Source organism: Microchirus variegatus, assembly GCF_963457635.1.
Source record: "Microchirus variegatus genome assembly, chromosome: 2".
Classification (NCBI taxonomy): domain Eukaryota; kingdom Metazoa; phylum Chordata; class Actinopteri; order Pleuronectiformes; family Soleidae; genus Microchirus; species Microchirus variegatus.
Window position 1 is genome coordinate 4,884,298 of NC_139803.1, and position 139,194 is coordinate 5,023,491.

General features: G+C 43.3%; 19 protein-coding genes across 19 annotated transcripts in view; 9 read left to right on the forward strand and 10 right to left on the reverse strand.

The window, feature by feature from the left end:
• Nucleotides 1-9,947, forward strand: part of LOC310944616 (pecanex-like protein 3) — a gene marked incomplete at both ends in the record, with an annotated part of 16,043 nt that extends 6,096 nt beyond the window's left edge. Inside the window, 22 exons of the mRNA XM_083910419.1 lie at nucleotides 140-311; nucleotides 495-605; nucleotides 699-790; nucleotides 1,870-1,979; nucleotides 2,177-2,282; nucleotides 2,368-2,460; nucleotides 2,568-2,718; nucleotides 3,155-3,299; nucleotides 3,841-4,018; nucleotides 4,117-4,225; nucleotides 4,438-4,567; nucleotides 4,870-4,928; nucleotides 5,006-5,221; nucleotides 5,374-5,627; nucleotides 5,708-5,938; nucleotides 6,065-6,168; nucleotides 6,250-6,397; nucleotides 6,475-6,705; nucleotides 7,233-7,507; nucleotides 7,593-7,762; nucleotides 9,274-9,698; nucleotides 9,792-9,947. Of these exons, the coding sequence (XP_083766545.1) occupies nucleotides 140-311; nucleotides 495-605; nucleotides 699-790; nucleotides 1,870-1,979; nucleotides 2,177-2,282; nucleotides 2,368-2,460; nucleotides 2,568-2,718; nucleotides 3,155-3,299; nucleotides 3,841-4,018; nucleotides 4,117-4,225; nucleotides 4,438-4,567; nucleotides 4,870-4,928; nucleotides 5,006-5,221; nucleotides 5,374-5,627; nucleotides 5,708-5,938; nucleotides 6,065-6,168; nucleotides 6,250-6,397; nucleotides 6,475-6,705; nucleotides 7,233-7,507; nucleotides 7,593-7,762; nucleotides 9,274-9,698; nucleotides 9,792-9,947 (3,666 nt within the window). The remainder of the gene's footprint in view (nucleotides 1-139; nucleotides 312-494; nucleotides 606-698; nucleotides 791-1,869; nucleotides 1,980-2,176; nucleotides 2,283-2,367; nucleotides 2,461-2,567; nucleotides 2,719-3,154; nucleotides 3,300-3,840; nucleotides 4,019-4,116; nucleotides 4,226-4,437; nucleotides 4,568-4,869; nucleotides 4,929-5,005; nucleotides 5,222-5,373; nucleotides 5,628-5,707; nucleotides 5,939-6,064; nucleotides 6,169-6,249; nucleotides 6,398-6,474; nucleotides 6,706-7,232; nucleotides 7,508-7,592; nucleotides 7,763-9,273; nucleotides 9,699-9,791) is intronic.
• A 2,247-nt stretch (nucleotides 9,948-12,194) lies between these two features.
• LOC310944617 (V-set and immunoglobulin domain-containing protein 2) lies at nucleotides 12,195-26,674 on the reverse strand (the record flags this gene model as incomplete). The annotated part of the gene is made up of 8 exons (XM_083910420.1): nucleotides 12,195-12,797; nucleotides 13,709-13,887; nucleotides 14,853-14,975; nucleotides 15,586-15,741; nucleotides 16,104-16,235; nucleotides 24,934-25,000; nucleotides 25,517-25,671; nucleotides 26,602-26,674. The coding sequence occupies 8 exons, from the start codon at nucleotides 26,672-26,674 to the stop codon at nucleotides 12,195-12,197; spliced, it is 1,488 nt and encodes a 495-aa protein (XP_083766546.1).
• A 534-nt stretch (nucleotides 26,675-27,208) lies between these two features.
• Nucleotides 27,209-33,257, reverse strand: dlat (dihydrolipoamide S-acetyltransferase (E2 component of pyruvate dehydrogenase complex)). Its single transcript, XM_083910389.1, has 14 exons — nucleotides 32,827-33,257; nucleotides 31,647-31,748; nucleotides 31,444-31,568; nucleotides 31,190-31,340; nucleotides 30,922-31,048; nucleotides 30,651-30,844; nucleotides 30,414-30,558; nucleotides 30,254-30,321; nucleotides 29,995-30,099; nucleotides 29,787-29,894; nucleotides 29,587-29,705; nucleotides 28,226-28,388; nucleotides 28,000-28,136; nucleotides 27,209-27,913 (listed from the first exon to the last, which is right to left on the reverse strand). Exons 1-14 carry the CDS (start codon nucleotides 33,100-33,102, stop codon nucleotides 27,784-27,786), a joined length of 1,950 nt encoding a protein of 649 aa, XP_083766515.1. The 5' UTR covers nucleotides 33,103-33,257; the 3' UTR covers nucleotides 27,209-27,783.
• Nucleotides 33,258-35,364: 2,107 nt separating this feature from the next.
• LOC310943385 (dixin-A-like) lies at nucleotides 35,365-44,313 on the reverse strand (the record flags this gene model as incomplete). Its single annotated transcript, XM_083908940.1, has 21 exons — nucleotides 35,365-36,117; nucleotides 36,195-36,274; nucleotides 36,361-36,469; nucleotides 36,570-36,669; nucleotides 36,750-36,813; nucleotides 36,901-37,047; nucleotides 37,128-37,193; nucleotides 37,286-37,342; nucleotides 37,430-37,501; nucleotides 37,587-37,640; nucleotides 37,734-37,838; nucleotides 38,461-38,511; nucleotides 38,613-38,666; nucleotides 39,007-39,090; nucleotides 39,359-39,459; nucleotides 39,573-39,688; nucleotides 40,497-40,598; nucleotides 41,799-42,027; nucleotides 42,108-42,233; nucleotides 42,368-42,497; nucleotides 44,251-44,313. 21 exons carry the CDS (start codon nucleotides 44,311-44,313, stop codon nucleotides 36,108-36,110), a joined length of 1,920 nt encoding a protein of 639 aa, XP_083765066.1. The 3' UTR covers nucleotides 35,365-36,107.
• A 922-nt stretch (nucleotides 44,314-45,235) lies between these two features.
• Nucleotides 45,236-61,451, reverse strand: cfap54 (cilia and flagella associated 54; the record flags this gene model as incomplete). The annotated part of the gene is made up of 54 exons (XM_083910422.1): nucleotides 45,236-45,364; nucleotides 45,444-45,590; nucleotides 45,881-46,038; nucleotides 46,147-46,303; nucleotides 46,445-46,577; nucleotides 46,658-46,812; nucleotides 46,898-47,022; nucleotides 47,109-47,253; nucleotides 47,349-47,396; nucleotides 47,566-47,673; nucleotides 47,760-47,846; nucleotides 47,929-48,114; nucleotides 48,224-48,290; nucleotides 48,384-48,554; nucleotides 48,637-48,724; nucleotides 48,928-49,083; nucleotides 49,243-49,398; nucleotides 49,496-49,610; nucleotides 49,710-49,845; nucleotides 49,937-50,139; nucleotides 50,240-50,437; nucleotides 50,528-50,682; nucleotides 50,764-50,924; nucleotides 51,732-51,923; nucleotides 52,024-52,112; nucleotides 52,397-52,463; nucleotides 52,557-52,683; nucleotides 52,763-52,852; nucleotides 52,987-53,110; nucleotides 53,231-53,347; nucleotides 53,511-53,633; nucleotides 53,721-53,876; nucleotides 53,989-54,136; nucleotides 54,244-54,362; nucleotides 54,489-54,677; nucleotides 54,764-54,856; nucleotides 54,940-55,137; nucleotides 55,253-55,386; nucleotides 55,467-55,707; nucleotides 55,812-55,940; nucleotides 56,212-56,307; nucleotides 56,424-56,543; nucleotides 56,646-56,731; nucleotides 56,963-57,077; nucleotides 57,163-57,275; nucleotides 57,529-57,721; nucleotides 57,944-58,033; nucleotides 58,304-58,417; nucleotides 58,695-58,838; nucleotides 58,996-59,054; nucleotides 59,700-59,865; nucleotides 59,971-60,120; nucleotides 60,377-60,482; nucleotides 61,297-61,451. The coding sequence occupies 54 exons, from the start codon at nucleotides 61,449-61,451 to the stop codon at nucleotides 45,236-45,238; spliced, it is 7,227 nt and encodes a 2,408-aa protein (XP_083766548.1).
• A 1,319-nt stretch (nucleotides 61,452-62,770) lies between these two features.
• On the forward strand, nucleotides 62,771-63,749 carry LOC310944620 (alpha-crystallin B chain-like; the record flags this gene model as incomplete). Its single annotated transcript, XM_083910423.1, has 3 exons — nucleotides 62,771-62,950; nucleotides 63,329-63,451; nucleotides 63,558-63,749. The coding sequence occupies 3 exons, from the start codon at nucleotides 62,771-62,773 to the stop codon at nucleotides 63,747-63,749; spliced, it is 495 nt and encodes a 164-aa protein (XP_083766549.1).
• Nucleotides 63,750-64,556: 807 nt separating this feature from the next.
• Nucleotides 64,557-65,246, reverse strand: mia (MIA SH3 domain containing; the record flags this gene model as incomplete). Its single annotated transcript, XM_083908988.1, has 4 exons — nucleotides 64,557-64,580; nucleotides 64,702-64,812; nucleotides 64,886-65,019; nucleotides 65,129-65,246. The coding sequence occupies 4 exons, from the start codon at nucleotides 65,244-65,246 to the stop codon at nucleotides 64,557-64,559; spliced, it is 387 nt and encodes a 128-aa protein (XP_083765114.1).
• A 1,660-nt stretch (nucleotides 65,247-66,906) lies between these two features.
• Nucleotides 66,907-71,354, forward strand: bicdl2 (BICD family like cargo adaptor 2; the record flags this gene model as incomplete). Its single annotated transcript, XM_083910426.1, has 9 exons — nucleotides 66,907-67,152; nucleotides 68,179-68,394; nucleotides 68,619-68,735; nucleotides 68,967-69,113; nucleotides 69,205-69,351; nucleotides 70,665-70,739; nucleotides 70,823-70,896; nucleotides 70,989-71,103; nucleotides 71,181-71,354. 9 exons carry the CDS (start codon nucleotides 66,907-66,909, stop codon nucleotides 71,352-71,354), a joined length of 1,311 nt encoding a protein of 436 aa, XP_083766552.1.
• Nucleotides 71,355-72,580: 1,226 nt separating this feature from the next.
• Nucleotides 72,581-75,866, reverse strand: LOC310943436 (mitochondrial import receptor subunit TOM40B; the record flags this gene model as incomplete). The annotated part of the gene is made up of 9 exons (XM_083909000.1): nucleotides 75,671-75,866; nucleotides 75,398-75,465; nucleotides 74,963-75,055; nucleotides 74,760-74,861; nucleotides 74,568-74,673; nucleotides 74,280-74,402; nucleotides 72,975-73,051; nucleotides 72,803-72,905; nucleotides 72,581-72,720 (listed from the first exon to the last, which is right to left on the reverse strand). Exons 1-9 carry the CDS (start codon nucleotides 75,855-75,857, stop codon nucleotides 72,581-72,583), a joined length of 999 nt encoding a protein of 332 aa, XP_083765126.1. The 5' UTR covers nucleotides 75,858-75,866.
• Nucleotides 75,867-76,827: 961 nt separating this feature from the next.
• Nucleotides 76,828-80,868, forward strand: fdxacb1 (ferredoxin-fold anticodon binding domain containing 1; the record flags this gene model as incomplete). Its single annotated transcript, XM_083908916.1, has 6 exons — nucleotides 76,828-76,863; nucleotides 77,055-77,252; nucleotides 78,364-78,520; nucleotides 78,669-78,872; nucleotides 78,951-79,109; nucleotides 79,686-80,868. Exons 2-6 carry the CDS (start codon nucleotides 77,081-77,083, stop codon nucleotides 80,866-80,868), a joined length of 1,875 nt encoding a protein of 624 aa, XP_083765042.1. The 5' UTR covers nucleotides 76,828-76,863; nucleotides 77,055-77,080.
• Nucleotides 80,869-81,194: 326 nt separating this feature from the next.
• On the forward strand, nucleotides 81,195-86,991 carry alg9 (ALG9 alpha-1,2-mannosyltransferase; the record flags this gene model as incomplete). The annotated part of the gene is made up of 15 exons (XM_083908928.1): nucleotides 81,195-81,340; nucleotides 82,258-82,393; nucleotides 82,493-82,627; nucleotides 82,724-82,794; nucleotides 82,906-82,994; nucleotides 83,083-83,218; nucleotides 83,302-83,389; nucleotides 83,618-83,723; nucleotides 83,913-84,035; nucleotides 84,212-84,366; nucleotides 85,412-85,541; nucleotides 85,636-85,783; nucleotides 85,866-85,995; nucleotides 86,085-86,218; nucleotides 86,522-86,991. The coding sequence occupies 15 exons, from the start codon at nucleotides 81,195-81,197 to the stop codon at nucleotides 86,643-86,645; spliced, it is 1,851 nt and encodes a 616-aa protein (XP_083765054.1). The 3' UTR covers nucleotides 86,646-86,991.
• Nucleotides 86,992-87,570: 579 nt separating this feature from the next.
• Nucleotides 87,571-91,010, reverse strand: layna (layilin a; the record flags this gene model as incomplete). The annotated part of the gene is made up of 7 exons (XM_083910430.1): nucleotides 87,571-88,282; nucleotides 89,223-89,463; nucleotides 89,547-89,591; nucleotides 89,703-89,860; nucleotides 89,950-90,247; nucleotides 90,802-90,822; nucleotides 90,935-91,010. The coding sequence occupies 7 exons, from the start codon at nucleotides 91,008-91,010 to the stop codon at nucleotides 87,571-87,573; spliced, it is 1,551 nt and encodes a 516-aa protein (XP_083766556.1).
• A 2,911-nt stretch (nucleotides 91,011-93,921) lies between these two features.
• Nucleotides 93,922-100,896, reverse strand: LOC310944626 (complement factor B-like; the record flags this gene model as incomplete). The annotated part of the gene is made up of 17 exons (XM_083910431.1): nucleotides 93,922-94,098; nucleotides 94,315-94,364; nucleotides 94,452-94,581; nucleotides 94,666-94,766; nucleotides 95,474-95,550; nucleotides 95,626-95,764; nucleotides 95,844-95,973; nucleotides 96,157-96,263; nucleotides 96,714-96,848; nucleotides 96,956-97,066; nucleotides 97,148-97,272; nucleotides 97,359-97,507; nucleotides 98,091-98,230; nucleotides 98,326-98,412; nucleotides 100,141-100,317; nucleotides 100,389-100,574; nucleotides 100,650-100,896. The coding sequence occupies 17 exons, from the start codon at nucleotides 100,894-100,896 to the stop codon at nucleotides 93,922-93,924; spliced, it is 2,268 nt and encodes a 755-aa protein (XP_083766557.1).
• Nucleotides 100,897-102,826: 1,930 nt separating this feature from the next.
• chek1 (checkpoint kinase 1) lies at nucleotides 102,827-108,848 on the forward strand (the record flags this gene model as incomplete). The annotated part of the gene is made up of 13 exons (XM_083908976.1): nucleotides 102,827-102,891; nucleotides 104,426-104,540; nucleotides 104,631-104,739; nucleotides 105,690-105,754; nucleotides 105,835-105,904; nucleotides 105,985-106,173; nucleotides 106,971-107,075; nucleotides 107,160-107,243; nucleotides 107,314-107,389; nucleotides 107,479-107,647; nucleotides 107,735-107,866; nucleotides 108,033-108,134; nucleotides 108,753-108,848. 13 exons carry the CDS (start codon nucleotides 102,827-102,829, stop codon nucleotides 108,846-108,848), a joined length of 1,377 nt encoding a protein of 458 aa, XP_083765102.1.
• Nucleotides 108,849-109,464: 616 nt separating this feature from the next.
• On the reverse strand, nucleotides 109,465-116,899 carry vsig10l2 (V-set and immunoglobulin domain containing 10 like 2; the record flags this gene model as incomplete). The annotated part of the gene is made up of 11 exons (XM_083908951.1): nucleotides 116,560-116,899; nucleotides 114,794-115,069; nucleotides 114,430-114,705; nucleotides 112,929-113,195; nucleotides 112,591-112,848; nucleotides 112,218-112,508; nucleotides 111,748-112,140; nucleotides 110,411-110,533; nucleotides 110,276-110,300; nucleotides 109,956-110,056; nucleotides 109,465-109,604 (listed from the first exon to the last, which is right to left on the reverse strand). The coding sequence occupies exons 2-11, from the start codon at nucleotides 115,041-115,043 to the stop codon at nucleotides 109,465-109,467; spliced, it is 2,124 nt and encodes a 707-aa protein (XP_083765077.1). The 5' UTR covers nucleotides 115,044-115,069; nucleotides 116,560-116,899.
• A 1,784-nt stretch (nucleotides 116,900-118,683) lies between these two features.
• nectin1a (nectin cell adhesion molecule 1a) lies at nucleotides 118,684-128,411 on the reverse strand (the record flags this gene model as incomplete). The annotated part of the gene is made up of 10 exons (XM_083908964.1): nucleotides 118,684-118,995; nucleotides 120,626-120,689; nucleotides 120,784-120,916; nucleotides 120,999-121,150; nucleotides 121,898-122,015; nucleotides 122,092-122,273; nucleotides 122,369-122,486; nucleotides 123,686-123,944; nucleotides 124,025-124,137; nucleotides 128,360-128,411. 10 exons carry the CDS (start codon nucleotides 128,409-128,411, stop codon nucleotides 118,684-118,686), a joined length of 1,503 nt encoding a protein of 500 aa, XP_083765090.1.
• A 1,476-nt stretch (nucleotides 128,412-129,887) lies between these two features.
• On the forward strand, nucleotides 129,888-132,564 carry LOC310944488 (uncharacterized protein). Its single transcript, XM_083910284.1, has 4 exons — nucleotides 129,888-129,984; nucleotides 130,999-131,064; nucleotides 131,135-131,461; nucleotides 132,130-132,564. Exons 2-4 carry the CDS (start codon nucleotides 131,022-131,024, stop codon nucleotides 132,225-132,227), a joined length of 468 nt encoding a protein of 155 aa, XP_083766410.1. The 5' UTR covers nucleotides 129,888-129,984; nucleotides 130,999-131,021; the 3' UTR covers nucleotides 132,228-132,564.
• Nucleotides 132,565-133,779: 1,215 nt separating this feature from the next.
• On the forward strand, nucleotides 133,780-137,425 carry bud13 (BUD13 homolog). Its single transcript, XM_083910112.1, has 10 exons — nucleotides 133,780-134,136; nucleotides 134,280-134,367; nucleotides 134,697-134,781; nucleotides 135,465-135,710; nucleotides 135,983-136,248; nucleotides 136,339-136,447; nucleotides 136,582-136,720; nucleotides 136,793-136,974; nucleotides 137,062-137,143; nucleotides 137,263-137,425. The coding sequence occupies exons 1-10, from the start codon at nucleotides 133,997-133,999 to the stop codon at nucleotides 137,354-137,356; spliced, it is 1,431 nt and encodes a 476-aa protein (XP_083766238.1). The 5' UTR covers nucleotides 133,780-133,996; the 3' UTR covers nucleotides 137,357-137,425.
• Nucleotides 137,426-138,123: 698 nt separating this feature from the next.
• Nucleotides 138,124-139,052, forward strand: snrnp35 (small nuclear ribonucleoprotein 35 (U11/U12)). Its single transcript, XM_083902750.1, has one exon. The coding sequence runs from the start codon at nucleotides 138,193-138,195 to the stop codon at nucleotides 138,910-138,912; it is 720 nt and encodes a 239-aa protein (XP_083758876.1). The 5' UTR covers nucleotides 138,124-138,192; the 3' UTR covers nucleotides 138,913-139,052.
• Nucleotides 139,053-139,194: the final 142 nt, after the last annotated feature.

A 139,194-nucleotide genomic window follows, 5' to 3' on the forward strand; every position in this document is an offset into this window, starting at 1 on the left:
TTGCTATACAAAAAACTGTGTGTGGCAGTCCAGTTGTTACTGAATCAATGACCTCTGGACAGTGAGGATTAAAGAGTGTCTACACAGACATCTGATGTGTCAAAGCCTAACTTAATAACAACTCTGTTCTTTTGAAAAGGGCCATAACTGGATCATTGTGTACAGTCGACCGGTCTACTTCTGCTTATGCTGCGTGATGATCTGGATCTTTGACCTGTCTGGACGCTCAGGAAGCCTGCAGCCCTTCTCCCTTTACGGCGTCACCTTCTTCTCTGCCAACTTCTTGCTCTGTGTCAGAGACATGCTCATAGGTTCGTTTGTACCAAGATTGTGTTCGTGTGTATGAACAGAACCTCACGACCACATGATAATGAGCTAGTGTTAACAACGTCAGGACCCTGAAAGTGAAGCAGTTCAATGGAATTCAGTCATGAAGTCTTCATCTTTGCACCAGCCACTCATTTATTGAAATGCTTGTTTCTTTTGCCCGACAGTCTTTGCCTTGTGTTTCCCGGTGATTTTCCTGTTTGGGTTGCTACCTCAGGTCAATACTTTTCTGATGTGTCTGCTGGAACAGATTGACATGCACGTTTTTGGTGGAACTGGTAAGAGCATCCCCGCACACATGGGATTGTAGTGATGAAAATACCTTGTGAGGAAACATGATTACATGAGTGTGTGTGTGTCTCTGTTCTCAGCCACCACCAGCCCTCTCTCGTCTCTCTTCAGCCTCATACGCAGTGTGTTGGTGGCTGCTCTGCTCTATGGATTCTGCCTCGGTGCTATCAACGTAAGTGGGACGTGCATGTAGGGTTTCTGTTTCACAGCTTCCAGTCTGTGTAGGGCTTGACAAGAACAGTATTTAATGCTATATATTTGGGCTGTAACGATATGCGTATCGAAAAATTGAAAACGCGATATTCAGAGCCACGAACCTGTGTCGCGATGTGAGAAAACAGAATCCCGACACGCCCTTTCTATCTCCCAGTTATTTTTCCAGTCAGACACATGATATGAGCTGTTAGTGCTACCAAACTTATTTTTATTAGGGGTGTCAAAATATCGCTTTAATTGTGATGAATTAATTACAGTCATCATTAACGCGTTATGTTTTTTAATCGCGTTAATCTCTTCTTTACTGATGTCCTCAGTACCGGGGGCAGCGTCAGACGCAGCGACAAAAGCGTCATACAACCATGTCTTACTTTAACAAACACAGACATGCTGCATACCCACAGAAAGGTCAGAAACTCAGCTAAAAGCTCATATAAACCATTCTTATGTTCACCAAACACAGTTAAAACACCGATGGATCAAACCCACAGGAGGTGAAAAAACCCGTTACAGCGCACACATTGAAAAGCGGCACCAGAGCGGCAGCGTGATTATGTAAACAGCGGAGAATTCACAGATTTTTATCACTCTACGAACAAGATTCACGGATTCAGCCCCAAAATAAGAGCAAAACAACAACTGACTTTCAAGAAATACAAGCGGAAATGTTGTTTTACCTTTGCTGTTTATCAAAACAAGTTATTTCCACTGGAACAAAACTGCTTCTAATGAAGAACTACACTTCCCAGCATGCTTTGGGGACAAATCCCAGTCTGATTGATCATTACTTACTTACTCATTTTGTTACAGAAAAGAGAGAAATCTTTGGTTATTTATTTATGTTCAAATCTGTTCACAGTGTTCCAAAATATTGTTATTAAATGTTCCATTAAGTTGTTTTATAAGTAAATGTTGTTTGAGTAAAATGTTTTTTAAATTTAATCGTGGGTCAAAAATCGTGATACGAATCGAATCGTGAGTTTGTGTATCGTTAAAGCCCTACTATATATATGTATTTTTTTTTTTTTTAACTAGGCACCATGGGGGGACGCTCATGTGCCAGTACTATTTTCTGTGTTCTGTGGCCTACTCCTGGCCTTATCCTACCACCTCAGCCGCCAAAGCAGTGATCCCACCATCTTATGGTAAGCAAGAATCCAATATATCCACGTTTACACAGAAAAACTGCAGCCAAGGTTTCTTAGTACCATCAAACTCCTGAATTCATCCCGTGCAAACACTGAGGATAGAAACTGCCACTGTGCTCCCGACACACTGCTTTCACCACATAGTCAAGGAAGACTTTGATGTACTACTTTATTTCTTCTGCGTCTTACATCAGGTCACTGGTCCGGTCTAAATTATTCCCTGAGCTAGAGAACCGAATAGCAGATGAACCCCCTGTGGAGATCAAGGACCCTCTTCCTGAGAAGCTGCGTAACTCTGTGGTAAGGCCCAACATTCTACCTTTGATTTCATGGTGTCATTAATTCTGAAGTGGTATAATTGTGCCCACTCATTTTCTCTTGGTAGAAGGAGATTCTTCATTCAGACCTCGTCATGTGTCCCCTCATGGCTGTGATTACCTTTGCCATCAGTGCCAGCACAGTTTTCATCGCTTTACAAGTTAGTTGGAGCAAAGTCTATGATCTTATTTCTCACCACATTTCACTGACAAATGACCATTTAGACTTCCCATGGTCATTTTTGCTCTTTTTGCTCTCGATCCACAGCCTGCGCTCAGCTTCGTCCTGTACATCCTTGCCGGGGTTATCGGCTTCGTTACTCACTATCTCCTGCCACAGTTTCGCAAACAGTTGCCGTGGTTCTGCCTGGCTCACCCTGTGCTCCGCTCCAGAGAGTACAGTCAGTTTGAGGTTCGAGGTGAGTGTCTAATTGCCCTTTTATCTTCTCTCACAAACACCGAAAACATGCGTGTGGCATGAACGTGTACATGTACAATGTGAGAATTCCTGCTGGAAAAGCTGCGTGGAGTAAATGAAAAACAGTTGGGTCTCGAGATGAAGTGCTCTTGAGGAAAACACTTCACCTCAATCATCTCTGGTGGAGCTGTACAGAGCAGAATGGATTCAAATATATGCAGTTATTTTTAAGCAATAAGCAGCCTAATATTTTGGATAGAAAAAGAGTCATTAAATTAACGGTATTACTTAATAGCAGAAATCAAATTTTAAGAGCTATAATCATGCTCCGCAGATCCGCTCCTTGTATGAATGTCTTTCAGATTGTGTCAGATTTGTTTCACAGCGGGGTAAACTGTTTGTGGAAGTCCTCGACACGTTTTCTTTGTTTCCCCCAGATGCTGCTCAGTTGATGTGGTTTGAGAAGCTGTACGCGTGGCTTCAGTGTGTGGAGAAGTATTTCATTTACCCAGCAGTGGTGCTTAACTCCCTGACGACAGAAGCTCGCACTGTCGGCCAGAACCACAAAGAGCTGGACATCTAGTAAGCCTTTGGTTATTCTGTCTCTACTACCGTCTCTACACTACTTCACATCCATATTTTATACTGTTCTCCATCTCTGCTCCCTGGGGGTATGTTGTGTCGGCTTTGTGGCTTGGAACTGTAGAACATAAAATTAATAGACATGCTGAAACGCCCCAGGTGAATTGCTTTTTTTACAGGGTGCACTCAGGAGCGCAAGATACAGAAAACATATTATGTCAGTGGTTTGTGTTTTGTTATCCTCTGGTAACCAGGTCTTTACTGCAGCTTATCGACTGGTGACTACATTTTCATGTAAATCTTGTAGTGCTAAACTGTGATATATTTATTTTATGTATTTATAAATCAAAGCAGCTGTAATCCAAACGTTCAATCTGGTTTAATTGACTTGTCATGTTTGGCCCTACAGTGTGAATGTTTTAATATAGATTGATTTGTGTCTCTTGAGGTTAGATTACGATCTAACCTTACTTTTGCATGAAGCTTCACTGAGGTTCTATTGTGGATTGATGACACTGATCGTCTCTCTCGTTGCCTCCAGCAGCCGAGCTTTCTTCATCTCCGTGGCAGGCATGAAGCTGCTGAGGTCGTCCTTCTGTGTGCCGTCACAGCAGTACGTCACTCTGTGCTTCACAACGCTCTTCTTTCACTTTGACTATCCACACTTCTCAGAGACCTTCCTCATCGACTACTACTTCATGTCCATCCTCTTCAGCAAGGTCAGGCCCACTCTCTATATCAGGTTTTGCTGTATTCATTCATTGTTTTAGAATACAGCTTGCGATGACCTTTATTTCCTCTCTGTATTAACTCTCAGATGTGGGACCTGCTGTACAAACTTCGCTTTGTGTTGACCTACATCGCTCCGTGGCAGATCACCTGGGGATCAGCCTTCCACGCATTCGCTCAGCCCTTTGCTGTTCCCCGTATCCTTACATTTGTTTCCCGTTGGCCTTAAAAAAACAAAACACCCAAGTCTCCAATATAAATATAATACATTTGAATGCAACTGCACAATGAACATTATTGTAAGGACATGAGTTAAATGGCTGTATTGTACATGATATTTCTGTTATGTTGTTCTCTTACTGTATGAACTGGACTTAATCGATGATGTCCTTAACTCACTTGAACTCAGACTCTGCTGTGCTGTTTGTCCAGGCCGTCTTTTCTGCCCTATTTTCCACTCCTCTCAATCCGGTCCTGGGCAGCGCTGTGTTTGTCACCTCGTACACAAGACCAGTGAAATTCTGGGAGCGCGACTACAAGTAGGTTTATGATGAAATGATCTGTGCGGTTGGGTCTCCAGAGGCAGTGTTTTGACTAGGACTAGGACCCTGTCTAATAAGGAGCATTCTAACATCACAGGAATAATAAAACAGTCAAATCTATGAAAACACTCAAAGGTTTTGGTTGTGCATAATGTACACACATTTGCATTGATTTGCATCAGTGCAGCACAGTTGCCTTAATATTTGTGTGATGAAGTCGGTTTTTGTTTTTGTGATGTTTTTCATAGAGCATCATCTCTTGCATTCAGAACGCTTTATCATGTGTGTCATGTTTACAGCACCAAGCGGGTCGATCATTCCAATACCAGACTTGCCACTCAGTTAGACCGCAACCCAGGTAATGCCTCAACATTCTCACGCCATGTCGTCATTGTATCGTGGCTCAGTCGCCATGGTGATCGTCTTTCCCTACAGGCGCAGATGACAACAATCTCAATTCGATTTTCTACGAGCACCTGACGCGCTCGCTGCAGCACAGCTTGTGTGGAGACCTGCTGCTCGGCCGCTGGGGCAACTACAGCACAGGTGACTGCTTCATCCTGGCCTCAGACTACCTCAACGCTCTGGTGCATATCATCGAGATCGGCAACGGACTAGTCACCTTTCAGCTGCGGGGTCTGGAGTTCAGAGGTCAGCAGCTGTTTTCATTGTGGTGTTCATTTGTCAAAGAGTTCAGATATCCCGATATTATCTGGTGCTTGATATGTGATATAATATTTTCTAGTTGTTTTATGCTAGAAGTGATTGTTTGTTGTTGTTGTAACTCGGGATTTCCTCCTCAGGGACCTACTGTCAGCAGAGGGAGGTCGAGGCCATCACAGAGGGGGTTGAGGAGGACGAGGGCTGCTGCTGCTGTGAACCTGGTCACCTGCCTCACATGTTGTCCTTCAATGCTGCCTTTGGGCAGCGCTGGCTGGCATGGGAGGTGGCCGCCACCAAGTACGTCCTGGAGGGCTACAGCATCAGTGACAACAACGCAGCTTCCATGTTGCAAGTATTCGACCTTCGGAAGATCCTCATCACGTACTATGTTAAAGTAAGCCACCGATCCGACCTGAGACCACTCCCTGAGCTGATTTGTCTGTGTATTGACTCCATGTTTGTTTCCTCACACAGAGCATCATCTATTATGTGAGTCGATCTTCTAAGCTTGAGGAATGGCTGACTAATGAGACCATTCAGGAGGCTCTGCGGCCTTGTCTTGGGCCTAACTATGTTGACAGTGACCCCACATTCAACCTGAACATCGACGAGGACTATGACCACAGGGCGTCCGGCATTACACTCTCTTCATTCTGCATGGTTTACCTGGACTGGATTCAGTACTGCAACACCAGGCGTCAAACGGTGAGAGCCTCACAATCACATATCATCATGTATTGTATTTAATATATCTAAGAGATATCTAAAAGATTGTAGACAAACAAAACTAAACGAGTAAATCCTCTCAACTTGTGTGTTGTTGTGTTGTAGCAGGTTACCTGTGAAAGAGATTCTCCACTTGTCATCCTCTGTTTTGGGTTGTGCATCCTGGGAAGAAGAGCTCTGGGCACAGCCTCCCACAGCATGTCTGCGAGGTAAAAGCAGCAGGCCGTCAGGCACGTCTTTAGACTGTGGTTAAAATATACTACACCAATAACCCTTGATGTGTTTGACAGCCTGGAGCCCTTCCTCTATGGCCTCCACGCCCTCTTCAAGGGAGACTTTCGCATCACATCTCCCAGGGATGAGTGGGTGTTTGCAGACATGGACCTGCTGAATCGAGTGGTGGCTCCAGGAGTGAGGATGTCCCTTAAACTGCACCAGGTAGATTTCAAAACGCAGTCGTGTTGTGTTTTTGTCACGGAGCAGAGACTAAAACCCTGTCGTCTGTGTTGTTCCAGGATCACTTTACATCTCCAGATGAGTATGAGGATCCCATGGTTTTGTATGACGCCATCACTGCCAACGAGGAGAAGATGTTGATATCGCATGAGGGAGACCCTGTTTGGCGCAGCGCCATTCTAGCTAACATGCCTTCACTGCTGGCCCTGCGCCACATCATGGACGATGGCAGCGACGAGTACAAGATCATCATGCTGAACAAGAGGTTCCTCAGCTTCAGAGTCATCAAGGTGTCCGCTCTCGTTATGTTGTTGATGATGACGTCACATTTTTCCTATTTATGCTCCGTGCTCGACGAGCGACGCGGACATATTGATGTCAAACTGGCACTGTCCATGCCTCTTACAAGTATCTCGGACAAGTTCGAAGATGGGTGACCTTGACCTACTTTTCAAGGTCACAGCTGCACACCACATGTCCAAAGTGGCCTTCATTGCCTATGCAAATTTTGCTTTAAAATTGGCATAAAAATGTGGGCGCATGGACTCAGCGCGGGGCATTAGTAGTCGTCGACTATCACCCCTCGAGTTCCAGGTCCAGTGTGTTAGAATTGGTGAAGATTATAATCCATATCATGAATCAGGGAACTAAGGCAGCCTTGGTTACAGAAAGCAAAGCCCTTCATAAAAAAAGCATAAAAAAGTCTTATTCTAAGGCTGCAAAATCAAAAAGTTAACACACTGGACCTTAATCTACGTACATAATATTTATATTCAGATTGACTGTACTGACATAATATTGCTCCGCCCCCGTACAGGTGAACAGAGAGTGTGTGCGTGGCCTGTGGGCGGGGCAACAGCAGGAGCTGGTTTTCCTGCGTAACCGTAACCCAGAGCGCGGCAGCATTCAGAACGCCAAACAGGCCCTGAGGAACATGATCAACTCGTCGTGTGACCAGCCCATCGGTTACCCCATCTATGTGTCGCCACTCACCACCTCGTACGCCGGGGGGCACAGCCAGCTGCGCTCTGTGTGGGGGGGGCCGGTCAGCCCGCACAACATCTACACCTGGCTCATCAGCAGCTGGGACGGGTATGTGATCTTCATACAAGTGTCCACACACACACACACACACACACACACACACCTCACATGTGCGTCATCTTGTCATCTCCAGGTTACAGAAAGGCTGCGGTGCCGGCTGTAACAGCGGAGGAAACATCGAAGACTCGGACTGTGGAGGTGGCTCCGCCTCCATCTCCACCAACCCGGCCATTCACACCACCCAGAGCACACCTGCCTCCAGCCTTCCCCTGCCACACATCACCACTCTTCAGCCCCCCATAGGTAAGTCCTGAAAGCAGCCACAATTCGGGCTGGACGATATGGCCTCAAATCAATATCATGATATATTGAGCAGCTCACCTCGATAACGATAAATCAGGGGTTCTCAAAGTTGTGATACCTGAGGGCCAATTTATGGAACTCAACATTGGACTGAGGGCCGCCAAAGGGAAAAAACTGAAAGAAATCCCATTTGTAATAACTATGGCGTCCAAAATTTGACAAAAACGACGTACTATACTACGTTGTCCAAAATGTGACAATTTTTTTGAAAAACAAATTTTGGTCCAAAATTTGACAAAAACGTCATACTATACTATGTCGTTAAAAATGTTACAATTTTCGGGGAAAAAAGTTTTTGGTCCAAAATTTGACAAAAACGTTGTACAATAATGTCGTCCCAAATTTGACAATTTTTTTCAAAAAAAAATTGGTCCAAAATTTGTCATACTATACTATGTCGTTCAAAATGTTACAGTTTTTGGGGAAAAAATTTTAATGCCAACATTTGACAAAAAAGTCATACTATACTGTGTCACTATGTCATCCAAAATTTGATGACATAGTAAATACAGTTCTACAGTTTACACTTATTGGTCTGTATCCAGTATTGTCCAATAAACATTTAATAAGCTTAGTAGCTCCTGGATTAAAACTATCAACTGTAATTCATTGCGGGCTGCCAGAAATGTTTCTGCGGGCCGCCATTGGCTCCCGGGCCGCACTTTGAGAACCAATGCGATAAATGAACGAAACATTTACACCGCTCTGACTCACTGCCTGAGCCCTTGATCAACCATTTGTGTTTTTTCTCCCTCGTCGTGTTTGCGTGGTATGTTATAGCACGTCGCATTGTGTGAAAGTGTAAAAACCTGCGACCGTGAACGCATCATTTAAAAACCAGGAAGCGTCGTCATTAGCAACACGTGCGGATCTCAGCGGCTCTGTTATTGTTGTAAATTAGACTGTGGCAGCAGGTACAACAAGCGCCCGCTCTGAGGTGGACGTACGTGTACTTTTACGGCTCACGTATTAAAAAATTGTCGGGTTTAAATCGGGCTCGGGCAGCACCCGCTGCTTGTTGAGAGGGATTCGTGATTTCACGTGAGAGTTTCCAAACGCCACAAAAGTCCGGAGATTTGTCACGAGTCGCTTTTGACAAAAAAAGTCGCATGGAGGAGTCAGAAAGTCACCAGATTTATCGACAAAGTTGGCAAAAGTGCTACTGCACCCGCCGCGGTTGCCGCTTCGTCTTTCCTCACCGTCTCTCTCGCTTCTTACAGAGGGCGTGGGGTCACGTGACTCCACACGCTGTACACAGCTGAGTGTCTTAAAGGGACATGAACATGCCGGTTAAATTATCGAATATATCGACATGGACAAAATAACGTCGATTATCGCCGTAAATTTCGATAACGATAAATGTTCGATATATCGCCCAGCCCTAGCCACAAGACTGTCTGCTGGTGATTTAAAGTGTTTAATAAGGTACAAATATGTGTCTGTTTCTTTAGGGACAGATAACCCTGTTGGTCCAACCCAGAGCTGGTCTCACCACCCCCAACCTCTCCCATTAGCTCTGCTCAGTCAGTCAGAAGGCAGGATGGAGGCGGGCTTGCTGACATCCTTACAGAGAACCTCCTCCATCCAGGGTCTGCTGGGCCAGCAGCTGTCCAGCTCCCAGCTCTCCTTCAGCAGCAACATGGCTCCGCCTCCTCTGCCAGGTCCAGAGCGCTTCTGTCCAGCCAGCCTGCTGGAGAACTCACAGGGTCACAGAGCGGGTCAGCGGGCTGGCCTCGCCTGCACCGCACTGCACTACGAGAGCCACTTTGGCAAGTGGACCTTTTCAGGCAGGAAAGGCTTCAATGGGCCAGCTGCTGTGGAAGGGGAGGGAGCCACAGTACAGACAGTACAGACAGTACAAACCATACGCACACAGGTGAGAGCAACAGTACACACACACACACAGGTGAGAGTGACAGTACAGACAGAGGTCTCTGTGTTATCACTGAACTGCTCTTGTCTTTCACAGCCTGCTCCTCCTGCTCCTCCTCTGCAGGAGGTGAGTTTGTCACATGACCCTCTGGGAGCCACTCAGACCCTGGATCCCGTCCTGCTGGCAGCAGGTGACCCCCCGACCCCCAGAGAGGAATCCACAGAGCTGCCTTTACTCGAGCACCTGCACTGAGTCAGTACTGAGAGACCCACAGACCCAGAGTGCTGCTCTCACACACTCACACACTCGTTATTCCAGCCTCATTCCGTCACGCTCAACTGCAATACTGGATTCTTTTGATTGTCTTCATGTCAAACATCTACAGAGCTGATTCACGTCAGATTATCAAATGATTTCAGCCAAAGTCCACTTTGATCAAGAGTCCAGGGCCTGGTGATGGACAGCTTTTTATCTCCCAGACAAAGGCACGCCGTGTCTCTGTGGACCACCGTTTGGTTGGTAGAGATGGGCCACGATGACCAGTGCAATGAAAAGGGATATTTTTGCTTGAAGATTGTTTTTTTTGTTGTTTTTTTTTAAATATATATATATATATATATACTGGAGAATAAGAGGATCATGACATCTGAACCAGCAGGGTTGTTGTTTTTTTTCTTTGTTTCTGCCTAACTAAACTATTACTGTATGTGCAGGAGATAGATTTGTGGAAACCACGAAAAGCCTTGTTTTGTTTCTGCACCAATGTTCAGCACACCTGCACGTCTGTGTCAAATTCTGGTGATCATGTTGAGGAGCTTCAGGAGTCTGAGGAGCTTCAGGAGCTTCAGGAGTCTGAGGAGCCTCAGGAGCTTCAGGAGTCTGAGGAGCTTGAGGAGCCTCAGGAGCTTCAGGAGTCTGAGGAGCCTCATGAGCTTCAGGAGTCTGAGGAGCCTCAGGAGCTTCAGGAGTCTGAGGAGCCTCATGAGCTTCAGGAGTCTGAGGAGCCTCAGGAGCTTCAGGAGTCTGAGGAGCCTCATGAGCTTCAGGAGTCTGAGGAGCCTCCGGAGCTTCAGGAGTCTGAGGAGCCTCATGAGCTTCAGGAGTCTGAGGAGCCTCCGGAGCTTCAGGAGTCTGAGGAGCCTCAGGAGCTTCAGGAGCCTCCACTGCTTCTCCCGTGTGTCTCACATATTCACAAAGAAGGACCATCTGTTCTCCTCTGGCTGATGTCCTGCAGAGGTGCCTGAAAACTTGGACTCACTCCTGTTTTGGAGCATATTTCATGGAGAAGTAAAGGTGTGCTCCATCCTCAGCCAACGTGTGGTGCTTTGACCACGAGTTTACAGTCTGAAGATGACTTAGAACACACACACACACAAAGCTGGAACCAGAGCTGGGTTCCTCTCAGTGAAAATTGTGTTGATCACAAACTTGTTTTGTCAGAGAACGTAAAGCTTTTTTTTTGTTGTTTTTTCAGAGTGGAATGTCGTTTTTCTATTGGTTTACTTGAAGATTCACGAGTTCCCTGAGTTTGTTTTCTTAAGCGATCAATAACAGCAGCAGGGACCAGGCTGCTGCATCACTATACTACTGCTTCTGCATCTCCTGCTACGACTAATACTATAGCCACAACTACTGCTGTGTCTGCAACAGTCACGTCCACATCCAGCGTTTTAGTTGGAGAATAAACATGTACGCGAAGGTGGAATATTTATTTGTTAAATATTGTCTTACAGATATCTTTAACGGGGTTTGTCTCTATGGTGTGATGATGTATCGGAATTGGAAATCTGCCTTCTGTCAACTGTACCCCCCCCCCCACCACCTCACCCCCTCCCTCAGAGTGTTTGGTGTCCTCACATTTGAATCATCTCACTAAAGACTAACATGTGGAACTCAACTGGAACGTGTTCTCTTTCCCACTCGTGCACTCTTTTTCACTGCTGTGAAAGAATCTCATCAAAACACTCATTGTGGATTCAAGTAAACTGGTCATCCAAATCAGGCCCCAAATGTGTCCCCAGCTTCTTCTGTTTTTGTCCCCAGACCCTGCCGTCTTTTGTCACCAGCTTCTTCTGTTTTTGTCCTCAGTTCCTCCTGTTTTTTGTCCCCAACTCCTGCCGTCTTTTGTCTCCAACTCTTTCTGTTTCAGTCCCCAGCTTCTGCCGTCTTTGGTCCACATCTCCTGCTGTCTTTGTCCCCAGCTTCTTCTGTCTTCTGTCCCCAGCTCCTGCTGTCTTTGTCCCCAGCTCCTGCCGTCTTTGTCCCCACCTCCTGTCGTCTTTTGTCCCCAGCTTCAGGCATCTTTGTCCCCAGCTTCAGCCGTCTTCTGTCCCCAGTTCTTGCCGTCTTTTGTCCCCAGCTCCTGTCGTCTTTTGTCCCCAGTTCTTGCCGTCTTTTGTCCCCAGTTCTTGCCGTCTTTTGTCCCCAGCTCCTGTCGTCTTTTGTCCCCAGTTCTTGCCGTCTTTTGTCCCCAGCTCCTGTCGTCTTTTGTCCCCAGCTTCAGGCATCTTTGTCCCCGCTTCTTCTGTTTTTGTCCCCAGTTCTTGCCGTCTTTTGTCCCCAGCTTCTTGTTTTTGTCCCCAGCTTTTCTGTCTTCTGTCCCCAGCTCCTGCCGTCTTCTGTCCCCAGTTCTTGCCGTCTTTTGTCCCCAGCTGTTTTTTCTGTCCCCAGCTTCAGGCATCTTTGTTCCCAGTTCTTGCTGTCTTTTGTCCCCAGCTTCTTCTGTTTTTGTCCCCACTTCTTGCCGTCTTTGTCCCCAGCTTCTTCTGTCTTCTGTCCCCAGCTTTTCTGTCTTCTGTCCCCAGCTTTTGCCATCTTTGTCCCCAGCTTTTCTGTCTTCTGTCCCCAGCTTTTGCCATCTTTGTCCCCAGCTTTTCTGTCTTCTGTCCCCAGCTCCTGCCGTCTTTTGTCCCCAGCTTCAGCCGTCTTCTGTCTTCTGTCCCCAGCTTTTCTGTCTTCTGTCCCCAGCTTTTGCCATCTTTGTCCCCAGCTTTTCTGTCTTCTGTCCCCAGTTCTTGCCATCTTTTGTCCCCAGTTCTTGCCGTCTTCTGTCCCCAGCTCCTGCAGTCTTGTGTCCCCATGTGCTGCATCCTCTGCAGAAACCTTGTGCCATAGCAGTGATCAGAGAATCTGAAGATGTAAGCTGTCCACTCCTGTAGGAAAGTGTTCTCAGGGTCTAACGGTAAATAAATGTTCTTTTGTTTTTGTCACAGAGTAACTGGGTCAAACACACCTCTCCTCTGGTTCTGTGTTCTGCATGCTGGTAAAACTGCACATGAGTTTGTCTCTGACACAGAACAGAGTGAAGAGGTTGTTACTTCCTGGACTTTCTGATCAGAGCTGGATTCTGTTTTTCTCTTCATCTTTGTTTCCAAAGCAACAGGAAGTGACATGGTTTTTGTTCTTGGAGTGAAGAAAGCACAAGTTATTGGACAGAGCTGGGAGTTATTCAAAAGGGATTTCTCAATCTCTTATGTACACCATGTGTCATATATAAATATATATTTAAAATATAAATCTATTTTGTTATTAATGGATTTTGGGTTCTTTTGAGACACTATGTTGAGGTTGTTGGGGGCAGAGACTCTTCAGGCAGAGCTGAGTGGACATGTGCAGTTTGGGAAGAATCAAAATAATACTTTTGCACAAATGTATAATACACCAACCGACTCTGTTTTATTACTTTAGCTATGTTTTGCGGGGGTGAGGGTCTTTTATTTAAGAAATTTAAGTCGATGTTCAATGTTCTGTACAGTTTTTTATGTGATTTTTTTTTCCCTCCTTCTATTTAAATTAAAGGTCTTTTTGTCTTTGTTTGCAAATCAACTGCTCCAGGTGCTTTATTTAAGAAAGGAAAAATGTTTCTGACAGTAGTCATCAAACATCCTACTTTTATTTACATACTGTAAGTTCAATTGTATTTAAGGCTTTAAATGTAGATGTTATTATTGTAATCAAAATGGTACATTTATTAGAATTGTGTAGCAGCAGTAAACGGTGAGTATAAATCAAACAAAAGAGCGTTTGATCAGAGACGGAGTGTTTCCTAACACGTCCTCGTCTTTCCTCTCGCTCCTCCCGTCTTGACCTGTGCGATGGAGCCACATCGCGAGCACCAGCAGCGCCGCCAGCACCAGGCTCATGGACAAGGTCACCAGCGCCCCCTGCAGGATGCCCGAGGAACTGTCCGGAGCTGCAGAGGAGGACAAACGCGGGGAAAAGACGGATGTAAGCGTCTCATTTTCAGGCTCCGCATCCTGTGAAGTGGTGCAAAATAACGCATCAGCACCAAATCTGATGATCACAAAGTATTTAAGGGACGTCTGAGGTAACGCTGCCCTCTGCTGGACACTGTGAGTACTGAGCTGACCACCTCCGTCGAAGTCGCTACCAAACTATAAATACGTCATATTTTAATACACAAACCTAATTTTTACATTCTAAATTACTAATTTCTCGCCTCAAATGATCTTAAAACTACGTTCCGGGACACAGAAAATGTGTTATTTCAGGAAATGCATTCTGGGATACAAGTCACCACGCGATGCATACTGGGTAAAACTGGGGGAGCGAGAACACTTCCGGGTAAGAGAACCGTACTAGCGTCGTTGTGAACTGCGAGCGAGTCCGCAAAGTACAGAGAAGTCTGCGTATTGACAAATGGCCCCGCGTGGTGACTTCCGCGTACTTGGGGAAAGCCATGTATCCCAGAATGCATTTCGCCGGAACTCACTCAGCGGTCGAGAAACCAAACAGAAACCTGAAACAAAACCTTTTCTGTGTCGCGGAACGCAGTTTAAAGATCGTTTGAGGCGAGAAATCCGTGATTTAGAATTCAAAGTGTGGTTTGTGTGTTAAGATATGACGTATTTATAGTTTGGCAGCGACGTTGTCGGAGATGATCAGCGCCGCCTCTGCTGACGCGCAGTGCTCACAGTGTCCAGCAGGGGGCAGCGTTACCTCATTATTGATTTTAACTTAGAATTTTAGATTTTGCACTGGTGCAATCATAATAATGTATGTAATATGTATATACTTGTATATAATATGTACATACACATATTATATATGTGTATGTACACATATAAAATGTATTGTTATTATTATTATATAATAATATCCAGGATGCAGAGCCTGAAATGAGACACAGAGACTGACTGTTGTAGATGGACAGATGGACGAAGCAGGTCTCCGTCCCCAGGAGGTTAGAGACAGAGCAGCGATAGAGGCCGGACGTCTGCGAGGACACGTTGACCATGTGGACGGATCCGAAGACATCAGCTGAGACAGGAGGACGGAGAGGACAGCTGTCAAAGTCAAGCTCGTTTGAGGTCAGTTTATCAATGAAGTCACATTTTCATCTATTATATCATTTTTAATGATTCATTAGTCACCATTAGACCCTGATTGTTCTCCATATGTTGACATTAAGATTGCTTAAAATTTGACATGAAGGAATCAAAAGTTATTTTCGTGATTTTTTTTTCTTCAAAAAATATAAAATAATTTACAGTAAATACTAGTGCTGTTCAAAAAGGTTAACGCGCGACACGTTTCCATGGCGACTGAGCGGGAAAAGACGCGCATGACGTCATGTTTACGTGCCGCGACACCGGAGTTCGGGCACCGTTTACCAGTTAGCTCCGTTAGCTGCGTTAGCTGCGTTAGCTCCTTTAGCGCCGTTAGCGCACCTACAGTGGAACTGGAGCGGTACAAATAGCGAGCGTACCTGTGTACTGCGTATGTGTGCCTATGTTTTTAAAGGTTAGCGTTACTTTAGAGACTGGAGTCATGTGAACATTTTTCCAGTCAGTCGTCATGGAAACGCGCCGTGCGCTAACGATGACGCGTTAACGTTTGACAGCACTAGTATAGTGTTAACAACACTGACCCTCCATGTTGAAGGGAAGTGAGATTTCCTGTGGATTGACTTTGTCCCAGTGGACCTGTGGAGTGGGGACGCCATCGGTCACGGAGCAGGACAGCGTGACGCTTCCTCCCTCATCCACGTCTCCATCCCAGTGACACACGGGCGGAGAGGGCGGAGCTAAAGACATCAACGAGTCATGGAAACGGAAACAGAAACAGGTAGAAGTTTAAAACGAGCCCAGGGTCATGTGTGTTGTTATAATAATAATGATATAGAGTTTCTCTTCAATGGCAGCTGCTGTTTCCCTCACCACGCAGCTCCAATTAACAGTCCCAGCAGATGTAAACCTTTAACATTTAAGTTTGTCTGGGTTTACACATCTGTGACGTTCTTCTGACTCATAGTTAACTACATATACATACATATATGTTTATATGTCACTGGGTTTAGGGTTAGTTCACTTGGTTGTGATGGTGAAGTTTGGGTTTCGGGGCGACACAGGGACTTCATGATGTCTTTGATGGTCCTCACAAACTCACCCAGAATACTGAGCAGCAGTTCTCCTACCCCCGGGTCGGCCATCTCTGGTGGGTTGTTGACCATGCAGCGGTAAACGCCAGCATCTGACACGCGTGTGTCATTCAGGACGATGTCTGCGCTCCAGGGAATACCTGCAGCATGTCATGATATTATCAGGCGTTAGAAATGATAATAACAGCATCATTTTTATTTTATTACACCACCGTTGACATGGACCATGACAAACAGCTCAGTCTGATCAGGACATTACTTGTATCGCTGTGGTTATGAGTTTGAATCCCACAACCGTGGTAGTCGTGAGTGCAGAGTAAACGGCGGCAGACTTGGACCAACAACTGCAGGGTTGTTTTGATGTTTCCTGTTATTAGTGGTTTTTGCATGTTGTAAATGTTGTGCAGCAGTGCAAGTAGACTGGTTATTTATTTTTATCTATTGTTTTTATTGCTGTCATTATTTTAATGTACTATTATTATTATTTTTACTTTTTTTACTTGTTAATAATTTATTTCTGGCTCTTCTTTTAAGTCATATTTAAAGTTGAGTTGTAGTGGTTCAATAAATACTCAAGTTTTTGTCACTGTTTGGCTCCTCCTCCTCCAGGAAGTGGATAAATACAGGCTTTATGGAGATCTAAAGCCGACTTTATCCTAAAATTAATCATAAAAGTAGATGAAGAAGTAAATAAGGTTGGAAAAGTAGGAACATTCTGACTTCACTGTAGCTGCCATTTAAAAACTGAAATAATATGCTCTACTTTATTATTTGACCACACCTGCCCCCTACTGGCCACACCACATACTCATTTTTGACACTTTTGACAGTTTATATTTGGACAGTTTTTGACGACATACTATACTATGACTTTTTTAGGTGATTTTACACTGTTTTATTCACGTGACGAAGCTGCCCTCCTGTGGACAAACGTGGTATTACATTGAGAGCTGCTCAACTGTTCAAACTGCCCTCTTGTGGACAAATGTGATATTACATTCATGGCTGCTCAGCTGTTGAAAGTGGCCTCCTGTTTTTCATTCATTGTTAACATGTGACTTTAGTGAAAACCACATTCACCTGTTTGCTGCTTTTACAGGCTGAAGCCAGTCCAAGTCAACTGCAGCTGTTTGGAGCTCTTCAGTGTTGGGATGTTCACACAGAAACCTTTCATAAACACTAATTTTTATTAAATGTCATACTATACTATGGTGTTGAAAAAAAGACAATTTTCTTGAAAAAAGTTTTTGGGTCCAAAATGTGACAATTTTTTTATAAAATTTGGTGCAGCCACGTGATGGATCATCTAAAGAGTGTTTGAATATAAATGAGTGTCTATTAAAAGTGTGAACATCCTGGTTCGATTCCCACTTGGAACAAGCACCTTTATGCATGCAGTATTGAAAGGCTTCCAATTTTTGCAATTTAGCTCACAAGAACAAGTAGCTCATGGGACTAAGAGAATGACTGAAGTTCCTGAGGTTCCTGTGAGTATCGGTTCAACTCTTGCATGGACTTCAACCAAAAAGAGTAAATAGGAGTTCAAAAATAAAAGAAAGAGTCTGGAGTTAGCTCAACTGGTTAAGGAGCAGTCATCAGGGCTTGGAGGTTGTGGGTTCAACTCCCTTATACGCCAACATTTAAGGTTCCACATCCAACTCTTGTTGCTTTTCAGTGTTCACGTTGATGTGAGGTGAGCAGGGTTCAATTCCCACTTGGAACAAGTACCTTTATGCATGGCATTTTTCTCCCTGTGTGACTGGCAGGCAGGCAGGAGAGCTTCTGGGAAGCGTAGCAGCTCTGCACCTGGTCAGCAAGCTGCTGAAAGGTAATTTATGCATGTAATATTCATGTTTGTCTATGGATGTATATGCATTGATGTGTGTAAGGTGTATGTAATGTATAAAACAATTTATATATCTATCATATTATTAATTTGCAGACTGTTCCTGGTTCATGGCCAGGCTGCCCACCGACCAGATGTCAACAGGGTGTCAGAGTGTGTTGCCCTGAAACTCTACAAAGAGTACAGGGAAGCCAGGAATCGGCCCAAGGATAACGGAGGCAAAACCTTTGCCATTCCTCAGTCCATTGTTATGACATACAGTCATATTAAACAATCGATTGAGGATTGCACAAGGATACAGCAGAATAGTAACCTTGTACTGGTGACAACACACAGGCCACACATATCATTATCTGTGCAAAACCTGTGGCCAAGGAAAAAGCAAAAACACTGGCCATACACAGGTGTGTGTGTCTGTCCAGCATCTGGGCAGACAATTGAAGAGTGGACAAACACTCTTTAAAAAGAGAAGTATATAGTAAATGTTCTTTTCTTTATGGTTAATAGTTGTGTGGTTTGATTTGTAATGTATGTTTAAATTATTTTCTTTTCTACTTCCTTTTCTAAATAAAACAGTAAAAAAATGTATTTGTAGTGTTTGTGTTCTCTTTTAAAAACAAACATCTATGGTGATATAACACTATAATGAAAAACACTATGATATAACATGATTAATTCATCAAGTTGATTAAACTCTTATATGACTTAGTTGATCTAAATACAACCAGAGGGAAGAAAACATGGATTTTTTTTCCGTTTATTTTTTATTAACACTGGAATAAACTAGATAAATAGTCAAATTAAACTATTTTATTTGATTTAGTTGATGTAAATACAACCATAGGGACGAAAACATGGATTTTTTTCCCTTTATTTTTAATTGACATAGGAATTAACTAGATAAATGTGAATAATAATATAGATTAAACTCTTTTATATGACTTAGTTTATGCAAAAACATCCATAGAGGAGAAAAAGTGGAATTTTTTCAATTTTTTCCTCAATTTTTTCCTCCTTTTTTCCCTTCTCTCTCTTTCCCCCTCCTTCCCCCTTCCTTTCCCCTCTTCGCCCCGCTCAGACAGTCCGTTATGCCCCTCGCCCAGCCAAACAGTTAGTGTAATGGTTTACACACTTGTCTTTGGAGCAGGAGAGCAGGGTTCAATTCCTACTTGAAACAAGTACCTTTATGCATGGCATTTTTCTCCTTGTGTGACTGGCACACACACACTGAAGTCTGGTTGTATGACCATCAACACTAACTTTGGGGGTGTTGTGGTGAGTGGGTGTGGGGGGTAATACACAAACACATGGAGAACATGCAAAAGCCCATGCAGGAATGCCCATGTTCCAACCGGGATTCGAACCCTGGTCCAAAGACAAGACTGTAACATTCTTCACAAGAGTGCTCAACCAGGTGAGCTATTGGTTCTTGTGTGTTTTTTTTCTAAAATGTGAAAGTCTTTCAAGAACCCATGACTTCAACGTGTCGAACTATATAATAACGTCCGTCCGGCACGGAGAGCCAAACAGTTAGTGTAATGGTTTTCACACTTGTCTTTGGAGCAAGAGAGCAGGGTTCAATTCCCACTTGCAACAAGTACCTTTATGCATGGCATTTTTCACCCTGTGTGACTGGCACACACACTGAAGTCTGGTTGTATGACCATCAACACTAACTTTGCTTACACACACACTAACTGTGTGTGTGTGTGTGTGTGTGTGTGTGTGTGTGTGTGTGTGTGTGTTTGTGTGTGTGTGTGTGTGTGTGTGAGTACTACACAAACACATGGAGAACATGCAAAAGACCATGTTCCAACTGGGATTCGAACCTTGATCAAAAGACAAGACTGTAACACTCTACACAAGAGTGCTCAACCAGGTGAGCTATTTGTTCTTGTGAGATCATCACAAAATTTGGAAGCCTTTCAATAACAGAACATGCCTCCACATGTTGGACTATTTAATGACGTCCGTCCGGCACACGCAGCCAAACAGTTGTGGGATGGTTTACACACTTGTCTTTGAAGCAGGAGAGCAGGGTTCGATTCCCGCTTAGAACAAGTACCTTCGTGCATGGAGTTTTGCATGTTCATTTGTGTATTACACCCCCCACTCCCCCACAGTCTTCAATGTGTGTGCGTGTCAGTCACACAGGGAGAAAAACTGCATGCATAAAGGTACTTGTTCCAAGTGGGAATTGAACCCTGCTCTCCTGCTCCAAAGACAAGTGTGTAAACCTTTACACTAAGTGTTTGGCTGCCTGTGCCGGACGGACATAATCAAATAGTCCAACATGTGGAGGCATGTTCTGTTATTGAAAGGCTTCCAAATTTTGTGATGATCTCACAAGAACAAATAGCTCACCTGGTTGAGCACTCTTGTGTAGTGTTGCAATCTTGTCTTTCGACCAGGGTTCGAATCCTGGTTGGAACATGGGCTTTCCTGTATGCGCTTTTGCATGTTCTCCATGTGTTTGTGTATTACTCACCCCCCCCACACACACACACACACACACACACACCACCCCCCCACGTGTGTGTGTAAGCAAAGTTAGTGTTGATGGTCATACAACCTGACTTCAGTGTGTGTGTGTCAGACACACGGAGAAAAACGTCATGCATGAACGTACTTGTTCCAAGTGGGAATTGAACCCAGGTCTCCCGCTTCAAAGACAAGTGTGTAAACCATTACACCAACTGTTTGGCTGCCTGTGCCGGACGGACGTTATTATATAGTTCATCATGTGGAGGCATGTTCTGTTATTTAAAGACTTCCAAATTTTAAGAAAAAACCCTCAAAGACAAGTAGCTCATGGGACAAAGAGAATGACTCAAGTTCCTGAGGTTCCTGTGAGCATGGGTTCAAATCTTGCATGGACTGATTTTTAAATACAATGTTCAACCAAAAGAGTAAGTAGGAGTTCAGAAAATGAAACAAAGAGTGTGGACTTAGCTCAACTGGTTAAGGAGCAGTAGTCAGAGTCCTAAGATTGTGGGTTCAAATCCCTGATTCTTGTGAGTATGGGTTTGAATCTTGCATGGACTGATTTTTAAATACAATATTCAACCACAAACAGTAAATAGGAGTTCGAACAATGAAAGAAAGAGTATGAAGTTAGCTCAACTGGTTAAGGAACAGTCATCAGGATCATGAGATTCTGGGTTCAATTCCCTTATACGCCAACATTTAAGGTTCCACATCCAAAGTGAACAGTGAAAATCACCAAGAGCTCCTAAATCTCTCAGGGATGTGTGGCATAGTGGTTTGGTTCACAACCGTAAGGTTGTATCAGTCCGGTGGTGGCTGGTTCGATTCCACCTCGCAGTCCCAAGAGATTACTCACTGGTGGTGGTGTGGTGGTAGGAGAACGGGGCTGGGCTTGTGTCCCCCCGGAAATTCACAGACATGAGAGGAGGGGGTTATGATGTTTTATTTCACAAATTTTTTCCCAAAAATGCATAAAAAAACTATAAAAAAATGACAGGGGTTCACTCCCTGGAAAGTCCACCAGACAGTTGGGGTCCAGGTGTCCAGTAACTGCTGCTTAAAAATCATCCACACATTAATAAGACTTGTGTGTGATTTTTTTACATGTTAACATGTGACTTTAGTGAAAACCACATTCACCTGTTTGCTGCTTTTTCAGGCTGAAGCCAGTCCAAGTCAACTGCAGCTGTTTGGAGCTCTTCGGTGTTGGGATGTTCACACAGAAACTTGATCAACACTCATTTATATTCAAAGGCTTTAGGTGATCCATGTTTACGTGACTGTACCTTGTAAATATTGTTCACTACTTGACTCATATTTGAGGCACTACACCGACTAAACACAGACAGCTGATTTTGGACGACATAGTATATAGTATGACATTTTCATAAAATTTTGGACCAAAAAAAATCGTTCAAGAAAATTGTCAATTTTTTTTACGACAAAGTATAGTATGACATTTTTGCCCAATTTTGGACCAAATTTTTTATTTTTTAAATTGACAAATTTTGGACGACAGTATAGTATGACGTTTTTGTCAAATTTTGGACTAAAAATCTTTTTTACAATAGAATTGTTAATTTTTGGACGACGTAGTATAGTATGACATTTTTGTCAATTTTTGGACAACATAGTATAGTATGACATTTTTGTCAAAAACATTGGACTAAAAATCTTTTTTACAATAGAATTGTAAATTTTTGGACGACATAGTATAGTATGACATTTTTGCCCAATTTTGGACCAAAATGTCTTTTTTTTTTTAAATTGTCAAATTTTGGACGACAGTATAGTATGACATTTTTGTCAATTTTTGGACAACATAGTATAGTATGACATTTTTGTCAAATTTTCGACCAAATTTTTTTTTTCAAAGAAATTGTTAAATTTTGGACAACATAGTATAGTGTGACTTTATTGTCAAATTTTGGACCAAATTTTTTCCCAAAAAATTGTCTAATTTTGGACTAAAAATCTTTTTTACAATAGAATTGTTAATTTTTGGACGACATAGTATAGTATGACATTTTTGTCAATTTTTGGACAACATAGTATAGTATGACGTTTTTGTCAACTTTTGGACTAAAAATCTTTTTTACAATAGAATTGTTAATTTTTGGACGACATAGTATAGTATGACATTTTTGTCAAATTTTGGACCAAAATTGTTTTTTCAAACAATGTCATACTATACTAAGTATAGTATGACATTTTTGCCCAATTTTGGACCAAAATGTCTTTTTTTTTTTAATTGTCAAATTTTGGACGACAGTATAGTATGACATTTTTGTCAAATTTTTTTCCCCAAAAATTGTCAAATTTTGGACTAAAAATATTTTTTACAATAGAATTTTTAATTTTTGGACGACATAGTATAGTATGACATTTTTGTCAAATTTTGGACGACATAGTATTGTATGACATTTTTGTCAAATTTTGGACGACAAAGTATAGTATGACGTTTTTGTCAAATTTGGGACGACAGTATAGTATGACCATTTTGTCAATTTTTGGACAACATAGTATAGTATGACATTTTTGTCAAATTTTCGACCAAATTTTTTTTTTCAAAGAAATTGTTAAATTTTGGACAACATAGTATAGTGTGACTTTATTGTCAAATTTTGGACCAAATTTTTTCCCAAAAAATTGTCTAATTTTGGACTAAAAATCTTTTTTACAATAGAATTGTTAATTTTTGGACGACATAGTATAGTATGACATTTTTGTCAAATTTTGGACGACAAAGTATAGTATGACGTTTTTGTCAAATTTGGTGCAGTGAGCTAAACATGGATCATCTAAAGTGTTTAAAGATAAAAATGAGTGTTTATCAAAAGTTTGTGTGTGAACATCCCAACATTGAAGAACTCCAAACAGCTGCAGTTGACTTGGACTGGCTTCAGCCTGAAAAAGCAGCAAACAGGTGAATGTGGTTTTCACTAAAGTCACATGTTTACAATGAAAATCAATGCAGACACATTAAACAGAGGCTCTGTTGACAAGTGCTGTTAACGTCCGTCTGAGGTGATGAAATCACAGGTGAATCCTACTTTACTGCTCTATAAACAAATACACATGGACACCATTTGTCTTTGTTCTAGTGCTGCAACTAGTCATTGTTTTCATCACGGATTAAACTGTCCATTATTGTCTGGATTCATGATTTGGTTCATAAAATATGAGAAAATGTTGATCATGTTTTTTTAAACCTTGAAAATGATGATGTTCTAAAATGTCTTGTTTTGTCCACAAACCAAAAATGATTGAGTTTGAATGATTTAATTCTAATGTTGTTGTGGTTGCTATGGTTGCACACAGGATGTGAAGCTGTTTGAGTGGATTATTAGTGTTGGTGGGAAAAACAAATACTATATTATATCACTTTAGAGAAACCAAGTATTCATTTTTTATACTATATTTTTTAACTGATCTTACTAATAAACTAATAGCGTTTTTGTGGATTGACTGAGTCTTGTTTTTTCCAGAGTACCAAATATAAGTATTAAAATGATTAAAAAGTCGATTCTGCATATGGGCCAAACAAAGAAAATAATAACATGAACATTTCCTGGATTCTTTGTCTTTCTGTAACAAACAAAAAACAACATCAATTGTATGTGAAGACAAATGAAATGAAGGTGTTTGTTTACTGTGGAGCAGTGACGTCACATTAGCATTAGCATTAGCATTAGCATTAGCAGCAGGTGTCATGTGAACACCTGTGATCAGATCACTCAGGTCGGATGTTAACAACAGTTGTAAACAGAGCGTCAACAGAACATCTAAGAAATGTGTGGATCATTTTTAAGCAGCAGTTACCACATGTTTGTCCCCGCTGCTCCTCGTCCTCCTCCCGGGTGTCTCCTCCTGCTCCTGCTGGCTCCGCATGGCAAACAGGAAGTGGATGATTCCAAATACATTTATGGAGAGGGGACGGAAGGAGGGAATACCACGTTTGTCCACCAGAGGGCAGTTTCAACAGTTGAGCAGCTCTACATGTAAAATCACGTTTGTCCACCAGAGGGCAGTTTCAGCAGTTGAGCAAATGTAATACAACGTTTGTCCACCGGAGGGCAGCTTCAACAGTTGAGCAGCTCTCAATGTAATATCACGTTTGTCCACCGGAGGGCAGATTTGTCATAGAATAGTATGTCGTCAAAAACTGTAAGAACTCCTAAAACCTACGACCTCAGAACTTCTCTTCTGTTTATGGCTGGAGTTTTTGGAAAACTTGTCTTTTATAAGTCGGGATTTCAACTTAGTTACTTTGACTTTTGACCTTCAAGTACAAAAACAGTTTGTTTTTGGTTAATAAAGATGAAGAACCTTTGAATCTTGATTTAAATTTTCACTTGAAGGTGAGATTTGAAGCCACAACCTCTGACATACTTGTCTCCTTCTTACCACATGAGCTATTCTTACTGAAGTAAACAAAGTTTACTCCTATTATTATTTAAAATGAAGTCAACACAAGAGCATTTTCAATAATAATATTATAATACCTGTAAAAGCCACTCTGCCTGTGAGGGACGGGTCTTCAATCACCTGTCCATGGTCATACACGATCACCTGGAGGTGACAGAGTGGAGAGTCAAACTACTGTGTCTTTAAAGAGTCAAACTACGGTGGCTTTAAAGAGTCAAACTACTGTGTAACTGTGGCTTTATAGAGTCAAACTACTGTGTAACTGTGGCTTTAAAGAGTCAAACTACTGTGTCTTTAAATAGTCAAACTACTGTGTAACTGTGTCTTTAAAGAGTCAAACTACTGTGTAACTGTGGCTTTAAAGAGTCAAACTACTGTGTAACTGTGGCTTTAAAGAGTCAAACTACTGTGTAACTGTGGCTTTAAATAGTCAAACTACTGTGTAACTGTGTCTTTAAAGAGTCAAACTACTGTGTAACTGTGTCTTTAAAGAGTCAAACTACTGTGTAACTGTGGCTTTAAAGAGTCAAACTACTGTGTAACTGTGGCTTTAAAGAGTCAAACTACTGTGTAACTGTGGCTTTAAAGAGTCAAACTACGGTGTCTTTAAAGAGTCAAACTACGGTGTTAGGTAAGGCTCACACAGAGCTGTGGTCACACCTGTACTGGACTTTCTGGGCTGGAGAACGGAGCCAGAGTCCAGATGATGTTGAGTCTGGAGAGAGGACTGGAGGTGAAGAAGGAGCAGGGCAGGACTACAGAGTGACTCTGGACCACCTCCACACTGAGCTGCCTCATCTGCACTCTAAGAGCATCTGTGAGGTGAGGGCTCAACACAATCAACAACACAATCAACACATCAAAACAACACAATCAACACAACAACACAGTCAACACAACAACACAGTCAACTCAACAACACATTCAACATAACACAATCAACATAGCACATTCAACATAATCAACATATCAACTCAACAACACAGTCAACATATCAACACAACAACACATTCAACAACACAATCAACATAACACAATCAATACAACAACACATTCAACACAACAACACATTCAACACAATAACACAATCAACATAACACAGTCAACACAACAACAACACAATCAACATAACACAAACAACACAGTCAACACAACAACACGTTCAACATGACACAACAACAACACAATCAACTCAACAACACAGTCAACATATCAATACAACACATTCAACATAACAACACAATCAACATAACACATTCAACACAATCAACATAACAACACAATCAATACAACAACACATTCAACACTATAACACAATCAACACAATAACACAGTCAACACAACAACAACACAATCAACATAACACATTCAACACAATCAACATAACAAACACAATCAACACACTGTGATGTGTCCTCCCTCTCCTTCATGACTGTAATAATGAACACTCCCTCTCCTCTGTGTGTGGGTTTGTTTGTAAATGAAGGACAAAAACATCTTTTACGATCCATTAAAAACAATAAAATGACCTCATTATGATCTGATGTTAAAAGTGGGCAGAGTTTAAAGTAATGTAATATATTTTATTTCTATATCCCTTTACAACAGAAAACACCAAAGTGCTTTATAAAATAGAAAGTTTCAGTTTACAATCGTTAGCGTGTGCATATTTTCAGCAGAAAAACAAAAGAACGAGCGTTTGAAAAACACAATGTTGAATTATTCTCATTAAAGGACGCACTCACCACTCTGCAGAGCAGTGAAGCAGACACTCACGGTCCAGAACCAGAACCACATCCATCCAGCAGCAGAACCCATAACTGAGAGGAGACACACACACACACACACACACACACACACACACACACACAGAGTAAAACTAGGCATGCGTGATTAATCTGCTGAGCTCAGCCTCCTTTATTCTCACTTCATTATTCACCGTCTGACAAACTACGCTATTGTTCCTTCAGTTTGTTAACGAGTTTAAAACACACACTCACACACACAGACGTTTCAATTATCACACTTATTTATTTAAATACCCGTCTTCTGTGTTTTTATTTTTTAATTAGACCCTACAGTATCTTAGATACAGGCCTCTACCAAACGGTTGAGATGTCTGTTCATAATAAACCTGGTTTGCATAATTCATAAACATTCATATTGATTTAGTGTCAGCGAGTTCAGCTCGATGCTTTATTTTCCAGTGACTTAAAGTGCGCTCGACCAAATGGTTGAGTCGTACCTTAAAGGGTAAAAGACTCACCTGGAGAAATGTTTGAGAATCCACACGAGTCAGGAGGAGCCGATGTTCAGGTCGACAAACAAAAACAGTCTCTTTGTGAGCACAAAGTGGACTGGACCAATTTATTCAGAGAACACATGATATCATCAAATTTGTGCGTCTCAGCCGTGACAGAGAACGCGTTTTTGACCCAGAGAATAGAAAAGAACACGTTCTTCTACCCGTTTATCATCGAGCGCTGTACACATGTGATCTACGTAGTGAGGCTTTAACCACGTTATATTTATATATACAGCAGAGATGTGTGTGTGTGTGTGTATCTGGACTCTTACATTTAGCTTCGCCCTGATGACCAGGAAGCCAGAGATGAGCTGCTCCTCCCTCATCTTCATCATCTTCACACACACACACACACAGAGAGGCTGGATAATGTAACATTTCCTTTAAAAACTTTATCCACGTTTTAGTGACATAATATGGTCGTAATGATGTTTCTTTGTCAGATCGGACGTCAATAAATAGAACACGAGCGAGAAGAAGAGGACAGAGACGGCTAAACGGAGTGACTTCTGTCTTCGCCTCCTCAGGGGAAGTGGGCGTGGCCTATCAGGTGGCAGGACTGGCCAATCACAGGAGGATCCACACAGGTCACATGAGCCAACTTTAATGGACTACAGTCTGATCACAACAGCATGGTGACGGGTTTCTCCAGGAACCTGCGGAACTCGGCGAGCCACTGAGCGCCGACGGCTCCGTCGACCACGCGGTGGTCACAGCTCAGCGTCACCGACATCACGCTGGCCACGTCGAACCTGACAAACGCAAACACACACACACACGTTCACACACTTCTTCACACGTATCGTCGTCATGAACGCACTCCGGTACTGACACTGACCCTTTGTCGTTGTCGGCGGGCATCAGGCGTTTCTCTGAGCCTCCCACGGCGAGGATGCACGCCTGAGGAGGGTTGATGATCGCAGAGAAGTTCTTGATGCCGAACATTCCCAGGTTAGAGATGGTGAACGTTCCTCCCTGGTCGACAAAACCGCAACACAATCGCACAATTAGACACACGACAATCCTAGAATGTCCTTGAACATGAGAAGGTGTCGACCTCTGACCTGGAACTCGTGCGGCTGCAGTTTTCCGTCTCTTGCTTTGGCGGCAAGCGCGGACACGTCGGAGCAGATGGACGCCAGACCTTTGGTGTGAGCGTTAAAGACGATGGGCGTGATCAGACCGTTAGCTGTGCTCACCGCCACGCTAACGTCCACCACATGGTTCCTGTACAAATATGCAAGTTAAACACGTGTTAAGTTAAAGACGATGGGCGTGATCAGAGCGTGACCATTAGAGGGCACTCTAATGGTCGGAGTAAGAAAGATGAATATTATAATAATTTTATATAATATAATTATAATATTACACCTGCCCAACAGCATATAAAAAGTCGAGAAGATGTTAAAGCGGAACTCGACCGGAAGTTCCTATTAACGCTGTTTTTTTGGTGTGTATCTGCGTCATTACATTGTTTATGAAGCCCTGACGGTTCTAAACAAACAGTTCAGCCATTGCTGAGAACGCTGTGTTTTATTGTAATCTCGGGGCTCAACGAGATCACTGAAAATCCCGTAATAGTTACGTATACGTTTCCGTGATCGTTTATTCTACATGATAGTTTTGCGTGTCTTGGCGTGATTGTTTAACGTTATCGTTTTTACGTGATCATTTTAACGTGGTCGTTTTTACGTGGTCGTTTTTACGTGGTCGTTTTTACGTGGTCGTTTTTTCGTGGTCGTTTTTACATGATCATTTTTACATAAACGTTTTACGTGATCGTTTTACGTGATCGTTTAACGTAATCGTTTTTATGTGACCATTTTAAGTGATCTTTTTTCCATGAATGTTTTTTCCGTAATCGTTTTTCCATGATCGATTTAAGTGATCGTTTTCCCGTGATCGTTTTTACGTGATAGTTTTTATGTGATCGTTTTCTGTGATCATTGTAACGTGGTCGTTTTTACATAATCGTTTTCCGTGATCGTTTTTCCATGATCGTTTTTTACGTGATCGTTTTTTAACGTGATCGTCTTTACGTAATCGTTTTTTACGTGATCGTCTTTACGTAATCGTTTTTTACGTGATCGTTTTTTAACGTGATCGTTTTTTACGTGATCGTTATTATGTAATCGTTTTTCCTTGATCGTTTTAACGTGAACGTTTTTTAAGTTATCGTTTTTTACGTGATCGTTTTTACGTGATCGTTTTCCATGATTGTTTTTCCATGATTGTTTTTCCATGATTGTTTTTCCATGATTGTTTTAACATGATCGTTTTAATGTGATCGTTTTATGTTATAATTTTCCGGTTTTGTTTGTTTTCCACGATCATTTCTCTGTGATGTTTTTCTGTGATCGTTTTATTTCCGTGATCGTTTCTCCCTGATAATTTTAACGTGATATTTTAGCGTGTGTTGACTCACTGACGGATGACCGTGTCCATCCAGGACGAGTTACACTCGGGGACTTTGAGACAGGCCAGAGCGCTGGCTTTGATGAGGAAGTCGTTGACGCTCAGTTTGATGTTCTGGGCTTTGACTTCCTGCACAGAAGATTGGAGACTTTAGTCAGAGACTGTAAATAACTAAAGATCAATGAAGAAAATAAGAGTTTAAAGTCTTACAGCGTTGAGCTCTTTCCGAAGCTCGAGGACTTGGTCCATGTTGACGTCTACAGACAGATAATAGTGAGGAATCGTTTGCTTGGACAGAATCAGCCTCTGAGCGATGACCTGCAGGACACACACACACAGTCACATATTTAATGTGTTCATATAGACGGGTTTAACAGAAAGAGCTCAGGACGGCGTTTTCATCAGAGTCTGCTCTCACCTTGCGGATGTTGCTGATGGGGATATCTGTGAAGGTCCCAGTGACGGCAGCAGGAGCTGCAGGAGGAGGAGCAGGAGCAGCAGCAGGAGGCGCAGGAGCTGCAGCCTGCACATGGAAATAAGTTAACCCATAAGCAAATGTCCAATCATAAACCATGAGAGCAGACAATACACGTCTTCATGACTATAATTCAAGAATATTCAGGATTAAATGTGCATGTTCAGCATTTAGTCAGTAAAGCAGCAGGAGCTACACTTACAGGTGCAGCCTTCGGTGGAACAAAGCTTTCAATATCTTTCCTGGTGACGCGTCCATCAGGACCAGAGCCTGAAAACAGCAGAAAACAACTCCACTTTATAAAACTTTCAAATGTGTCAATAATAAAACGCTCCACCAAATAACATCTCTCCATCACTTACCGCTGACCTGAGCCAGGTCAATTCCTTTCTCAGAAGCCAGTTTCTTGGCGAGTGGGCTGGCAAACACGCGTCCCTTCCTGGGTCCTGCAGGAGCAGCAGCTGCAGGAGGAGGAGGAGCGGGAGCTGCAGCCGCTGGAGCTGCAGTCTGCAAAAACACAAATGTATAAATATATACTAGCAGCTCTGTGGTAGACCATGGATAGACGCATATATGATGAAACACTTGACTTTTCTGACCGGTGCTGGTGTTGGAGCAGGAGCTGGAGGAGGCGTGGAAACCTCTGCCACACCCGTTTCTACGTAATCCTTGAAGGCAGTGATGTCACTTTCTCTTTCTACAATGATGCACAGCGGCATTCCCAGCGGAACATCTCGAGTTCCCTCTGGCACCATGATTTTGGCCAAATATCCCTCCTCCTGCACCTCGAAGCCTAAACACACACAGAAATCATCGTTCCTGTAAAAACTCTCTTCAGTAATTCAGGGCACACGTTTTCTTCAGATTTACCGATGGTGGCCTTGTCCGTCTCGATCTCAGCCAACAGATCGCCTTCACTCAGCTTCTCGCCCACCTTCTTCTCCCAGCGCTGCACTGTTCCCATCGTCATCGTGGGAGAGAGGGCGGGGAGAGTGATCTGAAAAACAACAACAACAACAACACGCACAGGATTTAAGATCTATTCAATCTGAGTAAGTGTTTATAATCAAACAATCGTGTATGTTCTGCAACTGTAAAAAGACTATTTCACTGCACACTTGACTGTGCCTCACTCTACCTTTAAGTGTGAGGGGTAAGAGCTGCCGGGGGCTGCAGGAGGAGCAGCAGCAGATGGAGGAGGAGCAGAGGCTGCAGCAGAAGAAGCAGCGCCACCTGCTGCTTTAAGGGAATCCAACGTGACGTCCTTAAAGGCTGCGATGAGTTCAGGGCTGCAGACAAAAATCAGACAAACACGCGTCACACATTCAGGAAGACAATTCCAGGCAAAAATGTGACAACATACAAATATCACACATACAGACACACACTCACTCATCCACTGTGATGCAGATCACGGCCCCGATGTTGACATCTCTGGTTCCTTCAGCGACCAGGATCTTCGCCAGGTAACACTCCTCCAGCATCTCAAAGCCCACAGTGGCCTTGTCCGTCTCCACCTACAGACACACAAACATGTTAGAGAGTGAGGTGTGTGTGTGTGTGAGAAACAGACACACACAAACACAGCTCCGTACCTCAGCTATGAGGTCACCCTCGCTGATTTTATCTCCCTCCTTCTTCTCCCAGCGAGCGATGGTTCCCATCTGCATGGTGGGCGACAGCGCGGGGAGCTCCACCTGATCCACCGCGACACAAAGGCAGAATAATGAGCCACATACAGCAGTGTTTCACCCGCATCGACATGCAGCGTATAATAAAAAATAAATACCAACAGTGGACAAACACTGTCTGAAACACACATTGTGTTTCAGAGATAAAACAGCAGTCGTCCCATTGTCAATTCACCTCCATGACGAACGGTTTTATAATTAACTGTAAACTATAAACTCTCCATAAGTTACTGTGGTTTGTTTGCGTATAATAATTATGACTTTAATGAAAGTATTTATTATACTTTACTATGACAGCTGGTTTCTTCGTTGACATTTGGGATGAACGTTATTAACGGCACAACATCACTATCACCGGATATCGTCTTTAAAATGTATTATCGGTTATCGGCAAACACTTTAGTGTTGGCGACCTCGACTACAACCATTACTTTTTGATGTTAATTTTGCTCAATTAAGTAGATGAATATTGAAAATATTATTATTATTGTATTATTTCACCACAGAAATTACTAAATGACCTCTGCAGATGGGTGCTGGGAAAAACATATATAGCATATATATATATATATATATATATGCTATCAGTCAAAGCACTTATATCGATATCAGGATATTTGATGTCAGCAAAGAGTAAAAAATGATCCATCCCTCGCCTGACCATGACAAATGTTAATGTCCTGTTTTATTCTGTGAATAACTTGATATAAATTAGGATTAAATAACGTTAAATGGAGTCCAACAGACAAATGTATGGTCGTTAATGGAGAAACGTTATTTATTATGACATAAAAGCCTTAAATATGACGTATATGCTTCATTTAGCTGCTCTAATGTTGTTTGACTGATAAACACAACGATATCAGTTCATCAGCCCGATATCAGCCGATATTCGAGGTTCTGATCAGTGATAAACCGATATTACGGTTCAAAGAGTGAAGAAAAACACATTTAAACGTCCACACGGAGGTAAACTGCGCTGTGCTAGCCCGAGGCTAATGCTAGTTGTAGCCGTGGATGACAGTGGGTGCTCCGGTCCTGTCAGTCCCGGTCTGTGCTCGGCTAACGTTACCGTTAACGTTACCTTCTGATGCGGCGGAAGACTGTAGAAGCGCTGCGTCTGACAGCCGCCGACCAGCTGCGGACGCCACAGCACCGTGGCTCTGTGACGAAGGCTGGAGCTCAGACATGCCGAGGACCGGGACGCCGCTCCGCGGTGAAGTCGCCTCACGCAGCCGGTAACGGACAGAGACCGGGAGCCGAGAGCAGCAGCAGCAGGCCCGGTGGGGAGGGCACGGGGACACGGCAGCCCGGAGGACGGCCCGGAGGACGGCCTGAGCCGCAGAATGAGTCGAAGCATTTGAGCAGCGCTTCAACAAACTACACACGGGTGTTAAATAATGAATGTTAAACTACACCAGCATGAATTAAGCCGGCGCTGAGAGTCTGTGTGCCCCCGAAAACCTGTCCGATCTTCCGCCTCACTTTCTAATGACCTCCCCCTGTCCAAAACACTGCGACTTACGGCACTCCGCCCTGTCCTGCCGTACCGCACACAGCACTGTCGTAAAGTGTGGCCACGACTTCTTCTTCTTCTTTGAATTTTTTTATGGCGGTTGGCAAACAACGATTTGGTGCATTACCGCCGCCATGTGGTGTGGAGTGTGGATCGAAATGTACTACTACTGCAAAATAAAAGATAAATAAATAATACATTAAAATAATAATATATTTATAAATACTTACATTACATTACACTTAAATAAAGAGCAACATTAAACAAAAACTTAAAGAGAGATGGAAAAAAATACCGTGAGGAGGAGAGAAAAGGAAGATTAAAAATAAATAAATACATAAATAAGTAAATAAAGAGAAAGAGACATTATAATAGTTTGATTTAAAAACATATATATACAAAAGAACCTGAGTGACTGAGTATGTATACATATATTATTATTACATATTTCATAATAATATATTATTTATTTTGCAGTATTTTATTTTTATTAAAGTGTCTCAAAATACAAACATGTACAGCTTATTTTGTCATGCAAATATAAAAACAAAGTTAAATCAGCTTATGAATATATTATTATTACATTTATTACATTACATTACATTATTTATTTTATTATTATATTATATTTTATTATTTATTTATACATTATTACATTATTTATTTACAATTATATAAATATATACACACACAAACATATAACGTATATAACTTGTGTCCCAACCTATATCCTCTCAATCAACTTTGTGATTTTTAAGAAATTGACATAATATTGTGTAACAGTCAGTCGTTGTAATATTATATATAATAATAATTGTTATTTTGTAATAATATTTGCCTTTTAAATCAAACTCTATTTCAATGTCTCTCACTCGCTTTACCTTTGATTGTTTTTAATCTTCCTTTTCTCTCCTCCTCCTCCCAGTGTTTTTTTCCGTCAAGTTTTTGTTTAATGTTTCTCTTCATTTACGTTTTGCTTCGTTTTATCGCTAAATCTACGTGAGTGTTGTAAAGTGTGGGCATTCAAATGTTTATATCATAAAACACTACCGCTAACAATCAAAACTCCATCTTTTATAATTCAAAGTTCAGTCCGGAAATGTAATATTTTACTGCAGTTACAGAAGAGTCCACACCGTGGCAGTAGAGCACATGACACCAAACAGAGCTGTACTTCCTCTGACAGAGAAGAAGATAGAAGTGTGCTTCCGTACCGAAAAGTACGCGAGTGCTATCGAAAAGTCTGCATATTGAGAAACGGTCCGCGTGTAGACTTGAGCCTTCTTCGGAAAGCCTTGTAACCCAGAATGCATTTCGTCGGAACATGGCGGCAGAGAAAACAAATATAAACCTGAAATAACTCTTTTTCTGTGTCCCGGGGCGCAGTTTTGAGATCATTTGAGGCGAGAAATTAGTCATTTAAAATTAAACAATGTGGTTTGTGGATTACGATATGACGTATTTATAGTTTGGTAGCGACGTTGTCGGAGGTTATCGTGAAGGGTGAGCGGCGCCACCTCTTCTTCGAGGTGTTTTTGGCGGTTGATAAACAACGATTTGGCGCATTACCGCCGCCATGTGGTGTGGTGTGGAGTGTGGATCACAAATGTGGATCTTAGGTATGTGCTCGCAGTGTCCACCAGAGGGCAGCGTTCGTACAGAAAAGTACAGAGAAGTTGATAAACGGCCCATGAATGTAACTGTATGTAGCTCCACCATTTTGTCATAGTGGCCACTCTGGGTACTGCACCAACAAAAAATCATTGGGCCCAAAACGCAATTTTCACGTGTGTAAAAGTGTCCACAGACATGGACACAGGCTTTTATACATCTTTATATTCTATATTTTTAGTTCATGGACATTCATATGGGTAAAACCTTCCTAAAGGCCATAAAAAAGTCCAGCTTATTTATTTTTTAACAAAACACATTTTATTACAAAATACGTCCAACAAAGATGTTTTTAAACAAACACTATGCATATTTTTGCATATACAAATAAATGCTAAATAACCATGTCATGGTCAAAGTGTACATGTTGCAGTACAGGCAGTTATGGCATTCAAACAGTAGACTGATGCATATTTCAGCTGGCAAACGTCACGGGAAGAAGTAAACAGACTGAAAGAACACGTTTGTTTTCAAGCACGCACACACACACGCACGCACGCACGCACGCACACACAGTCCATAAATAGTGGGATGGTCCAGTGTTTGTGGACAAAAGTCCTCTTTAAATGTCTTTATCACATCCACATCACCTCAGTGTGAAAATACTGAGCTCAAACGTATGTAAAGTAACCATTTCATCATCAACAACAACAACAACAACACAGTGAACATTTCTATTTACTGTTCTGTGCTACAGTCTGAAATACATTCAAGTATTTTTAACAAGAACAAACTCCTACTCTTACTGTTGTGTGTTACAGTACACCGTATACTGTACAGAGTACACAGTATACTGTATAAGTACATAATACATGAGTTAATACTTGCAGTGATGGCTGGTGTGTGATCAGTGGGTTCTGCAGCACGACGTAATGACGGAGACTAAAAGAATTGACTTTACATTAATTGTACAACAGTAAAAAGAAGAGAGGGAAACACGTATGTGGTGGTGTTGGTGTATAAGGGATTAAAAAAACAACTCAGAAAACCACACAACTGTAGTTATTTCTGAATATAAGTTGTAGTTTGAGTCTATGTTTGATGCTGCAGTCTTTCTTTTCTAAGGCACCGAGTTCTCCCATGTTGCAGATCTTGGTTTAGTACCAGACGTCTTACAGTGTTTAAATAATAAGGTCCATTATTTGCTCCTCTGCGAGCATCAAACCCTCAGTTTGAATCTATGACGGCCTGAAACACAGAGAAGAAGGAGCTGTTGTTCATCACTGACGGTCACACAACAAAGACAGAGACAATGATGATGTTACCTTTCATCACCACGGTCCTCCTCCACCCACGCCACGATTTTTCCTTCCCAGCCTGGAACTGTTGCTCCGTCCAGATAGACCTGCACAAACACAGGAGCAGATGATGACCTCTGAACCATGAAAGCAGAAGCTCCTCTCAACATCCTGTAGCCTCCGAGTCTCGTACCTCTTCTTTGACAGTGCCAAACTCGGGGTCCAGAGCCTTGAAGTGATATCTGTAGTTTCCTTCTTGATCCACAGCTGCTTTCACGTCCTTCAGAGTCACCTCGCCCAGCCTGTGTGTGTGTGTGTGGGGGGAGTAAAACACCCGTTAGCAGCATGTGTGAGTCTGTGTCTGTCATTAGTGTGTGTACATGTGCACACATGTACACAAACCTCTTGGGGATCGTGATCATTGAAGGTGTTGGTGATTTTCCAGTGAAATAAAGGATTTTGGTGGAGCCTGCAGATCCAGAACCGAGGGACTGAGAAACCTCTGCACAGAGCGACACAAACAGGGTTCACCGAAGCCTTGATTTATTCTGTGTTTGCTGGGAAGAGTTTAGGAGAACTCACTTGTGCACATGTACGAGTCAGAGTCCGCGTGTTGACCTTTGCGTCTTGGAGATTTGCCTCTTCCCTGCACAAGTGGAACAAACGTTGCAGAAGACCCTTTCATTCAATCACCAAATGTGATTTTAAAGAAGCGAGAACTTTGTACGTGTACCCTGTGTGTGTGGAGAACATGAACTCTGTCCATGAGCGACGCGATGCCCTGCTCCAGCGTGTCCAGGGTGTGATGCTGTGGGTCATGGTCTCTGAAGTTGTTCCTCAAACTCCTGAGAGAGTCTCTGAGAAGCTGAACCTCCTCTGCCTGTCAACATATACACAGTAAATATATATATATATATATATATGTCATTAAAGAGCTTTACCCACAGAAACATGACTTACATCTGACAGAGATGGAGCTGCATTTCCAGAGTAAGAACACCCGTTGTTTTCTGTGCTGGTAGAAATCTTTAAAAAGCACAAACAATAACAAAACTGTGTGAGAACAGTGACATAACTTCACACCTGAAACTCTCCATGAAGAGTAAAGACACACTCACATGCTGCAGATCTCTGTCCATGTTGTTCTTATGCTGCAGCTCTCTCTGCAGCTCACTCTGCAGATGTTCCAAATAAAAGAAGTCAAAGTATGGTTACAAACTTTTAGTCTTCATGTTCCACTCAGAGTGAACTCACTCACGTACCTGCTGCTGAAGACTTTCTTCCAGCTTGTGTTTGAGTTGTTGTACAAGTCTGTCCTTGTTTCCCGTCTCTTTCTGCAACAACAAACAAAGACATGAGTGTGTGTACGATAACAGGAAGTGACATTGTTCATCTTAAAGTTAGAAAAAGAGCAGTCACCTTGCATTCACTCAGCAGTCTGTTACATTCCTCCAGCTTCCACTGAAGCTCTGCCTGCAACAGTTTCATCATCAAACACAATCATTGACGCTCCAGAAAACTCTCCACGTTAATAAATATAAATATAAATATAAATATAGTTCCTACGTTCTGGTTGTTGAGTTCATCTCTCGTCATGCTCGCTCTGAGAAGCTCCTGCTTCATCTGCAGGATGGAGGCCTCCTGAGTGCAGAGCCTCTGCTGCTGAGCCACCTGCACACGTATGAACAGAGGGAAGTCAGAGACTTTAACCTGCACACGTATGAACAGAGAGAAGTCAGAGACTTTAACCTGCACACGTATGAACAGAGAGAAGTCAGAGACTTTAATCTGCACACGTATTAACAGAGGGAAGTCAAAGACTTTAACCTGCACACGTATGAACAGAGGGAAGTCAGAGACTTTAACCTGCACACGTATGAATAGAGGGAAGTCAAAGACTTTAACCTGCACACGTATGAACAGAGGGAAGTCAAAGACTTTAACCTGCACACGTATGAACAGAGGGAAGTCAGAGACTTTAACCTGCACACGTATGATAGAAGAGAGAAGACTCTAACCTGCACATGCATGATAGAAGACAAGTTAGAAACCTGCACACGTATGATAGAAGAGAGGAGTCAGAAACATGCACATGTATGATAGACGACAGGTTAAAGACTTTAACCTGCACATGTATGATAGACGACAAGTTAAAGACTTTAACCTGCACACGTATGATAGACGACAAGTCAGAAACCTGCACACGTATGAACCAAGAGAAGTCAAAGACTTGAACACGTATGAACAGAGAGAAGACAGAGAGTGTAACAGAAACCTTTTTTCTTTGTCTTACCTTGACTCCCTGAAGGTTCCTCAGCTCTTGCTTACAGCGCAGCAGTTCTCTCTAAAGTAAAGAACAATGAGTTGATTCTCTCAGTCCTGACACACACACACACACACACACAAACACACACACAAATGAAGAGTTTAAAAAGAGTCGTTTACCTTTAACTCCTGAGCCTCGTCCATGCTCTGGTCCAAACGACTGCGAACGATGATCTGGACAGAGAGAGGACAGAGAGTGAGCGTCACCACCACCACAGTACAGGTGTGAGAGAGACGGGAAACTGATACACACACACACACACACACACACACAGAAATGTGATCTGCACTGAACACAATGAGCTTGTGTAACAGAGCAGTGAAGGAGAGAGAAACTGGGGGAAAAAATAGACACAGAGACACAGAGATATGATAAATAACTAAATGTACGGTTACAAACTCCTTCATCAAAGAGAGTTTTAGTTTTAATTTACCGATAAAAAAACACTAAAAAGAGAGAGAAACTGGGGGGAAAAGGAGAGAAAGTGAAATAAAAAGGACAGAGTTTTGGTACCAGCTGCTGTTCACTGTCACATTGATCCAAAGTGAAGACGACGTCCTTCTCGTCCTCAGACAGTGAACCATGGAGCAGCAGATTCTGCACGAGACAAACATGTGACACACCAGAGTTTGACTTTTTACCGAAGCCAAAGACAACTTTACAAGTTTATATTCTGTTAGTAAAGTAGTGAGCAGCTCACATAGGAAGGTTTGTCTGACACGTGTTTTTAAATGATTACATCTGAAAATAACACGAGGCTGAAGAGTTACCGTCAGAACTGAAACACTGCTCTGACGTCTCCAGTCCTCTGTGATCCTGCTTCTCTACAGATGAAAGAGAGAAAACTCTAAATAATCAAGTGTACCTGTAAAGCAGAGACCATTCTGCGAGTCTCCTGCACCTCCTTCTCCAAAGCCTCGCTGACAGAATCCTCCCATGACGTCACGACAACATTAGATGACTCAGCTGCACACACACACACACACACACACACACACACACACACACACACACAGTTACACATGTCCAGGCAGTGACGTGACCTCTGCTCTGCTGCTGAGCGACAGGACACAACTGACCTCTGCTCTGCTGCTGTGGACACTGTGGACACTGTTCCTCTGGACACTGGTCCTCTGGTGATGCCTGTGAGCGGCTGCTGGGTGGAGCTCTTGGATGAGGCAGTGGACTGACGGAGCTAAGACTCGAGGACAAAAAAACGCTGATCAATACATTTATTACAGAGAAGCACGAGAGTTTAGAAGAAGACACAAACACACACAGCATCAGATCTTACCATTTCATCTGCTTCCCCCCCATAGTCGGCTTAAATAATGAATAATAATAATAATAACAATAATAATAATAATACTACCTCTGAGTTCATATCAGTGTCTCACTCTGCACCAGAGTCTCTGGAAACATCACTTTTTCTAAAAATAATGACAATCCCCATCCCCTGCCTCCGGCTACACTAATGTTCTCATGGCAACCGATTCAGAAAACACAGAATCTGTCACATCACTGAGCCACAACTGTGACGCGAGGTCAGCATTAGAACATCACACACACACACACACACACACACACACACACACGCACACACGAACGTGAGGTGAAAACGTCAACAAAGTGAAAATCATCAAATCAGCACACAGACTACTGAGGAATGTTTGAAGCTCCGAGACCTGGGTCATATGCTCTGTCACACATACACACTCACACACACTCACACACACACTCACACACACACTCACACACACACACACACACACACACACACACACACACACACACACACACACACACACACACACACACACACACTCTTATCGACTTACTTTAACCGTAATAACTACTTACCTGATCCTAACCCTGACCTCTGACCTCCACCTTCAAATGTTTACATCTTGTCTATTGTCTGTATTGTTGTGATGCACAGCCGTGTTGTTTTGTACATATAAATGTATACATGTATCACATGTCTCACATGTGTCCTGTATCACCTGTCAATCTGAGGACCGTCGTGCTCGTCAGGTGACCCTCGTTCATATTGTTTGACCAGCGCACGGACGCACACGTTCTTCTCCGCGTCCAGACCGAAGCCGCTGAAACAGAGCGGACAAAGCAGCATTATTGATTCATTCACGTGTGAGGATGTGTTTGTCCACCAGTGGTCAGAAGAGACACATTAATCCTGGAGGACACGAGAGAGACAGACAGAGACAGAGACACAGACACAGACACAGACACAGACACAGACACAGACACAGACAGACACAGACAGACACAGACAGACACAGAGACCCATGAATCCTGGAGGACACGAGAGACACAGACAGACACAGAGACACAGACAGACAGAGACACACAGAGAGACAGACACACAGACAGACAGAGACAGACTGACAGAGACACAGACACACACAGAGACAGACAGAGACACACAGACAGAGAGACAGACAGACACAGAGACAGACAGAGACACAGACACACAGAGACACACAGAGAGACAGAGACACAGATACAGACAGACAGACAGACAGACAGAGAGACAGAGAGACAGAGAGACACAGAGACAGACAGAGACACAGACACAGACACAGAGACACAGACAGATGGAGACACAGACAGAGAGACACAGAGACACAGACAGACGGAGACACAGAGACAGACACACAGACAGAGAGACACAGACAGACAGACAGAGACACACAGAGAGACAGACACAGACAGACAAACAGAGACACAGACAGAGAGACACAGAGACAGAGAGACAGAGAGACACAGAGACAGAGAGACACAGACAAAGAGACACAGACAGATGGAGACACACAGAGAGACAGACAGAGACAGAGAGACACAGACAGAGAGACACACAGACAGAGAGACAGAGAGACAGACAGACAGACAGAGACAGACAGAGAGACAGAGACACACAGAGAGACAGAGACAGACAGAGAGACAGACAGACAGACAGACAGAGACACAGACAGACGGAGACACACAGAGAGACAGACACACAGACAGAGAGACACAGACAGAGAGACAGAGACAGACAGACAGACGGAGACACACAGAGAGACAGAGACACACAGACAGAGAGACACAGACAGACAGACAGACACAGACAGACAGAGACATACACAGAGACAGACAGACAGACACAGACACAGACACAGAGACACGGACAGAAACAGACAGACACAGACACAGACAGACAGACACAGAGACACACAGACAGACACAGAGACAGAGACAGACAGAGACAGAGACAGACACAGACACAGACACAGACACAGACAGACCTGTGGAGGCGTGTGATGCGTGCAGGCTGTGCAGCATCGAACCGTGCTGACGCCAGCGCCGCCGCCGCCCCTTGTGCTAAAGCAACAGTGGAGAGAGGGTTGTGGGCGTGGCCTCTCGTCATGCCCCGCCCGCTTCCCGTTGCAGACCTGTGATTGGCTGAGGGTTTAAAGTGTGCAGCCAGAGCCAGGATGATCCTCATGACAGACTTCAGGTTACCATCGACGATATCTGCAGAGAGGGAAAGAAGTTAGAAGAAGAACGAAAATAAAGAGCGACAAAGAATAAACGTGTGTGTGTGTGTGTGTTACCTGTAGCAGAGATGTGTGGCATGCGTATGTGCCTGGAGGAAATAAAGTGTAAGACCTGCTCCACATTCTTCCTGCTCTCCTCTTTGTTCTGGGGACTCTCATAGATGCCCTGCAGCACTTCACCGGCTGTCCATATATGATCCAAACATAACCACAGATTATTATATTATTATAGTTATGGTTGTGAACATGTCAGGCTCATTGTGTAAGTGTGTGATGCAACGTGTGTGTGTGTGTGTGTGTGTGTGTCCTGTATTTACCAACGATCTGGATGAGTTGTGTCAGCACCACGCCGTCCTGCAGGTCACGTCTGAGGTCTGTGATCAGCTTCAGCTCCGGCTTCCTCTTCAGCTGTGAGTTCACCCAGGAAACATAGGCTGACAGCTGCTGCTGCAGTTCATCACACACACACACACAGTTCAGAGTGTGGCCAAATTAGTTCCTTTCTTTGTTGTACTGGGACGGGGGGGGGGGGGGGGACAGGTTCGGCCTATTGTCCCATTGCCTATTAAATGTTACTGTTGTAAACAGCTCCACAGTCACAGATGATGTGTGCGCTGCAGTTTACTGTCACCAGAGGTGGATCAGATCATCCATATGGTGATATACTGTCGTCCTTCCTCGCTCTAAAGTAAACAGTCCCTGTCCAGCGAGGTCAACACTTCATGACCTTTGTTCTCCGTGTTGTGAATAAACAGAGAAATCCTGCACAGATGTCTTCTTTTCGTCTGTGAAGACAGATATCATGACACTATATTTTTGCCTCCTCTTTCAGCTATCCTGTTGTTATAAGAATATAAAAAGTCATGATTTGAGGGGGACATGATCAGAGCCGGACAGTAACAGAGTACATTTACTTGAGTACTTGAGAGGGATCTGTACTTTAGTCGAGTATCATTTTTGGGGAGTACTCATGACTTTACTCAAGTACATTTGAGAGGCAAATGTTGTACTCTTTACTCCAATGCATTTCTATCCATAACCGTGAGTACACGTTTCTTAACTGGCTGTAGTACTTTTACTTTTACTTGAGTAAAATTTAGCAAGGGGTATGTGTACTTTTACTCAAGCAATGAAGCTGTGTACTCTGTCCGCCTCTGCACATGAGAACATGGGGACATGGGGACATGGGGACATGGGGACATAGGGACATGAGGACATGAGAACATGGGGACATGAGGACATGGGAACATGAGAACATGGGGACATGAGGACAAAAGTAATGAAGCTGTGTACTCTGTCCACCTCTGCACACGAGAACATGGGGACATGAGAACATGAGGACAAAAGTAATGAAGCGATGTACTCTGTCCACCTCTGGACATGGGGACATGAGGACATGGGGACATGAGGACATGGGGACATGAGAACATGGGGACATGAGGACAAAAGTAATGCATCTGTGTACTCTGTCCACCTCTGGACATGGGGACATGAGGACATGGGGACATGAGAACATGGGGACATGAGAACATGGGGACATGAGGACAAAAATAATGAAGCTGTGTACTCTGTCCACCTCTGGACATGGGGACATGAGAACATAAGGACAAAAGTAATTAAGCTGTGTACTCTGGCCACCTCTGGACATAGGGACATGAGAACATGAGGACATGGGGACATGAGTACTAAAGTAATGAAGTTGTGTACTATGTCCACCTCTGGACATGGGGACATGAGAACATGGGAACATGGGGACATGGGGTCATGGGGTCATGAGGACATGGGGACATGGGGACATGAGGACATGAAGACATGAGAACATGGGGACACTGGGGCACCATACACCCCCCCCCCCCTTCACCTTTACATCACGTGACAGCTCGTTGTCTGGGTTACCTTACAAAGAATTCGCCACACAACACAAAACTTCACCCAAATATTGTTCTAATTATTATTATTATTATTATTATCCAGAGTTCAGCTCATGTACCTTTAATGTACTTGTTTCCTCGTCATTATTATAAATTAAATAGTTATAATTGTGAAAATGTGAGCGGAAACACAAGCACAACACTGACGTGTGTGGACGTATAGTGACCTATAGTCATGGTAATTGATTGTTTGTCACACCAGGAGTTAGTTAGCAGTTATTATCGGTGAGTTATCGTTAACCAAAGACAGGACACAACACGAACGTTACCTCGTTAAAGCTGCCGTGAAGAACCTCGTCCAGCAAACTTCCTCTCGACAGCGACGCGATCATCTTTAATTCCCATTTAAAACACAGCTAGGCTAACGTTAGCCGGCTAGCCTGCATTGTCAGTCGCGCGGCTCTAAAACAACAGACCCCGCCCCGTCCGTTACCGTTAGTAACGGCCGCTGCACGCGAGACAAACCGGGACAAACCGAGACAATCGGATGAGCGGAGACGAGCTACCGTTACTCAAGCCGACGACACTCACTGGCACACGCGACTTCCGGTTGCGGTTTTCACAATACAACAACCACAGACGAGTGTTTCCGGTGTTGTCAATTTTGCTCTTATACACCTCACTTCCTCTTTCACCATGGCCTTCAAAATAAGAGCCCCTGGCTTCCGGTCCAAACTCATTGACAACAGCTTACACCATCGAAATTATTAACCCATTAACTTATGTTAGATTGATCTTTAATTTAGGTAAAAGGTTATTTAGGTAAGCTCTGCTGCCTTTGGAACATGTACAGTATTCAAAATGATCCCAAAGAATAGTCAGTAACATTATATTATGCACAAACTTTCTCTTGACACAATAGACAGTATATAGCTAATTGTGTTGCAATGGATTGTCATCTTTAAAAAGTAGGTCCATGTAGAAAGAGTGTGACAGTGTCACAGGCTGCACAGTAAAGTAAAACAGGATGATGTTGGACAAATAACAATATTCATTGTGGGAATAATTACAAATAACTGCAGTTAAAATAAGTAGAAATCTGGTCACAGTAAAAGAAGTCAACTAAACAGAACTCTACTCAAAACATGACACAAACTCAACTAATAAATGATACAAAGGGGGGACGTGTGATATTTATGTCACTGATATATTGTGCTTCTGTGTGATGGCACCAAGTGGCAACATACACTGTATTCTCAATTACCTTCATCTTGTCCCTTCAGAAAAGGCAAGAATTGATAGAAAATGCATTTTTTATTTCCTGATTCGCAGAGTGGTTTGCTCCAGGATTCTGAAGTATGGAAGATGGATGTTTCTTGGTCCGGGGGGAAGAAAGGACACTTCTCCCTCAATGAAAACCACACGCTCACCAAAAAAACACAGCTGAAAAAAATAAATACAAAATTAAACCTTTGCATACATTTGAAATACGGCCAGGTCACACATGTCTGTGTTCGTGTACCTGCTTTCTCAGAAGTTTCTGTGTCAGCTGCAGAAGTGGTTTGCTTTGTTCTCTTCTCAGGTCGCTAAGAAGCAAAGTGGCCTTCAAAAGAGTCACATTGGACCGGGATGGTACACAAGTCTGTTCTGACAGAACACTCACTGCTTCCTACACACACACACACACACACACACACACACACACACACACACACACACACACACACACACACAACACAAGTCAAATCAATGAGTCGAACTCAGCCACAGCTGTTTGTGAGCCTGTTGTTTTCAGAGGAGGATATGTGGAACAAAGGAGGAGCAGATAAAGAGTCAGCCGTGATCGTAAAGTGGTTTAAATGCTATTCTTTGGCAGAATTGATGTTATTGCTGTGTTTGAATAAACCTAAAGAATACAGGACACATATATGTATGGGATAAATAAGTATATAAATGTACCTGTAGCATTGCCATGCTTTTGTCAGTGTTGCCTCTCTGCGCTTCCAGTTCTGCAGCTTCAACCATGAATATGGCTCCAATATTAAAGTCTTGCCATAGTTCACATTCCTTAAGTCCTTCCTGCAACACCCGAGCTGCCTCATCATTAATGTTCTTACCTGAAAAAGAAAACACACACACGCACCTTATGCAACACGGTGGAAAAAGAAAGTAAATGTATTCCATATTTAATCACATGTCAGGGAAAAATCCTCATATAATCGTACCTGAAAAAGGTGGCGTTGTGCCACGGTGTGCAGTCAAACTGTGGACCAGAGCCAGACGACAGCGCAGCCACAGAAAAACTCCAAGTCTCTCACTCGCCTCCAATGCTCTCACACAGTCTTCATGTGGAGCCAGTGACGCAGTGTAGTCGTTCATGGCCTAAAGACAGGAGTGAAATGTGGCACACGTGCTCAATACAAACATGTAGAAATTGTGATGTTATTACATTGGTTTTGTCGTAAACTGTTAAATTGCTAGTGCTTGTGTTGGTAGTAAAATGGTATATAATATAAAACATACTCGCTGCTCTTCTGTCTTGGTCTTGTCATGCAGGAGCTCAGGAGTCACAGATCTCTGAGCGTCGGCTGTGGATCCTCTCATGATCACAGCAGACGTCTGCAGCAGCTTCATGGATGAAACTGCCGTCTCACAACTGAAGGACGACATTAAAATGGACATATATAGATAATTAAACATACACACACACAGTTCAGGTGTATAATTCAAGCGTACCTTAGAGTAACATGTCCTTGCTGCAGGTAGAGGTTGGTCTTTTGAAGACCAGACAATATTGTCAGTTCCAGGTTCTCCATTTTGCTGCAGCGCAGAGATGTGAGCTGCTCTGTTATGGAGTGCATCAAGGCGGAAACCGCTTCTAACAACAGAAACTACACCAGAGGAGATTATAAATATATACGTTACGTGCCAAGACTCAAACAATTTCATCCATATCCATATCAAGAGTGATTTCACCTTCATGCGTTGTGGAGTGAGCTGTGTCTTTGTCCCAAGACTCATCACTTTTGTCTCCTCAGTGTCCGGTCTGTCCACATCATGGTGCTCTGAGTTCAGGCTGAGAACATCTCCTTCAAGAGAATCTGCAAGATTAATGATCACAGTTTAGAATAAATTACTGTGAGTGAATGTGAACGTTTGATGGTGTTCAAAGATGGTGCTTACAGACCTGTTACAGCAGGGCCACGCTGCACGCTGTTACTCAGTGCAAGGACGAGTTGAATTCGAGCCAGGTTATATCTGAGGCATAAGGTGGGTCCACACAACATCTGCACCGCTGGAGCAAATTCACAGTTCACAAGTTCTTCCACTGCCTAACATCAACAACAAGCATCACATTCAGACTCAGAGTCCACTCAGAAAACACCGTGGTCATCAAGTTCACAATAGAACAAAATAGAAGCTGCACCTCAGCATTGTCCAACAGAGACTTGTGACTGTGGAACATCTTCACAGGCTGCACAACAACAACAATGACATGGATGAACAAGAACATGTTTTTAAATATGACAGAAAGTATGAGATGTATATACCAATGTCTTCTTTTAGCATTAGATAGCTTTATAAAAACATAGAGCTATTTACAAACCTGAGAACACACAGCTGTGTGCTCATACTTGTCTTACTTGATTGTCTTGGTGTCCGTTGGACAGAGGGACAACGATTCCTTTAGTGAGTTGTCCCGCCTCCATCACAGCTTCAGAGAACAGACACAGCTCAGTGAGGGCCCGTATCTGAAGAAAACAGCAGCCAAGTTTAAAAACTCTGCCAGGAAGAGAATAATACTCTTGTGCTTAGAGAAGATGATGGAAATGCTCACCTTGAGTATTTTGCCTTCAGTATATCGTTGCACATCTCTACAAATTGCCCCCACAACATGCAAATAAAGAGCTAGTATGGGCAACAGCTGAAATCAGAATGACATGACAGTGAAGTATTTGGAGGCTGACAGGTGAACATGACAGATGAACACAGATGAGCGTATTCACCTTGACAAAATAACCTGTGGTGAAAAGCCAGTGGCAGATGAAGTTCAGGCTGCTCACAGTGGTACCAAGATGAACCCGCTGAGGTTCAGAGAAAAGGTCGACTCCAGGGAGCAGCTCATCTCCAACGCTACGGGACGCATAGAGAAGGTCATCTTCAGGCTGAGCCAACGAGCAGCAGAGCACACACTGCAGTATGAGAGAATGTGTTATAGAAGAAGTGCAGGAACTCGACATACATAGGGGATTTAACTGAGCATTGGCTTGCTGGTGCAGACGAAGGGAAAGAACGTATCACCTTAAAGAGGAAGGCAGACAGGAGACAGTACTTGGTTCGTTGGCTGATGTTGGAAGTAAAGACATGTCTGTAAATCAGAAGCCAGCGAGTGTTAAAGGAACACGTTAATAAAAACAAGCACACAAAATAATATTGAGTCAGTCATAAACCTTAGACCTACTGTGCAATCTTAGCAGTGAGCCCAGCAGCCTGGAGACATCCCCAGATACCAGCCTGTTTCAGAGTTTGTTTCAGGGAGCCACTTCCACACGACGCCCCGTCCCATTTGTCTACAGCTCCTGAGGTGTGTAACGCACAGTCTACAGCTTTACTCCAGCACGAGTGAGCTGCTCTGGAGACAAAAAAAACACAATTCAAATGTGTTAACAGGAAGGAAAAACTCAACATACTCATTGATTCAGTGCATTTCTAACCGTATGTTTCCATTGTAGAAATGAAGGTTTCCCAATTCATGCAGTGCCTGAACTCTGAGGGATCCATGACTGTTGGCCTGGAGATTCTCTGGAAGGAAGGAAAGACAAACAGCCTGAGCCACATGTCATGTTATTATATCATCTGCTCATTTAGAATGCTGCTACTCATGATTATCACAATCATGTACTAGGATTGTTTCTCCACACATTTTTTGAATGAGCACCTGTATTCAGAGCTCACTTCTGTGCTCCATATATTAAATAAACATCGACATCTAGTGTATTCCTTACTAATGGAGGCAGAGAAGGCAGCAGTGATGGTTGGTATGTGGTCAATACTGATAGGAAGGCTGAAGAGAGCATCTGGAGAACAGAAGTCCTTCTCTGTCAGGTCATAGATGTTTGGAGTGGGAATGACACTGGAGTCCTCCATGTTTGCTGCAAAGCCTGAACAGAAAAGAAACACAGTGTGAGTGTTGTATGAGTGTGTGTGTGTGTGTGTGTGTGTGTGTGTGTGTGTGTGTGTGTGTGTGTGTGTGTGTGTGTGTGTGTGTGTGTGTGTGTGTGTGTGTGTGTGTGTTTCTACTCAATCACAAGTGAACTTACAGGGCTGTGTGTGAGCCAGAAGCAGCGACAGCAGTGAGCGACTACGCTGGAAAACCTGAATGCAGTGTGGTCTTCTCTCCAGAGCTTGATGGTAACACCTCAGTGTGTCTTCTACGTCCAGAGGAACACACACGAGCGACATGGAGAGCTGTATTTCTGCAACTTAGACACAGAACATGGAATATCTGGTGTATTACATGCAAAATGATGAACTACAGAGTCAAACATGGCGACTGAAGCTACTCAGTCAAACCTTTAAGGTCAACTGCGTCTTGAGGAGTGGAGTCTGTCAGTTTGTGAATGTGTGGTTGCTGAGTGTTGTGAGAAGCACACAGCAGCTGATGGCCTGCATACGTCCTGTCAGTCACCTGGAACATAATATCATAAAGAAAAGCACATGACAACAACACTGAAACATATAAAACTGATGATTAAAATAGCTGATAATGTGTGAGAGGATGTACGACCTCTTTGCCAGTGACTTTCTGTGTCTTTACATGGTGTGGCTGTGGAACTGCAGGTCCTCCAAAACAACTGATCCTTTCCAGGAGTCTCTTCTGAGCATGGATTAGAAGAGGAGTTATGATCAAGGCATAACGTTCCCTGAAAGTAAACACACACAGAACTTGTTACCTTTCTTTGTCTAGTTTCTAAGCTTCAATTTCACATCTGTGTGTGTGTCTGTCTCACTCACCGTGTGTAGGAATTGAAAAGTAAGGCAAAGTGGGCCAGGCGTTCCCATTTGCCACCATGATGATGGAGCTGCTCCAGAGTGTGCAACACCAAGATACGAACCCAGCGCAGGTCCACCTGAGTGCTGTCATCCAATGGCGCAGAGAAGTGGAGACTGGACTCCAGCTCCTCCTCGGTTAATTCACTGTCATACAAAGTCCACAGCTACAAGAGTCCAAGAGAAACATATCAAAGTCTCACACAGCCCCCAAAACCCTGGCTGCTTATCTGCAGGTTTTAATATGTAGATGTTTTGTTCGTGTACCCCGAGTTTGTTGAGCATGTCCATGATTAGGTCCGCAGCCACAGACAGTAGGCGAGTAAAGGTTGTCTGTAGACTTTCTGCTGTCAGGGGGAAGTCAGGATCGAAGTGAAGGGCTGTGTGAATTCTGCAGCTTTGTTCCCACACTGTGTGACACACACTCTGCAGAGTGGTCCAGTGGCCGCCACGATGAGCCAGCACCTGGAAAACAGTCACATCACACAAAGTCAACAAGGCCTGGGTTCATTCTGTGTGCTCACATTTACACAGTGTACCGAGAAGAAGAGTTACCATGGCCCTGTGGAAATGTGAAGCAGCTTTGTTGAGTGAGTCCAGCATCAGAGAAACAGTGTGACTCTTCTCATCAACCTGCTGTTCCCTGCTTTTAGAGGGCTCCTCTCCCTCCTCACAACTCTCCTCTGTGAAGGACTTATCAACTCTAACTGCTGGAGGAAAAAGGAGGGAAAAGTGAACTCAGAGCTTTACATGTTTCCCCTTTCTAATATCTCAGTGTGCCATCTCCTCACCATCTTCGTGTGCAGCCACATGGTTCCTCAGAGCAGACTGAGAGGAGTCTCTCTCCAAGACCACCTCATGTTTAGAAGACTGCTGCTGCTGATCCACATTCTGCCGTAGCAGGACACCAGAGTAGGCCAGAGAGAAACAAAAGGGATCGATCTGGCTGTACCTGAGCAAAGCACATACAAGACACACTATAACAGACATAGACACATGATATATACAGCATTATGGAGGAACTTCATGTCATCCCTCCTTCCAATGTCATCTCATTCTTACTGTAAGACCTCTGAGGCTAAGACACCAATGTCACTAACTAAACTCACTAGATCAAGGATTAAATACATATTATAACTAGATTATTTAAAGCAGTGGTCTCAAACTTGCTGCCATCAAAATATATGCATGTGGCCCCTGCCGCCAATTAATATCAACTTATAATCAGTTTAGAGCTGAAACGATTAATCGTTTACTAAATTAATTGTCAACTATTTTGATAATCGATAATCGGTTTGAAGCTTTTTTCATGATTAATGATGGTTTTAGCTTCTTAAATGTGAGTATTTTCTTTGTTTCTTTGCTCCATAAAACAAAGAAATCATTCAAACTGAATCATTTTGGTTTATGGACAAAAACAAAGACATTTGGGAACATCGACATTTCCGAGCGATTCCTCAATTAATCGAGAAAATAATCATTAGTTGCAGCTCTAAATGAGTTATTTCTGTATGTTTTTTAATTACTATGTTAATTTTTAAATCATAAATACGTTTATATTGTCAACTTTTGTTCATTCCATATCAAAACAATCGCTTTTAATGTGAAATTATGAAATATATCATCATAAAAGTTGGCCTTTTTTTGACTTCACCGGCCCCTTACTGACCGAAGTAGACTCTCAGTGGCCCCCATGTCATTGGAGTTTGATTTAAAGTATTTCACTGACAACTCCATGCAGCTGTTATCTTGTCAGAACCTGTGATGCTGCCGTGCGTCTCCTCCGTGCAGCTGATAAATCATAGCTACATGTGCCTGAGCCATGCTGAAGTTCAGATGTGACTTCCACACTCTCTCCTCGCAGCACACGTCCCTCAGCTGACGCTGCTTCTTATAGCGTTGACCCACAGACGACATCATGGCATACAGCTTCTTCTCCGTCCGCGTCTCCCTGAGCAAACGGAGAGTTAGAGCCAGTTAACATGTGGTCACATGAGCCCACAAATACAGATGAAATCACATAGAAACACACACACACAAACACACATTACCTGTTCATTATCACACTCAGGAGCTTGCTGTATGGGATTTTACGCTTGATCTTTTTTCTTGTGTCATCAACAGATGCTGTGTTCTTCTTCTGTTTTAAAAAAAGCATGTGAATGTTATATTAAAACTAAAATAATCACTGAAAAATGACTACAGACAAGTAGTACAACTTTTGTTTAGGTAGTACACATGAAGCTCAGTCCACAGGGAATGTGTACATGTGTAAATTTGGTCTGATTCATAAAACATTACTCATAATAAATAATACAGCAATGCCAGAGGAGAATGGGAGAGCTGCGACCACAGCTGAATGAAACATGAACCTATGTTTTGAGGAAACTGCACTGTATGTGCTTGTGTACATCAGTATTTTACCTGAGGTGGTTCATTTTCACTGTGACCCTCAGTACATCTTAACGACTGCACCATCAAGCCATCGCGCCTGTGAAATGCACAATTCACATCCTGCTGAGTCTACATGTGTGCAGTTAAAGTGGGAGACAGCAGTGCCCACAGGATTATGGTGAAATTATACCTGGAAAGAAATTCTAAAATGCTTTGCCCCCACTTCAGGACAAGGTCTGGGAGGCCTTCTTCCATGGTTCTCTTCAGAAGCAGCGCTGCATACTCCGTGAAATATGCCTTTCTCTGGAGTTTCATGACTATAAATATAAAGACAGATGTTAATTAACGTCAACAGTGAATCACTAAAAGAAGTAAGTGTTATTATGTGATATGTACCATTGTCATAGACATCCTGTAGTGTGCTACTGGAGATCAGATCATAGAGCACGGTCGGATCCTCACAGCCGCTCAGTGGACGAGGAATCCCTACAAAAATAAAGACACTCGTGTTCAACATGGATCAGTGTTTAACTGCAGCATCGCCTATGCCTGAGATAATTCATCACTGTTCACAAAACAAGCTGGGGAGATTAAATATACCACGCAGTTAGCAAGTTAACAATGAGCCTTTCCTGTGCTGGGAGCTGCTGCTTCAGCTGTGATTCTTTTCTTGTTCTTGGCCTGCAGCGCCTTCAACTGAAGACTAATCTTCATTCCACACTTGGCAGCAGCATGATCTGCCGTCTTAATAACACACAAACACACAAATACTAAAGTTATACAGCAAAATATTCTGCACTTGGTTTTTAAATACAGGACTGCTTTGTCAAAATCCACATTGATATTTTTCCTCCTGTTTCTTACAGCTTCATGAGCAGTTCTGGTGATGTGTAGCTGGGCCTCATAGACGTCCTGGAGCAGCCTACGGCCACAATCCATCATTGCCAGAGCCAGCTGATACTGACCGAGCACTCGTGACGTCTGTTCACCAAGGAAGAAGAAAGCATTATGCTCTAACTCATGACAAAAAACAATGTCTTTAACATAGTCCTTTTCATCGAATTAACCCTTTAAAATGCTTATTTGGAAATGTACATGTTATAGACCTCTGTAATCTATATTTTGAGCACACACAAAAACAGACCTTTGTAATATAGTACGTGATGCAGGCGATCATGTGCATGAATGATTCTGAGATGTTTCCGGACCATTTTTGTTTGAGCAGACCTGAATTCTCCTCCAAAACCATCAAGCATTTTTTCAGCACCTGACGATCACAACAAAGGCATCGTTCACAGTTTGTAACGTGGACAGGAACAGAATATGAAGACGTGTAATAGCAGTTTGTGCTTACTTGTATCACAGGCTTGCAGGGAATTTGGTGGAAGATGAGAGGAACTAGAAGGCCATAACAGCTCACTACAGCCTGCACAGCAGCAGCGCCATCATTTAGAAACATCGACAAGTCCAACGCGACCAGCAGTCGCTCACACTCTGCCAGTCTGGCTTCCTGCACACATGCACAAAACATTACTCATTGACACTGTTTAAACCTCATATGAAATCCAAACTCAATATTGAACTCCAAACCGTGACCACATTGCAGCTATCAGAACACAGACCTGTTCCCATATGAACGGTCCATTTTCACTGAATGAGTCACAGTAGAGAGATCTCTGCTGAACGTTGATCTCTGTCTCAATGAAGATGGAAGTCAGGAGCAACTGACGCAAGCGAGGAGAGGAGTGTTGTAGGGTCTGCTCATTCAGCCTTTTACATGGTGAACGGGGACAGATAAGAAGGAGACAATACAGACGGCACAGAAACACAGGCTGGTTGATTTGAACTGTGAGGATGTATTTCCTTCATTACAATACCTGGTGGTGGCAAGTGTGTCCTGTGTACTGTGTGAGCCCGACTCAGGGCATGTACAGTGGCTCCACAGTTCCTTGCAGGCTCTCTTTGCTACGGAATACTGCTCTGTTTGAAAAGCAACCTGAGCAAGAGAAATTAAGCACTCATTATCCATTATAAGTGCGCGCACAGTTGGCAAGTAATATGAAATAGGCGGTAAATAGGTGCTGCAGACACAGTCGTAAAGGTTGTGATATTCACTGTGTACCTGAGCCAAGTGAGCCCACGTGGAAAGCAGAGGCACAGGCATGGATGCCAGCAGCGGGAGTGTTGTCCGGCCGATGGCGTTGCCCAGCAGCTTGCCCTGGTTGTTGTAAGCTGCAACAGCAAATACGTATTTGTGGTTGGGCACAAGCCCCTGCACTCTCAGCACACACTTCCCAGATACTGCTGGTACCTGGAAACACACACAGAGTCAGGGCTCATATCATAGACACACAAGATGACAATAATGGGCCCATCTGTGAAATTAATGAATTCTACCATATGTTCAGTTCCTGGCAGGCTGCAGTCTCCAAGTCGAACTTTCTGATTCAGGCCCTCGGCTGCACGGCCACACATTTGGTACCAGCACACCTGATAAGATCAACAACATATATGTAATGTCATTTGTGTTGAATGATTAACAAATGAACAACATTATTAAAACCCAATCTCACTTGTTTGTCCAGATTATAAGGCCCTGGGGCAAAGGTTAAGGAGTGGTCGGTGCGTGAGAGTAGGATGGGGGGAGGTGGAGGGTTTTCTACTTCCTCCTTCATTTCTTTCTCTTTATTCACAGCTGCGGTCCTTGAGATGGTGGAGTGATACAGTCTTTTCTCCTCTACTTCTGCTTTTTCTATCAGAGAAGAAGCCTCCTGGAGAGAGTGCACAGACACAGACAAACCTTTTCAATTTCAATCATTTAATAACGTCATCAACACTGACCTCAGTCACCAGTGAGTAATTAAACCATGCAGATGTTAAGCTGACCTCCAGCAGGCTCTTGGTTTTTCTGCTTTTGTTTGTTTCCATGCTGTTGAACACCAGCAGTGCTTTCTGGACAAGGAAGAGAGCTCTGGACACCTTGTTCTTCTTTATCAGATCCAACAGGTCAGACTCTGCAACTGCACACAACAATGGATGAATCAGGACAGTATTTATTTGTACCATTTTATAATGTTCTCAATGCAGCAGTGTGTCTGACCTGCATTTAGCTGCAGTAACTTGAGAGACGCCCTGTGGTGGATGATGTTTATCTCTAGATGAAGATCTAAAACCCACAGAAATGCACATGTGGACTGTTTGTCTCTGGAGTCTTTACCGGGTTCTGCTGTAGGTTCCATTTCCTCTTTCTCCTTTTTACTGATTCCGTCATCCTCACTTCCCTCTTCCGATGATGTCGTAGAAGACAGGGAAGGAGTCGATGGAGGATGGGGACAGCACTTCTGTCAGGAGGAGAAAGGTCATACTCTCAGTCACTATCAATTCCATCCACACTGCAGCAGCAGCAGCAGCAGCAGCAGCACATGAAGTAGAATCGATTGCCGACCTGCATGAAGGCAGAGTCTGTGATTGCTGAGGAATCTGTGGGCAGCAGAGTTGCAGCACCCTTTTCAAGAGCATGGAGACCTCTCCTCGTGACCTCATACACCTTCTGAAGCAATTCTGTGCTGGAACTCTGCAAGTACACACACACATACAGACTCTCTTTACATGTTCATACTTTAATTCATAGGTTTTTAAAACCTTTGATGCTGTACATACCTCAAGAAGAGAGAACGATCTGACAGTCTGTCCATCACAAACTGCCTCAGGAGCTGCTGCACATAACATTTGACAATAATCAATCTTTCACGAGCATCGTTTGATGTTTGTCTGACAGACTGTATTCCCTCACCTGGATGTTGTGTTTGATTACTGTGTTCAGCGACACATTCTAGCCAAATGACCAACGTGTGGATCATCTCTGTGACCACTGTGCAGTCCGTCGTAGCCAGGTCGTCGGCCAAGGCCACCTCACACAGTCTATACAAACACCACAGCCACTGCAAATACAAGTGAACAGGAAAAGTGAGCCAAGTGCATTAATGAAGTAAACATTTGTATTTCAGTCTAAATAATGCTTACCTATCTAAATACATACCTTGTCATATGTATCTACCTTCTCCAGATAGTGTGTAAACTCTGGATTTTTCATGTTATTCCTCTGTAACACCACCTTCACTTTACCCCAAAGAAATAACACGACATCCAAAACCAGGTCCTTGTCCGGCTGCACCTCCTACACAAACACACACATATATTTACAGTGTATACATACTGACAGTAAAAGTTATTTAGATTTAAACCTTGAGTCTTAACAGATTGAAACATGAAGACTCACAGGAGCAGAGCCACACACTGACTTGTGCAGGAAAGCTGCCAGACTGATGCATTCATCACTGAGTGACGATGCAGATTTGAGTCTGTCTGTGGGAAACATACATCAAACAGCACAGTAAGTGACAGAAGTGACATTTTGTGAACAGGTTACTAAGACCTGTGAGCTAATACTCAGCTGGCAGTGCATTCGGTTAAAAATCAAAGTTTTACAATACAGGTGATCAGTAACTCTAACAATTTAAAGACAGAATAACAGGAAAACTCAGCTTCTATTAGCCAATCATGTTATCTAAATAACACACATTTGACTTTTCCTACCGGCACTGGTGTTGTTGTCTTTAGGAAGACTCCTCTGTGAAGACGGCACACTGTTGAATCTGTCAAGTAAAGCGAGTTCAATCTCTGCCTTCCTGAATGTCAGACCTTCCACGCCCTGACACAGAAAAACAGCAAACAATAATCACAACCTGGAAACACAAGAATACAGAAGAGAGACCTGATGTTGCTCTGTTACTCACAGACAAAACCTGCAGCATCTCTTTGGTAAGTTCAGCGAAGGCGTCCGGCTGATTGTACTGAAACAGCAGCTTCGTAAACCTCACCGCAGACATGATTGACACTTGGTTTTCTCCTAATTCAACAGATAGTAACAGATTTTTAGGCTAATATACAAAACAAAACTGTCATGTTAGAAAAAACCCACTCACCTTGAATGGCTAAATCTATAAGAGTGGATGTTGGTGTCAGAGTGCTAAGACAAAGGTTTGGGACGTCATCAGGTCTTTGCTCACTTTTCGTTGTTACACCTTAACACAAACATTACATCACTGTGAGCATTTCACTCCTTAAATCCCTCCTTGTGATTCATTTTTCTTTTTACTCACCAGATAAGATAGTTATGCCAGCAGAGAGGAGTTCCAGGATGACTTCCTGAAGCTCTGGTTCATCTGGCATCCTGGTCTGCAGCGGTTGTCTCGCGCTGTCCCAAAGTGCTTCTAAGACGCCTAAGAACTGAGCTGCCCTGCAGTCAAACAGGGCCACCAGGGTGCGCTCTGTTGCAGTACGAGGCCATGGCACCTGGGTCAACACAAGTGTTCAGACATCACATTTCATTGGACAGATTGTAATACTTTTTCATTTGGAATATATGTTTTTAATAATTTAATAAGTGGAAGGGTTATTACAATTATTACTTATTATTATAAGAGCCACACTTAGGAAAACACTGGTGTACAGTAAAGTAAGTCTTATTAAAAGCATGTATTCATCAGGACTATACATCCTTACATTAGGTATGTCTTTGAGGGTGGTTTTAGTTTTGACTTTGACCAGAGCTTTGTGTCGTCTTCTGGCCTCACACACTGTCCGCTTGAAGATCATGGCACCAAGCTACGGAAAACAGGTTTGAATTATCTTTAGAATCAGACAAAGAGCCACAATACAAAGACAAGACAATCAATGAATCAATAATGAAGTGTTAAGTGGGGTTAGAGCGTCACAAGAAATCTGTCCGTGTTTGTATTCATACAGTAACACTGGTGGAGTTAGAAATGTGGCTCCATCACACTAATTTGAACTTCTTTCAGTCATAGATTGTCATGGTTTTGTATATGCATGTATGATGAGTGTGAGTGTGTGTTGATCAGAGGAGTCTCCTGCCTTGATGGAGGCTTCTTTATAAGCTCTCTGGGTCTCTCTGGTGGAAGGAATTTCACTCTGCTCCTCCAGCTTTGCGAGCTCATTGATTTTCCCGAGGGCTCTCCTGGCAAATTCCTGAAAGCATTTTTAAGAAAAATAACTACTTGGAAAATGGTTCAGATAGTTTTCTGTGTATCTTTTCCGGGTTTTTCAGATTCCCTATATGGTAGTAGTATTTTAACACATTAAAAGTAAAATATTAAACCTTTGTTTTGGAAGTAATACTAAGCAATATATGTATTTTAAACGACTCAAAACAGAGACCTGGTATCATTTGTTATATTAGCCTGTGAACAGTCACTTGACATTGTGAAGATTGTGTGTTTGGATGCAGATGACGTGTGTCTTTCACCTCTGCCTGCACTAAGGCCTGGTTGTCATAGTAACAGTGGCACACAGCACAGTAGAGTGTGACAATCCATGGCAAGTTGTTGGCAGTCATCAGAGGAATGGACAGTTCTAAACTGATGCTTGCCCACAGAAGGTACTCCAGGGCCTGAGGAGCATAAAGGACAGTTTCTGTCTTAGTCACAACACTTACAACCAACCAATGTGTAGAAGAGAGTGAATCATTGATCACACAATACTAATTGCCTTCCATTTATATCAGACATGACAAAACAACAACTATGATGCACTGCAGCTCTAATTACCTGTGCACTACAATTCTTAGTCATCAAATAACGACAGATGGTGTAGATGTGTAATGAACCTGAAAAGTTATCAGAAAGAAAAGATGAACACAATGAGGTCAATTCCACTATATGATATTAAACACAGCACAATTTATCATTTCTCACTTCACTTTAAGTAACAAATAAATGACCATTAGTTAAAGGCCCCATATGTAAGAATGTGGCCAAAAATGGTGACTACATTCAAATTCAAAATACCGAGGTCTTTTAGGTTTCGTTTTCTGACGTAACTGGCAACCCGTGGTTGCTCGGCAGCTGAGGCTCTACTGACTGCAATGATTGGTAGACGGCGGTAGGTGGCGCCACATGACGCCAAAACATGATTTCAAAACATAGACATGATTTGCAGTCTGCAAATATTTTGTCTGTACTGTTGTTTGTTGTTATATGAACATTATTCCTGAGTCTCTGTGACATATTAGGAGGATTTTATGGCCAGTTGCTATAGATTTATTACATAATGCACCTTTAATTCCCTTTTAAATATGGACTTAAAAGAGAAGTGCGAACATATCTCTGGGCATAGTAAGGTGCCATTAGATCTTTATTACTAATATTACTAACTTGATCAAACAACCTTCTCTTGAACACTTTCTGCCATTTCTCCTCATCTCAACTCTCTGTCAGACTAAAACAAAATACTGGACAAACTACAAATATACCATTATATATTTGCCAGCAGAGGTGTTCGTGTTGCTGCAAAGCCTGCATGGTGATCCTGAGGAAGTTCAGCACACACAGCAGTCGAGAGAAGCCGTCCTGACTGAGGATGCCGTGCCTCTCCTCCATCTTAAAGATACACAGTGCTGAGCCGTGCATGGCGCGAATCTACACACATGCAGAGGTCACGATCAGTGACCTTTCCACACAATTACATTGGTAACTTTGGTCGAACATAGCACACACACAGTTCACACACACAATAAGGTGTACCTTCATGGCAAACACATCTTGTTCTGTGTGAAAACCTTCAGGAAAGAAGCAGGACATGAAGTGGTCCACACTGGTGATGTCAGTGATGGCCACTGAGCTGTACTGCAGCAGGTGGAGGCTGTAGCCCTGCCAAAGAGCCACTTCATACACCTACACACAAACGCAGGAGTGACTATGAAGGAGAAAAAAAGACATTCGCTGCCACATCATATCATGAAATGTGAAAATAATCAAGGACAAGACATTGAAAATGTAGATAAGAAACCTGGGAAACAAAGTGTACAAGTCAAACAGGCAATAGAAGCCATGACATAAGAACCATGAACAGATTTTAATGTTAGGGCTAATGTAATGCGTTCAACTTCCTGTTTGGAAACTAAATGATGGCAGAGCGACTATAATTTACCTTTATTCCAAAGAGAAAGTCTGCAACCTGCAGCATTCGCTCCTGGTAGAACTTTGGAGGCAGTCGATGTTTGTACTTTCCCCATATGTCCACCAACATTTTAATCCTGCAAAAGGAAAATCAATCACATAACAAATGATTTCAAATGAAACCAGACTGGAAAGAGGACAATTAATGCAAAATAACAACAAAGAATTTCCAAGCACATAAAAAGCAGAGAGACAGTGAGCACTCTGATAATAATATAATAATATATCATGTAAATAATACAATAGAACTTAGAGTATAAAATCTCTATAACATGGTTAATCACCAGAGAAACTTCTCAAAATATATGAAAATCATTTAATTAATTGTTTAACCACATTTGGTAATGGTTAAAATTACTTTATTATGTCTGCTAACCTGCTAACTAGCACTAGCGCTACCTGCACATGTGGGACATTTCCTTTATTTATTTCTGTATATCCATACATGTATTGTCAGTGGTTGTGGATAAGCTCAAATAACACAAATATTATCTTAATTTAAGCATGTGTGGGCTTTAAATGTGTAATTTAACGACGATTAAACTGTAAAAAATGACCAATATCCTGTGTGTGTGAAGTCATTAGCACAAACTAGGCAGACTTTTGTTTTAACAGCAGGTTTAGCGGCATGGTTTAGGGTTATATAATATAATATATTGACTTAAGTTTACTCAAGTCAAATTACCGTAAAAATGACAAACGTTCGGTCAGAGTTCGGTCAGAGTTCGTCCTGAGGTCAACATGAGGTCAACATCGGAGAATCGGCCCTCAGTGACCCGGAAGTGGGAAACCCCGTACATAACATTAACTGTTTCCGCTTGTTTACGCTAATTTTGTCTTCGTACAAACTCCCGTCTAAACAAACGACGGATCATAATAACATTAGCTTACCCTTTAGCTAACGAGCCGCTGCCGTCGTGTGTGTTCGAAGAAACTCGTCTCATCAGCGTCATAAACGAGTTCACGTCTCGTTCGAACGCTGAAATCACCGGGTTCCTTTTATCAAGTTTCCCGTGGTTAGGGTTAGCATGCAGCACCGAGTCCATGTCTGTAGCCACGAAGCTCGCGTGTTTGTGCCACAACTACGATCTCCAACAACAACAACAACACAGGTGAGTTACAGGGCCACGACTGGTTACCATGGTAACTAAGGACGCACAGACAGGAAGAGCAGCAGCAGCTGTTACACAGTGACAGAGAGGAAGAACTGTAAAAATATAATATATGTATAATAAAAATGTAAAAAGTTGTTGTTTTTGATAATAATGTCTCATTATTGTCTGTGTGTCTGTTAACCAGATTAACTGTCCACCAGTGTCCTACATGGAGACATGAATGGAGACAGATGCTGTCCTCTACCCCCTTTGATCTGTTACTGATTACTATGGCAACCATTGAAGGTAATTACACACACTTAAAGGTTCTATATGTGGTTTAGCTTAGTAACCATTGGTAAACTGTAGATGATGCTCTATTATACACCTTAGTAACTTTAATGACTTGGTAACTTGTAACTACAGTAACTAATGTTACTACCATAGTAACATTCTATGGATGTTTGTGTGGCTGTAGTGAAACAATCTGCTCACCTTTTTATTTTATTTCCAGTAATGTTTGGAGCATAACATACTATTAATAAATACGGTGTCATCATCTCAAATACTTTCAGTGCCTGTCAATTGGCTGACGCCACGTTACAACACGTGTGCAAACATATAAACATATATGATCGTGATAAACACATTCCAGTATATTAATATCAAAGGTCAAATATCAAAATCCCCCATTTCAGCTGTTTATGTTACATTAAAGGAGAATATTTGAGTAGAATTAGGAGTATTATGACACACTGAAGCTGAGCTCATGGCAGAAGGATACATGTTGAGAGTGTCCCTCTAATGCTGTCCATACAAACTCATCACATCCCATTCAACCAAGAGTCCAGTCCACCCACAGACCTAAAGCTTCTGGCGCTCAGAGCACAGCAGGGTAATGCTCTGGCAGCTGTCCCTCACACACACACACACACACACACACACACAGCAGACGTGGGTATTTCTGGGGGCATCAGCAGGACTCTGAGCCAGTGCCCCTATGACCAAGAGAAGAGAGAGAGTGAGACAACTGGTCACAGTCAGACAGATGAAACAATGAGTGCAAAAGAGCGATAAACAGTTGACATCATTGTTCCAGAAGAATCAGCCTGCTGGCAGAATCAATGTGCTTGTGTGAGGTGATGCAGAGGATGTGGACAGAGACAGAGACACAGCCCAGCTTTGGAGAGGCCTATAAAAGCAGCGAGCAGCACTCACTCTAACTCAAACCAAGTCTCAAAGTCACCAAAAGTCTCTGCTGGAGTCTGACCATGGACATCCCCATCCAGTATCCCTGGTACCGTCGGTTTCTCCCACAGCGTCACCCTGATCGCTCCTCTGCAGATCCTCTCACGGAGTGGCCTCACGTCTGGCCTTTGTCCTGGTCCTTTCCGCTCGTCCCACCATCGCTGGTGCGTTGGTTCAACTGGCCTGACAATGGACACAGTGAGGTAAGGGAAAATGAAATAACCCCCTTTTTTATTATCAGGGTTTGGAAATACTGATATTTAAAAAGGTTTAGAGATGGGATGAGATAATGCTTCAATAGTCACACAAACATTTACAGCAGCAAAAACAGACTCCGTGCACGTATATAAGAAGTATGAGAATGCACATTTTAAAGTATAATATGCATAGACAGGGTTTTTGGAATGTTGACATGCTGTCCCAGCTGTGTCCCTGCAAAGAGCTTTTACAAGACAAAGACTAGAGATATAGAGACATAGCTGTAACATATGCATTTATTCTGAAGTTTTAATCTGTGACATTTGCTTTTATAATTCTTACATCACTGTTTGACATGAATAGAAACTGTGCCGTCTGTGCAGATGCGTATGGAGAAGGATCGCTTCGTCATTCATCTGGACGTGAAGCATTTCTCCCCCGATGAGTTGTCCGTCAGTGTCAGCGATGACTTCGTCACCGTGCACGCCAAACACGAGGACCGACAGGTGGAGGAGGGAACTGATCTGTGCACAGAGCTGCAGGAATAATCACAGTGAATTGATTTCACGACTCTTGACACACACACACTGACCGACAACTTTGTGTTTCCAGGACGACCACGGCTTTGTGTCTCGAGAGTTTCTGAGGAAGTACCGGTTCCCTGCCGGCGTGTCGGCCGCCGACGTCACCTCCAATCTGTCGTCTGACGGCGTGCTGACCGTCGCTGCGCCTCGCTCGTCTCCCGGCGTCGAGCGCAGGATTCCTATTTCCTGCGAAGACCAAATACTGGAAAAGAAAATGTAGAGAAGAGCCTGACGTTGCTGACAGTGTCTCACCACTAACTCCAAGTGCTGCTGGTTTCATGTCTGACCTGTTAGAGTTGAGTTCAGTGAGTTCAGTGTCAGTGGAACATACATGGAAAGATGTGGACAGGTGCCAGTACCTTCTCATAAAGCTGCATCTAAATGCTGATGATTAATCTGTACCAAACATATTTACGCTAGTGTGATCATGTCAACATGTTTAAGGCATCATTATAAGCTTTAATTTAAAGGAGTGGAAAGGTAAACTGAAGATAATTACTGATGATTATGAGAATAATAATGAGTAAGATACCAATGCGTTTATTTGAGACCAGGCGTAAACTGTGTTCCAGTGTTGAGAGGAAGATAAAGGAGAAAGAACAGGAAGAAAAGTATTCATGGGCTCCTTTTTCTAAAGAATATAGGTCATGGACTCTGGCACGATGCTCAGAAAAGTGTGGGTGTGTGTGTTTGTGTGTGTAGATGAAGGAATGATGAAGTGTGTCATCCATGTGTATTTGTAAGAACCCTCTGACATATACATGAAAACAACAGAATAAATGTTTAAACACAGAAAACAAGGCCTGCTGTGATTCAGGAAAAGAAGCTTACATGGTGTGACTGAAAGACTTTTATTTTGCATCATGTTATACAACAAACAGCACTGGAAATATTATCATCTAATGTTAAAATCATCTAACGTTGGTGAATTAGGACAGGAACACTTGGAGTGTGGTTTATGTTCATGTTGTTATTACAGAATAGATTTGTGTGATGAATGACGGCTGATTTCAGGGTGAAGACGTCGTCAGTAACAGTAGAAATCCCATTTCTGTGAACAAGAGAGGAGAAATCATCACTCTGTGTGTGTGTGTGTGTGTGTGTGTGTGTGTGTGTGTGTGTGTGTGTGTGTGTGTGTGCGTGTGTGCGTGTGTGTGTGTGTGTCCACCCACAGTCGTGCGGACTTCAGTGCTGGCTTCCATGAGAGCATGAGTCTCCGTCACAACGCTGCTGGGAAAGTGTCCGATACGAGCCTCCTGCTGTCCGTAGTAAGAGTCTTGCACCTATGAACAGACGATTAAAATACTGCACCAGCTGCATCACTTCTGATAAACAATAAACGCGTCATATACTCACGCTGCCGGCCCAGAAGAGGTTCCCTCTGTCTTTGAGCATCCCGTAAACGTAGACGATCTGTCCCTGTCTGATGGGGATGAACCTGCAGTCTCCAGGATAGTAGTCCTGCACTGCACGAGCGATCAAGATGGGGTCTGAGCACAAGGCAAAGAAGCAGTGATGTGTGATAAAAGTCCAGAGGGTAACCTTTAGGAACACGGTGACAACTTCCAGAGCATTAAAAGAGGAGCTGGTGCTACTTACAGCTGCATTCAGAGTCAGCGCAGAGCTTCTTCTCAGAGAGTTTGGGCATCTGTCGTCCAGCTTCAGACAAAGCCACGAGAAGCCACAGAGACAGAGAGACGCAGAGTTTACAAGTCATGACTGTACGAGTGGAGGTGAGCAGGAGGGAAACCACTGATCCACTGGTGTTTTTATCAGCTTTTGTCTGTGTGCAGGCTTCTCTCCCTGCCCCCTACACACACACACACACACACACACAGGGTCCTTTCAAAACCTTCAAGCAGGTAAACAGGATGGGGGATACAGAGGAGGAGGAGGAGGAAAGTCAGATTAGACAGACTCCGTCTTGTTTCACATGCTCCCCCTCACCCCAGCTCACCCTGTGTGAATATGCCAGGATTCTCCAGTGGAAAACAAACGTATAACGGTGAAGTCAAGCACTGATGATCAGCTGCTAATCACAGTCAGAATTAGAGTTCAGAGTCTGATATTACAAGGAATTTGACTTTGGTGCGAGGTTAGGGTTAAAAGGAAAATAAAGACCTAAGAAATAAAAAATACATAAACACAAAATCTTTACTTAAGGTGCAGTGGGTTAAAAGGAATTATTGTGGTCATCTTTCTATGGTTTTATATATATATATATATATATATATATATATATATATATATATATGTATATGGAATCATGATTTTATGATTTCAAATGTCTGTTGTTTTTATTTATTATTGGAAATGTATGGTTTTATATTTGCTTAACGTGTAATATTTGTGTGTATTTTTCAAATAGACCCAAGGAAGACGACCTACACACACACACTCTCACACACACACACACACACACACACACACACACACACACACACACACACACACACACACACACACACACCTGTGCTGTGGAGGCGGAGCCAGCGGCTGTATTTACATGCTGTATGTTTCCACTGCCAAGGAAACGAGCTGAGCCTCTCCTGTGCAAACACACCCAAACTCTCTCACTCACTGACACACACACACACTCACACACACACACACTCACCAAACAGGAAGCGCTGTTCCGTGCTGGCTGAGATCTCTCAGGTGAGACTTAAAGCTTAAATTTTGCTTCATTCTGAGTGAAATGGTTTGTGTTATAGAGCAGATTCAGATGATACAGATTTAGATGATGACAGTGTTCTGAACTGAGGTTGGGATTATAATTTGAACATAGATTTTAGGTAAGATGACAGACTGGTTTGATGAGGTGGTGTAACAGGTGTGAGAACAGGTGTGAGTACAGAGTTACATCATCAGCTTCAGACTGAAACGGCTCATTTAGACAGAGAAAATAACTAGATCTTATATGAACCTGCCATATTCTTTCCTTTCTTTAAAGATTTAGCAGTGAACAGGTTTGGCGGTTATTTCTCAATGACCGAGTTTCAGTTCAGAACTGATCAGAACTGAAGATTTTGTTGTATTTATAGAGAATAATGGAGGACAATAGCTGTGGTATTCAGGGAGAGGAGAACAGAACAAAGATAAGAGCGGAGCTGGTATTTCGGTCACAGTAACAAAAGCGTGATTCAGACAAAAGAGCTCCTTAAAGGCAGTCACAGATAAGATTACTGCAAAACAACTTGTCCTGGATTTCACAGCTGCAGTTTTCACAGATGTTGACAATGTTTCCTCTGCCCACAGATGTATGTCTGACTGACAGCAGAAGCAGAAGCTGAGGATTACAGGACGAATCTGCCACCTGTATGAGTGTGGATTACGCCATCTGGGATGATGCTGTCTCTGCAGTGACACCGTCAACAATGTTCACCCCGAGGAAAGACAGTCTCCCCTCCCCGAGCCTGGAGGACTCCTTCTTCCCTCTGTCCTCATCGTCCTCGGTGTCTCTGTCCTTCGGCCTCCCCTCGTCCACGTCCACCCCCGGCTGCATCGACAGCGCGGGAGAGATCGAGACGGATTTAATCCTCGCCGCAGAGCTAGGACGAGCGTTACTGGAGAAGAGTGAGGAGCTGACGGTCACTCTGAGGCAGAGGGAGAGGGAGCTGGAGGTAATCACCACTCTGAGATTACATATATATATATATATATATATATATATATATATATATATATATGCTGTGTGATGAGGCTTCACTTGGGTCTGTTGTCTTACTCAAATTACAGATAAATGAACACAAACAAACACAAACTCATGTGCTGGTTCATAATATAAAAAAGTACATACAATAGATACAAAATGTAAAGGTATTAAATTGTCACACCAGGAAAGATAGTCAATATTAAGATGATTAAAATAGAGTTATAATGTAAAGAGTATGTAACCTGGTGGACAGCGTAGGTGTGAGAGTGAATGCTGGAATGCTGTCACTATGATGGACTGACCTGTCCAAGGTCAAAGGTTAAAGTAGTAGAAGAAGAAGAAATGATTATACATGACATTGTCCTCTTACTTCTTCTCTTACACCAACTGTCCTCATGTCCTCCTTAACAACATCCTTCTCTGTGGACTTCCTCTTCTCCTCCTGCCTGACAACTCCATCTTCAACATCCTTTGACCTTTGACCTTGTCTCTCTGACTGTTGTTATAATAATAATAATATTAATAATAATACATTTTATTTGTAGAGCACTTTTCATAAAATAATCTCAAAGTGCTACAGAAACCAAAAGGAAACAAAAACACTAAAGGCAACATTAAAAATCAGCAACAAAAAGAAGTAAAAGTGATCAAGTGCACAGGTAAAAACGGCTAAAAAGAGTTTAAGAATGGAGTGAAATTAGGGAAATCTAAGGACAGTATAAGAATGCTTGTCTTCAGTGTCTTCAGCTGTCTCCACAGCAGACATCATATCGTGTCTCACTATAAATCCATGTATGAAACTGTCATCTTAAATGTGTCCTGCAGCTATTCTGGTGACAAGTGACACAACTGTGTCAGTTATAATCAGAAAAATATCCTCCATGTACACGTAGGGCTTGTGTGTTCTCACTCATTGTCCCACTGACACACTTTAACGTGATGTTGCTGTGAATCCGGTCACATGATATATCACGTTGTCTTGCATGCGTTAAAGGCTCTGCAGCAGGAGAAGCATGTTCTTCAGAGGAGGCTGGACATGAATGAACTGACCTCGGGTCAGAAAGAGGCAGAGCTCACCACAGATTTAGTGGCCATGAGGGCTGAGCTGCAGCGACACCAGAGTCAGGGAAGAGACCGCAGGCGAGACGAGAGCGAGCAGCTGACTCAGTTAGCCAATCACAACCAGCGTCTGGTGGAGCAGCTGGCAGAGGTGAGTTCAAAGATGGTGTCACGCTGTGAGAATGAACACAATCTCAGTATGGACTCTGTTTGTGTGTCTGTGTGTTTTTCTCAAGCCATTTGTGTGGCGTCACGTCTCAGCCTCTCAGACAGGAACAATGCAGACCAGCAGGTTTTGGGAGTCCTGTCTTTGTCGCTCATTTATTAAATAATAACCTCTCACAACAATTTCCCATGTCAATCCTTCCCGTCCAGGCGGTCACACTGGAACACACCTTGAGGACTGAGCTTCGATCCCTCAGAGAAGAGATGGACGAGTCGTCCTTTAGCCGAAACATCAGCTTCACACAGATCGAGAATATTCAAGCAGAGGTATTCTTCTTACTTCACTTACAGTAAACGACACCTCACACACCAACACTATTACTGTATTACAAACATGGCCCAAGAGAGGCATGAACGGTTGAGAAGAAATATGAAGAACCTCTAAATGAGCTCCATAGAATTCAACACACTTTCTCAGTATACTGTATGCACTGCACTGTTGACTGTATGTGCCAGTGTTTGAGTACGTGGAGTGGTCTCTCCCTCCGTCCTGCACAGAACAGAGTGTTGCTGGAGCGACTGTCGTACATGGAAACACAACTCAAAGCCTCACAGGACGATAACGAGCGACTGCGACTGGAGAGAGAGACTCAGAGAGACCGACTGTCTGAGCTGCACATCAAACTGAGAGACAAGGAAGCAGAGGTAAAGGACGGGAGAGAAGCTTACGACTGTCACTCATCACTAACACAAGTTGTCTGAAGCTCTGTGTGTGTATTTGTGTGTCTGTGTGTAGATAGAGCAGGAGCAGGGAGTGGTATTTGAGTTGCGGACCGTAAATCGCTCTCTGCAGCAAAAAGCTCTGAACCTGGGAGAAGAGAGCGTCCTGGACAGCACTCACACACAACCTTTGTCTCTGCTCAGTGAGATACAGCAATCACAGGTACACACACACAGCTACACACACAAGTACACACACACAGCTACACACACACGTACACCCACACAGATATACACAGGTACACACACAACCTTTGTCTCTGCTCAGTGAGATACAACAATCACAGGTACACACACACAACCTTTGTCTCTGCTCATTGAGATACAACAAACACAGGTACACACACACAGCTACACACACATGTACACACATAGAGATACACACAGGTACACACAACCTTTGTCTCTGCTCAGTGAGATACAGCAATCACAGGTATACACACATCTACACACACAGCTACACACACAGGTACACACACACATACACATACGCATTATTATTGTGTTACACTCATGTTACTGACCACAGACTCACATTATTATGTGTTACACTCATGCTACTGACCACAGACTCACATTATTGTGTTTTACACTCATGTTGCTGACCACAGACTCACATTATTGTGTGTTACACTCATGTTACTGACCACAGACTCACATTATTATGTGTTACACTCATGTTACTGACCACAGACTCACATTATTGTGTTACACTCATGTTTCTGACCACAGACTCACATTATTGTGTGTTACACTCATGTTGCTGACCAGAGACTTACATTATTGTGTGTTACACTCATGTTACTGACCTCAGACTCACATTATTGTGTGTTACACTCATGTTACTGACCACAGACTCACATTATTGTGTGTTACCCTCATGTTACTGACCACAGACTCACATTATTGTGTTTTACACACGTTACTGACCACAGACTCACATTATCATGTGTTACACTCATGTTACTGACCACAGACTCACATTATCGTGTTTTACACTCATGTTACTGACCACAAACTCACATTATCGTGTGTTACACTCATGTTACTGACCACAGACTCACATTATCGTGTGTTACACTCATATTACTGACCACAGACTCACAATTTTGTGTGTTACACACATGTTACTGACCACAGACTCACATTATTGTGTGATACACTCATGTTACTGACCACAGACTCACATTATCGTGTGTTACACACATGTTACTGACCACACTCACATTATCATGTGTTACACTCATGTTACTGACCACAGACTCGTATTATCATGTTTTACACTCATGTAACTGACCACAGACTCGCATTATTATGTGTTACACTCATGTTACTGACCACAGACTCACATTATCATGTGTTACACTCATGTTACTGACCACAGACTCACATTATTATGTGTTACTCTCATGTTACTGACCACAGACTCACATTATAATCTGTTGCCGTTTTAACACAAACTCTTTGTCTCATCAGGCTAAAGATGCTCTCCTCTCTCATTCTACTGTCCTGCGAGCACGAGACCAGGAGATACAGTCACTGAAAGAAGAGGTCTGTCAAACACAGGCTTACAGGTTTACTTGGATGGCTTCGTTCATTTTCTATTCAAACATTATTGGATGTATTTTCCACAGCTGCAGACTCAGCGAGAAGAGCTGGAGACGTTAAGAGAAGAGATCACGCCGTTCAGAGGAAAACCCAGCTACAGGTGAGCGATCACAGTGCAGCACATTTGTTTACAGTGATGTGTGTTTTCATCATCATCATCATCATCATCATCATCATCGTGTCAATGCTCAGTTCCTTAGAGAGTGACTTGGCCACAGTGCGTCAGGAGAAAGAATCCCTGACTCAGCAGCTTCTCAACACCATCAAACACAAGGTGGCGCTGTCTCAGGAGCTGGAGGCCTGGCAGGTGAGTGTGCAGCACGGACACACAAAGATCCAAGTTTGGTGTGATAATACAGGTGTTTGACTGTGATGTTGTTGCAGGAGGACATGAGGCTGGTGATCAACCAGCAGGTGCAGCAGAGGGAGGAGGAGAGGGAGAAGGAAAGGAAGCAGGAGGCAGAAAAGACGTTAGGACTCCAAAGAAGCAAGTCGCTAAAAGTCAAGGGAGAAGCAGGGAAACGATTCTTCTCTTTCTTCAAGGACAAAGCCCTTTAAACAGCCACACTGTGGGATTCTGTTACAAACCTCACACATTTGTATAGACACTCTATGGATGTACAGACATTTTTACATGTTAGTATTTTGTATGAAAAAGTTTTATGAATCTCCGGCCTCAAAGCTGCTTTTTTTAATGACAGAGATGAAGACGCACACAGAGTTCATGGGAATGATTCATCTGAACATAAAACTCAGGCACACTTTGACTCCAAGATGTTACAATGTAATATTCAGTTACATTTAAACAGTTAGCTCGATGCTAAACTAAATACATGACAATAAAAACAGAGTTCGACAAGATTTCTGTTTCATTGCCATGTATTTATTTCATCATCAAATATATCGATAATACAGTTCAGTAAATATAAATAAAAACTGACAGAAGTGTTAGATAAGAGAAATAACATCTTTATTAAATGATTCTCTTATGTTAAATAATATATATAAATAATACACATGAGCCATTCTTTTGTTTATCGGGAGCGGAAAGCAGCAAAGTGCAGGTCGCATACACACACACACACACACACACACACACACACACACACCTGTCAGACCTGACGTGGCTGTGAGACTTAAACAAAGCTGACATTTTAATCACTGAAAATCCTCACAGATTAAGTTTTCTTGTGTTGAAATTCAAATATCAGTGAGACAAATGTAAACCCGGGAATGATCACGTTCTATATTAAACCACGAGGCGCAGTAGGAAACGTTCAGCTTAACAGGTTAGTAAAACATAAATAATAGTTTTTTATTTATTAAAACTTTTAATGTCATCTAAAAACATGTTTCTTTAGGACTAACTAGAGTATAAAAGATTCTATAATCTATGATCAGTATATTGTATATGTGTGTGCAGTCTGGTTTCAGGGAGACTTGTCTAAAGTCACATTCTGTCAGTGTGTGTGTGTCCTCACATCACAAACATCATGTCAGTGTGTGTGTCCTCACATCACAGACATCATGTCAGTGTGTGTGTCCTCACATCACAGACATCATGTCAGTGTGTGTGTCCTCACATCACAGACATCATGTCAGTGTGTGTGTGTCCTCACATCACAAACACCATGTCCATCCTGAGAGGTAGATCGCCTGGTAAGATGCATTGATCTGAGGAAACTCTGTGGGCCTCAAATCAAATCCACACTGAACACTGAAGTGGTTCCAAGAGGCTGAAGAACCTCTGGGGAATAGTCTAGATCATGGTCTTTAAAGGACCGTCATCCCACAGTGACACCGAGGCCCACCTGCAGTTTGTCACCTCTGTGGTTTACAAAGGCGCCCATCATCAGGGTGGCAGGCAGCGGAGTCAGACGCTTCTCCAACACGCCGCCGATGATACAGCGACTGTTTATCATACCTGCACACACACATACACACACACACACAGGGTTATAATGAAACAACGATAAATAATGTCTTGACATCTGAAAGAAGTTCACCTCGAAACACCATGTTGGCCTCGGGCAGCTCCATCTGATACCCAAAGGAGGTGGTGGTCTCCTGTGTCCTGGTGCTCGCTTCAAACTCCACTCCAACTTGAATCTGGTGAAACACACACACACTCAGTTTTAAGATGAGCACTAACGTGTGTGTGCTGGTGTTTGCTGTTACCTGTTTGTTGGCTCTGTGGTAGTAGCTCGCATGTGCACCTCCTTTCCCAGCGTTCAGCGTGGCCACCCAGTTTGGTCCTGAATGACGACAAAACTCCATCAACGAAAACCACAAGAGAAAATCTTCTAAGTTCGTCTAAAGCAGGGGTTCTCAAAGTTTTGACACCTGAGGGCCAATTTAGGAACCCAACATTGGACTGAGGGCCGCCAAAAGGAAAAAAAGAAAGAAATCCCATTTTCAATAATTTTAATGACCAGATTGCAGTTTGACAGTTTAGCGTTAACTAATATGAGCGTTAATATAATGTTATGTAAAGGTGCCATATGTAAGAATGTGGCCAAACACGGTTACTACATTCAAATTCACAATACCGAGGTCTTTTAGGTTTCGTTTTCTGACGTAACTGGCAACCCGTGATTGCTCGGCAGCTGAGACTCTACTGACTGCAATGATTGGTAGGCGGCGGTAGGTGGCGCCACATGCCAAAACATGATTTCAAAATTGCAGTCTGCAAAATATTTTTTTTAATGCAAATATTTTGTCTGTACTGTTGTTGTTGGTGAGTTCAGTTTCTTATATGAACATTATTCCTGAGTCGCCAGCTGCTTTAGATTTATTACATAATGCACCTTTAAAGGGACAATATGTAGTATTTATGGGTTTATATTACCCAAAATCCACTTTTGTATACATATTATGTGCTCCTGCATTGTCTAGTCGCTGTATAATATTCTTTGTTTCATTTTCGTAGTGTTTCAAAAAGTCATTTAAAATAACATAGTCGCGGGCCGCGGTCGCATAGCCACTGTTAGCAGCGAGACGCCATGTTTCTGCCGGAGCCTGTAAGGACAAACGCGAGAAAACAAATCAAGCGTCTCTTTACTTGTAGCGGAAGTCCCGCCTCCACTCTCCACCCTCATTAATACAATAACGCTTCATAATTTACTGGGTAATTACCCAGTATTTTGGCCATTGTTCTTACCTTCTAATTACAGGTTAATACCAAGTAACACATTTCTGTCTACCATATATTTACTGGCTACCTACTTATTACCAGTTTATAACCCAATAATACACTAAAATTTACCATATAGAAACCAGGTAAATACCCAGTATTTTTGTTTACACTTATTGGTCTGTATCCAGTAATGTCCAATTAACATTTAACAAGCTTAGTAGCTCCTGGATTAAAACTATCAACTGTAATTCATTGCGGGGCCTCCAGAAATGTTTTTGCGGGCTGCCATTGGCCCCCGGGCCGCACTTTAAGAACGAATGCTCTAAAGAAACTCAAAGACAGCTCACGTGAGTACTGTCCGGCCAGCGTGAGAATCCCTCCTTCCTCTGACCTTCCCCGATGGTAAACCAGCTCGCCTCCTAACACCAGTCCAGAGGACACACTCTGCAGGAAGTGTGCCACGAGGATAACTGTCCCCGATGAAAGGATAACACAAAGGCAGCGGTGGATTAACAACTCCTGTGTGACATCAACTGTAATCTGTGATATTTCCAGTGGATTTAGGTTTTAGTTTCCAGCCAGAAAACAAACCAGTAAACGTTTCAGCTCATTTTCCCCTCGTTAATGATGATCACCTGACTCTCGGAGGACGTCTGGGTTGGCGACAGTCACCGCAGCAGTGAAGTCGTTCCCTCTAAACTCAGTCTCAAACTGCCAGGTGACAAACTGAGACTGCTGAGTCTAAAACACAATCGAGAGGTGAATGTGGGATAGGACAGATGGATGATATACTGTAAGGGGAAAGGCTTTTTGTCCTCGTCCTTTACCTGGAACACAGTCCTGGCCCGGAAACGCTCGGTGACGTGCAGCAGAGCGTGAGCGTTCAGGCTCCCTGAAGAGTCCATCTCTCCGATCAACGCCGGGGCGTCCTACAAACACAAGGTATATAATGATAATAATAATGAGTATGTAAGTCACCTGATGGAACTCTATGTTTGTGTCATAATCCACCGACTCAACGTGTTCAAACCTTGTCCTTGCTGTCGTCGTCAGACTGCAGATGCTCCACGTGGAAACGATAGTAAGAAGGACTGACGGCGCTGAGATGCAGCATGTGACTCACCTGGAAACAAGTGAAACATGTGCTTGTAAAGACTTTTTACTCTTTAGTCTTTGTCATTGTGTACGTCTGTCCGTCCAGGGAGTGGATCCCTCACCTGTGCTTCTCCCTAAGGTTTCTACCTCTTTAATTTTCCCTGTTATAAGGGTTTTTTCCCTGGTAGTTTTTCCTTACCCTGGTCGAGGGTCTAAGCCTGTGAAGCCCCGTGAGACAAACTGTGCTTTGTAAATTGTGGGCTATACAAAGAAAATTTGATTGATTGATTGATTGATTGATTGATGCGTGACATTCACAGAACTGACGAGTCGTCTCCGTGTACATGATGGGAGGAGGGTGGAGCGTTACCTTAAAGAAGCTGCTGAGAGTTTTGTTGAGGATCATCTTAACTCCCTCAATCTGCTGAGGAAAAACATCTGAGGGGGGAGAAAGAACAGAAAGATTACAATTACTATTGGTGCCTTTACAACCACTGTAGCGTCTAAAGGTGTTGGATTTCAGAACAACTCAATGACTTTAATTCCTGGGTTAAAAATGGTCTCAGGTTATTATTTTGGAAAAGCATGATGCATGTAAATCCACTGCATGCACCACTTGTTTCTTCCCCCCAGTCATACTCGCCTTTGCAGCTCCTGTGCAGAGAATGAAAGCTGCCAGGGTTGGGCAGCCGTCCATCTCTCCTCTCCCAGCGTGGAGGACTGTCCCAGTGAGCGGGGTGGGAGTTCCAGCGAGAAGGAGGAGGATCTGTGGAGAAAGGCCAGTTCTGATGATGGCCTGGACCAGAAGACAAGGCCAGAACGCTGCCCATGTGGGCGCAACACTTCCTGCGTGAGAGCGAGAGGTCAGAGAATCAGAATCAGAATACTTTATTTATCCCCGGGGTGAACTGTTTCTGTTCCAGATGCTCCGTGCAAAGTAGGAAAGAATTACAGCATGAGGAAACAAGAGCTAGATATACAGATACAAATCAAATCAAACAAATCAGTAAAATAGGCAATACGCTAAATGAAATAAAATAATACAATAATAAAGTAGGTAGTCGATCTGGAAATATATAGGGACGGACAGAGACGAACAAGAAGTTGAAGTTTATTCTACATTTATCAAAACTGTTTGTGTTATTTTATCTATTTAAACTGTGATGAGTCCTGAACAAAGTACGACAAACATGAGTTATTCTCCAGACAATAGAAAAGGAGAGAAAATGAATAACTGAATATGTAGAAAAAAAAAAAGTCTTCTTGGACACTTGAGTATTTACTAAAATAATAAAATAAACATGAATTACTTGTTAATAACATTATGTGAAAACACGAGCTATCATTCGAAATGTAGATATTTGAAAGTTGAACCATCATCCTCACCATCATCATCATCATCATCATCTCAGGATGCTGCTGATGCTTGTGTGTGTGTGTGAGCAGGTGTTAGCATCATGACCTTAGCATCAGCACAAACACCGTGTGTGTGTGAGTGTGTGTGTAAGTTTGTGTGTTCTGTTTTATTTACGTACGTGCGATGATGATGGTGAGGAGAAAAGTCAACACTGAAACCTGCGTCAACCTTTATTCTTCAATGACACAAACGAACAACACTGATGATGATGCTGAAGATGCTCCAAACAAGCTCCTCCCACGGCGCCCCACTAATCCTGTCCGTGTGGAAACACGAGCTGTGAGAGCCACACTGATTTCATGTTTATTCTCTTATTCGCGGGGGAAAACACGGCAATGTTCCACAGGTTGTGTTTCACGCCGAACTCCTGTACGTGCGACACCGTCAGTGTCAGTGCAGTAAAACCGCTGCAGCTACAGGTGAGTACACACATTCATTCATTACTTTATTTATTTATTTAATCATTCATTCATTCATGTTTTAATTCATTAAACCAAACTGTAAGAGCGACGTTTGTTTTGTCTGTTAAATCTTTAATAACTACGATGTTAGCAGAGCGTGAGGAAGTGAAGGCGGTGACATTTACACACTTGTTGTTGTTTTATTCCAGGAGGACATCTTGTGTGAGGAGTGGACATGTCTCCTTCTCTGTCCATATTGATGGTGGGAGAAGGAAACTTCTCGTTCTCCGCGTTCATGAGCCACGTTCACGCGAACTCGCGCGTGACAGCCACCTGCCTGCAGCGCGAGGACGAGGCTCAGCGACATGAAGGTGCCGCCGCGAACGTCCTCATCATCAAAGACTCAGGTACTGCGCGTGCTCAAGGACACAACATGTCCTCAAAGACACAACATGTCCTCAACGATGACAAAACATGTCAAGGACACAACATGTCCTCAGACACAACATGTCCTCAGACACAACATGTCCTCAGACACATGTCCTCGATGATGACAAAACATGTCCTCGTTGATGACAAAACATGTCCTCAATGATGACGCATGTCCTCAATGATGACAAAACATGTCAAGGACACAACATGTCCTCAATGACAAAACATGTCCTCAAAGACACATGTCCTCAATGATGACAAAACATGTCCTCAATGATGACACAACATGTCCTCAATGATGACAAAACGTGTCAAGGACACAACATGTCCTCAATGATGACAAAACATGTCAAGGACACAACATGTCCTCAATGATGACAAAACGTGTCAAGGACACAACATGTCCTCAATGATGACAAAACGTGTCAAGGACACAACATGTCCTCAATGATGACAAAACATGTCAAGGACACAACATGTCCTCAATGACACAACATGTCCTCAATGATGACAAAACATGTCAAGGACACAACATGTCCTCAATGATGACAAAACATGTCAAGGACACAACATGTCCTCAATGATGACAAAACGTGTCAAGGACACAACATGTCCTCAATGATGACAAAACATGTCCTCAATGATGAAACATGTCCTCAATGATGACAAAACATGTCCATGTCCTCTAAGACACAACATGTCCTCAATTATAACAAAACATGTCCTCAGACACATGTCCTCAATGATGACAAAACATGTCCTCAAAGATAACAAAACATGTCCTCAATGATGACAAAACATGTCCTCAATGATGACAAAACATGTCCTCAATGATGACAAAACATGTCCTCAATGATGACACAACATGTACTCAATGACACAACATGTCCTCAATGATGACAAAACATGTCCTCAGACACAACATGTCCTCAATGATGACACATGTCCTCGTTAGTTGTGATCTTGTTTGCGTATTTCTCATCAGTTAATTTTCAGAATCATGTGTTGTTTTTAAAGTGAGCTGGTGCGTCTGCATGTACACACAGTAAATAGATGTATATCATAATTGTTGTTGTTGTTGTGCAGGTGGAAGTGTGATTTTCGGTGTGGACTGCACAAAGCTGGACGAGTGTGTGTCTCTGCAGGGACGTCTCTTTGAACGCGTGGTCTTCAACTTTCCTCACTGTGGCAGAAAGAGTGGCGTGAAGAAGAATCGAGAGCTCCTGAAAAACTTCTTCATCAGGTAAATGTACTGTCACTGACGTCAGCTGGGTTTGACAGCAGCGCCCTCATGTGGAGGATAAAGCGCTCCACGATGGATGGATTAGAGCAGACGTTTGCCATAAATGAAGTGAGAAATGTTCCACTTTTGTGATCCTTTGTCTGCTCAGTTGTGTTCAGGTGTTGGCTGAAGATGGAGAGGTTCACGTGGCCCTGTGTAACGGACAGGGCGGCACACCGGCAGACCAGCCCAGGCGAGAGCGCCACAACAGCTGGCAGGTGGTTGCCATGGCGGCAGAGGCACAGCTCGTCCTCAGCGACGTCCGTCCTTTTGAAAGTGGGAGATACCAGAGCTACAAGTGCACTGGATACAGGTGAGTAGTGACGGTGAGTGTGAAAGAGCTGTGAGTGAGTGCGAGTTGACTGATGTTGTTGTTGTTGTTGTTGTGCAGGAGCCAGGACAAAGGCTTTCACGTGGACAGAGCTCTGCTTCATGTATTTACTCGCAGCCTCCCTTACGTCCCTGCTCGGGTTTTAAAGGTGGAGGAGGTTGTTGAAGGGGACAAAGTCCAGTACAATGTTCCACCTGAGCTCAGCGATTATATGTTCAGGTAAACCTAACCCCGGATTTCCACTGGACGCGTTACAGCAGCGGCGCGGTGCCTTGGGAGCCAGCGGTATTCACAGAAGATCGCGCGATAATCTCGAACGGATGCGAGTTCGCGAGATCCCGCGATAGACTGTGTGTATAAAGGAAACAACAACAACACAGCTTCTTTCATTCTCCAACATGGAAGAACTGTTGATCTGGTGTCATAAATTATTTTATGTTTCTCCACTTCAACAATCAGTCTCTCGTCGTACATTAAGGGTGAATTCCAATTCCTGATTAACCCTCAATCTCATCTCATCGCGATCTGCTCTGTTGAAATTTACGCCGTTCAGCAGCGGCAAAAATAGAACTGCTTCCTATCGAAAGTGATTGGCGCGGCAAGCCGCTTCTGGGACGCTGCTGAGATGTTCCGCAGCGCCCCCTGGTGGAAATGCTCTCATTGATTAGAATAGAAGCGATTTGCAACAGTGACCGCGGCTGTAACGCGTCCAGTGGAAATCCAGAGTAACACAGAAGCCCTTATGCTGTGTCAGTCAAAAGGCATCAGTGTAACCATGTCTGTGTCTTTCATCAGGGACTTCCTCTGTCCAGGTTCTGTCCACCCTGTCTCACTGGTGCAGGACTTTCTTCTTGAGGGACTGGCAGAGAAGTGGACGGTCTCCATGACGACGGAGACCATTCCCTTTCTCATAACGACCCATCGGCAGCAGACGTGCTGCTGCGAGGTAGACGCGACACAATTCTACGGGGTCCACCCGCTTCAGAAAGACCCGGGCTCTGAGGTTCATTCTCCTGCAGACGGAGACAAAGACCAGCATCTGTTTTCTGGAGTCGGTGCAGAGAAAGTGGAGCAGGTACGAAGTAAAGAAGCTGAGAGCTCCAGGTCTGTGGATCCTGAAAGAGAGAATGGACTTTATCTGCTGCGTCCTTCACTGTTCCCTCAGATGCAAGAGCTTCTCGCTAAAAAAGAGGAGGTAATTCACGGGGACACAGAGTCAGACTGTGAAGGTGTTGGAGGAGGTGAGGAGGAAGCGACGCGTGAAGTGTGTAATGGTGTCGCTGCAGTGTTCCATGGCCTGAGTGGCCTGGTGTTCAGGAGCGTGTCCGTTCATGTCTGGTCTCAGCCAGCATTTCACCAGCTTCTCCTCACAGGTGTTTTCTCTCCGGACTGTGAGCCAATCAGATTCCTGGGAGAAAGGCTGGACACGCTGCTGGCATCGTACGGGGTCTCCGTGGTCACAGTGCAGGGAGGTCTGCGTCTGACGGCCGAGCCTGTGGGTTTGGTCGGTCAAGTGTTTCCAAACAACACGAGCGAGGATAGCAGCCGCATCAGCCTGACCGTGTCTCTGAATCTGGACCTTCTGGCCGTGCTCCTGTTCTCCCTCCCTGATTGGCGGCTGCTCTGGTCACGTGACCAACGCTTCTTAAAACACTTTGCACCACGGCCATCACCCGGGACTCCCTTCCTCCCGTTTTCCTTGTTCCCCGAGCACTTCAGCTTTGACATCAGCTTCTGGACTGGACCGAGCTGGGAGGAGACAAAGTTCCACGCTCTGGTCCGAGAGGTCGCGCGCGGCGCCGTGGAGCAAGTGAAACTCATGGACACGTTCTCTCATCCGGACCTGAGTCAAACCAGCTACTGCTACAGACTGGTGTACCACACACACACACACGCTCTGTCACACACACACGCTCTGCACTTTCACAAACAGCTGGAGTCTTTACTCTCGTCTCGACTGCAGCTCACACTCCGGTAACTTCACATACATCACACATTATCGTCATCATAATGTATTTATTTGAAATGTGACGTCTGTGTTTCTGTGTGTGATTCATGAATAAATTCATTATTTAACAGTCATTTGTAGTTTGTGAAAAATCATTGTAAAATATCAATAAATTCATATATTATTATCTCATAATTATTACTTATGAAAACCAAATAACACTGTTAAGTTAGTTATTATGAGTAGTTATGAGTTATGAGCGCTGTCACAGTGACGGACAGCGACGAAAATGCCCGAAGTGGGACTCGGGAGCAGCAGCACCAGCTCCACCTCCACCGCCGTCGTCGTCGGGAATCATGGCGGCCAAGGCGCTTCGACAGCGCACCAGGCGAGGCAGCCGACAACAAGACAGCAACGCCGTCAATGTCTCCACCGAGGCCCGGACACCGAAGGAGGACAGAGGCGGTGAGGACGCTAAAGCCACAGAGACACAGAGACAAGAGTGAGTACGAGTCCCGGGGCAGAGGCGTTTCACTCGCCGGTGCTACGAGCTCCATCCCCGGTGTGATTGACAGCCGGAACTCGGGAAGCTAGCTACAGCTATGCTAGCTGTGGCTAAAGCTAGCTGCTGTCAAGTTATGTCTCTATGAACGCGACCACAGGGGTTTATAATATTTATCATACAACGTCCTCCTAACAGCTAACACAGACGCCATTTTACACTGTTTTCACCCTAAAATGCTGCTCCTGTGGTTATTTGCGTCACTTATTTTGAACAGACATCGTAGCTAAATTGTCAGCTTCATTCATCCTCTCACCTGTGTCCTTATGTCCTTATGTCCTCAGACACAGGACCACCTCCTCAGCATTAAAGTAAAACTAAAGCTTTATTATCATTATTGTTGTTATATTAAAGTGTTTGTTCTTTACGTGGAAGTGTTGACAGTGTGTAAGGTGACGTGTCGTAAAGAGCTGAGTCCACTATAATCTGAATAATATGACTAATCTGATGATGGTGTGAACAACACACACACACACAGGCAGGATTGCATTTTAGCATCACTGTCACTGTAACTATGATTTAGCCGCTCATTAAAGTTGTCTACAGCTGTAAACACAGCGGCCACTTTATAAGGTACACGTGTTATCGAAGCAGCCAATCACACTGGAGCCAAACAGGCTGCTCTAATAAGTGTTTCACAAAATGCTGATCTGGTGGAAATGAGTGAGTGAGTGAGTGAGTGAAACTTGTGCAGCAGTGACCTGGATGAAGAAGAGTGAGTTTACAGCAGGATGAAGAAAGCTACGTTAAGAGATGTCACCGAATGGTTGTATGGTGTGATCCCCACCCAGACTATCTACCGCTTCATCTCCCACAGAATAATAACTGTTGTGATTGTGTGTGTGTTGTCGTCACAGGTCAGTGAGTCGAGGTGGGCAGGTGTGGGCTCCAGAAGGCTCCACTGCCTTCAAATGTCTCCTCTCGGCACGTTTCTGTGCAGCTTTGCTCAGTAATATCTCAGACTGTGACGAGACCTTCAACTACTGGGAGCCCGTGAGTGCTCTTCACCAATATAATCTGTGTTAAGATTAAGATATCATGTGTGAGCCACTTCCTGTCCCTCTGTCTTCAGCTGTTCACATGTGTTCTCAGATGCACTTCCTGCTGTACGGCACAGGGATGCAAACGTGGGAATATTCTCCGCTGTACGCCATCAGATCTTATGCTTACCTGTGGCTGCATGCTCTCCCTGCTTATCTGCACGCCCATGTCCTACAAACAAACAAGGTAAACGTGCACGTCTGTAAGTCACATGCAGCGTTTCTACAGATGAAACTAGAACATGTGCAGTGGTTTCCAGCTTGTGTTATGATTGTGTTGCAGGTGCTTGTGTTCTACTTTGTGCGATGTGTCTTAGCATTCTCCTGCTGTGTGTGTGAGCTCTATTTCTACAAGTGAGTCCACCCTCCTGTCCCATGCACGTGGGAATCACATTATACCGCACAGTGTGTGTGTGATACGAGAGTGAACCTTTTCATCTGTGTGTGTGTGTGTGTGTGAAACAGGGCTGTGTGTAAGAAGTTTGGTCTGCACGTCGGCCGTCTGATGTTGGCCTTCCTCGTCCTGAGCACAGGGATGTTCTGCTCATCTGCAGGTTGGTGTGAATCGTCCACACACTTTCTTTATTCTGTCTGTGTGTGTGTGTGTGTGTCCCGTTTTAAACATTTGTTCTTTCACCTCAGCGTTCCTACCCTCCTCTTTTTGTATGTATACGACACTGGTTGCCATGACGGGATGGTTCCAGGACTCCACACCATTAGCTGTTTTTGGCGTTGCTGCTGGTGTCATCGTTGGGTGGCCGTTCTCTGCTCTGATCGGGTACGGTGGTTTTAAACTCTTACACACAAACATGCTGCTGCATCTAAATCCATGTCTTATTTACATTTACATATCGTTGTTAGGGCTCCGGTGGCCTTTGACCTGCTGGTGTTGAAGAAGCAGTGGAAAGGTTTTATTCTCTGGTCGGCTGTTGCTCTGCTTCTGCTGCTGGTGAGACTTCTCAAATCATGGGATGCTTCATGACTTATGTGTGATTATGCTGATGAAGCCTTATGTGAAATGTGTGTGTGTGTGTGTGTGTGTGTGTGTGTGTGTGTGTGTGTGTGTGTGTGTGTGTGTGTGTGTGTGTGTGTGTGTGTGTGTGTGTGTGTGTCTGTGTCTGTGTGTGTCTGTCTGTGTCTGTGTCTGTGTCTGTGTGTGTGTGTGTGTGTGTCTCAGGTTCCCCTCGTGGCAGTGGACTCGTTCTTTTATGGCAAACTGGTCATTGCTCCGCTCAATATTCTGTTGTATAATGTCTTCACACCACATGGACCTGATCTCTATGGTAATATACACGAGCACACACCCACACACACCATTATATACACACGTATATACAGAATGATATATAAGCTTTAAGTTCTGAGTTATTCCATCATTGTCCAATGCTTAAATCTTAATAAAATCAATAACTATCCTATAAATGATTCTGCCTGTAATATTTGACACGCATGTTGTGTTTTTTGATTCTCAGGTACAGAGCCATGGCATTTCTACTTTGTGAATGGTGCGCTAAACTTTAACCTGGTGTTTGCTCTGGCTCTGTTTTCACTTCCTCTCACCGCCCTGATGGAGACGCTGTTGCACAGGTTCAATGGTGAGTGAAAGGACTGGCTGTGTTTCATACAGCAGCACGAACGCTTACGTCGTGTTTTCAGGTTGATTCAGGTTAGCTGTTGGTGCAGCAGTTTCAGTGCCGTCTCTCCTTGATATAAATACTCTGAATGTAGCTCTAACAGTCAGTTTACATGATTACATGTGTGTTCTGTGCAGTGCAGAACTTGGGCCGTCCATACTGGCTGACTCTGTCTCCCATGTATCTGTGGATGTTGGTGTTCTTCACCAGACCTCACAAAGAAGAACGCTTCCTCTTCCCCATCTACCCTCTCATCTGCCTCAGCGGTGCAGTCGCCCTGTCCTCTCTCCAGGTTTATCCTTTTCTACTTACCATAGTTTCTACTAGGGCTGTAACGATACACAAACTCACGATTCGATTTGTATCACGATTTTTAAAAATTAAAAAAAACATTTTACTTATATAACAACTTAATGTAACATTTAATAACAAATATTTTGGAACACTGTGAACAGATTTGAACATAAATAAATAAATAACCAAAGATTTCTGTAACAAAATAATACTGTGGAAAAGTACAAAGTAAATGATCAATCAGACTGGGATTTGTCCCCAAAGCATCCTGGGAAGTGTAGTTCTTCATGAGAAGCAGTTTTGTTCCAGTGGAAATAACTTGTTTTGATAAACAGCAAAGGTAAGACAACATTTCTGCTTGTATCTATTGAAAGTCAGTTGTTGTTTTGCTCTTATTTTGGGGCTGGATCCGTGAATCTTGTTCGTAGAGTGATAAAAATCTGTGAAATCTCCGCTGTTTACATAATCACGCTGACGCTCCGGTGCCGCTTTTGAATGTGTGCGCTGGAACAGGTTTTTTCCGCTCCTGTGGGTTTGATCCATCTGTGTTTTAACTGTGCTTGGTGAACATGAGAATGGTTTATATGAGCTTTTAGCTGAGATTCTGACCTTTCTGTGGGTATGCAGCATGTCTGTGTTTGTTAACGTTAGACATGGTTTTATGACGCTTTTGTCGCTGCGTCTGACGCTGACCCCGGTACTGAGGACATCAGTGAAGAAGAGATTAACACGATTAAAAAACATAACACGTTAATTAAAGCGCTGTAATTAATTAATCACAATTAACGCGATAATTTGACACCCCTAATGAAAAAGTTTTGTAGCACTAACAGCTCATATCATGTGGCTGACTGGAAAAATAACTGGGAGTTAGAAAGAGCGTTTCGCGATTCTGTTTTCTCAGATCGCGAGACAGGTTCATGGCTCTGAGTATCACGATTTCGATACGCATATCGTTACAGCCCTAGTTTCTACAGCTCCTTCTTTGCCGTTGCTCACACGTGTCATGGTGAGTTCTTCTAAATGAATTCTCTTCCCTGTAGAAATGCTACCACTTCCTGTTCCAGCGGTACCGACTGGAGCATTACACCGTCTCCTCCAACTGGCTGGCTCTCAGTGCCGTTGTGGTCTTTGCAGTGTTGTCCCTGTCTCGCTCTGTTGCCCTCTTCAGAGGTGCGTGGACACACAAACTGTTTAACCCACTTTATCAAAAACAGGAGTTGGAAATGGACTCAATGCTTTTTTTTCCCTCCCCTTCTGTCTTCAGGGTATCATGCACCTCTGGACCTGTACCCAGAGTTCCACCGTATCGCCAAAGATCCCACGTTTCACTCCGTCCCTGAAGGCAGAGCAGTCAATGTGTGTGTGGGCAAAGAGTGGCACCGCTTCCCCAGCAGCTTCCTGCTGCCACACAAGTCTGTATATATCTACACACAGTCCTCGCGTTGTGTTATTGGGCCACGTTGACACATTTAAGTCCGTATTTCTACTCTACAGCTGGCAGCTGCAGTTCATCCAGTCTGAGTTTAAAGGTCAGCTTCCTCAGCCGTACGCCTCGGCTCCTCTGGCCACACAGATGATCCCCGAGAATATGAACGACCAGAACCTGGAGGAGCCCAGCAGATATGTGAGACACTCAGCTATGCACAGGTTTATTCACACACGGATGCTGCGTTTAAGCGTGAAATAATACATATAATATCTGTGTGTTTGCAGGTGGATTTGAAGCAGTGCCACTATTTAGTGGACCTGGACAAAGATGAAGAGACGCCACTGGAGCCGCGTTATTCATCCAGCAAAGACCAAGAGTGGAACGTCATCGCCTACAAACCCTTTCTTCAAGCGTCCAGGTATTCTTCACTTTTCTACACGTTTAAAAAAACACACAGACGGTATTCATGATATGCATCTCTGCATAAACTCACAGGAGTCGAGTTTGTACATCAGACAAAATGTTTCCAAAACCTTTTTAAATCAAGAGGAAAACATCTTTTTTTATTTTCGTCCTCTTGACCAGTTCTGCTTTACTTTGTGGATCAAACCCTCTCAGAGTTAGAAAGGAAGTGATGAACAGGGGAAACGTGTAGTGTCCAGTAGATTAGTGTAAGATGATGTGGTGAGAAAATTAACATCCACCTGTTTCTCTCTCTCAGGTCCTCTCCTCTCCTCAGAGCGTTCTACATTCCGTTCCTGTCAGACCGTCACACCACCTACAAGCGCTACGTCATCTTGAAACCACGGCGACAGAAGCAGCCGCGTAAGCGCAACCATGGATGAACTTTGACCTCCAGCCTGGGCCAGAAAAACCCCACAAATCAGTGACTTCCTTCAACAAGGCTGGTATTTGTGTGTGTGTGTGTGTGTGAATGTTGGACAATGTGTGTGTGTGTTTTTGTCCCATGAATCATTTGAAGACTTCAGACCCTTTAAGAAAATATGTGTGTGTGTGTGTGCGCGCGTGTCTGGACACTACAGGACCTGATGTGTATTTTTTTTCATACTTGACTTGAAAATGTTTCTGAACAATGAAGTCTATGAAGTCTTGTAGAGTTTGCTGGTCTGCACTTGAACAGTGTCTTCTTCTTATTGTGTATTCTCTGGGTGTGTGTGTGTGTGTGTGTGTGTGTGTGTGTGTCGGAGGTGAATGCAGTGGACGACGTGTTATTAATTTAACTTGGCATATGAATAAAAACACGACTGGATAGCATCCTTGTTTTTCATTGGACAGACGGTGAAGTCGTTGAAATCGCTTTATTCTGGTGTAACAAACATACAAATCTCAAGGCATTCTACATTCTGAATCAATAATAATAATAATAATAATATTAACAGTGCAGTAATTTATCATTCTCTTCAGAGCATGCGGTGGCTGTGGTCAGGCTGCAGGCACTTGAGCTGAATTTCTTCTCACGAGCATCGTTCATAACTGAATTTGACTGATGTAAAAAACCTTATTAACCTCGAAGTCTCTACGTCGTCTTTATGTCACAATATGTCACAGCTTCTGTGACATATTTATCATTTAAGGCCATGTCAACAACTGTAAAATAATACACCTGTGTGTTCTGCTGGGTTCCCTCCAGCACTTTTGTGTGACATTAGGTTTGAGGTAACCGTGGTAACATGAGGCCATGCACAGAGCAGCTTCACATACATACATATATTTAGTGTTTAAATCCCGTGTGCATGCACAGTTTCTCTGTCAGTAGTTTTCCCTGTTGATCCACTCTTGCTCGTTGAAGTATCTCCTCCCACTGTCCAGGCTGGGCCCGTTTCTGTACGAGTCCAAATTGAACTGGAAGGATTTGCGGTTAGCGTACGTTCCCAGGCTGCTTTGGAAAGTGTCGTCCTTGCCGTTAGTGATGTATGACTGATAGAGGTCAGCTTTGACTGTGTGACTACCAGGCCTCAGCTTGGAATCATAGAGGTCGCTCCCTGCTCTGACGCTGCTGTCGTACAGCCCGCTGTCACCGTACACGCCGCTGCCGTAGTGCTCGCTCTTTGTGGTCCGACGGCCCAGACTCCTGTCGTAGAACTCTCTGTGGCCGCTCCGGCCCAGGCTGCTGTCGTTCAGCTCTCTCTTTGCTGTGCGGCCCAGGCTGCTGTCGTAGAAGTCGCAGGCGCCGCGGCGGCCGAGGCTGAGGTCGTTGAGGTCTAAGTTGAGGAAGCAGCTCTCTGTGCTGGCCAGTGTCACAAATCCACTCTCTGTGTCTCGGCCGCCCAGGTTGTCGTAGTCACCTGTGGGCGTGTCGGGGGAGGAGCATAAGAAGGAGGTGTTCTTGGTGTTGGCTCGAGCGGAGACCAGGTCATCGTCCTTCTGGGATCGAATGACCTTGTAGACGTCAGCTGGGATTGGGCTCGGGCAGAGGGCGGCGTCTGTCTGACAGACTTCTGACTTCTGCTCTTTTCTCCTTCTGTGTCGCACAGAGAGAAATAACATACTTTTATCAAGATAGATAGATAGATACTTTATTGATCCTGAAGGGAATTCAAGCATTAACAGTACACACTTAGAAATATAGTAGAACCATGTAAGGTTCTTCGGCTTGTCTTCATAGGAGAACCCTTTTTGGCTCCAGGTATGAAGGTTCTACCTGGAACCCTTTTAAAACCCTTTATTCAGGAAAGGGCTTTTAAAGGGTTCTCTGGATCAAAATGGTTCTTTTTGGAACCCTTATTTCTAAGAGTGTAGCACTAACATACATTGAGCATATAGTTAACTTATAACACAGTAACCATACAGTACTCTGAGACTGACCTGAGATAAATGTACATTTAAATGTGTACAGAGAAGTCAAAGAAATTCAATTAAACTTATGTAACACAATTATACATTTGCGTAGAATTTAAATATGTGCATAGAAATTAAAAATGTGCAGGAGTTTAAACTCTGAAACTCACAGAAAAACTCTAAAATCTCTTGGTGTAACTCTCGGTGGGTGTAACTCTCGGTGTAACTCTCGGTGTAACTCTCGGTGTAACTCTGTGTAACTCTCGGTGTAACTCTCTGTGTAACTCTCTGTGTAACTCTCGGTGTAACTCTCGGTGTAACTCTCGGTGTAACTCTGTGTAACTCTTGGTGTAACTCTCGGTGGGTGTAACTCGGTGTAACTCTCGGTGGGTGTAACTCTCGGCGTAACTCTCGGCGTAACTCTCGGTGGGTGTAACTCTTGGTGGGTGTAACTCTCGGTGGGTGTAACTCTCGGTGGGTGTAACTCTCGTTGGGTGTAACTCGGTGGGTGTAACTCTCGGTGTAACTCTCGGTGTAACTCTCGGTGTAACTCTCGGTGTAACTCTCGGCGTAACTCTCGGCATAACTCTCGGCATAACTCTCGGCGTAACTTTGGTGCTGACCGTGTGAGCAGCAGTTTGAAGCAGCAGACTCCGGTGACGGTCAGCAGCAGCAGGATCAGTGGGATTGTGGGAATGATGATGTAAACCAGATTAAGAGCTGAAAGACAAAGAGATGAAGTGAAGTTTTTCAGCCTCAGTCGATGCACTCGTGTTCTCATGGAGAACAAAGTCAAACCTGTGCTCGTGCCGTGGCTGCGGCCGTCGTCCGGGTTCCACGGCAACACGGACGCAGGAAAGACATCTGTGAGAGGAGGTCTAAAGGTCAAAGGTCAACCTAGTGTTGCTGTGTACTGAGCAAGTCATGTGACACTGAGCTTATTCTACCTGTTTGTGTGGAGTTGGGCGATGGCGACGTGTCCGCTGGTTTCTCTGAGAGGAAAATAAATAAATCACCATCAACAACAACAGCGACGACGACCGACACTCAGGCTTTTCAGAATAAAAGCACGTTGACCTGCGCTTCTGCAGCTGCTGCTGTACCTGCCGTGTATTTACAGATGAAGTTGTTCTTGGTCTCACAGTTGTCGTCGTTCCACTGGAACATGTAGAGTCCGCCCAGACCCGGGGGGGCAGAGGGCTGGTGGTACATGACCACACACACCTCGTAACCACAGGACGGCTCGTCCCAGTGCCAGTTCCTACACACACACACACTCACAGGAAGCTTTAAATACCTAAGATTTATGTGATGATGGCATTATTGAGTTTTACACACACGTTCTTTTACCTGAATGTGGACTTGCTGCCGTCCAGCCAGTAATACTGCGAGGAGCAGTCGGAGCTGCTGTCCTCGTGCTCATTCTTGCGGCGGAGGCCGATCCAGAAGTCTCCGTCCGTGGGTCTGAGCTCTGTGACCAGCTGCTCGATGATCTTCTGCTCGGACGCCGTCTCCACGCTCAGCAGCCGCCCTCCGTCTCGTCTGCACGCCTCTTCTGCCTCGGCAAAGTTCAGCCTCCGCCGCAGCTCGGAGAAATAGGCCAGTTTGTAACAGGGCTTCCCTTTTCCTGCCTTACACACACGCTGACCTGAGATGATCATAATAGTTATTATATTATAATATTATAAGATATTATTGTTTATGAGAATGACTCAAACATTCAAATGTTTCTGATTACAATGTTGACATCCCTACTAACGTTCTCCTGTGGTTCTCCTCAGGTTAGTGACAACCAAACCAAAAACTAACGTTTACAGGATTAGGAAACGTTCTCCTGTGGTTGCACTGTGATTTCCACGCAACGTTCCCGTTCAGTTGTATTTTGGTGATGGTTTTACATCTAAAATAGAACGTTGTGAGAACGTTGACCATAGGTTTGTTTATTTGCAGTTCTATTCTTCTTCAGGTTAAATTTTAAAGTTAAATCTTAACTTTTTTTTTTTACAGAGGAATTGATTTATTTCACACTTTCTCCATCTGTTTTTTTGGGCTTGTGATCTTAGGGAAACTTTCCGTATCAACCACAGGAGAACCTTCAGGGGAAAGTTCCCACAAACAAAAAGAAACATCCTCCTTATTACCAACAGAAATTGTGTTTCCATATTTTCGTATTTTAAAGAGCGAGAAGAGAGCGTCGCTTACCTCGGGCTTCAAATAAATCCGCTTCAGGAGCCAAACGTGCCGAGAGCAGAGGATCAGGAAGACAGATCCACAAGTGAATCCAGAGTTCAGTGTGTGTGTGTGTGCGTGTGTGTGTGTGTGTGTGCACACTCACCTGTGATCAGGCTGGTGGCTGCAGACGGCTGAAAAAAGAAAAGCCAAAAGTGACAGATGACTGTGAGTAGATCCATTGGTGGGACAGAAGTCAGCAGTTCATCACCAGCTGCTGGTGTTTGTCGCCGACTCTCATCACTCTGAATTAACCTGAGAGGAGGTGAACGAGCCTCAGAGTTTAGGCTGAAATTCAAAGCAAAATCCGGAGAAGTGAAGTCTCCTGTTGTGTCTGCAGAGAGAGAGAGAGATAGAGGAGAAAGAAGGAGTGTGTGAGACTGAAGGAGGAGGAGCAGGAGAGCGAGGGGGTGTAATCTGTTAAGAGCAGTCTTAATGATTGGAAGAAGACGCTGCATCGATTGTGAGGCATCTAATCATCCGAGTGCTTCTCACCGTAAACGCTGACAAGAGGCAGATTTCACTCCTCCTTTCATTACCGCGCTATAGGTTTGATCAGAACAAAAGTGTTACATGGAAATGATCCGCTCTAACTCCATCAGGGATCCTCTCAAATATCTATAAACACACATATATATATATATATATAAATATATATATATATATTTGATCTTATTGAGTCTCGCTTCAAAGGCTAACAAGGATCAACACTTTAGGATCAAATAGCTCCTGGAAACATGAAGTCAAATCTTAAATATGACTCATAAATAAAGAAAAGAAGCTGCTCTTAAACGGCCGTGAAAAGAAAATAACTTTCATATATGACTCCTTTATTTATACTGTATATAATGTCTATAATCTATCTTCTATTTCACATATGTGGAAATGCATGTTTATGATTGATTACCTTTATCTTTCCAGTCTTTGCTGCTGTGAATAATAGAGCACTCTAATAAAGGACAATAATAATAATAATAGTTAACTGTAATAGTCCATATAAAATGAAGCATGTCTAAATGAAGCATGTCAGAATATAACAGAATATGCTCACAGGTATATATGATAACGTCACGTCCATCAGTGGAAACTGAAATCACACAGAAAATCTTTTATTTTGCAGTGTTTTGTATAAAAAGTGCAGATAATCTTTGTGCAATGTGAACAAAAGTTGGATTTATTGACTCAAATTGAGCTCTGGCACGTTTCTGCTGTCATTTATTAATATCTTTATTATTATTATTATTATTATTATTATCATCATCATCATCACAGTAAAGTACGAGGCCGACCTCAGCCTCAGCCTCGGACTATAATTTAATATTGTAAGCGTCAGGATCAGCAGAAATGCTGCTGCATGTGAGGCTGCTTTTCTGAGCACAAACCAGGGAAAAGTCTATGTGTGCACTTCCTAATGGGAGTAATTTCTAAAATGGGCCATAAGCCTGATTTAGAGCTGAGCGAGAGAGATCAGCTCCAGTTTAAACAGCAGATGCTTCATCAGGGATATGCTGTGTGTGTGTGTGTGTGTGTGTGTGTGTGTGTGTCTGTGTACATTTGCATGATCAGGTGACGCCGTGAAACCATAAAAGCTTCCTGAGTCCTGCACTGGGATTCAATCAGACCTGGTCCTGGTTTTACAGCGTCTGGGACCACGAGAGGGTTTTCATTCAATTACACGTCCGTCCTCCTCCTCCTCCCATTTGTCCATTTGTCCGTCCTCTCACACAGTCTGTCTTCCTCTGTCTCTGCCTCCCTTTTCCTCGTCTCATTGACCCGCTCTGTCCCTCCCAATTAGTTAAAGGGAAACCAGATGAATGTTCCCATGGGAGCCACTACATTACACACACACACACACACACACACACACACACACACACACACACACACACACACACACACACACACACACACACACACACACACACACACACACACACACACACACACAGTAAAACACTGATGTTTAAATGTCCACCACCCATATGCATGAGTAAGAACTGCTGAGTATAAACGAACACGGAGGCAAATTTAATAATCGGCAGATCATCGTAAAAAAAAAGAAATAGCCCACAGACGTCGTCTTTGACGAGAACAAATCACTGGTGCTGTAAAAACAAGCTCAATGAACGACAAGCTCACTTTATTTCCATCTCAGACAGAAAAAGCTCAATCACGCTCCAAAAAAAACAACTTAACTTTCCACTAAATCCAATTTGAATACTCTGACGCTGGCAGCGAGCCAGACTCAGGGTCCGCAATGCGTATGAGAGCTGAGAGCTAGAGATGGGCCCTGACTCAGTGACCTGAGGGGGAGCCGGACGCCTCCCGTCAGCCTCCATTAAAGAGCTGCAGTCGTTGTTTTACCTCATCTTTCCTGCTGCAGGTGCAGGAAACGATCTGTGTCACTTCTGATTATGACCACATTTATAATGCCCTCGTTATTTCTGTAGTGTGCGACTGAGAGACGCCGTACGTCTGAATATCTCTGTATGTGATGACGTGATTCCAGGGAGCATCAGAAACTCTCCATGATGTCAGAGGTCAAAGGTCAGAGGGAGAACATGTGCTCAGAGTCAACGTTAACCCTCTTTATTATTCACAGCCTGTTTCAGCGCGTGTTTGACCTCTGACATCAGCGTCTTTTCAAAGAAACGGAGTCAGGACACAAGTTCATTTTCATTTGATCATTCATGCCGGTGTTTCCACTGTATTTGGATTACATCTGACGGAGGGGAAGTGATGTCATGTGATGTCATTGAGTTGTGTAGAGATTGAGTTGTGTAGAGTTTGAGTTGTGTAGAGTTAAAGGTCAAAGATGTCCCCGTGCTCGTGCCCGTCCTCTCTCCATCATGTGATTTGTTTGGCGGACACTTGAGCCGACGCGTGGAAAGTGCTCTAAAGTGAAGCCTCTGACCCACAATGCACTTTGGCAACACTTGACTGTGCTCCACAAGTCAGAAACGTTTCAGAAATCATGACGTGTGTGTATTTAAAAGAAAAAGAAAGAAAGAAAGAAAGAAAGAAAGAAAGAAAGAAAGAAAGAAAGAAAGAAAGAAAGAGAAAGCCACAAAATGACAAGATGAATGAATGACTTTAGTTTGCCAGAAACTGCAGCGGAGCGTAATCGTCCTGGTCGTCTTTTCCCAGGATGGATTTGAGGAAAGGGACGACTCTGAAGAGGTTGAGGTGGAAATCTCTGGAGTTTTCCTGCGATTCAACCAGACCTCCACCTTCACACAGATTGGTGGTTCCCCAGCTGACCACAGCCACCTGTGTGTGTGTGTGTGTGTGTGTGTGTGTGTGTGTGTGTGTGTGTGTGTGTGTGTGTGTGTGTGTGTGTGTGTGTGTGTGTGTGTGTGTGTGTGTGTGTGTGTGTGTGTGTGTGTGTGTGTGTGTGTGTGTGAGAGAGAGAGAGGGGACACCACGTTTACACACTGATGATACAACAGAGCACACGCACACACACACACACACACACGTGTTCACCTGTATCGTGCGATGCTCAAAGTTCTTAAACACAGCTCCTCCAGAATCACCTGAAACACAGCAGCGATAAGAAAGATGACTGACGTGTGTGTGTGGGGGTGTGTGTGTGTGTGTGTGTGTCTGCATACATGCAGTACCTTTGCATGCGATGTGATCTCTGTGTGTTTCAGTACCACCAGTGCACAGGAAGTTGTCAGTCACAGCAGTCTTTGGTTTGTCTGTGGTGATTCCCTCCGCCTCAAGCGCATGTAGGATGCAGCGGTCTCTCTGTCATGGAGAGTTTGTGTTGTTGATACATGTATATGTATATGTATATAGATACATATCTATCAGGGGTAACGTAAAACTCACGCTTTCCCCGAGCTTGGCGTGGACGTCTTTCTCTTTCATCCCGTCTTTGTCCTTGGTCAGGAAACTTAGGCTTTCAATATGAGTCTTGAACAAAAGCTGTTCTGTTTGAAGAGAACACAAACATACCATGACTTACACTTAGGCAAAAAGCTTGATGTTACGATCTGATCTGATCTAACGGAGTCATTTATTTCAGTCTAAATATGATTTTATAATTGATTTGTTTGATTTTCTACAGCAGGGGTGTCAAACCATTTTCTCGGCATAATGGTTACCCTCAAAGGGCCAAGATGTAACTGTCATACAGAATAAATGTAACTAAATGTAACCAAATATAATGTCAAATAAAGGTAACTACTCCGTAACATATTGCTAAATAACTTTCTGTATTTATTACTTATTCAAGTTACAAATATGATGCATTATAGATGTAACCTGGTCCGCAATGGTGATGCCACTTTGCGGGTAACACAATCGCTGTGCATTGTGGGAAATGTAGTTCATGGTCAACACAAGCCTTAACCTATTTTAGCACAGATTTTTAAGACCAATTAATATGATCAAATGAGGTGGCCACATCTGGCCCCCGGGCCTTGAGTTTGACATGTGTTCTACACCCTGGTTAATACAGTAGAACAGTATTTATAATTTCTCCTCAAAGTCCCATCAGAGGACGCTCACGTACCACTGGTGGTACACCTGCCACGGTTTGAGAACCATGGGTCTAATGGAATATGCATCGTCCCTTTTAATGTGAACGCACCTAAGTTAGTGAGTTAGTTGGTTAGTGAGTTAGTTAGAGAGTTACCTTGTTGTTTGCAGGTGGATTCACCCACCAGCTGAAGAGCAGCACTGGTACTCTGGGTGCAGGGTATGCAAATGGGCCTGATAGAGATAAACAAAAGGGAATAAAGTGACGTGTGATTTGACATGTTTAGAGAGTAGAAAGTCTGTTGTTACCTGACAGAGGTGGAGATCCGAACGTCTTCCTCCAGCTGAATGAGAGCCACGTCATAGTCGTAGAACTCCCTCACTCCTTCAGCTATCTTTGCGTTCACGTCGTATTGTGGATGGACATAAAAGGTTTTGACTTTTTTCACTGCAAAGCAAACACAGTCAAACGTGAGCCGATCAGAGGAGACGTGAGTCATACCTCAGAGATGATATTTGATGGCGACCTCGGCCGAACCCATCGTCGATCTCCACCGTCACGTGTTCAGGTAAATCTCCAAACGTGAAGCAGTGAGCTGCCGTCAGGATGAACTTGGAGGTCACCAGAGAACCCAGGCATTTCTTTGTCTTTTCATTCTTCACGTTTCAAAGAGAAATGAAGAAAACACACACTCGTACATCTCAATCCTCCAGATAATATCATCATCATTCAGATTCACTTTGTTAACGTGCAGCGTTGGAACACATGGAGCTGCGCGCTGCAGGAACAGCAGCAGCTCCTGGACAATCACATTTGTGAGGCATGAAATCATGGCTCACCTGGACCACGATGTACGCCCACCAGGGATGTATTTTCCTCCTGTCTTTCTTCAGATGTGTGTCGTAGTCTCGATGAAGACCACAGAGACCTTTGACCTCCTCTTCATCTGCAATAAGAAAACATGTCATCACCAGGCAGACGCGAGTTAGCGTCTTTAATTTAGTGAATTTCATCTCTTACAGGTCGCCCCAGGCTCTTAGCGTCTAAACTTTGTTTGCGTAACTCTTCTTGCTGTAAACATTGTGTGTGTTTTTAATGCTCCATTTTGTTGATGGAGATGAATGTGATGCTGCTGTAGTAGTATAATAAGCGTGTTATTCATCATCTCTGGTGCCGCGCAGCCATGAATCACTGAGAAACAACATTAGATCCGTCTGCTCTCAAGCACTTAAGGAAACAAGAGAGGCTCGTTTTGTCGTCCACTTATGATCCTTCATGTCAAACTGCAGCGCAGAGATCGATGCGTGCTGGGGTAAATATTGGCCTGAAAACAGGTTACACAAATGTGTTCGCTGGTTCATTTCCACCTCTGACCTCACCCTCGCAGATGCCTTACCGATGATTTCATCAAACGTCTCGCTCAGGTTCGTAATGTTCATCAGTCGGAAATAATGTTGTCCATCGGTGCCGGCGGTGAGAAGCTGCAGATCAGAGTCAAAGATTTCTTTTCCGATGGCAAAGACATAAATGTCTGCAACCGAAGAGAAGAGGCTTTATGGAGGCATGAGGACAGGACCATAAGAGGAGTTCATCCTTAAATTAAACGTCAAAAATCTGTCCATTTCAACTCAAACTCACCAAGATGATCTTCTTGTGGGTTATTCTGTTGGTCGTTGCTGTGATTCATGTAAACCATGTTCTTGATCTTCTGCACAGTTGGTTCTGGTGAGCCGCCCATGTTATAAGCACCTGTGACCACAGAAGAAGCATTTATCTCATCACGTTCATCACAGTCACTTTGGTCACGTGTTTGTTTCCTTCTATTTTTACCGTCTGTAAAAATGATGAGGACGTGACGATGCTCCTTAAATCCCTCTCCAGAGCGCTGCTTGATGATCGCGATTCTCTCCAAGAAGGTCTCAAAGACTCGACTCAGGTCTGTCCCTGCAGTGTCTCTGGCTTCAAACACACAACATCATCATCATCATCATCATTATTATTATTATTATTATTAAACCACACTCTGAAACGTCTGTTTCACTCACTGCCAACTTTGAATTTGGCCAGTTCATCTTTGACTGTGTGCAGAGAAACTCTGCCGTCCATGAAATCCAGAATGGTCACCACTGGATAAATGTCAGCGGAGAAGAAGAGGATGTCGTAGTTTGGAGTCACGCTGAATGATGAAATCTGTGGACACATATTATATCACATATATATATATATATATATAATACAAGAGACAGTATTTTGTTAATGCAACGCCTTCTCCTGGAGCAAACTGCTTATGCTTGTTATTTTAGCAGAGTCATTGATTCATCGATCAGCACAAATGTAGAACGTGACGGTGAGCGTTGACCGCGAGCCAAGCGTCTCCTGCCAACGAGCATCAATCCACGCTATGATGGGTAATTCATAATGAAATGTAATTCTAATGGCTGTTACACTGGCAGCCAAAAGAGAGGAGATGATGTTTGTACGTCGTCAAACAACACGGTTGAAATACTCCATATGTCAGCTCACGCACACAAATTACACCAGCTCAGAGTTCTCTTCACGGCAGTCGAGTTTCAAACAAAGTGTCTGGAATACGTCGTACGTATATAAACAGAGTGTGTTTCTGACCATTTAACATTAAAACATCAATACCGACAGAAATAACCTGATGCTTGTTCATGACAGCAGCTTTTCTTACAGGGAAAGACACATTTCAAAATAAAAGCTGACCATTGTTTCTGACGATTGATTGTTGGACGTTATATTTCATAGTAACCTTTGTGATGAGTTTAGCGATGGCGTCTTTGGCTGCGTTGATGTGTTTTGCTTCTATACTCTCAGAGATGTCCAAGGCGATGTAGATGTTTAAGATCCCGTTTTTGGAGATCCTGATTTTCCTCTCCCCCTGTGTGTCGTCTGAGCAACAGGAACAACATGACGAATAAAAGCATTTCTAATGATAATAATAATGATAATAACGATGATCTCAACACTCTGACTGAGTTCCTTACCGAGCGACTCTAAAGTGGTGAGCGTTTCTTTCATTGCGCTTCCAAACGCTGCAGAGACTTCCAGAGGAGTGTCGTAGGTGTGTTTGTCTGGAAGAACAACATTAAACAACACAACAGTCTTTGTGTGTAAAAATTATTATTCTTCACCAACACTCCTATAGCTCATGATCTGTGATCACTTCCTAACACGAGGCTCAAACCCAAAAGCAGATCTTATATAAATCATACTTGCCTTCATAGACGTCATTATCTTTGGTTTAAGTGCTTTTATAAACTTTTTACATTTAGTTTTATATTTTTATCTTCTTCTTCTTCTTATGATTATTATTGTTGTTCTTTGACTGTACTTCACAATAACACTGTCTCTACTTCCTGTTCTTCACAATAACACTGTCTCTACTTCCTGTTCTTCACAATAACACTGTCTCTACTTCCTGTACTTCACAATAACAGTCTCTACTTTCTGTACCTCACAATAACACTGTCTCTACTTCCTGTACCTCACAATAACACTGTCTCTACTTCCTGTACTTCACAATAACACTGTCTCTACTTTCTGTACCTCACAATAACACTGTCTCTACTTCCTGTTCTTCACAATAACACTGTCTCTACTTCCTGTACTTCACAATAACACTGTCTCTACTTCCTGTTCTTCACAATAACACTGTCTCTACTTCCTGTATCTCACAATAACACTGTCTCTACTTCCTGTACCTCACAATAACACTGTTTCTACTTCCTGTTCTTCACAATAACACTGTCTCTACTTCCTGTACCTCACAATTACACTGTCTCTACTTCCTGTACCTCACAAGAACACCGTCTCTACTTCCTGTACCTCACAATAACACTGTCTCTACTTCCTGTACTTCACAATAACACCGTCTCTACTTCCTGTACTTCACAATAACACTGTTATTACTTCCTGTACCTCACAATAACACCGTCTCTACTTCCTGTACTTCACAATAACACCGTCTCTACTTCCTGTTCTTCACAATAACACTGTCTCTACTTCCTGTACTTCACAATAACACTGTCTCTACTTCCTGTTCTTCACAATAACACTGTCTCTACTTCCTGTATCTCACAATAACACTGTCTCTACTTCCTGTACCTCACAATAACACTGTTTCTACTTCCTGTTCTTCACAATAACACTGTCTCTACTTCCTGTACCTCACAATTACACTGTCTCTACTTCCTGTACCTCACAAGAACACCGTCTCTACTTCCTGTACCTCACAATAACACTGTCTCTACTTCCTGTACTTCACAATAACACCGTCTCTACTTCCTGTACTTCACAATAACACTGTTATTACTTCCTGTACCTCACAATAACACCGTCTCTACTTCCTGTACTTCACAATAACACCGTCTCTACTTCCTGTTCTTCACAATAACACATTTCTCTACTTCCTGTACCTCACAATAACACTGTCTCTACCTCCTGTACTTCACAATAACACTGTCTCTACCTCCTGTACTTCACAATAACACTGTCTCTACTTCGTGTACCTCACAATAACACTGTCTCTGAGCCTGGTTCAGGACTGGTCCTGAACTCCGATCATCAGATCAATCCTCAAACATACAAACAGACTAAAAACACCTGATAATCTCTGTAATCTCACTCTGAGATGACCTCATGTCTATGCTGCTCAACAATAATCTGTGCTTGTCCACTTGTGTTTATTTCTTAATTGAGTTTTTCTGCTGTTCTTTTATTTTATTTAAATGAGCATTCTTTGTTTTAATGCATCCCTTTAAGAGCTTTTAAATGTAATGAGACTAAAGTGAATGTCTTACAGTAACACGCTGGCTCTTTGCCCGTCCACTGGCCGTTCTCCTGACACACTCTCTCCTTGGGGCCAACCAGAAACAGGTTGCCGATGCACGAGTATTCGACTTTGTCGTCAATCCCAAATATGTTCCCCGTCCTCGAGGCTCCGGCTGGAATCCCGGGATCGGCGCAGTTATGTCCAGCTGTGGGCACAAGAGATGAGTGCAGCAGCAGAACAGGCGAGGACAGATGAGGACAGAGTTCAGGGACTTACAGTCACGACTGCAGATGGGAGTGGAGCCGCTCCATTTGCCGTTCTGGAGACACACTCGTCTGCTGGAGCCTCGCATGATGAATCCAGAGTAACACTCGTATCTGGTCTCATTGTCCAGGAAGTATCTCTCCTGAGGAGGGAACACGTTCCCGTTCTCCAGGACGTTTGGGTCTGGACATTCAGTGACTGCAAAACAAAGCCAGCCTCCACTCAGTTATCATGTGGAGGATGAAGACAATCATCACCATCACCATCACTCACTCTTGCATCTCTGTTGATAACGAGAAGACTTTCTGGGTTTGGGTTCCCAGGAGCCGTTGGCCTGACACACTCGGGTTAGATGAGGAAAAGCATAATGTCCTGTAGGACAGTGGTAAATCAACATGCTGCCTCTGAGCAGCTGCTTGGTCGTGGTGTAATGACCTCCTGATATTTGGATGTCTTCCTCTGTGCAGTCACACCAAACCTCACAACCTGGAGAACAGAAGCACCACAGGAAGAAAGACATTGTTGTTATAACAAGTGAAGAAGTGACAAAACTCCGCTACCTCAGATTAAAGATTAAATAAACTCACACCAATTATTATTATCAATATATAAAATACAGTGAATATAAATACATGGACATTATTTTCCTTAAAATCCAAAATAACAGATAAAAACCATGCGTTTATAATGTGATGTTATGATGTATTCGTGTTATATTCCAAGTCAAAGCTGAGCTCTCACCCAAACAGAGGAGACACAAGAGGACAGAAAACCACGTCCAGTGGACAGAAAATCCCATGACAACGACGATGAGGAGGATGATGAGACAAAAGTTTTAAAAGTGGCTGCGTTTGACTTCAGCTCAACATTTATTTCAGAATTAACAGCAACGACCAGAGAGAGAGAGAGGGAGGGACAGAGGACAAACAGAGAATCATTAACTTCATGACAAATACAGGACAATCAATATGTCACAGAAAAGACACACAATTCTTCTCAGAATCACTAAATGAATGTCGACGTGTGATTTCAGATGTGACAACATTCCAATAATAAAGAAGGTTTTCTTGAATCTTAAAAAGAATCAGGGCAAACGTGAGTGTGTTTCCTGCTCTCAGACTTGAACTGAACTCATGAACATTAAGTGGACAGACACAGTTTGATGTGTGTTCATCCAACATTTCCCGTCATGTGTACACATACGTCACGTGACCGTGAAACAACAAAGTGGTTGTGAAACCACGACAAAGTGCAAACATTTGTCTCATCATTTCCCAAAAGTCCAGAGACAACATCGACCATCACTTATTGACACGTTTATTCATCTATTGATTGTATATTCTAGTAACTTTGGACTTTTCATTCTTCCCGGATTATTTGGTCAGTTATTTATGTGAAAATAAATGCTTACTCAGAATAGGATTATTATGAATATAATTATATAAAGTGAAGATCAGGCCAGCACAGTTAAGTTTTAATTTTTTAAGTTTTTTTTTTTTTTTTACAAAAAACGACTCTGTGTGTTGTGTGTCATGAATCATTCATTATGTTTGTTGTATTCATCATAATAAAAAAGCATCTGTTCCATTGTAAACATTGTGTATTGTGTGTGAGCACATTGTGACACAGATTCACGAGCTACCATCTCCTGGCCTCTAGCGCCATCTTGTGGAACAACCACATCATCACTGATGAGAAGTCAGCGTCTGTAAAAATAAATAGATAAAATAATCATAATAATCATAATAATAATTCAAAAAAACATTTTTGGGCTGTTTGTTTCTTCTTTTTGGGGACAACAAATATGTGTTACACAGCCGGAGGATCGTGTCTTTGAAATTACCCAGTACAAACTTATGGATATTCTTATTCTTTTGGATTTTTCACCCTCCTAAATTGTACACACTTGACAACTCCTAGTTTATAAACAGTTTATATCAAAAGTGACAGAGTTTAAAAGCCCCTCAGCTACAAATCTTTGAAAAGTTTGCGAAGCTTTTCCTGGACTCGACGCTGCGGTACAGACCTGTGTCCAACAGGGGGCGATAATGCCGCTGCCGCGACCCTCGGCGACGTGGGAGAACAGGAAGTGACGACACTGTCGGGAAGTTGTCAACAGGCAAACAAAACGACGCGCCAAATGTGAGGCGGAGTAAAAATGCGAGTCACAGTTACAGCATAAGAAGAAGAAGAAGAAGAAGAGTAAAGTTTAGTTTTATGATAAAGTTTATCCGAGCTTTGAGAACAGCTTTATAAAAAACGGCCGCGCTCACCGGAAACGCTGCAGGTAAACTACGAGTGTGTGTGACAGTAAATGACGTCAGTGAATAACTGGCAGATGACATGGTGAATGTTGACAGGACGATGAGCGTTAGGTGAAGTAAAAGAGACGATGTATAATAGTAATGTATAATAGTAAAAGTGGATATGAACGTGTGTTTGTTTGTAGCATGGCGGTGCCGTTTGTTCAGGACTGGGACCTGGTTCAGACTCTGGGAGAAGGAGCCTACGGAGAGTAAGAAGCCGTTATTTACACTATATTTACACTGTATTTACTGCCTCTGTATTTGACCAATGATGAAACATCGTTGGCAAATGAGCAGCATTGACTTTTGTCACTCACTCTCCCACACCAAAGTCCACAGAGAACATTATGTGTTTTAAGCTCACCGCTGGTCCTCTGCTGCCTCGTGTGGTCAGGTTGTGTCACTGAGGTCTAGAGTTGCAACTAACGATTATTTTCATAATCGATTAATCTGTCCAATCCAATCAATCCAATCCACTTTACATAACAAACAAACAAACTGTTTCCAAAGTGCTGCACAATAGGTAAAACAGAGATAAAAATAAAAACAGAAATAAAATAGAAAATGTGAGACAACAAAACAAATACAGTCACATAAAAACACATTAAAACACATAAAATCAACGCTCTACGTAGTGTTAAAAGCCAAAGAAAAGAGGTGGGTTTTAAGAAGAATTTTAAAATGGGACAAAGAAGTGGCCTTTCTAATATGTCATGTCGTTTGTTTTCCCAATGAATCGTTGGTCCATAAAATGTAAAAAAAAAAGTTGATCAGTGTTTGTCAAACCTGTAAATGACGATGTTCTTGAACCAGAATGATTCAGTTTGAATGATTCCTTTGTCACGTGGAGCAAGGAAACTAAAGAAAATACAGCTTCTTATACATTTAAGAAGCTGAAACATTCAGAAATCTTGTTTTAATCATAAAAAAAGCTTCAAACCGATTATCGATTATCAAAATAGTTGGCAATTAATTCAGTAATCGATTAATAATCGATTCAGCTCTACTGAGGTCAATCGAAATAAAGGATTTCCAGCACCAAAATCACAACATAACACTTTTAACACAAGTTACAAGTGTCATGTAACTTGTAACTTAAAGGTGAAGTAAGTAGTTTATAGTGCCATCTAGAGGAGAGGCTGAAATTTACAACAAAGAACTGTTCCTCTGCTCACCCCCTCCCTTCCCTGAGCGCTACGGTATCCTCAGCTGGTCAAATGTCGTCCTCGTCGTCTTTCTCCGTGTCAGCAGATGAGGTTCGTGAGGCGAGGGAGAGGGCGAGCTACCGCGGCCGTAGCAGACGAAGCGGAGAGAGTGGAGGCGGGACTTCCGCTACAAGTAAAGCGACGCTTGATTTTTTCTCTCGCGTTTGTCCTTACAGGCTCCGGTAGAAACATGGCGTCTCGCTGCTAACAGTGGCAATGCAACCGCGGCCCGCGACCATGTTATTTTACATGACTTTTTGAAACACTACGAAAATGAAACAAAAACTATTATACAGCGACTAGACAATGCAGGAGCACATAATATGTTTAAAAAAGTGGATTTTGGGTCATATAAACCCATAAATACTACACAGTGTCCCTTTAACACAAAATCACTGATGTTCTCACTCTGGACTCTGGTGTGGACAGAGCACAGTTTACAAACCTGGCTAATGAAGAAGAAAAGTGGCATAAAGATATCCTCAATGTAAACAGGTTTAGATGATTGTTGATGATGTGTGTTTCTTGTTCTCCTCAGAGTACGCCTGCTGGTGAACAAGCAGACGGAGGAGGCCGTCGCAGTCAAGGTCATCGACACGTCTCAGTCCAAAGAGTGTGCTGAAAATGTTAAAAAGGAAGTGTGCGTCCATAAGGTGCGTCTTCAACATGACTCTCATCGTGACTCACTCTACACAAGCTTCTTTTAAAGTTTCTTTCTTATACCATTCACTGCCGTTTTCCAGGTGCTCAACCACGCCAACATTGTGCGTTTCTTTGGCCATCGGAAGGAAGGGCCGACGGTGTACCTGTTCCTGGAGTACTGCACCGGAGGAGAGCTCTTTGACAGAATAGGTGAGAGACTGATGCAGGTTCCTGCACGGTCATACGATAAGAGAGTCCTTTATTCGTCCGGCAGTGGGGAAATTTACAGCGTTACAGCAGCAAGACCGTAAAGATAAGGATTATTAATAATAACCATGGATTAGAAAGAGAATAACGTTAAGACTATACACAATTTACAACTTCCAGAATATATACAGTATGGACTAGATATTGACATTCTAGACAGAGATTGAACATGGGATATTATATGTTTATATTGCGCTATATTTGTTAAAAGGCAGTTTTTGAGCAGAAGGCTGATGCATGGACTCAATCCATCCAGGCCTTTTGGTCAGATTTAAACATGAAATGTGTCCATTTTTGGCCTAAGTTGTTCATTTTCAGGTACTAAATACACAATAATAGACATTTAAAAAATAAATACCTACATATTATCCTTTAAACTTTATAAAAACACTGACTTGTTTCTCCAGTGTTAGATTTCAGAACATAAAAAAAAAAGCATATTTACTGACATTTACAGGGATTATGTCTAATTATATCCGCGAAAAATGCGGATATTATGGAATCGGTCTCCATAATATTCGAGTGTGTATATGAGTTCAGGTATTCTGTGTTCAATATGGAGTTTATATGGATACTTTGAACATGTATAAAGTGTAGTCAGCATTATATCATAATATTTAACAGTTATTTTGTTGAATTTATTAATAATTAATTAAAACAGTTAGTGGCAGGTGCGAGTGTGTATACTTTGGGTATATTGGAAAGTTGAGGATTGGACAAGTTTGCGGATATACCCCTCGCTGTCGGCCCCCGACAGCGCAGGCTAGTTATTGTTTGTTATTGGTAAACCATTTAAAAACCACTGGGGAAACTGTATCTTACAGAAAAGTCATATATCCAGTTGTTTTTGTTCATTCCAATGATTGAATCAATGACGTTTCCTTTGTCTCCAGAACCTGACGTGGGGATGGCAGAGAAAGATGCTCACAGGTTCTTCCAGCAGCTCATAGCAGCAGTGGTGAGTGAATGATGAGAGAGTGATCTGCAGCTGCTACTTTCTGCTCTGAATAATCTCTGGATTAAACTCTGGATTTGCAGGAGTACCTTCACAGTGTTGGCATCACCCACAGAGACATTAAGCCCGAGAACATCCTGCTGGATGACAAAGGTGAAGAAATACAGCTTGTTGAGAGAAAACTGTTGATTTGTGTTTCGTGTGTATATTTAGCTGCTGTTCTTCACCTGCAGATAACCTGAAGCTGTCAGATTTTGGCCTGGCCACCATGTTTCGTTTCAAAGGACGAGAGCGTCTTATGAATCGACTCTGTGGGACGCTTCCCTACGTTGCTCCGGAGCTTCTGGGCCAACTGGAGTACAAAGCTCAGCCTGCAGATATCTGGGCTTGTGGGATCGTCCTCACGGCCATGCTGGCTGGAGGTAAAGCAGATAAATACAGTATCATTCACCTTGATGAAATATCTTCATCTTTGGCAATCTGGGAGTCATATGCTGAATTTCCATAATCCTGTTCTTAAGCTCTTCTTCCCTGTTTCCAGTTTTCAAAACAAATTATTTTTAGACCGATCGTGACATGTAAATCAAATTAAATGGGTTTTAATAATTTGGTACCTAAGAACTCTCAAATGGCACAGATGGTGCCAAACTGTGCCAAACCAGAGAACGCCTGAACATCTGTTCACTAAAACCTCTGTAATTTCAATCTGCTTCACTTCAGCAGCATCAGCCATTGCACAGCTCATGTCCACATGTTGTTACATGACCTCCATGTGTTTTTAAGCTCCTACTGCATATTTTAAAAGTGATATTTGCTTTAAAATTCAATATTTTTTTAGGCGAGAGAAAAAAAATCCTTCATTTTTGTTGTGTTCCATGTGCATTTACTCTGACACAGTGGCATCTGAGTGAATCTCTGTTATCTTTATTTTGATACCAAGATAATCCACAGTTATTCACATAACTGCAGAGATTTACTCTATTTAGTTTGGGCATGTCATTTTCAAGCAGGGACTCCAAACAGAGGGTCAGGGTGGAAGAGGTTAAGTATTGCTGCTCTTTAGTTTTATGTTGTTGCATCTTGTGAAGCTTCTGTGCTCACTCACTCATTATTATCTCTGTCGGCTAACGGCTCATCCTGGTATCAGCGCATGTGTGTATATAGAATGGTGATTTTACTGCTAACACATGACTGTATGTCTTTCTTTTATGACTGTCAGAGTTACCGTGGGATCAGCCCACAGAGAGCTGTCAGGAATATTCAGACTGGGTCCAAAAGAAAACTTATCTACCTCCATGGAAGAAAATACAACCCATGCCTCTGAGTAAGTTCTAAATCATATCAGTTTTTTCTCTCTCATTGATGCTTTATATTGTCATTGTCGCATCAAACCTGTGTTGTTTTTCAGGTTTGTTGTCAAAGTTACTTCTGTCCAGTCCAGACACACGCGTCTCCATCTCAGACATACAGAAAGACCGCTGGTTTACTCAAGGCAAGTTTCACTCTGTGCAAACTCGTCCACTTTAAGTTTAAACAAACTGACTGACGGTGATTCTGTGCAGGTGGAAAACAACCATCGTCGTCAGGAAGGAACAAACTTCTGCGAGCAGATGTGGGACTTAAATCCAGAGCCAACAGGTCGGACCTTTATGTCTTTATTTTCTTGGAATGATTATTGTTATTTTAAATCAAAGTTGTATTTATTTGTCTTACTGCTGACTCCACAGCGATGACCAGATGCAGTTTTCCAGCTCTCAGCCTGACCTCGCAGCCGGTGCCTGGGAAGCCATGCTGTTGATCAGTCAGACCGACGGTCAGGTCAGCTTCTCCCAGCCGACCAAGCCTGAGCACATGCTGCTGGGGAGTCAGCTGCTGGGCACGCCCGGAGCCAGTCAGGTGATGATCTCACCTTCACTGCTTCACATTCTGAAGTCCAGATGTTTCACGTGCTCACCGCCTCTCTCACTCTCACTCCTTGCGCAGTCACCGTGGCAGAGATTAGTGCGCAGGATGACGCGTTTCTTCACTGCCGTGAACGCTGACGCATCGTTATCTGCTCTGAAAGACGTCTGCGACGGCCTCGCGCTCGGCTTCAAACTCAGCTGCACCAAACAGGTACCGCTCTCACTATACTATACATATATATATATATATATATATATATATATATATATATATATATATATATGTATATGTATATGTATATGTTACCTGCGCTCTCCGTAACATATCCGAGCCTGAACCAGAGTTAAAGTTGACTGCAGCGCCCTCTGCTGTGCAGGTGACGCTGAGCACGCTGGACAAGCGCAACAACAAACTCATCTTTAAAGTCCATATGCTGGAGATGAATGACAGAGTGCTGCTGGACTTCAGGCTGTCAAAGGTGAGCTTCAACGTTCACACACCAACACTCCCATCATCTCATCTCACTTTGTGTTTTTGAAGAAGTTAATCACCTTATTTGCATATTATTGAAACTATGTGAAAAGAGCAGTCAGCTGCAGAGGTGAGTGCTTCCACCTCGTCAGGAAACTTCACAATCGGAGGAAATGAAATAACTATTGGATTTGTCGTGGTTGATGTGAAATAGAAAAACATCCCATAATTGGTTAAAGGTGCATTATGTAATAAATCTAAATCAACTGGCCATAAAATCCTCCTAATATGTCACAGAGACTCAGGAATAATGTTCATATAACAAACGGAACTCACCAACAACAACAGTACAGACAAAATATTTGCATTAAAAGAATTATTTTGCAGACTGCAAATCGTGTTTATGTTTTGAAATCATGTTTTGTCATGTGGCGCCACCTACCGATCATTGCAGTCAGTAGAGTCTCAGCTGCCGAGCGACCACGGGGTTGCCAGTTACGTCAGAAAACGAAACCTAAAAGACCTCTGTATTTTTGAATTTGAATGTAGTAACTGTTTTCGGCCACATTCTTACATATGGCACCTTTAAGATCGCAGTCTAAAGACTTCACGTCTGCGTTTCCAGGGCGACGGGCTGGAGTTCAAACGTCTCTTTGTGAAGATCAAACAGAAGCTCGGTGACATCATCAGCACCCAGAAGATTTTACACCCCATCGTATGAGCAGCAGCCGAGGAGAGAGAGAAACTGTAAATATGTCGCTGTTGTTTTAAGTGTGTGTGTGTGTGTGTGTGTGTGTCGTGTGTCAGTAAACACTTTTTCATGTCTGTTGATCGTCGAGTCAGATGAAACCGTTACATCCGACTCCCTTTGTCTAAGCTGTGCCTTCAAAACACTTGAACATGAACTGAACTGTGACGACAGCTGAGCGGACACTGAAGACACTTTTAAAACATCATTAACTGTAGATAAGCAAGTCAGTTCGTGACGGATCGTCTACACGACAGCAGATGTAAGACTTTTTTGATCTGGACAACTTTATTCGTGGTCTGTCGGGAGGAAAAAACACATTTAAATACTTAAAACATCACAGGACGTACGAAATGTTGTGGGTGAAGTCGGCGGCTTTTGGTGGATAGTTTGTGTTGTGATGATGTTTTTATTAACGTGAGACAGTGGTGAATAAACGATTAAAAGACGAGCAGTGTTCACTTCATCTTCTACGATTGATGGGAAATGCACGCCATGAGGGCGATGTATGAAACTGACGGATCGTATAAAAGCGTGTTGATTTCTACAAAGCTTTAAATACAAATGCAAGAATGTCGGCAATGAAGTACTAAGTGGCCTTGACGGTGATGGTGACGTTGACCGCTTCGTCTCCGGCTGGAGGAGGAGCCTGGCTGGAGGGGGATGGGGTGGCACTCATGGGGGAGATGGTGAGGGGTGAGGCAGCGCGAGGTAAAGCCAGGGATGGACCTGGAAAAAGTAGACAAGTGAAGTAAAACCAGTGAAAGTAAGATGATTTGTTTCCTCCTGTATCTACTGTACGACCACGTGACCTGCTCACATGTAAACATGGACTTCTTTATATACGTGTGTGTATATAAGTGGCTTCACCACATGTGTTGGTTTTATGTTTAAAGTCTGTGATCATTTTGGTTTGGAGTGGAACGACGTGACTGTAACATTAGTGAGTGTTCGCGTGTACTTTAGGTCACGCTAAATACTTGACACTTTAACCTGTAGCAGCAGTAGATGATTTACTTTAAAAAATAATCTCAACTTAAGACACTAAAATGTTGATTTTCTATAAAATGTTTATCTTACCTGAGCTCGATGATCCACCGATCTCCTCCATCCCTCCCTCTGAACCTCGCACCACTTCGTCTTCTGGGAAGTTGATGTTCTCTCTCGACTGGCTGTGCTGCCTGCACACACACACACACACACACACACACACACACACACACACACACACACACACACACACACACACACACACACACACACACACACACACACACACACACACACACACACACACACACACACACACACACAGACACAGACACAGACACAGACACACACGCCTTTAATGTCATGTCATCACAGATGATTATCTGTCACTCACATGTCCAGATACTCACGAGCCAAACAGCATGTCATGTAGTCCTGTAGGAGGTGAAAAAACACAACATTAACGCTGTCGTATAAACACACAGTTGTCGTGCAGGTGCTGGTGTTTGTGTGTGTGTGTTTGTGTGTTTGTGCGCAGGACTCACGAGGATTGTTGTTGCGGTTGCGGATGATGAATACGAGCAGCAGCGCCGTGAGCAGAGCTGCGAAGAGCATCCCGCCGATGGCCGCTCCGATGACGGCAGGATACATGTTGGAACGCGGTTCGGCTGCAACACATCACAGTTCCAACACGGGCTTAACACACACACACACACACACAAACTCACACACTCTGTGTGTGTGTGTCTATTTAAAATACTGTGCTATTAAATCCATCTAAATATGATCAGTGAATCTGTTTCAACATAAATGTAATACATTAAAGCAAGACTATGTAAGTTAATGAATGACAAACAAATTCTCACATATAAATGTTGAGATCTGTGTCATTTATTTGAAAGTCCAGATCTAAATGTATGATATGAACTCTTATAGTTTTTACTTTATTTGCAAAAAGCTGCAGGTAATCTGCTAATTTAATGATGGATTAAATCAGGTTTGGGGTTAAACTCAAAACCCAACAGTTCAGTCGGAGCAGGCAGAATGAATTTCAAAATAAACGTATCTGTGTTGGCATGGGACAAAACAGTAAATAAATAAATAAATGGATTTGTGAGTCTGTAAAACAACCCATTAATTTTAACTTGATATTAAGCGGAGTTTGAGGACTCTGGATTAAATCTTTTGATTCATTTGAGCCGTTTTTTGCTCCTCAAGACTTTAAAATGTAAACTGTCAAAGATGGAAGTCATTTAGAAGTCACTTAATTCATTTCGTCATTGATTAACTCATTGATCTGTTGTTGCAGCCTAAATTTAAAATGTGAACGTTGTGTATTTAGATGAAAGTGTGCGAGTTAACTGAGATAACTCAGACTTTAATCTACTTACTCCAGTTAAACTTTTATATTATTACTTTGGATTCAGTGACTGTTGACATGTGAAAGTTACATAGGCTTGCTTTAAAGTAAAGTAAGTTTCCTGATCCACTGACACAGTAAAACAACAATAATTAACACAGAGTCTGGAGCAGAAGAAAGAGCCAGGGTGAGGACAGAGGACAGAAGCTGATGAAGAGGAAGTGAGTGACAGATGTGGAGAGTGTGTGTGTGTCTGTGTGTGTGAGAGTGTGTTCTTGTGTGTGTGAGTCTTTCACCTACATGTGGACAACACAAAAAGAAAAACAAAGAAATGTTAGACTTGTCTTCATTGACTTTGTGTGACATTGTCATCCGTGCCTGTGCGTTGCTCAAAGGCACACAGACTTAAAGTGCAGTGATCGTGGTGCTGACTCAGACTTGTGTGGATGTCCTTTCCTAGAGTCCGTCCATGAAAGGACATCCACTCCACCAGACTCCCTCCCTCCCTCCCCGACTGTGTACCTGGAGTCTTTGCTGCAGACGGGTGTCCGATGGTGCGGTGGTTGACGGGAGTGACTCTGAACTGGTAGGTCATGGTGGGGGTCAGCCTGACCACTGTGTGACCTCTGACCTCTGGGTCCTGGACGAAGTGACGGTACCAGACGGGCGGAGCGATCCTCTCTGTGATCTGTGAGTCGTTGCTGCTGATGCTGCTGCGTCTCCTTCCCGGTCGCTCAGACACCCATTTGTGCTCCAGGATGAAGCCTGTCCAGCCTCCGTGTTCCTCGCCGCGTTCCTCGCCACGTTCCTCGTCGCGTTCCTCGCCGTGGACCTGCCACTCCAGCTCCACCTCGTCACGCCGCCGGCTGTTGTACATCACGGTGATGAGGGTGACGTTGGGTGGCATGGGATGTTCTGACGGAGCAGACAAATGGCTATTTAATAGGTTGATCCTAAATCAGTGCCTCAAACACAACACGTGTATTTCTTACTCTTGACCAGCAGGGTGACGTTGATTTCAGTGGGTCCCACGGCGTTGAAGGTGGTGCACCTGTACTCGCCGCTGTCCTGAGCCTCGTCCGTGTTCCTCACCGTCAGATTGGCCCACGCAGACGTCCGCAGCAGCCTGTATTTGGACGTCTCTCGGATTCCCACGCCCTGGTTGTTGAACCACGTGATCTCAGTGACCGGTAGGTAGTTGTCTCTCAGGTTACAGGTGAGCTGGACGTCGCTGCCTTCGTACACCGACACAACTCTGCGCTGTGTGAGCAGCACGGGGGCCTCTGCAGGAGACCAGTCATCGTGTTAGATCATATATGACCAAGCCGTGTTTGTAGTGACGTGTTTTTGCCACAGTGCACTGACCCAGTGTGAGCTTGCAGGTCTTGGTTTGCTCCAGGAGAGGATGTTTAGCGTGGCAGGTGTACGGTTTCTCACTGCGAGCAGAGCCGTAGCGTAGGACCAGGATGTTGGAGGTTTCCTCTCCAACTTTGCCTTGGCCTCCTGGGCCCTCCCACCACACCAAGGCTTTTGGGGCCCCTCCATCCCAGGAGCAGGACAGCATCAAATACTGACGATTGTTGGTCACGTAGGCTAAACACACCGGCTCTGCAGGGGGAACATCTGGAAGAGGAGGAGGACGAGTAAAAAGAAGAAGAGTAAAAGTAAAATGGAGTCTCTTGCTGTGTGTGTGTGAGTCTCACATGTGCGTGTGCTGCATTGTGTCTCTTGTTTCAGAGCTGGATGTGAGCCTCTGCACGAAAACACGCTGCTGTTGGACGTCAAGCCTTCAGGTGGCAGCCAGGTGGCAGTGTTGGACTCGCCGGCCTCTTCTGGCTCCACGTGTTTCAGGTCTCCGGTCCAGTGGAGGGAGGCTGAGGGGAGACCACCGGGCCACGAGCAGAGCAGCTTCACTGAGGTGTGATTCAGAGCCGGCTGCACAGAACACGACGGGGATCCATCAGGAGGGTCTGTGGACATAAAGACAGCGTAACAACACAGTGATGTGCAGCGTGGGGGGGGGGGGGTCACAGGAGGTCACAAGGGCTGAAGGAAGAGGTCTGATGTCACTCTAGAACAGGGTCACTCGAAGTGAACTTCTAGTCTGGTCAGGAGGGGATTCGCAAAAAATTAAGGGTTTAGAAAGTTTAAGTTTGGTGATTAGAAATGAAAATGATATCTTGATAATCGACCATGATGTTGCAATTAGGATGTCATCACACACCATTTCAACGTAAAAGTGTTTGTTTTGATATATAGTTCAAGACAAAAAAAACTCACATTTATGACGCTGAATTACTACATTATTCGTCAACTATTTTGATAATCGATAATCGGTTTATTAAAGCAAGATTTCTGATTGTTTTAGCTTTTTAAATGTGAATATTTTCTTGGTTTCTTTGCTCCACATAACAAAGAAATCATTAAAACTCAATCATTTTGGTTTGTGACCAAAACAAAGACGTTCGAGAACATCATAATTTCCAGATTTGACAAACACTGATCAACGTTTTTTAACATTAACTGACATTTTATTGACCAAACGATTCATCGATTAATCGATTACGAATATAATCGTTTGTTGCAGCTCTACTGTAAATAACAAAAACAGACAGAAATAAAACAGAATTAAAACATTAAATCAAAATATACATGTCGACAATTGTAATAAAATCACTAGACTATGGACACTAGAGGCTTATATATCATTAAATGTTGAGTTTAATCATTTAAAGTAAGTGTAGGGCCGCAGGACATCGACTGGCGGGCCGCATGTGGCCCCGGGGCCTTGACTTTGAGACCCCTGCTCTAGAATGATGAGAGATGCATGTATATAGACAATGCTCTGACGAGCAAAACCAAACTCAAGAGTTCAATGACAAACACTGGCTGGTTGTCAGGAAGAGCCTGTGTTTGTCATGGCTGTGACATCACAGTGAGTCTGTGACATCACAGCGAGTACCTGACACAGAGTCCCAGCTCCCAGACGTCCAAACAGGTGTGCAGTGCTTCCACACTCTGACTCTGCTGTGTGTGTGCTGTGTATGTGCTGTGAGTTTACAGAGCAGTGAAATATAAGAGTTTACAGAGTCTGAAATAGAAGAGAGGAAGAATGACAGGACAGATGTTTCCTTTGTCTTTGTCAAATGAACCAAAGACAGAAGAACACATGTAAGGACTGAGGAGGTCAGAGGTCAGACTCACAGTAGACAGTCAGGCTGATGGTTTTTCTGGAGCGGGTGTTGAGGTACGTGTTCTGGGCCAAGCAGGCGTATTCTCCGGTGTGCATGCGGAGGATCTTGGTGATGGTGAACTGAGGGCCGGTGTAGACCTGTGAGTTGTTGTAGAACCACACGTACTGACTGACCGGGTTGGACTGAGCCTGACACAGCAAAGACACCGTCTCTCTCTCCAGAGCGGAATAGCCTCGCTCTGTCAGGCTGTACGGGGTCACGTCTATCTGAGGGAGGTCTGGGCCGTCTGAGGACGAACAGTTCACGTCATTTTCACCTCTGTGACTTTTTGTTTTTGTCTTCATCTACTGCAGCAAACATCCCAGAATACTCACAGATGGTGTCCAGCCATAAGCGGTTGGAGGTCTCGGTGTTGACGGGGTTGCTGACAGCACAGCGGTACCAGCCCGTGTGGTTGCGGTTGACGTTGGTCACGTTGATCACGCTGCTGTTTCCCTGGGAGAAGGTGGACACGTTGCCTCGGTGGGTTTCGTGCTGCCACACATACTGGATGGGCCCGGTGCCGTTGTCCAGGTTACAGCGCATCCACATGGTGGACCCTTCCACTGGAGACGCGTCGCTCATCAGGAGGTAAGGTTTACTGACGGGGACTGGGTTCACGGCAAAGACAAATACATTTCCTCTCTTTTAGGTGATGTACGAATGTCCTTGGGTAGTATTGTTATCATTATCATTATTGTTATTGTTATCATTTGTTATTGTTAGCGTGCATAAGTAAGCAGGGGGTTTGATATTCGTTTTCAAAAAACATTTTCTCATTCTGATTGCTGTAGTAGTTGCCAATGGTAGACAGCTACTAACTACTACAGGTACAGTTTTGTTGATATCTGCCATTATGTTGAAACAGCATGAAATTAAATATTTAAAATATTAACCAAAAATCAACAAAAATATATTTTCTCATTCGCCGGCCGATTATATTTCAATTTAAAAGTGGGTTTCTTTGGCTCCGCTACAGCTGCTCAGCTCTGTCTGCAGAGTCACTACTGTGTCTCCAGCATTGTCCCACCCACAGCACCATCTGATTGGTTACACGAAGAGCCACGGTAACAGCCAATCAGCAGCAGTGAAAGCTCTTCATGCATTTTACCTGTAGTAAGTAGCTGCCTACCCTTGGCAATTACTACAGCGAGCAGAATGGGAAAATGTCTATTTGTTGATTGACAAAATGTCTTTCGAAAATGAATATCCAGCAAATATCAAACCTCCTGCTAACTTATGCACGCTGTTATTGTTGGAGCTTCTTGGCCCAACTTGTAAAACCCACCATTACAAACCTGGGAGTGATAATGGACTCTGATCTGAAGCTGGACAGCCAGATCAGGTCCTTTGTCAAATCAAGTGTCTTTCATTTGAGGCAGCTGGCCAAAATAAAGCCAAAATAAAGCCTATTCTCTCGAGGCAACACTTTGAAATGGTGATTCATGCCTTTGTGACCACACGGCTGGATTACTGCAATTCTCTTTATGTGGGGGTTAGCGCGTCCTCCATCACCTGCCTTCAGATGCTACAAAACGCTGCCGTATGTCTTTTAACGTGCACATGCAAGTTTGAGTGCATTTCTCCCATTTTAGCCTCACTCCACTGGCTGCCCATACAATCCAGGATCCATTTTTGAATGATTTTATTTGTTTTTAAATCCCTGAATGGCCTTGTCAGCTGATCAAAACCAAGCAGAAGCTCAGAGGGGATCGTACCTTTGCAGTCGCGGCTCCAAATCTTTGGAATGATCTGCCTTTGAACATTAGACAGGTTTTTAAATCCCTTCTTAAAACCCACCTCTTCTCTTTGGCCTTCAACACTTTGCAAGATGTTTATTGTAAGGCTGTCATTTTTCTTTTCTTGTGTTCTATGGTAATCTATTTTATGTTATTTTATTGTATTTCATTTTTTAGGTTTTAACTCATTATGTGTTTTTTGTACTATGTACAGCACTTTGGTCCACTGGGGTTTGTTTAAAGTGCAAAGTACAATTGGGATTGGATAATTATTATTCCAGACAAAATTCTGTTGTGATTGAGTGAACGAGTGTTTGTCTGTGTGTCCCTGTGATGGACAGGTGCTCTGAACGTGGTCTTACCTCTGACAGTGAGGTGCACGTAGTAGTAGTAGACGACGGGCTCGCTGTCGATGTCATAGAAGGCCTGACAGGTGAAGAGGCCGTGTGCGGACAGAGGCAGCTTCTCGATGCTCACGGCCGCACTCTTTGAGATGATTGACAGGCGACCCAGAGTCTGGGCCAGCTTCTGGATCCTGGGACCTTTGCCCAGGTCGTAAACCACGGCTTTGATGGCCTCTGTGCCGGGTTTGGTGAAGCTCCATATGTACAGGTCTGGTAACGTGGTGCCACACTCCAGGATCACGGCTTTACCCACCACCCCATACACACTGCTGTCTTTATACACCACCTCTCCTTTGTGATTGATCTTCACCACTGAAGACAGAGGACAATCATGTGTGTGTGTGTGTGTGTGTGTAGTAGACGAGCGTGTCATGTGATCTGCTCGTCCTCACTTACAGGATTGATTTCATGATTACGCTCTGACTTTCAGACAAACTGGATTCATCCAATCATTCATTTTATTTTCCTTTCGTCTCATCGTCATCTTATAAAATCTTAGAAACTGTTTTCCAACTTTATGCACAACGTGTCACATGATAAAATACTATTTTCTTTTTACTTTTAACAAAAAAATCAAAGGTGAATATTGATCACAAATGTAAAGTATGACTTCACGTACAAATACATGCTGTTCTCTGTTTTAAAGACGGTGGAGAACGGAGCGCCTTACCCTCGCTGTCCGTGGCGACGAGGCTGCTGCGCAGGAATAGAAAGGTCAGCCCTAACAGTTGGGCCACCATGGTATCATGATGATCCTGAGTCCAAGCGCCGCTTTAGTCCAAAAACATGGCGAGCGAAGCCTTTTCCAGCGTCTTCACTGTGTGAGAGAATCCAGCTGCAGCCTCTGACTTCATCAGACTGAGAGTAGGAAGAGAAACAGGCTCCTCACTAAACTGATTTAGACCTCCATTATTCATGGAGTTTTCCTTTCTCTCCATGACTCCGTCCTCAGGGTTAGAATAACACGGTGATACTGAGCTCATCTATTTTTCATGATGCCACACATACTCAGGAGTGGACAGGTCACACACACACACACACACACACACATGGATATTCTGCACATTAAAAACACTTCAGTGTTTCTTTTCTTTGGTGAAAGTGAAAAGTGTTTCCAGCAGATATAAAACCACAGTCACGCTGGATTAAAGAAGGATTTCTGTCTTTTTAGATTATTATTTGCTCTTTGCTTGTTTCTCGACTGAAGGATAAAGAAAAGTCTGTGTTAAACACACACGAGGATGAGGATGAGGATGAGGATGAATTCACTGCTGCCGAAACTGGAAAAGATTTTCATTTCAGAGTTCATGCGAGGACGTCAGAGTAAACTCTACTGATGAGATTGGGATTAGGATTAAATAAAGATAAAGATAAAGATTTATAAGTCTTTGGGTTTGAATCATCATCATCATGGTGTCAGGAAAGACTTTATGTTTGAGAGTTTGTTAAGAGAGAAGGTCGAAGCGCTGTTTGACTGTGTAACGTGAGACCTTTGTCATGAATGAATGTAGAAGACGGATCATCTTTCTTCCCTGAGCTGCAGCCACAGACGCTCTGTGTCGCTGGTTCATGTCAAACTAAAAGGATCATCTAACTTTATATTTCATATATAAATATGAAGATGTGTCTGTAATCTGCTGACGACTGAACTCAGTCAGAATGAATGAATGATGTTTGTTTACATTGTTTTATTTAAAGTTCATCAGTTCATCCAACAACCAGTGTCAATGAATACAAAAAGAAACCACAGCTACCACAAATATAAACATCACATTTAGAAATGGACATCAATGTCAAATAAAAACAGATATAAAAGAGTCAAAGTACAGCTGCTGAGTACAAACAGTAGGAAAGTGTCATGTTTGTATTCTTTATATTTCTTAGAAAAGGTAAAGTAAGGGCTGGACCTTCATCCATTCATTCATTCATCCATGCAACACAAAGTCAAATCATTTCAGGCTAAAATGATTTTCCCTTTTTCAAAACGTAACAAAGACAAAAACCAGAGAAAAATGTCCAACAACAAACAAACAAACGCTGTCTTTTGTCTTCCACAGATGTCCACGTCACTCCTCACGTTCATCAGACGTATTGTTCTTTAGGAAACGTGTACGTTGCTGCTCCTGGAGGAGGAGCCAGACCTGGGACTGACGGGTATTTAAAGATGGCCGCTGTGTGTGAAGTCGGGGAGAAGGTGTTTTTGGGCGTGTTGGTGCAGCTGCTGTTGGTGGTGCTGGTGGTTTGTGAGGACGGGTAAGGGTGCTGAGGCAGGAAAGAGAGCGGGGGGTTGATGGGAGGGGAGTACGCTTCAGGGTAGTCCTCTTTGTTACAGGCCAGTCTGTAGCTCACGTAGTCTGCTGTGTTTGGAAGCTCCTCGTAAAAACGGCCCGAGTGCTGCTGACAAACAACCACACAACACACACAAGTTTACTTCTTCAGTCTTTATGATGGCCCTGCAGCTACTTCACACAACAGATGGAATCACTGGACACCTCAACTTTGTCATCAAATCCGGTCAAAATGAAAGCAAGATCTTCAGTGTCCTGTCCACTGTTCTGTCATCCTGAGACACAACAGATGAACACAGTCAGCAGAGACACGTGATGTCTGCTTTATGAAGCTGCAGCAGCTTTTAGTAGAAACTCCATGTCTCCATGTCTGAAACCATGTCTTCTGTAGTGAGCTGCAGGAGACTGGACTTCAGTTTGAAGACGTTTAACTCTGGTCTGGAAACTCTGGAGACTCTGGAGACTGAATACTATGGAGACTGAATACTATGGAGACTCTGGAGACTGAATACTATGGAGACTCTGGAGACTGAATACTATGGAGACTCTGAAGACTCTGGAGACTGAATAGCCTACTATGGAGACTATGAATACTCTGGAGACTCTGGAGACTGAATACTATGGAGACTATGAAGCCTCTGGAGACCCTGAAGCTTCTGGAGACTGAAGACTGGAGACTCTGAAGCCTCTGTAGACTGAATACTATGGAGACTATGAAGACTCTGGAGACTGAATACTATGGAGACTCTGAATACTCTGGAGACTGAATACTATGGAGGCTCTGAAGACTGAATACTATGGAGACTGGAGACTATGGAGACTCTGAAGACTGAATATTCTGGAGACTCTGAAGCCTCTGGAGACTGAATACTATGGAGACTATGAAGCCTCTGGAGACTCTGAAGACTGAATATTCTGGAGACTCTGAATACTCTGGAGACCCTGAAGCCTCTTGAGACTGAAGACTGGAGACTCTGAAGCCTCTGAAGACTGAATACTATGGTGACTCTGAAGCCTCTGGAGACTGAATGCTATGGAGACTCTGAAGAGTCTGGAGACTCTGAAGACTCTGAAGACTGAATACTATGGAGACTCTGTCTGGAGACTCTGAAGACTGAATACTAAGGAGACTGAAGAGTCTGGAGACTCTGAAGACTCTGAAGACTGAATACTATGGAGACTCTGTCTGGAGACTCTGAAGACTGAATACTATGGAGACTCTGAAGACTCTGTCTGGAGACTCTGAAGACTGAATACTATGGAGACTGAAGACTGAATACTATGGAGACTCTGAAGACTCTGTCTGGAGACTCTGAAGACTGAATACTATGGAGACTCTGAAGAGTCTGGAGACTCTGAAGACTGAATACTATGGAGACTCTGAAGACTGAATATTATGGAGACTCTGAAGACTGAATACTATGGAGACTCTGAAGACTCTGAATACTCTGTAGACTCCAGAGACTCTGAAGACTCTGTCTGAATACTCTGAAGCCTCTGAAGACTAAGGACTCTGAAGCCTTTGGAGACTGAAATCCTGTCTTTTCCCTGTTGAACAAAGCAGCTCCTTCATCCTCTGACCCAGTTCCACGTTGTTGGTTTCACTTGAGTCCAGGTGTGAGAGCGGGTCGTTCAGGTCACCTGAGAGTCTGCTGTTGTGTGAGAGTTGTTGACCCTGTTCAGCTCAGGATCTGTCAGAACCAGTTTATTTAACATGATAATGATATGGACTTTACCTGAATATCTTCCCCCGGTCTTTTCCTGATGGGCTGAGCCAGCTTTCTGGACGGGGACGAGTTTCTGGAGAAGAAGTAAAGGAGAATAAAAGACGACGATCAAAGAGGACACGGTAAACCACATTAGAGCGAAAACCTGAGTCACGTCGATGACGTACGAGGAGTGCTCTTTTCTGCTTCTTATTTTCAGGATCAGCACCGTGATGGTGATGCCCATGAGCACTCCGGCAGCCAGTAACAGGGCGATCACACTGATGACGTCACTGGTCGCAATCTGTGGAAGTGGTTTTTCTAAGATCCAACAAACACCAGAATTACTATTATTATGAACTATATGAGTGAGTCACAGTGATTATCCTGAATGATCGTTCACCTATGATGCTGACGTCCACAGAGCCCGACTGTGTCCCGATGCTGTTGGTGGCGTCACAAACATACGTTCCCTGCAGCTCGTACGTCACCGGACCTTTGAAGCTCAGCACGTTGTCGCGGATCTCGGCGCTGCTCGGTATGGAGCCGTTGATCCTTCATCAAAACAGAAGAAATTAATTATTCATCATCATAATAATAATTAGGGCTGAACAATTAATCGAAAGCGCAATACAGCTTACTGCAATTTTCGCAGTATTTGTTCAAGCCAAAATGTGACAAAATATAAGTTTAGATTGCTCTGTATATGTTTCTTACAGAGCTGCTTTTTGAATGACAATGAGAATAATGATGTAAAAATGACCGTTCCCTGTGATATCACCAATCATATCGCAATCGCATTTCCTGTCAAAATAATCGCAATTAGATATTTATTCAAAATCGTTCAGCCCTAATAATAATAATAATAATCATAAATATAGTAGTTCCTGCACAGATTACACGACTGAAACTAACGTATATTTGATCTCATCTTGACAGTTCAGGTGAAGATGTTTTCAAACTGGAGATCATAAACAAAGATTTAGACAAACATGAACAGAAGTGAAAAAGTTGAAAGTTAGTTAAGATGCTTTATGTTTGCTGCACATAATTATTATGATCATAATATATAATGCATCCAATATAATACTAAGATGATCCACTTATGTAATTGTATATGAGTTAAATACACACAGTCATCACTTGCTCAGCATCCGGTTCACCTGCTCTAATCTTTGACCTTTGACCCCTGACACTCGTCTCGTTTTCTTCCACATTATTACAGAGAGTTTTCAGTGACAGTGATGGAGGTGAAGAAGATGTTGATGTTTATAATTAAATTTGTGTTTGTGTTTTCCTCACAGTCTCCACTGATACAGAGAAACAGCCGGGTTAGCGTCAGCCAAGCAGCTCAGCTCCACGTTCTCTCGGTTCAGATACCAGTTCCCGTCAAAGCCGTCCACGGAAACCTCCGGCTCATCTGGTACACACACACACACACACAGTTAATTGTCACTTCCAAACACACTGCAGGTGAAAGACATGAGGAGACTTACACTGAACATCCAGCGTGAGGCTGTCGGTGAAGACCTCCTGGTTGTAGGTGGTGACACAGGTCAGCGTCTCTCTGTGAGTTTCTCTGCTCGGCACCAGGATGTAGTCGCTCTGCACGGTGAACGTCCCGTCGGAGTTCCTGAACTCACGAGTGCTGACCTCTCCTGGAACCTTTGCCTCCCACCTGTTCGCCACAGACCAACCAGAGTCACACAGTGACACAGTGTGAACAGAGAGTCAGTGAAACTCACGTCATAGCCGTCATCATCACATCCACACCTGATCACGCCGGCTGGTTTCCCGTTGGCACAGACGCAGGAGGCCACAGGCGTCCTCAGGTTGGACGAGCGAGCCACCAGAGTGGGAGTGGACAGAGTCATCTGAGTGGTTGGACGAACTGAGGGAACATGAACAGTAACCTCAATCAAACATAGATGTTGCTTTTCCACCTCACAGTCCCAGCTCGCCTCGCCTTGCCATGGCACGTTTTTTTTTTTCCTCTGATCCATCAGTGATAGAACCTGGTACCTGTTGGGTTTTTTTAAGTTCCTACCCTGACGATGTTTAAAGGTCACATAGAGTGGTCCTGTTGCACATATATGTCAGTTATGGAGGTCTACTTACATACATTAACTTGTTTTTATGGTCAAAAACCTCCTAGCTTCTGTAAACGAGCCGATAGAAATCCACTTTTCTGACGGTGTTTCCCAACAGCGAGATTTGAGACTCAAATCTATCAACCCGGAAGCTCTCAGAAGCACAGCTCCCCCCTTTGGAACGGTGGATGCACTGCTACTCATTATCGAAACATTGTTTTAACAGTGTTTAAAAATAGCTTCTTCACGACTCCCCGCCGCAGTCCCTTTGACTACCTTAGACCGTGGTCAGACCCAGAGTCAGAAGACACTGTCGCTCGTGAAACACCTCCACAACGGACGTTATTCTTCTTCTGCGGTTCAATGTGCGCAACCGGATGTGCCCGGACTAGTGCCCGGAGCAGGAGGATCCGTAAGCGGACCGGGTTTTTTCAGAGATCTCGCTGAGCCCGAGATTACAATAAACACAGCGTTCTCAGCAGTGGCTGAACTGTTTGTTTAGAACCTTCAGGGCTTCATAAACAAGGTAATGATGCAGATACACACTAAAAAAGCGTTAATAGGAACTTCCGGTCTAGTTCTGCTTTAAAGCTCCCATAGAAAGGAAGTTCCAATGAATGCCATTAGCTCGTTTATGAAGCCCTAAAGTTTGAAAACAAACACTTCAGTCACTGCTGAGAACGCTGGGTTTTATTCTATTCTCAGGCTCTGCAAGCGCAGAAAAAGAAAGTCTGGAAACGTGACGTAAACAGCGGTTCTCCTGAACAGCAGATCCTCCTACTCCGGGCACCACTCCGGCCTCTGATTGGTCAGAGAGTGTTGTCACTGAAGAGTCATGAGCGCCACGTCAAAGACGACAATGTCAAAGTGTAGATTTAAGTTAAAAAGACTTTAAAACCCTGAAAACATTTAGTGAAGCACGTTCAGTGACTGAGGCGAGACGGGACTAAAAGACTGTGATGACACCTGTACCGTCAGATGTATACTGTATGTGCGTTACCGTAGACGGTGAGGTTGACGGCGTTCTCTCTGTTCCCAGCAGGAAACGTGGTGTATTCACAGATGTACATGGACTCGTCGGCCAGGCGCAGCGAGGAGAAGGTGATGGTGGTGTCTTCCAGGGTGGGAGTTCGCCGCCTCACCGCCGCGTTCTTAAAGGTGACGCGGTCCCTGTAGGCGGGGGCCACGGACACGCCCAGGGAGGGGTTGGCGATGGCCACGTTCTGCTTGGTGCCGTTGACCAGTTTCTGCCACGTGACCTTAAAGAGCGGAGCGCGGTGAGCGTGATGGCGATGGCGATCGGCTCACAGGTCAACACAAACATCCACCATGTAAATACCTGTGAGATCTTGACGGGTGGAGAGCTGTTGATGAAGCGACAGCGCAGATCCACCTTTGAGCCCACAAACGCCCACTTCCCCTCCTCCATGTCCACGGTCTGGCTCTGGATCCCTGCAGCAGGAGGGGTCACGTGACAGGTGAGCTCAGGTCAAAGGTCGTAGGGGATTAGAGCCGGGTATAAATAAGCACGACTGTTGTCACTCACGTACTGATCCTTTAACTTAAATCCACACACTGTGAACGCTCACAGAGATTTTATTTTAACGTGACAAATATATATAGACTATTGGTCTTATATATTGCTAGTATGTGTTTGTGAGCCTGGGGCTGATTTCCATGTTTGTGTTTTATTATTATTATATTTCTGTGTTATTAAGAGCAGAGTGCTGATGAAGTGATTGATTGTTCAGTGCATTAGTGCTTTAGTCTGTGCTCTCCAGACAGAAACAGCCCATAATAAACACCTCAGGCTGACACAGCAGAGGTTACACTGAGGTTCACCCCGAGGTTCACTCAGCATAAAGCTTTCAAATGAATCAATAAATAAAACAGAGCATGTGTGTGAGAGATTCTGCAGGAATAATACTGATATACACAGTATATATGCATATACATATATGTATATATATACACATATATATATATATATATAGTGTGACCTCACACGGCCACATCACAATACAATTGACACAATTTACAAAGATTCATGAACCGTGTTCTAATGTTAATTTAAATCCTTGTGACTGACGCGATATAAAAGCCTCTCTTAAAATATAATATTCAATAAACAATGGAGAGAACAGTGTGTGTGTCTGAATGACATTTAAAACATTCTCTAACAATAAGTCTCATAAATGTCAGCAGGTGTCCTGGAATCATCTCAACTCAATATGAGATTGTTTTATTTGAGACTGCGTGAGAGAATCTTAAATGTCACTGAATCAGCTTCATCATCATCATCATTCACAGCAGCGTCACCACATTCTGTCCACACACAAAACAAACATACAATAGTATTATTTCAAAGAAAATGCATTTGCATACCACACATTAATTCTGTGTCATGGTCCATTTTTACATAATCTATATATAATCTATACAAACCTGCAAATACAAGCTGACTTTACTACAACAGTTTAATAGCTTTATACTGTGTGTGTGTGTGTGTGTGTGTGTGTGTGTGAGAGAGGAAAGAAGGCCAGCAGTGAAAGTAGATTAGAGCATTTAGGAAATGAAAGTGCATCTGTGACAGCACCAGGCTGATGATTTTTATGATTCAAAAACACTTTATCTGAATGATAATTGATGACAAGTATGTGGTTAAACACTTTTAATGAAGAAGACGTTTAGTTAATGTTAATCTAGTTCTTCTTATCAGTGTATGTGTTACTCTGTCTGAGTTTCATAAACTCTGAGATGTGATATTTTTATTTAGGTCAAACAAACAAACAGTAAATCCATCCTGTGTGCCTGTGTTTAAAATGACATTTTATCTCTGACGGTGAAAGAGATTTTTAAAAAGTTAAAGTCTCTGACAAATAAAGACGTGATTTATGCTCAGTGAATGAAAAAAGGACAAAGTGAAAGAGTAAAAGCGTAGAGAGGACGTCAGAGACTGAGCTCTGCTGATAAACTGATTACAGGCTTTAGCACAGGAGAGTCCGTCCATGCTGCTCTGTCCTCCTGTCCCTCTGTCCCCCTGTCCTCCTCCTGTCCTGTCCTCCTGTCGTCCTGTCCCTCTGTCCTCCTCCTTCCCCCCTGTCCCCCTGTCCTCCTCCTGTCCCTCTGTCCTCCTCCTGTCCCCCTGTCCTCCTCCTGTCCCTCTGTCCTCCTCCTGTCCTCCTGTCCTCCTCCTGTCCCTCTGCCCTCCTCGTGTCCTCCTGTCCCTCTGTCCTCCTCCTTTCCCCCTGTCCTCCTCCTGTCCCCCTGTCCTCCTCTTGTCCCTCTGCCCTCCTCCTGTCCTCCTCCTGTCCCCCTGTCCTCCTGTCCCTCTGTCCTCCTCCTGTCCCTCTGTCCCTGTGTCCTCCTGTCCCTGTGTCCTCCTCTTGTCCCTCTGTCCTCCTCCTGTCCCTCTGTCCTCCTCCTGTCCTCCTGTCCCTCTGTCCTACTCCTGTCCCCCTGTCCCTCTGTCCTACTCCTGTCCCTCTGTCCTACTCCTGTCCCTCTGTCCTCCTGTCCCTCTGTCCCCCTGTCCCTGTATCTCACACACACACACACGTTTCTTTTGTCCAGACGACAGGAAGTGACCTCATCCGTCCTCCTGACAATAATAATCCATTAACAGCAGCAGTGATGTGAACCAATGCAGCAACACAATGGTGATATTGTTTCACAGCAGCATCACCATGTGCTCTCTTTACTTCCTGAAAGGATTTCCTCCTCCTCCTCTGTTCATTTAGTTTTAAAGGTTTTGTTGAATGAGTGTGAGGTCACAGAGTTAATTTTGATCATGACATCACAACACTGAACATGTTGTTTATGTCATCTTTAAATGTGACTTTTAATCTGAACACGATGTCTGCAGAAGATGATAACATCTGTGTGTGTGTGTGTGTGTGTGTGTCTGCTGTTAAACTATGTCTAATTTCAGCTTCTCTCACATGGTCACAGCAGAAGAAGAAGAAGAGGAGGTCAGAGATACAAACTAACAAACAAACACACAGAGAAAAAGATGAGAGATTAACTGTTTCAATCTGTGATTGATCTGGGATTACACAGTGTGTGTGTGTGTGTGTGTGTGTGTGTGTGTGTGTGTGTGTGTGTGTGTGTCTGTGTCTCTCTCTCTTCGGCCCTGTGAATTAAAATGTAAAGAAACCTTAGACAGAAGAGAGAGAGACTGTGTACACACACACACACACTCGTATGTGTATGAGTGTGTGTGTGTAATCTGTGTGACACTGCAGGAATCCAGAGTGTGTGTTTGGCTGCTCTGTTCAGCTCACAGGATTACGATGACTGCTGCTACTGCATCTGTGTTGTAGGACATGGAAGGAGAATATATATATATATATATATATATATATATATACACATATACATATATATATAAGTTCCATTAATAGTGAAGAAAATGATATAGTGATATATAGAGTGTAAGGTTTAAATGAATGAGGGGAAACTGAGGCTGAAGAAGAGTGAGTTAACAGCAGGATCATGACCTTTGACCTTTCTCTCCGATAAATCCTGCACTTTTAACGTTAATGTTTTTCTTCAGTTATTATCACGTTCACGTAATCTTTGATATTATTATCATGTAACAACGTATCGTGAGTTACCCTGTGATTCACACCTCTACATACTGTATATATATATATATTATATATGAACATATAGTACTGTGTCTGTGCAGTAATCCTCTGTCTTTGGTGTTTTTGTTGGAACATAATTGAAAGAAGAAGAAAGATGAACAGAGAGGATGACAGGGGAAAAGGAAGGGTATGATGGAGGGAGAAGGATGCTGTGTTTGTGTTGGATTATTTCATCTGTGGAAGCGGTATTATCCTCCAATTATCTCTGAATCAGAATCTTTATAACCATTAATAACAATAACTGAGACAGACCCTCACACATGTCAATTACACACAAGTCCTGCTCCACTGTGGTTGTGTGTGGGGGGGTGGGTTACTGGTTGAATGAAAAAAAGCAATCAGAGCAGATGCAGCAGCTCATACATCCATATGGTTCACACACACACACACACACACAGCTATAACTGTGACGTCAGCTTAGTGTGATTACACCACTGCACCTGTTACAATGTTACACACACACCCTCACCCTCACAACTAAGTGCCTAACCTTAACCTTTACCCTAAAACCAGGTCTGAACCCTGAAAAAGACCTTTTTAAAGGTGTCAGAATGTGAAGAAACAGACAAAATGTCCTCACAAAGATAGCCTTACAAGAACACACACACACACAGGTCAGTTTGAAACGATGTGATTTCGGTTTGAAACGATGTGATTTCAGATCAGTTTGATTTGAAAGAAGTTAGAGACACAAATGTCTGCATTTGAAATCATAAGAGATCAAATCATCAATTTTTAAAAGAGTGTGTGTATATGTGAAATATAGTTTCATCTGTAATGGGTCATAAATATGAACTAAAACAGCAGTAATGATCATTAGTTTACTACACACACAGTGATGATGATGATGATGATGATGATGATGATGATGAAGCTGGTGTGAGGATGGCAATATATAATATATGTACACGTGTACGTAAATATATTAACATATATAAATACATGAATATAAAATGAAATAATAATCTGTTATTGTACTGTAATAATAATCCTACTTTTCTGTGTGTGTGTGTGTGTGTGTTTACCTGGAACAACACAGGTTGTAACGAGGAGAATCCACACTCCCGTGTATTCCATCCCAGAGTTTCCAGCTCCTGTCTGTGCTTAAATCCCCGGGGGGTGCGCTCGTTTCCTCCACCTCTGTCCCGGAGTGAAGTCCCAGCAGCAGGAATCTTCAGGTGTCACTCATCACTCACTGTGGAAATCACTCTGTGTGTGTGTGTGTGTCCCTCACTTTTTCTTTCTGACCTCCCGCTGAATGAATGTTGGCCGAGCTGCAGCCGGACAACAGTCTGAGGCTGAGGCTGAGGCTGATGCTCGGGATTAAGCAGATTAACGCGTGCACAGATTATCAGTGAGATTGGCTGAACCCGGTCCTGAGCGTCTGTGCTCTGTGTCAGCCCAGCTCAACACAGGGGGAGGAGGAGGGAGGAGGACACAGGATGGATCAAGCACACAGGGGTGTAGATACAGGATTCAGGAGCACCAATGATGCACAGATTAACAGATTAGATTAGATTTATGGACGTAGAATTGTTTGTTTTTCAAAATGAAACAAAGCGGTGTTTCCATTGAACATGTAACCACTTCTAACATGACACTAAATAATCTAAGTGAGAATAATCTGCTTTATATGCAGTATTATCCTGTTTTAAACGGTTTGAATACATCTGTGCAGAGTGATTTGCAGATGTGTGTGAACCTCAGGAGTGAGAGACAGTGTAGGCCGGAGACAAAGAGACAGAGTGTGAAGGTGAAAGAGGAAAATGATGGAGGAGGAGGAACAACCACACGTCTGTTTGACAGAGAAATGGATTCAGACGAGCGATAAACAACATAATAACAGGACTGTGTCCATGTCAGGACGAGATCAAAACAAAAGAGAATACAAGGTCTCTTTATAGCTTTATATAACATGTATATATATATATATATATATATATGCACATATATATAACTTTACAGTGTGACATCATTTGATGAAAACAGAGCTTGTGTATTTATGTGATGATAAATCACAGTCTCTAAAGACTTTACACGGTCCAACACTGACACCTAGTGGTGAATCTGTTTTGTGCCTTTTCTTCGGCCTGCAGGTGGCGACAGTGAGCTGCTGTGCTGGGATGACAGTGCTAAAGAAAAACACATTCCAGCAAAGGGAAGTGGCATGACATTCATTTATACAATCACAGCACTGTTTGGAACATAAATGACATCATTCTCTGTGCTCCTTTATCTGCACAGAGGCTTCAGTGACACATATAAGACACATCTTTAATGTGCAGGGGTTAATAAAGAGAAGCAGACGATGATGACAGGAGAGTTCTGGAAAGAGGATGAAGGTGAGAAATGAGGTCATTACATCTCATTGGCAAAAAAAAAAGAAAAACAATGACGCTGACCAAGAGTTTTTCACTCAGCAATGCTGTCTGCTCTGTGTCCTCTGTCAGACACTGCAGAGGAGACCGACCAATCAGCACTCTCTGCTCCACCTTCAGCGACGCCCACTCTCCCTCCAAATGTGTGTTGTTCCTTCAGAGCTCTTCAGACTCTGAGGAGGAGGAGGAGGACCAGCACCCCAGGATCCTCTGTCATCACCACCAGGAGCTGCTGCTGCTGCTGCTGAATCACCATCACATCCTGAGAGCAGGTGAGTGACGCATCATCAGGACCACAGGCAAGACCAGGGACCAGATCAGGACCAGAGACAAGACCATGGACCAGATCAGGTCCAGAGGCAAGACCAGGGTCCAGAGGCAAGACCAGGGACCAGAGACAAGACCAGGGACAAGACAAGGGATCAGATCAGGACCAGAGACAAGAGCAGGGATCAAAGACAAGACCAGGGACCAGATCAGGACCAGAGACAAGAGCAAGGACCAGATCAGGACCAGAGACAAGACCAGAGACAAGACCAGAGACAAGACCAGGGATCAGATCAGGACCAGAGACAAGACCAGGGATCAGATCAGGACCAGAGACAAGACCAGGGATTAGACCAAGACCAGAGACAAAAGCAGGGATCAGATCAGGACCAGAGACAAGAGCAGGGATCTGATCAGGACCAGAGACGAGACTAGGGACCAGATCAGGACCAGAGACCAGAGACCAGAGACAAGATCGGGGACCAGAGACAGGGCCCAGATCAGGGATCAGATCAGGACTGTGAAGGCTGTGCTAGAATCAGACTGTAGTTGAGCAGACATGAGTCTATGAGTTTATATGATGTAAAATGACAGTGTGTGAGACTTATTAAAGTGTGTGTGAGACTTTTTAAAGTGTGTGTGAGACTTATTTAAGTGTGTGAGACTTATTAAAGTGTGTGAGACATTAAAGTGTGTGTGTGTGAGACTTATTCAAGTGTGTGAGACATTAAAGTGTGTGTGTGTGAGACTTATTAAAGTGTGTGAGACGTATTAAAGTGTGAGGACAGAAAGGACAGAAGACATCTGCGTCATGTGATCACTCTGTCCACTTCTAAAAACAACAATCAGAGTGAATCTTTAAGAAACTGTGATGCTTTAGTTTGTTTCCTCTGCTTCATTCTTGTTTTCAGTTGCTCATCATGACCTCACCATAATCAGAGAGCGCTCAGTCAGTTTGTTTGGATCTCTGTGGATCCTCCTCCTCCTCATCACGTGTGTCCTCTCTTTGTCTTGTACAGTTGTTGGATGGTGATTTTCCATCATGCTCACGTCTGTGTGTGTGACTCTGTTTGGAGTTCTGGGAGGTAAGAAATGCTCATACTGAATAAACCAGTAAATAACGTGGTGAATATGAACAACAATGCTCTTTCTCAGTGCTGCTGATCCCAGGCCAGTGTGAGCCCATCTCTGTGTGCATCGAAGACGACCGCGAGCTGAGAGTCGACTGTCGCGTCGACGCCAAGACCAACAAATACGACAACTACGAGTTCTCCTGGTCGTCTGGGAGCAGAGAGTCCCTGATCAACACCAACGTGTCGGGCTCTTCTGCAGAGAACCAGTTCAGAGACAAGAGCTACGTGGAGCAGCTGGAGCCTCACGGCTTTAGGATGAGGCTGAGCGGCTTCACCGACACTCTGCCGCACAACAGCACCTACATGTGCAAGATCAACGGCAAGTTTGCCACAATCACCATGGAGGCAGGTCGGTGTTTGTGTGTGTGAGTGTGAGTGTGTGTGAGTGTGTTTGTGTATGTGTGTGTGTGTGTGAGTGTGTGTGTGAGTGTATGTTTGAGTGTGAGTGTGAGTGTGTGTGAGTGTATGTTTGAGTGTGAGTGTGAGTGTGAGTGTGTGTGTGTGTGTGTGTGCGTGATTGTCTGAGTGTGTGTTTGTGTGTGTGTGTGTGCGTGAGTGTGTTTTTGTGTATGTTTGTGTGTGTGAGTGTGTTTGTGTGTGTGTGTGTGTGCATGATTGTTTGTGCGTGTGAGTGTGTGCATGAGTGTTTGTGTGTGCGTGTGTGTGAGTGAGAGAGAGAGAAAGAGTGAGTGTTTGTGTGAGAGATAGTGAGTGTGTGCGTGTTTGTGTGCCTGTGTGTGTGTTTTTGTGTGTGAGTGTGTGCGTGTGCGTGATTGTGTGTGTGTGTGTGTTTGTGTGTGTGTGTGCGTGAGTGTGTGTTTTTGTGTATGTTTGTGTGTGTGTGTGTGTATGTGTTTGTGTGTGTGTGTGTGCATGATTGTGTGTGTGTGTGTGCGCGTGTGAGTGTGTGCATGAGTGTTTGTGTGTGTGTGTGCGCGTTTGTGTGTGTGCGTTTGTGTGTGTGTGCGCGTGTGTGTGTGTGTGAGAGCTTTGACGTGGTCTTTTCATTCTCTGCAGATCAACTGGCTCCGTGTTCAGCCGTCAGTCTGTTTGTGAAGAGCTCCTGCGTCTGGATCGTCAGTCTGCTCCTCTTCTTCTATCACTGTCAAAGCTAAAGAGACACAGACACTCGTCTGACCACGCCTGTCTGTCTGTCTGTCTGTCTGTCTGCCTGTCTGCCTGTCTGTCTGCCTGTCTGTCTGTCTGCAGCAGATATTAAACAGCATGAAACCACAGGCTTCACTTATCTCCTCCTACAGGCGCTGAACTATAACTGACATGTTTTCTTAACTCTCCCTAACACAGAATGACAATGATGTTAGGATGACTCAGCAGAAATACATAAAGGACAAAGCGTATAAACCGTGTATTCTTGGATGTCTGCACATCTGAATAACTCGCCGAGTTAATGTACGTCGTCTGGACGCCGCAGTGTTTGTTTTCAATAAAGAAATGTGTTTTGAACTCACAGGAGGACTTGCTGTGGAGAGTTAATCATGACAGATGATGCCGCTCGGTGATGACTAGGCATATTTAAAAACCACAAAGTGAAAACTGGCCTCAGCAAAGTGCACAGCAGCGCTAGTAAGAAATGTTTTCCTGTGTCTTCTGCTTTTAATAAATCATACTGAGTTTCAGTATGTGCTCAATACTAAAGAAATAAACATGTGTACAGCCATCGTCATCATGATGTTAAAACACTTTCTCTGATTTGGCAAAGTCATGTGGTGAAGACAGAGGAACGCTGACTGAAGGATGAAGGACAAGAGACAACAAATCAATAAGAGAAGGGAAAGTATGACGCAGCGATAAATCACACACAAGGAAGGACGGAGAGTTTTTATTCATGAGCCGCACGTTTCAGAAAAACAGTATAAAATAGTCTTCAGCAGTCACACACAATAAAACTTTTATTTTAAAGCGGAAACATTAACTTTTAAGAGAAATCACATGACTTTTAATTTGAAAAAAACAACACATTTAGTCATTTAGTAATTGATAAATAAAAGATTAACTGAAATATGCAGCCTCATATTTAGAATGAAATATAAATAAGACAGAATTCTGAGATCAAAGTCACATTGTTGGACAGTTCTTCTCAATCTGGAGAGCTGACATGGATGTGAGTGGGTGTTTCATTGTAATTATTATCATTATTAACAGTTGTAGTTTATCTTATAAGGCTGTGAAACACTGTAATATTACAATTTACATAAGATAAGATAGTCCTTTATTGGTCGCGCAGTGGGGAAATTTCCAGTGTTACAGCAGCAAGACAAAAAAGATAAGGATAATAAATAATAAACATGCAGTACCAAAAAGAAATAGAATATATAAAGTACAATATATAAAGATATTAACACTGACTATGAAAATAGGTTTAAAAATAGAATGTAGAATGTACATTATAACCGGTCAGCAGAATATACACAGTATGCACATTGTATTTACAGTGCAAGGTTGAGCTATTAAATAAGGATATAAAATAAGGATATGTATATTGCACTGATGCGAAAACTACAGTATAAAAAAATTTGACAGTATGAAAAATGACAATATATTGCACTTAAAAAAATGTACATTATGAAAAATATACAGTATATTACAGCAATGAAAAATGAAAAAAAAAATGTAATACTGCCTATGACGTCACTGAAACACGCTCTATTTAATATGATATAAGGTTAGCAGGAGAATAAGAGAGATATATATAAATAATAGAGTGTATGTTGGATGGTGGCCTATTTCTGGTTCACATTCCAAAGCACAAGGGGGCGGTAATGCGCCCACTGCCGAAAAACAAAAAAAGAAGAAAAAGACGAGCTGCGTTTCGACCGAGATATGTTTGCCCCTCCGCGCTCTCCGTAGATGTGGGAAAACAAAAATGGCGGCCTTTTCGCGGAGCACCAAAGGAGCCGAGGTCTCTAAAGCGGAATACTTAAAACGGTATTTATCTGCTGGTGAAGATGACAAGAAGTCAAAAGGGAAGATTAAAAAGAAACGTCTTAAGGTTCCAGAGAGAGGGTGAGAGGCTCGTTTTAACGACGATCTTTCTACGTATGTCGTCCGTGTCCGTTTGTGTGTGTGTGTGTGTGTGTTATGCTAGGTCTCCATACTTTTAAGCACAAGTGCTAATAAACTAACTTAATGTGTTCCTTTTATTTAAGACTGAAAATCGTGGACGATGACATCGACTGGAGACAAATGGTTAAAGAGGAGCAGGAGTTTGAAGAGGAAGAAGACGAAGCGCCGGTGGTGAGAAAGCTCGAGTCATTTTAACTTTGATCTATGATTTAAAAACAACAACAACAGAGGAGATAATGTGGATTAAACCTTCCTTTAGACCATGAGCTGACTAGTTATTAGTTTCACTTTAACTGGATTGTAATTGTCTTTAATATCCAAACGTGTTTACATAATAATCCTATCCACTATTGTCATAAGATGTGTATATATATATATATATGTATCCATATAAAATAATGGGTGTATAAGTTATTCTTATTATGTTTTGGTGTAAGAGAGTTTTTAAAGCATTTGTGATGATGTTCTATGACATTGATATATCCCAATGTTCTTCTTAGATCGCTGAAGTGATCGATGAGCGACCAGATGACATCCAACAGCTGGAAGCTTTCAGAACCAGCAACAGGTGGAAAGTGATTGGAGGTAATTGATATTTATATATGATATGTAGTGGCCAAAGTACACACAATTCCAAAGCCACTGAAAGTCTTCAGCTATAGTAAGGTTCTAATGGGCTTGACTCGTAGGCACTGTTTTAATTCATCAATCACGAAGGCTAGAGAACGTCATATGAAGGGTTTGCACATTTATTTTCCACTTGCCGTACCTCAAAGTTATATTCCTGTTGACATGTATCCAAGCCTGTCTGGGATCACCAATGCATAGAAATATTCCTTTGACGTTCCAGGTTGTGAATGACGATCAATAGGTTCAAACAGTAAGACAAAGTAATCCAATATCACGTAGTGAACTGACGGTCAAAAAACCTTATTACACCTAGCTTAGTAAGCTAAAATGGACACATGAAGCCCTAGCCTGCTAGACATTCTTAGTACATATATCTATGCCTCTTAATATCATAGCCAGCAAAGACATCAACGTGCCCATGGTGCCCTTTAACAGCTAAATTAGCCACAAAGCTATGCATATTAAACAAAGGCTTAAGGCCAACAGTTGGCATTAACTATTTACAAATCACAATCTAACAAGTAATCCTGTACCAACCACCCAAGCCAACCCCAAACTAAACCCCACATTGGCTCCTGCAGATATGTATATATGTTTGAGAGACACTGTTATTCACCTTAAGTTTCTTCTTCTCATAGCGGATGAAGATGAAGACGCAGACAGTGGTCACCATGATCCACAAGAGCAATCGAATATTCGCCACGACTCTCCAGATGTATCTCCTCCCAGAAGAGCTCGCCACGACTCTCCAGATGCATCCTCGCCCAAAAGAGCTCGCCACGACTCTCCAGACGCATCCTCGCCCAGAAGAGCTCGCCACGATTCTCCAGACCTGTCACCTCCACGACAGCATTCAGGGAAATCGGGGAAGATGCAAAGTAAAGGTAAGAAGCGATATCTGAAGTTGAATGTCGTTTATTTTGACATTGGAATAAGGCGATCAAAAGACATTTCAATAACCAGACTCTCCAACGTCACTCAGTCTTGTTGATATCCATCACATTTGTTTGTTGGGGTTAGGGTCGAGTACATAAGATCATGTGCTATATTAGACCATGTATAAATCTTTTTGTGTGTATATGGAGCCTAATATTGTTCTTTCATCCTCCACTTTACAACGTGTCTGCTTGTATTAAGTCATTATTCTGTTTCTCAGATTCATCCCCTATAAGAAAAAAAGCCAGTTCATCATCGTCAAGTAAAAAACCTCAAAACAGACACGACTCAGACTCTGACCAATCACCACAACGGAAGAAGGCACAGAAGGAAGAAGCTGCTGACTCGGATCAATTTCCTCCGAGGAAACAGTGGAAAACAAAGCGAGGCTCTGACTCTGATCAGTCTCCACCCAGGAGGCGACCACGCGCTGGAAAGGACTCGGATGGAGATCTGTCACCACCTCGTAGACCTGGACAGTCACAGGTGACAAATGAGTTTAGTCTCATATCATTTGTTCATTTGATAATTTTTCTTCTCTTACATGCTTATTTATTTTATAATGTATTCTTTTAGGGACCCAGGATGTTTTCTGGTGGAAAGGCCGGTCTGGTTTCAGTAGATGTTTTGAGGAAAGAGAAGGAAGAGAACCGAAAAAGAGAAAGACACAACCAGCCACTGGAAGGTGGGATCATCTTTTCTCTCAGAATCACATCATCGATGCATATTTCAAATGTTAAATCTTCTTTGGTCACAGCTTAAAACGACGCAGTCCTCACTCGGAAGCCATTATTTACCCCGTTGTTCTTCTTTGAACAGACGAATCACGCAACGCCCAGACTGTGTTTCGAGACAAGAGTGGTAAGAGGAGAGATTTGGACGTGGAAAGAGAAGAACAGAAGAGGAAAGCTGGAGAAAAGGCAGCAAAGGATGAGAAATATGCTCAGTGGGGGAGAGGGTGCGTTTAGTGAAGAATCCCGGTCATTTAAATGTTTCTACTCCATTATTTAAAATCAAAGTGTGTTTGTAGGTTGGCCCAGGGTGAGATGGATCAGCAGAAACTGGAGTATGCACTGCAAGAATCACAGAAGCCACTGGCACGTCACCATGACGACGAGGATCTGGACCGTATGTTGAGGGAGCAGGAAAGGGATGGAGATCCCATGGCTGCCATGCTGAGGCGGAAAAAAGCTCGCAGCACAAATGCTCAAGGTATATAAACCTTTACATGGCCGGTGTGAACGGAGGTGTTGATCATTTATAGCTCATATCGTAAACTATTTCATGTTTGTATTGCAGCAAAGCCTCAGTATAAAGGCCCGACGCCACCTCCAAACCGCTTCAACATCCCACCAGGATATCGCTGGGATGGAGTCGACAGGTACTGGTCATACACACGAGGCATGAATGATGATCACGGCTTTGTTGTTGAACGTGTGTGAGTGGGGTTATTGAGGATTTGCTCTGGTGTAACTCACGTCATTTATTTGTGTCTCACAGGTCAAATGGTTTTGAGCAGAAACGCTACACGCGAATAGCAGATAAAAAAGCCGTCCAGGAGGCAGCGTATAAATGGAGTGTGGAGGACATGTAATGTTATTATGGACCTCTCCAAAGCAGTGTCAGGTTTCATGGCCACTCAAAGCTGATAATAAGTGATGTAATGAGCACTAAAAATAATGTTTTATTAAATGGTTTATTTGTAATGTGTCAGATGAAGCCCTGACTTTCTTTGTTCAATATAATCAAGTTTTTTCAAAGGGTTATGGTGATATGACTCGTCCGAAGGGTATATTATTTGGTTTGGGGTGTAGTAGTAGTAGTAGTAGTAGTAGTAGTAGTAGTAGTTTTTGTTATGTATTTGTTTAGTAAGGGCGGATGGAGAGAAATTATAATAACCTAACCTACTTTTCCTGTGACCATCTAAAATGTTCATATATTAAAAAAAAAATATATTTATATAAAAGTGTATGTATATAAAAGTATATATATATGTATATATATAAATATATACATATATATAAAATATGTACTATACCATGTAATATATATATGTGTATATATATATATATATATATATATATATATACACATTTCAGCTTCTTATAATTTTAATCTATATATATATATATATATATATATACATATATATATATATAGATTAAAATTATAAGAAGCTGAACCCTGACAAGACTGGCTAATGAAGGCTGGTTCAAACATTTCTGGTTCCCACTCCAGAGCAGAAGGGGGCGCTAATGCACCCATGCATGGATGCCAACCGCCGTAAAACAAAAAGAAGAAGGTAGGAACCTTAAACCAAAAGCACCCGTTTCTCTACGGAATGTTTTTGTGGACGTACGTGTCAATGGTCGATGTGCTGCTGAGCGGAAAAAGAACACAGCCGTCTACAGTGACTTTATTTGGGGTCTAATGGCGGACTGGAGTCCCATAGCAAAGCTCTATGACCCGCTGAAGGCCGGCAGCATCGACGGCACGGACGTGGAGCCTCATGACCGCGCGGTGTGGAGGGCGATGTGTGCCCGCTACAGGCCCAACAAAGGCGTCACCGGAGACCCGCTGCTCACGCTCTTGGTGGCGCGTCTGAACCCACAGACGAGCGAGGACAAGCTGCACCAAGTCTTCTCGAAGTACGGAGACATCAAGCAACTCCGGCTGGTCCGGGACATCGTCACCGGCTTCTCTAAAAGATACGCGTTCATCGAATACAAAGAGGAGCGCTCCGTGGTCCGGGCCCGCAGGGACGCCAACAAACTGCTGGTGGAGCAGCACGAAGTGTTCGTGGACTTTGAACAGGAGAGGACTCTGAAGGGATGGGTGCCCCGGCGGCTCGGCGGCGGACAGGGAGGGAAGAAGGAGTCCGGACAGCTGCGCTTCGGCGGCAGGGACAGACCCTTCAGGAAACCCATCAACCTCGGCGTCTGCCAGGCACAGGAACGCGGAGCAGGCGGAGGGAGAGAGTGGGACAGGCCGTCGGCGAGGGACAGGGAGGACAGAGACCGACACAGGGACACTGAGTGGGGCAGCAGAGGGAGGAGAGATGACCGGGACAGAGACAGAGACCGGGACAGGCAGAGGGACGAGCGCAGACACCGGGACAGGAGCAGGAGCAGACACCGGGACAGGAGGTGAAGCCCCGGACAGATGTGGTTTACACATGTTGACACTGATCCAGACTGAACCAAAGAGACTCTACGTCATCAGTCCACCAGCTCGAGACTGATACATTTGTGATTAGTCTTTTTTTTTTGCCCTTTATATTTCTTGTTACATGTTGCTGTGTCAGCAGCAGCTTCACGTGCAGAGTATTCATTTCAAGCTGCAACTATTAAAACCAATATTTTGGATGAATCCTTTTTTTAAGGGTTTGTTTGTTTTTCCACACAATTAAAATCCAACAAGTTTGGAAAAATG

What these genes read in the sequence shown, in the direction of transcription:
- snrnp35 (XM_083902750.1), top strand. Translation starts at nt 138,193, where the DNA reads ATGGCGGACTGGAGTCCCATAGCAAAGCTCTATGACCCGCTGAAGGCC.
- bud13 (XM_083910112.1), top strand. Translation starts at nt 133,997, where the DNA reads ATGGCGGCCTTTTCGCGGAGCACCAAAGGAGCCGAGGTCTCTAAAGCG. An exon ending in AAGAAGACGAAGCGCCGGTG is followed by an intron (nt 134,368 to 134,696) that starts GTGAGAAAGCTC and finishes TGTTCTTCTTAG; the next exon opens with ATCGCTGAAGTGATCGATGA. An exon ending in GGGGAAGATGCAAAGTAAAG is followed by an intron (nt 135,711 to 135,982) that starts GTAAGAAGCGAT and finishes TCTGTTTCTCAG; the next exon opens with ATTCATCCCCTATAAGAAAA.
- dlat (XM_083910389.1), bottom strand. Translation starts at nt 33,102, where the DNA reads ATGCTTCGACTCATTCTGCGGCTCAGGCCGTCCTCCGGGCCGTCCTCC. An exon ending in ATGGACACGGTCATCCGTCA is followed by an intron (nt 28,389 to 29,586) that starts GTGAGTCAACAC and finishes ATATTTGTACAG; the next exon opens with GAACCATGTGGTGGACGTTA. An exon ending in CCCGCCGACAACGACAAAGG is followed by an intron (nt 27,914 to 27,999) that starts GTCAGTGTCAGT and finishes TGCGTTTGTCAG; the next exon opens with GTTCGACGTGGCCAGCGTGA.
- LOC310944488 (XM_083910284.1), top strand. Translation starts at nt 131,022, where the DNA reads ATGCTCACGTCTGTGTGTGTGACTCTGTTTGGAGTTCTGGGAG. An exon ending in TCTGTTTGGAGTTCTGGGAG is followed by an intron (nt 131,065 to 131,134) that starts GTAAGAAATGCT and finishes GCTCTTTCTCAG; the next exon opens with TGCTGCTGATCCCAGGCCAG. An exon ending in CACAATCACCATGGAGGCAG is followed by an intron (nt 131,462 to 132,129) that starts GTCGGTGTTTGT and finishes CATTCTCTGCAG; the next exon opens with ATCAACTGGCTCCGTGTTCA.